The 123,587-nt window shown below is 41.2% G+C and overlaps 1 protein-coding gene and 1 long non-coding RNA gene across 2 annotated transcripts; one reads left to right on the top strand and one right to left on the bottom strand.

Moving 5' to 3' along the window:
• Window positions 1-5,105: 5,105 nt before the first annotated feature.
• Window positions 5,106-10,311, bottom strand: spry2 (sprouty RTK signaling antagonist 2). Its single transcript, XM_040141803.1, has 2 exons — window positions 10,052-10,311; window positions 5,106-7,146 (listed from the first exon to the last, which is right to left on the bottom strand). Exon 2 carries the CDS (start codon window positions 7,096-7,098, stop codon window positions 6,043-6,045), a length of 1,056 nt encoding a protein of 351 aa, XP_039997737.1. The 5' UTR covers window positions 7,099-7,146; window positions 10,052-10,311; the 3' UTR covers window positions 5,106-6,042.
• Window positions 10,312-12,472: 2,161 nt separating this feature from the next.
• On the top strand, window positions 12,473-48,411 carry LOC120797963. Its single transcript, XR_005708602.1, has 3 exons — window positions 12,473-12,605; window positions 42,713-42,881; window positions 47,684-48,411. It is a non-coding gene; the product is annotated as an uncharacterized LOC120797963 (long non-coding RNA).
• The last annotated feature ends 75,176 nt before the right edge of the window (window positions 48,412-123,587 follow it).

Raw genomic sequence — 123,587 nt, 5'->3', positions numbered from 1 at the left:
ACTCTTATATTTAAGATATTTGGCTGAGTAACTGAAAAACAGCAACAATATAATAAGATTCCGCTCAGTGCTTATAGGGCTCTGGAAATGGCCTGGAGAACTGTTATTGTACTTCATAATACCAGTAATGTACACTGCATGTGTGATAGTTGTTTTGATTGTACCAGATATCACCGCAGTCAATGACACCACTTTGTTTAATCCTTAAAATCCCGGTTTAGAAAGAGTGAGGTGACTGTGGTGAAGCGTCTTAGCTAACAACTACCTCGTCCTCTACATCTCTCCCTGTAATTCCAGTATATGATTTTGCACTGGGCTGTACACGCTTGTACTGTTAAAACTTTAATACATCAATAAAAAAAAAAAAAAATCGTCCATACAAAAGAGCAACACAGCTGTAATCATTTCATGGCATTAAAACATGATAAAGCAGCTTCGGAATTGTTTGATTTAGCATTTTATAAAATGATTCTGCAGCTAATGTAATTTGACAATCAATGATTCCACTTTTTTTTTTTTTTTTTTAACAGATATGTGGTATGTATAGGAAAAATAGGAAGTATGAAACACTGAACTTTTTTTTTGATGACACTGAAAAGGAAATATCAAATGATTTTTTCCTTCCCTGGAGTTTTTCTTAAAATTTCTTGGGAGAAACTCTCCCTCGTCTCCCACTGTAACTGACCTGGTCTTTTCTCCCGTTATGTCTGCAGTGTGTGGCTGATGCTGTAATGAACGCTACACGCCTGCTATTCTCTTCGTCGAAGGTAAACCCTTACTATATAAGTCAAAGTCTGTTAGTGATTACACACATGCATCCACATCTGTATGCACCTTCCCAAAACACACGCGCACACACACACACACACACACACACACACACACACGTACAGATAATTGCCACCATCACGCACATCCACACACTAAATGTGATGTGGTATAGTGAGCTGTCAGACCGCACTAATTCCTCTTTTTATGTGTGTCTGTCCTACTGTGTAGCAGAGGGATCAGGATTGCCTTTCAGGATAACAACTGAAGCTCTAAGCTCTTAGTGTGTGTGTGCGTGTGTGTGTGTATCTGGGTGAACAACAATTGGCCGCTAAGCTGTAAAGAGCCTTGCAGCCACGGTGTCGCCAACAAATATCCACTGGCTGTCAGCAACGGTCCGACTTTGTTTGTGTGTGTGTGTGTGTGTGCACGCGCGTGTGTGTGTGTGTGCATACACGTGCAGATGAGCCAACTTCCTGTGGTGGATTGAAGTTAAGTGCTGCCATTAGACTTAGGCCTCCAGTTGGGCTTTATTGTCTGGGCGGGAGACTTGATTATGCTGACAGAAACACACGTGTGTGCAAGAATACACATGCATATACGAACACTAGCACGCATGCACGCATGCAGGTCCCGCTTTTGGGTTTTTTTTTTTCAATTTTCAACATGTGCAAAGACCCGTTTGCAGCCCTTTATGCTGCACACACACCCTCCATCTCCTTCACACCCACTAAACTTTTATGACAGATACACTCTCTGGTGTCTCTTTGCCTTCCTTGCTGCTGTAATCTTCCTCCTCAAGGCATAACAGTAGTTCAGCTGTCACTGAGGTAGAACGGGGTTGCATAAGATTCCGATTTTTAACTTCAGGCGTGTCCTGTAATTCACCTTGCAAAAGCCGTGCTCTCTCCCAAAGTGGCGGAGGTGAGCGTGTCTCCGAGCTCATCTATAAAAAAGTGAGGACGAAACTTCAAAAAGGGCAAAAGTTGTGATATATGGATGTTCAAGCACTTGGGATTTGTCGTTTGCAGAGTAAAAAGACAAGACAATGAGGTGAAGAATTTGGTAGTCGGGGATCACTTATTTCATTTTCTTGAATAAAAGCTGGCTTTTTTTTTCATGTATGCACAGTGAAGTGTGACAGCATCAGAGGACAAACTCAATGGAAAGTAAAACCACATTCAGGTAGGGTGATGCGCTTCAGCTTTGAGCTCGTAGATGTGTGCCTCACTCAGCCGCCCACATCGGAAAACAAAAAAAGAAAAGTTCCGCTTCTGAGAAAAGGCTTTCCCTGGTAGAGACGTGTGGTGATTTTTTTCTTTTACACCTACGTTTTTTGTGGGGTTTTGCAGCCATGGCCTCTCTTTCCAGTTACAGTAAACTGACTTACTTGGCTTGGACCAGTATGAACTATACCAGTATGCATTTGATCAGAAAACCAATATAACATTGGATCTAAATTCGACTTATTAAAAGGTGTGGCTCAGAAAGCGGGTGTCTTTGGCGTTTCTCTCTCCAGACACTACTTAAAAGCACCAAATGCATCTTCTCCGTTTAGTAATGAAGGTTGTGCAGCCTGAGTTTATGCTGTTGTCACTTTCGAACATGATAATCCACAGGTGCAGAGTCCAGACGCTCACGGGAAGATGATTTACCACAGGAAAAGGAAAAAAAAAAAAAGGGGGAAAAAGTGTGATCATCGGTCGAATAATCTTTTTACTGCCACTGACTACAGAAACATAAACTCAGATAATTCAAGACTCTTAATCCCTCCCACTGAAGACGCGAGGAGAAAGGAAGCGCGATGTCCTTCCCCTTTCCTTGCACACGCATATACCTGCATTCTGTATTCACACTGCGCTCAGATCTGTCAAACCACAGTGTCCATGTTCCTCACTGTTCAGACACTGAATACACATGAACCATGTTTCTACTGGCAGCGACATGTTTTTTGAATCTGCATTTATCGAAATTCTGTTAAATTCGTTATTCAATAATCCAGGTTACGATAAAGATGTTTTTAAAAGTTGTTTTTTTTTAATAATCACATTTCCGAAGGTCATTGTTTAAATGACCTTCTACTACCTCAAACTATTCTGAAAACGTAAAGTAACACTGTGTAAGTAATCATTATTTACAGTGAGTATTCTTACTGACATACACTTCAGGGTATCTTACTCTGAATACTTTGATACTTCTACGTAGTTTATTATCTTTTATTGTCTTTGTTGAGTTTTTATTGCATGTTTAACCATAGATTTTGCCCTGCTGCATGATATTACTGCAGCAAGGACCTCGTTCTGAGACGTCTTAACTTTCACCTTTAAATGAAAGTTGCGCCAGAAGGGGTCCGAAAGCCGTTTGCAGCAAACATGAAAGTGCGTTTTATTCCCCGAGGATCTTTATATTTGTAGAAGTTTTCACAGGATGCCGCACACATCTCCCTCGCCACCCTTTCCCTCCCTCTCTTCTCAGTGCTGTTTGATTGCTTAAGCCTGGCCGTCAGACAGACAGACAATGCGTCCATGAAGAATAGCCTCGCTTCCTTCCTGTCTTCCTGTGCTGCATTCTGCCTTGGTGAGCAGGGTGAATAGGCCGCTCTGCCCCACAGCCGCCATGAACCGCAGGGGCCACGGCGGCTAAAACCAACAAAGAGAGCCGTTCTGGGGCCTTTTTTTTTTTTTTTTTCCTCCCCCAATTCACATCCCCTCCTTCCCCTCCTGCTGCTACTCTCTGCTGCCAAATCATTGGGACTGCCGGGTGGATAAACAATCTCTCTGCACTCTTGTTTCTTGCTTTTATCCTTTTATGCACTAACTCTAAACTTTTTTTTTTTTTGTCGGAATTGCTTATTTTTCTTTTCTACTTATATTCTGCAGTTTCTGGTATTTACAGCGTGTAGCCGACAAAACCCTTTCAGCTCCAAAATAAATACATAAATAATAAATTAAAAAGAGCACAGAGGACCTGAAATGACCTGAGGCAATCCAAATGAGGGGCCAATACTCTTTCCAAGCATTCTGCTCACAACTGACTCTAAAGTACTACGACTAAAAATATACCCCCTTTTGCTTTTGAACTACATATATCAACAGATAGGACTATTTTTTCTTCAACACATCCATCTAATTGCCGTACCCCCCCCAACAGGACAACCATCTCCCTATGGGAATACCAAGTAGGAGCAGGTAGCTGAGAGGAGCGTTGGGGAGCCAAAATAACCCCCCGACTATTGAAAACAGGATGAATGCATGCCGGGCTGAATACAGGGGTAAACTGTTAGGTCTTTGTCATTCAAAGTGATGCTTTTAACCCTTTGCGGTCCCTCTTCCTAACACCCCCCCCCCCTCCTTCTTCATTCACAGCTGAGACAATGCAGGGAGAGAGGAGGCCTGCGAGTGCTAAGATAAAAACACAAGATCAACTCTCCCTTTTCTGTCTCTAATGGGATTCTGCCCGTTATGTTTCCATCTCCTCACTGCTGTAAAATAGGTGAAAGTTGATAATTATGTAAAGCAAACCAACCCCCCCCCCAAACCCACCCCGTCAGTCAAAGGCTGGGGATGAATAACAAACAAGTGAGTGCAGGTTGGGCCTTGCCGTGTCAATCACAGCTCTGAATGCATACTGTGCCGCAAACATGTCCGTATGCTGTCAACAAGTGTCAGGGGCTTATGTTTCAGGCTTATGTTTCGCCTGTAGGCAAAAGACCAAGGAATTCCTGAACAAACCTTTGATAAAAAAAAAATAAATAAATAAAATAAATAAAAGCACTGAAAAAAAGGGCCCAGTATCTGCAGGATCCTGAGGAATTGTATGAAATGAAATTGAAGCCAAGCCAGAGTGTAATAGTAGGCTTACATGAATGCATATTTGCAAAAATACAGGTGGGGCGCTGGAATTATAAGATGAAAAAGAAGTGATAGAACCAAACTTTGGAGGCAAAGTAAATAATTCTCTGGAGTGCACACGAGCTCATTCCTATACACATAGCTTTACCAGAGCCAGATGTTCCTCTTAAACAGGGCCCAAGGTGAACATTAATATGTCCTTGTTTCCTCGTTTGATCTCTGTAAACATCATGGAGTGATTCTGCTGCAGAGACAAAATGGCAGGGCAGGGATGATGATAGCTCTGCTTGGGATTTTCGTGCAGAGGCTCAATTAAAGATGTCGATGCAGGTGCTTAAGTCTGCTATCTGGAAAAGTCTCAAAAAAAAAAAAAGGGGGTAAACGCAAACAAAAAAATCGGGCACTTCGACATGAACATGTTTTAAAGAGCATTAAAAGAAAACACAAAAAAAATGGAGAAAAAACAGGAAAAATAATTCACCAGACTTCAAGGTTGTTTAATTTCAAACGTTAATATATTTGTCTTCTAATTCATAGTGAACTATTCATCCAGCTTTGACACTCCTACAGGTCACCTCCAATCTGCAGCAACTACAGAGTAGCCCCAAAAGGGGTGACGCATTTAACAACGCTTTCTCAAAATAAATATTTTTCATTATAAAATAATAAACCTTCAAATAAATATATATTTTTTAAACTTTACACTAAGAAATGTTGGAATTAGAAAATATTTTTTTCATAAAAGGTCACTGTACAATTTACAAGTAGAAGGGATAAGATTTTTCCTTTGTAAATTACATAAAAATGATTGATATACATTCCAGTGAATGTAAAAACATTGTATGAATGAAGTTTACTGATTCATATAAATGTGAATTTATCAAGGTGCCTCTGGTGTGGCACAACGCTTTTCACAGTTGAAGTATTATTATATGTACAAAAATAAAACATCTGTCAAACTTATTTTCTAATGTACATACCCTTTGCATTTCCTACTTTACATACAGTTAGTAACAGGAGTCTGTTCTTAGCATATAAGTTGTATTAAATGTTAAAAAAAGGCTATCCATTTGGACTCTCATAGCAACACCAGCATATCTGGGTACTATCTGGGCAAATGAAGAAATTATTTTTCAGGACAAAACAGTAGTCGGATATGTTTTCATACCTTTAAACATGTGGAGCGCTTATTTTGGTTTGCCTTTCAAGTGAAACTCATAATGCTAGGGTGAGTGAGCGCACCTCCAGTGCAGACCCGGTAAGCCCGGATGACGGAAAACACAGAACTCAAGCACAACGGCATCATTACCTTCCTAATTAAACCTTTCCACTACAGAAGCATGGGGGCCAAAACATCTATCAGTTCAGTCAACATGGAGTCTTTCCATCCGTCTGCATTACAACACACACATGACCATTTCATCTACGTTTGCTTGCGAACATCCACACAGTGGACTGGTTTTGTGTTCTTGCACCGACAGCCGGGTCGTGTGACTCGGTCATAGCAGCTCTGGCACACGGCGACACATCCTTTAGCCGGGAGGTAGCACAGGAGACAGGGGAAGAGTAGAGAGAGGAGCGACACGGTGGTCCAGCGGACGCAGCAGTGGGACTGTGTGCAGGAGAAGGGCTTGTCGGCGCACGTGTCCTCGTCGTCGCTGGAGCAGTGGTAGAACAGCCCCTTGACGCAGCAGACGCACGTCCCGTACTCCACCGCGCTCTGCACGGAGCACATGCACCGCCGGCCACACGTCCAGCAGAAAGGAAGCGCCCGTGGGCGACGACACTCCGAACACTGGCACTTACCACAGTTCTCACACTTGTCGGAGTGTTTTCCACGATTTTTATAGCCTCCGCTGCCTGGCACGGCCACCACCGGCCTGGACTCGCTCAGGGGTTTCAGCTCTTCTGAATTCAGCTCCGCACGTTTTGGCTGGGCTCTGATGATCTGGTCGCCGCCTGCCGGGCTGCTGAGGAGCCTCTGGCCTGAAGAAGTGCTCCCCATGCTGGTCCTGGCGCTACTTTGGGAGTCCTCTACACTGGAGGGCCGCAACACGCCCTCCCTGGAAGAGGTGGAAGTATTTGTGTTTCCATGCTGAGTCAGTGAATGCAGGTTGTGGAGACTATTAGGCCTCTCATCCTGGGTCTCCTGCTGCCCACTCGTCCTTGAACCAGGTGATGACACCAAGTCTTTTTTCTGTTGCCTTTGCTGAGAGGCTGGAGACGTCTGGGCCACTGCGGGCCCTTCTGTGTACTCATTACTACTCCCAGTTATCCTAATCTGAACCAGAGATAGCACTGCTAGAGTATGGGGTGACTGTCCGCTGCTCAGCCCAGGTTCAGGCGGACCACCGTGGGCTTGCGGAGACCGGGGTTGCGGTCTCCCTTCGTCATGCAGCGTGCCTGGCAAGCTGCTCGATGACGGCGACCACCCGTGGTGTCCTGCCCCATCGCTGTCGTTCTGACTTCTGGAATCCATCTCGGGACTGAAGGGCCACCCTGGCTGGCATGGGACACATCTGAAGTCCTGTAAAAGAAACGGACAGTTTATATCTGTCTGTGTCGAGCCATGCAAATGGTGCCATGCAAATCATAACTGATGTCTCTACAAGCGTCACTATGGAAACAAGGCCTAACGTCACATTGTTGGGGGCAGAGATGGGTGCGTTTGATTAGATACTTGTATGTATTGTCTGAAGCCAGTAGTGAGGGGGGTTTGGGCCTTTAGAAACAGGTTTTGGAGAGTTCCCTTCACTCGAGAAAGGCTATGGAACTGCAGCAACAGTGTGTTTGTGTCCACTATGAATAAAATTTGTTTGCTCAAAGCCGTTCCAAGATGTCTAAGAACTTATATCTCTGTTGAATTTAGATACTTCCCTGCCAGTTGTTTGCGCAAACTTCACGTTTCCCAACACCTACTGTTTGACACAACAATGACTAAACAGAAAAAAATTAAATTAATAAATTGTTTTGGACCACGGAGCTAAAATAAAGTAATTATTCAATCAACTGAAAATTAACCTCCAGGGCGCCTTTGTAGTTTAAGATAGCGACCGTAAACTGCAACGTCCCTGGTTCAGGTCTAGCCTGGGACTTTTGTTTTCTCTCTCTCTCTCTCTCTCTCTCTCTCATTTCCTGTTATCTCTACACCATCTGTACTAGAGGTTTAAGATGCCCTAAAATACTTTCGAAATAAGAAAGAAAATTAATCTGCGACTATTTTGATTGACGACTGACTGCCAAAAAATCCACTGGTTCACATCTGAAATGAATATACGCCCTTTTAATATAAAACTTAATGTTGCTTTGGGCTGATGGTCAGTGGAGCGTGTTGACTTGGGCTTTGATTTGAGCTTGAGAAACAATCAGATCACAGCAAAGTTAATTGGAAACTGTCGTAATAATCGCCTTATCGTTTTAGTCATTTATTTTGAGCAAACGCCAAAAATTTGGTTGGTCCGGCTTCTCAAACGTGAGGATGTCATGCTTTTCTTTGTCATACATAATAGTAAACAGTGATCAATAGTAACTAGATAATCTATATATTATATATGTTTGGGTTTTGGCAGGTGGTCAGACAATAGAAGACATCTGAAGATGTTACCTTGGCCTGTGGCAAATTGTGACATATAAAAAGGATTAATCGCAAAAATAATGAGCAGGTTAGTCTATAAAGAAATTAAACTTTAGCTGCAGCCATCATTGACAAGTCTTTACGCTTCTAACGTACTTACAGCTCGTCAAACGAGAGAAAAATATGTATCTAATTTAAAATTTCCTACACTAAATACTTTGGAGGATGAGTATTTCCATTCTCAGAGGCTTTGTAATGCCGATGGTCAAAGTTGAGCTTTTTTTCTCTTTGAGTTCATCGGGGGCTGAAGGAGGACTGATATGGGTCAAACAGATAACACTGACATGGAAAGTTAAAGCACGTGCAGGAGGGAACTAAAAGGCTTTCTGTTAAATATTGTACTTGTTTGTCCAATATGTGCACACACACACACACACACACACACAACTTGAACAACAACTATGACCCCTAGTGTATAGGAACTCACGGCCCCAGATCAGCTATCTGGCTGATTCACATTGTATGGAGGGGGGCAAGGATTAGCATATTGTCACTCTGCATTAAACTAACATATTCAAATGTACAGCCATGTTTTCACCAACATATCACACCAAGGTAAAGAAACTGACAGTAGTGGCCTTAATTCTCCTTCCCTGCGCTAATTAGCTTTCAAATGCCTTCTTGTTGGGGGGGGGGGGTCCCTTTCAATGACAATACAGGAAGGGCTTTTGTTTTGTTGCATGACAAATGGCCTGCAGCAACCTTCCCCATTCTCACACGTTTACACTCTCGAGAGGGAAGAAGAAGAAGAAGAAGAAGAAGAAGAAGAAGAGTGACGAGATAAAGAGTTTGGAGCTTGAAAGAGCCCGTGTAAAGTGCGAGTGATGCGCTCAAGGGTGGCGGCTGCGGCGGTGGGAGTGGGGCCCTGCTCTCTGTGAGCATGCATGAGGGTTCTTTAGGATTTATGAGCTTTTCTGCTCCAAATGAAGGGCTTGCAGGACACACTCAAATTCTAACCTATTAGACTACTTTTTTTGGGGGGGGCTACAGCCCCTCCTCTCCTTACAGGGCCTGTGCGCAAGCCATGTTGGGCACAGCGGGCGAGGGCTGATGGAAAGTGAGCTGGAGCGGACGGGGTGGCACCAGCTCATTTTCGAGATGCGCAAAGGGCCAAGATTGTTGCACAATAAAAACGACAAGGCTGCGGCCGAGACTTTACATGGTGCGTTGAGTTAAAAAAATAGAAAAAAATCCAGTTATGCGTATTGTTGTTGGCACACAACTGATAAAGTCAGTGTCTCTCGCTGTGTGTGGCAGTGCAGTGGCAAAAAAAAAAAAAAAGTCCTAAAAGGCTCAGTAGATGTACAAGTGTGCGCGGGGGGGCAGAATACACATATGAGCAAACACGTGCCAAGTTGGACACAACTGCTTCCTAATAAAAAGGAGACACCAGCAGCGCGATACACTGTTAAATTAGACATTTGTCTCAGACCAGGGAGAGACACTGGCTACATACTAGACAGAGCGAAAAACAAAAACAAAACACCTGTCTCCGTTAGAGGAAAAGTGCACGTTTAAACTTAAAAATGGCTACGGATAAGAAGCCCCAAAAAGTGCGACAGCCGTTTTATAGTAAAACCCAGAACAGTATCTGTACGTCCTGCGGTAAGCTAAAGGAAGCGGGACGCAGTTGGAGAGGGGGCTGCGAATGCTAACAACAACAACAACAACAACAAAAAGAATGTACGAATGCATATTTTTAAGCATTTTAGTGGCAAAACTTCAGCCGAGAAAAATAAGTGGTGCCTTAAAAAAAAACGCCTCTTCAAACGAGGTTTAAGAAAAGGGCAACACTTACCGTGCCTCCCTACACCTCAGCCCCCGTTTAGGTGAAATAAATCCAATTTATATTCCCTTACATCAGCGGTTCAGTCGGGAAAGCCGTCGGTAAAGATCCCATTGGGAAGGTTTCCAGGCGGAGCGCATTTTTTCTTTTTCTTTTTTCTTTTTCTTTTCTTCGTCGCAAGGCTGCGCCGGGGCGCGAGTCCCGTATCCTGCGCGAGAAGCACGAGGCGCCGAGGCGGGCGGAAAAAACTTGAGCCGGCCACCGCCGGAGGAGTAAACTTCGCCTCAGTCCGCTTTCCTCGCAACGAGGAGGAGGAGGAGGAGAAGAGGGAGGGAAGGGAGGGAGGGGAGGGGAGGGGAGGGGGCGGCGGCGAGGAGGGTGAGAGAGAGGCGAGCGACAAAACTCCGGCTCCGAAGTAGTTTTATTTCGGTGTGTTTTATCCGCGAGGCTCTCAGGGGTTGCTTGCAGCTACTTCTTCCTCATGTGTGAATTTTTTTTTTTTTTTTTTCCGGAGAGGAGGTCGGGATTTGGGCTGTAAATGGCGTCAAGCTGCAGAGGGGCGTGTGGGGTGGGGGGGGGGGGGACAGAGCGCTTGTTGTTGCAGCGGATATCTCGCATCCGGTGCTCAGCCATTGGCTGCTCTCGAGCAGCCATTCACACCCCAGTCGGATCAATTATTACCGCAGCGGCGCGGCACCGGCCGCCGGCTGCCCCCCCCGAGTCTCGAGTCTCGAGCTTCTCATCAGCGGCGGGGGGGGCCATTTTTTTTTTTTTTTCAAAGGGGGGACTTGACGTATCACTGCCCTGAAATCGATCCGTTGCGGTGGGTCATGCTGCTGCGGCGGTTTTCACGCAGGCCGCGAATAAAAGTCAATTTCGCAGGTGATCAGCAGATGACCAATGGGAACAGTTGCACTTAAAATCAATGCCGTCAATGAAACCTTCAGAAATACATGAAATAAAGCAGTACGGAAAAAATACGATACGTTCCATGGGGAAAAAAAAGATAAGTTAAAAGAAAAAAATCTATCAATTTAATATGAATGTGGTTGTTCATCTGTATCTACAAGGATGGAAGGTAAAAAAAAAGTACATTTCTTAGGTAGTTGTACCTAGTTGTAGGTTCCTTTGTACCTCTGCTCCGCTACATTTCAGAGGGAAATATTGTACTTTTTACTCCACTACATTCATATGATATCTGTAGTTACTGTGCGGATTCATATTTTATGTACAAGATATGTCGATATTTTATAAAATATTTGGCTTTTTTTAAATAAATCAAACCGGCAAATAGAACATAAAGTAGTGCAGGTGGGCTCCACCTTGATCAAATATATGTTATGATATTTTGCTGGTGATACCTCTGCACTTTTACTTTGAAGGCTTTTTACTTGTAGTGGAATAAAAAATGTGTATTGGAGTTTTTTGGTTTTTTTTTACATTGCAGTATTGCTACTTTGGTCTAAGGGAAGGATCTGAATATGTCTACTTATGGCAAATAAACCATTATTTCCCAAGATTTCCCTCTGAAATGTAGTGGGGCATGAACATTAATTGGAGGTTGTAAAGTAAAGTACAAGTACTTTAACACAACCGCAGATAGTTTAACTGGAATTGTAGAATATGTTCTTTATTTTGCCCACATATGAGGTATGTATTAGTGATTTTTAAAAAAAGAAGTTAATCCAGTTGTATTTCTTATTTTTTTTGTTGCATTTTATAGAAAGATTTTGTCTGCTTTTTCTTCATTTTTATATTTCATACACGTTTAATTAAGACATGGGAACACACAATTTGAAAATGGGGAAGTTCAAAACAAACTTGAGTGGTTTTAGTGCAAGGACTGCAGCGTCAGACGACTTCCACCGACAAGAGGTGTATTGTCAAAGGACACAGGAGTAGTTTCCCCCCTTTGCATATTGACTCGCCTTTGACTTACAGGGCAGCGTGTTAATCACTCTGAGCATCCTTGGACACGTGGTTCATTCTAAAACCTTTTGAAGGTCTTTGCCAGGCCGCCATAGACCTCAAGTTAAATGCAAACCCACAGCAAGTGATGCAACTGATTAGCAAGCCAATGCCCCGTTTACCCTCAGCTGCTGTGAATAGTTGTGGAGCGGCGCCCCCTCGTGGACTTTTCCTCACACTGCTGGTTACAATGCACAGAGGATAATAGGATTTGAAAAAGATTTAAACTAATCTAAGTAAACTATCAGATCAGTTAAAATGTCCATGACAACCATCTGGAAAGTTTCCTAATTATTCTGATAATTATTCCTATTATCTGTGGCTCTGTGTTTGCGATAAAGTGATTCACTCCCACACACAATTTGGCCTGTTATGAGGCAACGTGTAAATGAGCACACGGTGCGGAGTCCGAAAGACCGAGACCGCCTATGCACAAACACACCAGTGAAAGGACACCAAACAACAGCACGTCGGACTCACGGCAGAAACAAGTTAGGGTACCCTCACACACATCATCGGAAAAAAGTCCGGCTCCAAGCACAGGACTCCGCAGGCGTTGAAAGAGAAACTTTTTTTCAGAGCCTCGGCTGAAAACAAGGTGAGCGGAGACATCTCTCTCAGCCTCTTGCATCTATTTTAGTAATAGAGTGCTCTGATCAATTCTAGACAGAATAATTATGAAGTGAGTGTCACACCACTGGGAGAGGTCACTTTGATCAACTGAGAGTGTGGCTCGGCAAATTGATTTGGATCCAGCTCAGGAAGCTTTCAGGACTTCCCTCTTTCTTTCAGGCAATTTGTCATCCTCTGTTTTTCCTGTCTCCCTGGCAGTTTATGTACCTTTTATAGCCTTTAATTCTTGTTCGTGGTGCTGATAAAATGAAAATGTTATATGCTTACAGCAGGAGCAAGTCGTGGAAAAATTGTTTCGTTTGAGGTCTGCAGAATGCGGGGAGGGAAATATTAAAAAAAATAAATAATAATTTTGATGGTAAGCTCTCAACAGTTTCAGCAGATATTCAGAGCTGTACTGTGTTTCAACTGGCGTTGTTTCCCTCAGGTTTTCTGCCAAAGTTTCAACAAACTAATGTCACTTCATTTTAAAGGACCTACACACTTATGATTCACCCACAACGGTGTTTTCACTTATTGACATCTCTTTAAATCTCCCAACGTTGGTTACCTTGATGCGACGTTGAACAACAGCAGGGTGTCTAGATAGTGCTGACCTTCCGGGGGACAGAAAGAAAGAGCCCAACATGGAGGAAGGTATCGTAGTTTATTAGTTGTCTTGCTCCATCCGGTTTTATTTAACCTTCTCTGTCGGAGTGAACTGTTCCACAAAAAGGGAAATGTTTTGCAGTTATGAGACAGGAGTTGATGGTACAAATGACTTGAATAAACTGTGTGAACTTAATGTCCCATTAGCGACAGAGCAAAGCCAACATGTTTACGTAATCTTGGTGAGATTCATTTCCCTCCTTCGATGAGCTTTTATTAAACAAAATGGTTTGCAATGATGAACAAGTAAACAGAACAGCGGAGAAATAATAGAAGCTCTGGGAGCTACTGTGATTGACTAGCGCTAGCATGGCTAGACCGGCTAGCTCGTGAACGGTCAGCCCGTCGGCTACAGCAGTTCAACAACGAGCCTTGCAAGTAGCCACTGTATCACAAGCTTTCGAGATTCACAAGATTCACAAGGACGAGGAAATGTCTCTTTGTGATGTGACCGCTGCTTCAAAGTACAGTCACACTGCACTTCCAGACTATGAATATTCGCTCTGTCACCCGCTCATTTCTTTTTAAGTCTGCATGATGGACGGATTCAAGAACGTGTTGCCTGTTCGCTGCAATTCACAGCTCAAAGGTCACCAATGGTCAGACCTCCACTCCACCATGAAGACCTGGAAAGAGGGCAGAGTACACACACATACAAGAGGCAAAACCACATAATTCACACATCTAGGAGAAGGAAACAAATACGCAGAGGGAGAGAAAGACAAGGAAGGGGGCTAGGACTCCTGGAGGACGAAGATCGAGATCAAAGACAGCTGAAATGAGGCACTGATAGCCAGGAGAGGGACAGAAGTCCCAGGATGGCCATGATGTTTCAGCACAGAGAGCCCGAGTAACTAGAGAAGACAGGGAGGAGAAAATTGGGCAATAGAGAGAGGTAGAGAGAGACAAAGAGAGAGAGAGAGAGAGAGAGAGAGACAGATATGCACACAGCCTCAACGCTCATGTGCTTGAGAGAATAAACAAGCAGAGGGTTAGAGAGATGCAGTGGTTTTCATAGAGTTTACAGTAATTTTGACGATAGGACAACATGGACTCTACTGAACTTACTAGGTTTAATGGATTAATTGAGAGTGAGACCGACCCGCCGACTGGAGAACAGTAACAGGTACCAGGCCCGAAGTAATCAAAGAATAACTAAGTGAGAGTTAAGGCATACAGGGGAGTCAGACAGTCGGATGTTGTTCCAGAAGAAGGGGGTATGATGGAAAGGGAAAACGGGAGAATACGGGAGCCCTGTATTCTGAGAGCGAAGAGCATGTGATGGAATATAAGGTTTAAGGAGATCAGACAGGTATGAAGGGGCCTGCCCATTTAAGATTTTATAAGTCATCAAAAGCACCCTAAAGTGGGATCTGGCATGAATAGGGAGCCAGTGAAGGGAAGCTAATACTGGTGAAACGTGGTCAAATTTGATTGATTTAGATCAAATTCCAGCTGCAGCATCTGTACCATTTGAACACTTTTAGGCAGGCCTGAAAACAAAACGTTACAGTAATCCAGTCTGGATGACACACAGGCGTGAATTAGGGTGTCACCATCTGCCATGGACAGAAAAGACTGAATTTTAGCTAAGCTATGTGGGTGAGAAAAAAGGCGGCCTTACTGATGAATTTAATGTGCTGATCACAGAGAGGGAAGGATTAAACATGACACCAAGGTTCTTGTCTCTCATACTTTGAGAAGTCACACAGGTGTTAAGGGGTTACCGTTACTTGTTCAAACTGTTGTCGATGTTGGGCCATGCCAATGAACAGCATCTTACTTTTATCTAAATTTAGGAGCCGGAAATGTTCTGACATCCCGCTTTTTCACAGCAGAGGAGACGAGGGCCACAAAAAGAGCCCTGGGTTACTAGATATTTCACATCGGAAAATATTGATGGAGTATTATTATAGGAAACATATTGTGTTCTTTCAGATAAGTAAGACTTTAACCGCGCGAGAGCCAGGCCAGAGATGCCAAATTAGTTCTCCGATTGGTCTAGAAGTGTGCAGTGATCTATGGTATCAAAAGCTGCACTGAGATCGATTAAGAGAAGCACAGAGGTGGGATCTGACTCCCTAGTAAGCAGAAGATTATTTATAACCTTAGCAAGTGCGGTTTCCATGGACTGACAGACCCTGAAACTCTACTGAAACTGCACTTGCTAAAGTGGTAAACAATAATGTAAACATAGGCAGAACTCTGATCGGAGATAAGAAAACTGGAAACACCAGTGTGGATATGCAGGTACTTAAGGTTGGTTAGTAGGTACACCTGTACCGCTTATGATCAACTGACTGCAGCTGTGGTTGGGAATAGGTTTAAATTTTTTGCATATAAAAGAATTAGGTAAAAAATAGGGTTACGGTTATGGTTAGGTTAAATATCGTCCATACAGATTCAAAAAAATACACAAAAAAGCAGATTGAAATAGTAGTAGTCATTTATTAGGGCTGGTCAGGATCGGAATCAATAACAGGATCATTATATTTTGGATTGGCTACAATAAATAAATATTAAAATCATACATTGATATAGCAGCTATCATAAATATTTATTATTACAATGGATGAAATGTGAAAGAATGCACACGTGTTGTTCTTGTCAGCAGCAGCAGGCAGCTGTTTTCAGTGAAAAAGTTCTTTAAAAAACCACCGTATCCTGCCTGCTCAGCTCCAAGAACAGACAAAGTTAGCAACCAGCGGGTGAACATAGCGGAGCATTTAGTAGCTACGGAGCCAGAGGAAGGGGGTAAAACAGAGCCAGAAAAACAACACCAAATGAAAAAATTATGGCAACATGAAGAAACTGACTCTTGAAATAATTTCACATATTTAGGCCATTATTTTCCCTGGGTCAACATGTGAACATAAGTGTCATTTCAAACTGCTTGACAGGAAATCTCGTGCCGCTTCTTAGTTGGGACACATCTTGTGGACAGACACATGTCTAGCAAAATAACAGCATGTTATCACAATAAAGTTAACTATATATCTACAACGTTTAACCTCTGTGTTCCCGCAGGAAATTTATGCTGGATTTCTGCACACAAAGAGGCATTTTCCTCATAGAGTTTAATTTTTTGCTGTTTAATTTTTAATCCCCAGTTAAAGTTGAGAAATGTACAGATTTTGTCTTTTTTTTGGATTTTCCATTAGCTGACTTGCTGCTTCTGTCTGGATAAAGACCAACATGGGAATAAATGGGCCATTAGTGCAGCTTTAAAATTTCTGTCTTGTATGGTTATGATTTTTGCTAGATTGAAAGGATTTTTAAAGCACCACAAAAAAATGCATTTTTGGTGTGACAAATCCTAGTGTTACTCTTAATCAAAGGACAAGAAAAAAAGAGTATTATCTGCAAGAGCACATAATGTTCCTCTTTGTTTTTGTCTAGCTGATTTTCACTTCCTCCTTGTCTCAGCAATTTCCTTCCCCAGACCTTCGGATTTTTCAGTAAACAAAATGATTCATTTACTTTGTTTTCACATCTGTGGCGCTATGATGCAATGGCCACAAGTTTGGAAAGTATCCTCAATGGACGCGCTTTTGCTGATGAGCTAGGCAGCCATGCATAAGTATGAGTGATGGGTGAAGATTTGGGCTGATGACTAATTTTCCTCTTATTTTACACTCACACCAACACCGCGCTGATTATGTTAACACCTGAGTTAGTTTTTTTCTGTCAGGAAACGAGCACTCAAGTGGACAGAAAACCCTCACTTCCCTCCCTACTTAGGGCGCACCATACACCTTTAATCAGAACTGTTTCCTTAAGGGACTTGGCACGATCAAGCGTTGAACACCAAGGCCCTTTGTAGGCTATAATCCTGCTCCACCCAAAGTTAAAAATAAGTCAGAACCATTAAATTAAGGCAACTTTTGCATTTGTATTCACTAGATAAATAGTAGAGAGTGTGATTACTGTACTTCAGCACGGGAAAAGTGAAGATTAATATATTTGTATCACACTTTAGTACCCTCTAAATTAATAAAATGTTGACGGGCAATAACATTGTTTCACCTATCTTGTCTTATTTGTTTATCCACCTTGACAATATAGGAACACTTAGTTGACTTTAGCTCTCTTTCCAGTAGTGTTGGCGGCCTTAACATCCATCATGCACACTCGCCAAGCCATCTCTCAGGCTGCTGAATTTAACATGATTAATGTCCATTTACTATGGAGCCGGCAAGGTCTGAAAATTGAGTATTTAATGATGTTACATCTACAGCAATTCCAAAACTTTTCGTCCTGCGCCACAAGCATTGGTCTTTCTTTTCTTCTCCCAGAATACCTGAACAGTGAATCTCACTCCCGCTGAGCCCGGCAGAATTCCCTGCACATAAAAAAAGAGAAAATTGAAATGAAACGTAAAACCCCTGCTGCTGCAGGAGATGAACTGTGTCTGGATTGTCAAGCAGACACTGCAAACTGTTTGAAATAGCCTTGTAAAAGGACAGAGTCTCAAACTCCCTCACTGGCACACAAGCTGAAACGGAGCTCAAGCTGCGGTGTTGCCGTGATATGAACCTGATGAGTGGGCCTTTACGGCGGCCAGGTTTAGTGCTGCACTTCTATATTTATCCAGAAATGTGTCTAATACAGATGTAACAGTAATTTACTTTACTATGTGAATCCATCAACGAGTGTAACTGTCATTAAAATGGTTAATTGACTGCTTGCTAGGCCTACACATGCTACTGTCAAGCTTTCCGTCCTCACACGGCACATATGTCTCTTACAAGGATAAAAGTGGCAGATTTATCCCTCAGAATTCTTTGAAATGAGTCTTCGATTTCAGACAGAGGTTGTCAAAAGCGGGCTTCTCATTTCTAGTTGGCCACTGTCTATTTTGTATTTTGACAACTGTCACTGGCAACTTTTATCAGCTGTACCTGGCTAGCTAATTAAGCTAATGTCAGTTCCCTGACCTGGTTGGAAACACTGATTCCAGCTAGCTTTTGAATGTTTTGAAATGTCTTGTTTTAAAGCAAGAATCTTGTAGGGGTCTTAAATGTGTACTTATGGTTACATAAATGATATCGCTCTGCAAGAGTGAAGCTGAACGCTTACATCTCCCAAATAAAAAGTCAGCATCGTAACTAATTGATGATCTCTGAAGAAGACATAGTAATATTATATAATCCCTCGCAGACACGCACACACAGAGCTGCGGAAACCACGGATGGGTGGTTGTTCTTATTATACTATGTCCTAGTCTGCTTGGTGTGGACCATGAGCAGTTGGTGTGCTTGAAGCGTGGTGTCTGCGCGGGCACAACAAATTGGGGGCTCAGAGCCTTGCATAGACCCTCTGGTGATGGATTTCAGAGCCTAGTGGGCTCCTCACGTACTTGAGGATGCAGAAAGTACAACACTAGCCTTAGTCCTCATGTAGGTATAAAAGGAAAAATGTAAGCTAAGATTGTTATTTCATTCTAACATAGCTCACACACTTGTTTGTATTTTCAAGTGGTATGTTTTCACTTTTAACATTACGAGAGAAATTGCTTTTAGGATGAGTGCTAAGTGGTGTATTTGGGAAACAGACCTGCTAAGGTGAGCCTAAACTCTCATAGCATACAGGAATGTCTTCCACACAGTGGGGAAATACTACACAGTCGATGTGCTGTGAACAGGACTTTTTTGTGTTTTATTACAGTTTTTGGTTTTGGAAAGACAAAAAAAAAAAAATTATCCAAAATCTTTACATGCAGAGTATAGCTTTTACTATAGCCCCAGGCCCAGTGAAATTCAGTGCTTGACAGACCTGCTGTAACTTTTGATTGTTAAGCTATGATTGTGCCAACCGCTGTTAGCGTATGGTGAATTAACTTAAAATAGAGACACAAAGGCATCACAGAGAAGACAGCTTCCATCATGGAAAAAATGGATAAGGGAACTGGTGGGGCCAGATTCCCCACTGACAGTTAGGGCCCAGCTACATGAGCATTCAACAATGAATTTGAATGTGCTGTAATCATTGCAAGCGGTAGATTTGATTACAGCAGCAATTCAATCTGCATGACACATGGGGGAAAAATGACGCCAGTGGCTGCACTCCACATGGCTGTGGCAGCGTGCTGCCTGCTTCATGTTGGCAAGCGTGGTAAAAGCTGCTTAAATGTGCAGGCGTCAGTTGTATGACGTTGAATCTCTATCATGATAAAACAGCAGCAGGCAGTGGCAGGGCTGGACTAACCTGCCAGGGGAGTTCCTTGGCAAAAATGAGCTGCCGGACCTCCATTATCCACCCATTCCCCTGAAACTTTGTGTACGATCTACAGTTTTTCTATGCTGCCATACTGCGTGAGATCGTAAAAAAAAATCTCGAAATTTGAAACTAGATTTTTGACACATTAGCAAGATAGAGCTGAGATTAGGACCCACCTTAAGGTCCTCATCATGTGAGATGATAATGTACTGTGGTAGTTAGTATTCCTGGAAATATTTTCAATTAAAGTAGCACGAAACAGCAATCGTGGTGCTTCCAAGGTCTATGGAGATCCCACTTTGCCCAGCCTGGTTTGCCAAACATGGTTACCAAGGTTCACAAAATAATTCTTAGAGGTCACATGATGATTATCAAGAGGGAAAAGTAAAATAAATAAATAAATAAATAAAATAAGAATTTGTGTTACAAAAAATTATGTTTATTTTTCCCACTTAAATGTTTTTTTTTTCTCTCTTGTGAATTACTGAAAAATTTGATCTCTTCAGGTCTTTAAAATTTGCTATATGTGACAGGCAATAACACTGTAATCTAGTTCTAGTTTAAAACAATCACAATTAACCAAAATTATCAACAGAATGTGAAGAAGTAACGGTTTTGACATTTTGCCAAAGACTTCTGCGTACTGTGTTGCAGAGATACTATTGAAGTTAGCATGCTATCCGGCTAGCCCCGGCCTGCGCCGTCTCGTAATACCACTTTGTACCTCAAGAGGCGATAGTGAGTCACTGTAGCCTCTAAATCAAACATGAGAGAATGAAGAAGTAGCGCTGCCCAGAGGGCAAGAAACTACATTAGGCGGCAGAGAAAAGAAGTGATAGAAATGGAACCCACATTAGTTATTAACGTTACTTTCCACTGCTGGAGACAGCTCTTGCGACATACGTATAGCACGTTTGAAAAAATATTCAGATAAAACAAGGAAAAAAAAAGCAGGCTTTTTGGTTGAACGCCCACCACAACCAGTGGACATAAGCAATCAGTCACAAAAGGTCGCAAGTAGACTTAACCTAAGGCCAAAAAAAGGTTGGTACCCACTGGCATAGACAGTACAATGCCCTTGTGTGGAATCCCACCTGTCGTGCACAAACCGGCACTGAGTTGGTCAGATTTTGGAGCTCACCTAAATTTAACCAAAGCCACATTTGACTTAGTTGACCTCTGAAAAGGCAGTTGTGCGGTAGAGTACAAAAGGGAGGAATCTGGTTTTTTTAGCATGTTCAGATGTGTATGATTCTTCATCTTTGGCATAATAACTACTGTAATGAAGAAGGCCTGCAGGATGGTCATAATACAGGATCGACTGGATGGTGTAGCTTGGTGTAGTTACATTTCCTTGTGTTAGTGTGTTGTTTTGCTTTCAGCTCTCTGCTTGGCCTTAATTTAACATTTCTTTGGCTGTCGATTGGCTGGAAGTGCTTCAATTTAAAGTCAGAACTGACTGATTGATTTTAAAATGTCCATTTCCTGCAGCCACAGAACAATGTCTGACTGGCTCAGATCAGGAGGGCGTTATATTGTAGCCGACTCTGGAGAAATGACTTATATAACAGGAATTGGATATTTCCCTTTTATTACTTCACGTCCGAACAAAAAAATCTACGAAAATGGGATTGTCATATTTGAGGACATCATCCTTTTAATTTATCAAAGAAATACTACTTGTAACTTTGAGGACATAATCAATAAAGTGTATAATAGTCCCTTTCTACAACAACTGCCCACTTCTGTACATCGACACATCATTCACCAGTCGTTTTTATTCTGTATTCCTCTCTGTATACTAATATGAATAGCATGACCCAATGGAGTCGCAGCTCTGAATAGACTCTGTTCCGACTCTTGTTGACTTCTCTGCCGCCTTTCCTTTTCATTACAATACATCTGCAGTACACTGAGGCTATGCTGAGGGGATCTCAGTGGATGCTCATAGCGTGCCTGGTCGGGGCCGAATTGGCGAGGAGAAAAGGGAATCACAGAATAGCTGCTGTTGGTGCTACGAGTCGTGATATGGGTACCGAGTGATGCTTTTGGCTGGCCATTCTTTTGTCTGCGGGGTGAGAACCTGGCTATTGACTGGCGAAAAACGTGACACATTTAACCTCACCGCAGTTGTGCGTTCCGTCATGACGTGTAATGTAGAATACAGGGGTGCGTGTGTGTGTCGCTGTAGGTTAGTGACATGCTCAGTCACCATGAAGGTCCTCGTGTATCCTGTTTCTCAGAATTGACCTATTCGTACTATGGTAGCTTTATTTTCATGTGAAAAATAAACCCCTTATACAGAGACTGTCTTCTGCATGTGGTCACAGTGCACTTTTATGACACGTGGCGCACATGTAACTGTTTGATTTATTTATTTTTGAATAAAATATATGTAAGGAGAGAAAAATTACAAGGCTACAAGTCAACCCTCCTTTCAGGTAAAAAGAAAAATTACATAACTCTCCTCCTCCCTAATAATAATCGTCCGGTCCCTTAATATCCTTCCTGTTTGGAGGACTATTGTTGTGGTTTTAAATTAAACAAATAGCACACATATATTGATTAGCGTATACGCCTCATTTCTCTCCCAATCGATTATTTGGTCACTCTGACCTCCGTACTGCTCAGCGCTCACCTGTACTGTTGACAATGATATGGATTGAGCTCATTAAGCTGCTTTGGATGAGAGGTCAGCTAAAGTCACCCCCCCCCCCCCAAAAAAAAAAAAAAATTCTCCCATCTGGTTTCTAACAATATTATTCTTTAGGAAAAACTGGATTATATAAAAATGTATCCCACTTTGAAAGGAGGCTTCCACGCTCTAAGGAATGTCACTGATTTGCATGAGCAGGGAGGGTGTGGAAACCTCAAGGGCGTTCAACTGATGCAGCTGCCTTCACTGTGTGAAAAAAAAGCTTAAATCTTCGTTTGCAGCAATGATGATAGGAGAAAGAGAGGGAGAGACAAATTGCATTTATCCAACACATCTCAGGATTTAGGATATTATTCCTATGAATGACTCAAATGGGAAAGAGACTCAACAGAGCCAGCTGCACTGAAGAAAAGAGCAAAGTAACTGCCAGGGTAAGAATGAAACCAGCCACAGACGGTGCAGATGCTCCCTCTGACACTGAATCTATCCAGTCCTTCATCCCGGCTCTCTCTTGGTGAAGTGGTGAAAAGGGGCGGGGGTGTGACCGCCGTTGGCGGCGCAGAGAGCGTCAGGAAGCCAAACAAATCCAGATATGGTAATCAGATCTCAGGGTTTTGGCTGGCCAGCCGGGGTCACTGTTGCGAAACGAGTCATGAGAATTACACTACCTACTGCTAGTTTAGCTAAAAACAACAAATTGCTACGTATTACCAAAGTATTACCAATCCAAGTTTTGCGTGTGTTATTGGACCTTCAGACACATTTAATCATTAATTACTTAGAGCTGATACGTAGGTTGTGTATTTTTCTCTTTATTTAGTTCATTTAGTTTTATATTGTCCTTTACCACAAACTGCCTGAAAAAATGTTTAGGGTAATTAAACAAGTGGAAATAGTTTTAATCAATGGCAGGGCTAGGTCAAGACGTTTTTTTTGAAAATTGCGTTTTTGCATTTCCAAGGGGACCTGCAACACTTTATGACCAATATTTAAAGCGACACTCCACCAATTTTACACTGTAAAAAGACAGTATGTGAAAACAATTGTATGATGTCTTATGTGGCTCTGGAGCAACTTTATAAAGGCCAAAGGCGTGTTCAGACAGAGCACGGCACAAATTTTTGAGGTGGTGCAGTTGCATACAAACTCCAAGGAAGGATTCAAATGGAAGTGTGAAGTTTTTTTTCTAATGGTATTTTAAACTTTAACACAACATTAACAGAAGTGTGTACATTTATCCCGGACACAAACTAAGTTCAAGACGTGTTTTGTGGATGAATTTTTTTTTTTTGTCTGCTCGTTTCTGGAATCTGACCCTTATTATTAAGGACTTGAAAAGAAATACTGTAGCAGGGAACATCTCTTTTGACAACACATGAAAAGGAAATTCATTTATTCGTGTGACCTGAATGTGTTCAATACCATGAGACAGTGGAACCAGTTTTGTCCCACCTCCCTGTCACATGACGTCCTCGAAGTACTCCAGACTGTGTGAGTTCAGCGTGATTTAAAAATGCTTCCCAGCTTTGCTAAAAATATACTTGTATCCCCAACAGTAAGAGGAACACCATCACACAACCAATTGCTTTGGGAAACCAATTTTCCAGCGACTACCTTAGAGGTGCAAAAGGCTTCACTCTTTCTTTATAATTCTGTATTAGAAACTGGAGAACAGTTCCACAAAATATACAGTTTCCAGATTCAATTATTTCCTTAGGCAAAAATGTTACAATAGTGTAGTATTTTAATGACTGTACATGAAGGAGCGGAGTCGAATATACTGAAAGTAAAGGGAAAAAAGAGTGAAATCTCATTGTCATGGCAACCTTTTTGGCAGAATGCGCCTTGCAACGGTGTATTTTCCTTGCTCTCCAGGGAGTTGGGTAAACTGTGAATATAATAATGTGATAATGCATCTGACAAATACAGGAGGTGTGATGTGATGGTGTGCTTTGTAGGTTCTCTCAGTTGCCCTGATAGTAATGTGTTTCTCTAATTTCCTGTTCCTTCACAAGGGAAGGAGGTGTCTCTCCACACGGTTATCAGCTCTACTTTGTGAACGCTATCTGTACAGTGCGGCTTTCGTGCTGCAGTTGAAGAAAAGTGTACCGAAATGGAGGTCATTTTCTCTCCCGATCCCGCAGTGTCGCAGAGACAGCAAATAAATGGTCCGAGTGGCAAATAGTGGTCCAAAGTCCCACTGCCCAAGATCAAATTGAGACAGCTGTGCCCCTTTTTTACCTTTATGTCTACAGGTTTTAAACACGGCAAACGAATGAATAGAGGAGAGTGTAGGTGTTCGAGGATGAAGTGTAATATTGTGTTTTTTTACAATATGTTTTTTTTTTTCATTTTGGAAAATTGGCACCGTTAAAAGTATGCCAAATTAGCTGTTAGCAGTTTCTGTTTGTAATGTGCCCGTGGACGTACAGTAAACTACCACTGGATTATGTTGATACTGAAGAAAACTTAAAAACGTCGTGATTTTTGGAGTTATAAGGAGCATATTTGTTCCATGAGTTTTAAGCACATTTTTTCAAAGTTTATTGACAATGGACATTGAAGGAAATGAGTGTAAGTCACACCGAATCTAAAAACTTGTCTATCATGTCTGTGTGTTCGGATTTGACAGCGTCATGACTCTGAGAAGGAACGCGATTTCCGACGCCAATTGCAGCTGATGCCTCACGGCCTACTCACAGTTTGAAAGCCCTCAGTTTAAAAACCTATGCATTAGGGCTTATACACCCAAAATAAAGCACTCAACAAAAACAAACTAATGAGCTCTCGAGCTGCCACAACAGTTGGCATTTAGCAACCCGCAAAGCCCAGCTAGCAGTTCTTATTAGCAGAGACTTATTAGCTGGATTCATCATGCTTGGTTAAAACTACCCCTTGAGCAAACACTGCTGTATAATATAAACCTAACGGGATGAAGCAATTTTGTAAAAAGCATTTTTCTATTATAGTGAAATGGCAGGTCTAACTTCCCTGGGAGACTGTATAGAATGGCAGACATGCAAACAGACGCCGATGAGCACACATACACACTCTCACACATCCTTGCATGCGCAAACACACACCATTTCTACCGTATCATTACTGTGCAGTTCCCATACACCTTTCATCCTTCCACTCCTCAGAGTCACTGGAAGCAAAATTTGATTTCCGCCTCATAACTCTCTCCATAATGCGATATCGCCAGCACTAAATTGCCAAGATAACCTTTTTCAAAGTAGAGGTGAAAGCCCTGAATCGTTGAGCGGTTATTCCTCTGCCAGGCAAGAAAAACAAGGAGGGAGGATAATAGATATTTTCCCTCGGGCAGAGCCACGGACACCTCGCTGGCGTCACTGAGCAGTTTGGATCGACGCCAGGTGGTAAAGAAACGTTTGGGGAAAATGGAGACGGACGGATGGAGAACCAGAATAATTCTTCTACCAGGTGCCCGTCGCAGAACTTAATTCCTTTTTTTTGCTACATCTGAGGAGAGCACGACACTTCGGTGTCTATGTGTGTGTGTGTGTGTATTGTGTTGGCTGTGAATTATGCTCCTCCACTAAATCTTTGTTTACTCAACCCTAGAGAAAGTATCAAAGAGCCAGGCCTCTTGGGGCTCGCTTTGCTGGTCTTAGTACATCCCTGAATATACGCGAACCAGAAAAGCTTGTTTTCTCTTGGTTTCTCTATATCTGAGGATTCATTCAATGTCTTGTATATACTTTTCTAATCTCCTTTTTTATATATAATACAACTCACTATGCATTATGTGAAACAATGATACCGAAAAGATTTTATAATGTTGCATTTGATTTCTGTTTTTGATGCTTGTGACCCCGTACAAAATGCAGAAGCTTCTAGTTGGAGCCCCCTGTCATGCTTCAGATGCAAGTAACATACTGTATATCAACAGTGGGCCGCCAATGGCATTTTCAGTCGCCACTGAGACTCCCCCGGGAGCTCCACTGCTAAAAGCTCCCAAATTGCTCGAGGTCAATGATCGGAATCGCAAAAACTGCAAATTTGTCGTTGATGTGTTTCACATGTGCTCCACAGTACACATAGACCAAAGACACATAAAGCAAAAAAACAAAACAAATCCAAAAAAAAAAAAAGCTTATTTTAAAAAAATGATTTGTTAAAGATGTAAAATATGTATTTATACATATACTGAACACTTGTATACTCATGCTGGCTTTGAAAATCTGAAAGCACAGCCAGTTTTTATCTGCTCAACCACTCATGACCTTCAGTAGATTAAAATGTTTAAAAGTGAAAATTACAATGGGAATCACTTTGAGACACTCATTGGCTCTTTATAATAGTAGCTGTTCCGTCGCTGAGCCACAGTCACACTTTTAGTTTCATTAACACCGCTCGTATTCTAAATGGGGTGAAACGAGGGCAGCATTGTAAGCAAATCCCAACCAGCTTTATGCTGCCAATTCACCCATGCAAATTATCAATAGTGCTGCTATCAGTGTGATTTAGAATTACATAATTATTTTAGAGCAACACTTTCAACACTGGTTCCAGCAGCTAATTATGAAATAGGAATAAAAAGGCTTTTAGATGTGGGTGATTGAATAGAAATAGGAAATTACTTTTACACAAAAAGGACAGAGAGGTTTCAAAGTACTTTGTTTAGGCTGAGAAACGGTACCCAAGATAATAAGCATTTTGATTAAATGTGTTCACAAAAGTAGAAAACAGAGACACTCATATTGAGCTTGGCATGAAGTTAATGGGCTGATAGCAAGAGAAAAACAGGGAAATTTATTATCCTCTACTTGTTCTCGGTGTAAAATCTGGTTAAACGTGTTTCAACCATGCTGGTGATGGATGAGTTGGGGAAATATCTCACAGCTCAGAGCCAACTCGTCGGCACTTTGGCAGGACGGGGAAACAGCAAATAAGGTACACCTCTCCTCCTCTGCCAGGGAACCCGACAACTCTTCTAGGTTAATCAGAACGTTAAAAAAAAAAAGTGATCTCACAACTTCATAAATTTCAATGCAAAAGTTTAAACCCATAAATATCAATGTTAACTTTTAAACAAAGAGTGTATCAGCAGTCTGTGGGCCTCCCCAGTTGTTTTGTAGCCTATTTTGAAGACGGTCATGATTCCACACTTAAAGCGCAAGCCATCAGTTCTGAAGGGCTGTGTCTTTGTCGAATAGAGTCCCAATAAGTCTGAGTTTAGAAAAGATTAAGTTGTTGCAAAAACTGTGCAGCAATGAAATAGGACTTTAGTTCACAGTAGGGAACAAGATCTTATGCTGAGGCTATGTGTGCACAGGAAAAGACAAGTTGATTTTTAGCTTAATGCATCTTAGATCGTATCATTCTCTGTCTCAAGAAAACTATTAGTTCTGGGTCATCTGAGGTTAAAGATGTGATTTTCTGTTTCTAAGTGTGAAGAATACTTGAGGCACCTGGTGCATATGAATCCCCAAGTCCCCAGAAAAAGCTTTCTGGCTCAACTATACAACGCTCAGCCACAACCTCAAAACCGGTAACTGGTTCTAATGTTGTGGCGGATCGGTGTATGCCCAGTGAGTATTATGTAAGCACCAGTTCTTCCTCCATCGATGTGTCAGTCTCTTTCCCTCCTCTTTCTCCCTCCTTTTAAATCTTTCCCCATTCTCTTTCTTCCCGGCACAAAGGGGTCTATAGCGGGCCGTCTGAGCAGTAGAAAAGACCTTAATGGCTTTCAGGAAGCCGATGATGCCTCAGCCGTACCCAGTGTGCCATGAGCCAATAGCGGTGCTGCGTTAGAGCAGGCAGGGGCAATCTGCTGCTGGGCTCAACGTGAGCAGACTTGTGAGCAGCGGCCTGGAATAGTGTTTAATGGCCGAGCTTGGCTGCAGAGGCCAGAGTCAGTCGGGGCTGTGAGACAAGTTCCCCTGGTTATGGATTAATATTGTAATAGTCTGTCCTGCTGGATAACAGCACAGCTGAATTCTCAGAAACACGCCGAGTTCTTATAATGGCAGTGGAAGGTACAAGGTCTTTGATTATATATGTATGCTGGCTTTAACCCTTTGAAGTGCGGGCTGTTTTGCCCTGTCTTCACTCCCTTACAACTATTTTTGAGTCATTATGTTACTCAGGAGTGCCGTCATTCAGCACGTCAGTGGCACTAGAAATGTTCTAGGATAGTTTTAATGTTTTTTTTTTGCCTGTATGTAAGAAAAAAAAACACATATGGGCAGTTAGGAGAGTGTCAGTTTAATAGAATCCCTCCATCTTCTGTTTAATCAGAGAGAATTTTATTTTATTGGTCAGATTTTGTTCTGTGAGGGTTTATTCTGTTAACATTCTTGTATGTATTATGAAGTGACACAAACGCTTTAGTGACTAGTGGGATTTTAGGATTCCTCAAAGTCCACATGGTCTAAATATCTGAAAAATCAATACTGGAGATGATTATCTTGTATTTTTGCTTTTCCTCTCCCTGTTTATTTTGACTATTGATTCATCTTATGAATTTCTTCGTCTTGGGTTATCAATTAGGTGAAGTGCTGCCCATTTACAGTCAGCAAACCGATATGATGGCATGCTCACGAGAATTAATAAAATACATACTTTATGAAAAATAATTTAGTAATAGGGAGAAGCTGTCCTGATTATCACTGATGTGTCATTTTAATAAGCTACCCAATCATATAGAAGAACAGAATAAAAACAACAGTACAAGGTGAATAGATTGTTCAGGTAATGTTTTATTAAATCAGGATCTGATCTGACGGGAAGTGCATATTTGAATTTAATAATTACATTTTTCTCTGATTCCCTGTAAGGACTGTGAAGGCTGCCGGAAACTGTCCGTCTTAACTGTAGCTCATAGTCACTTCCTCCTGTGCCACCTGATCGCGTCCGCTTTTGAGGTGAGCGATATTCATCCGGGACGAACTCACTGTTGATCTTATGGGACGAATAAACTTTGAGACTTTGCCGGGCTTCCCAACACGGTTTGGTTGATGTGAACAAAATATCATTCAGTGGAGCAAACGGAGCTACATCAGGGGCCTGTGTCACTTCATCTCTGTTTGGGTTACCGGGCTTCACTGAGTTTAACATTGGCGATCCTGGATAATTGGAATCACAAAACCGGCTATCAACTGACTCAGTTAACTCTGGCGTTTTCCAAATCCGGCTATGAGCACGTTCATGTGAAAGGCTTTTGTTTACAACCCAATCACATGCAGCCTCAACAGAAGCATAAGTGGAGTGTGTATTGACATGAGATATAGGGAAATTAGATTATTGTGGCAGCAAAGTAAGATCTACGTAAACACACAACTAGAATAGAATAAGAAGCTCTTTGAAACATCCAAACACTAAAAGTAAGGCTAAGCCTTTTAAATGCAATTGGCATTCAACAGGTTCAGTAGTCTAGAACTAATCTTGAGATATTGAATTTAGAATGATCACAAACAGAATGACAAATGTTTCAGAGACGATGGAGCCAAAATAATTTGACACGATCAAAAAAAAGCATCAATGAGAGAAATTCTTTGCTTTTTTGTGGCAACTCATCGCACTGAGGTGACGCCCCACGTGCTACACTGTGAGTTTATTCCTCCAGACAGCTGGAGGTGGGGGAAGTGACCTGAAATCCATTTGCAGTTGAGATCAAGCAACTTTTATTCCAGAGAAAATGTGAAGGCAAAGGAGTTCTAACAGCTGGAAATAGACATCATCGTGGTCCTGTATCCACTGATGAACCCCTGCCATCCATGTGGCAGTAGGACCTAGAGTAGGTCATGGAGGACTGGTCCCTGGATGAAAAAGAAGCTCCTGTTGAATCTTGACCTTTCTGAGAACTCTTCATGAAAGGAGATGAGAAAAAAATCTTCATTTCATCTCCAACCAGCCTCTTTGAAGTTCTTTTGAGTTCTCAAGTTCTTTCCAGGAGCAGAACAGTTGAGGGGGGGGGGCTTTTTTCCCCCCCTCTAATGTAAATCTGTGCTTGGAAAGCAGCAAAAATAGTCACATTTGTAGGCTATTAGCCTCTCAAATGACCTCATACTGATCTCACCAGTCCAGATATTTTAAGTCGTAAATAGTCCTTTAAAAGAAAATATCACACGAGCTAAGGTCAACGAGGCTCCCTCAGACTGAATGCCCTGGAAGGTGTGTACGGGCGGGGACCTCCATATCATGGCCCGACCCCGCTGATCACTACTGCGCAGGCTCGGGCTGCAAGATGGCAGCGACCATGTCCAGGATATTTTGGACTCACTTTTGTGCAGCGGGAGGAAGTGGAGACGCGTCGCCCGTCTTTATCTACTGTCACTGACTTTCACATTTGAAATTACAGATTTGTTGGGCAGCAGTTTGGCTCGGGACATTCGTTTAAACTGTGTGGCTGTCTTATGCAATTATTAGGACACCATAACCGGGCTCCTCAGGTTTGACTTTTTTTTGTTTTAATTTTCAAATACAAACATACAGAAGACCTCTGTGTCCACATACACTGCCCATAGGGATGTGCAGGTGCACCAAAATGTGACTAATTTAACTGCTACAATCATCTCAGTACAGCAGGTGACTTGGAATGCCAAGTGCCGAATAAATGCTACACTGGAAAGTGCTGGATTCTGGCTTTGAACAGAAAAAGAGAAGTGTTCAGTGTTTGAAATGCAGTGGAGTAAATTTAAAAAGTTCTTGAAATGGAATTATTCAAGGTTGGTGGAAGGGCGTCAGAAGACCTGCTACTGCAGACTGGCTACAAGATAGAGACCAGAAAGTTAATGAATTGATGCAGACCATCATCCACAGCAGCAGGTTATATTGTAATAGTGTTCTTTTACTGTCCAGCTGCCCAAACAATATGTTGATACTGCTTATTTGAGTCGCCTTACAGGGCTGCAGAGCGCTCACTGCAGTGGAATTTAAAGAGCTACTTTAGCTATTTTAGCTTGAACACACCCCCTTCACACCTTCAAAAGTTACATTTGAACACTGATTTTGTGGGGGATCTGGAGGATGGAAATACTGGATTTTCTCTAGAAAAGGGAAAATAGCTTCTGTTGCGATACACATTGGGCCCGGATCAATAGATAGTACAATAAAGTCACCGTACATGTAATCTACTAAGTCAAAAAAGTGGATTTAGTGTTAAAAAGCAGTGGTGACTGCTTTACAGTCTTTTTGTTCTGTGTCCTTACTTCTTGTAGGGGGTTGTTTGGTCTGCACGTAGCCTGAAAGCAGGGATGCAGGCACTGCAGGCCTGAAATAGGCACCTCTATCTCCTCTGCACATTTTTTGGGTTAAAAAAACATGTACTGTTAAAAGACATTAGAACTTAACATCAATCCCATTTACTCATTACTTTAAGCTAACTATTTCAACTGTTAATCTGTTACTTTTTGCTATTTTAACCGTTAATCCATCACACTTACTCCCCGTCTACTCATTTGCTATACTACTTTTCTTGTAGGCTACTCTCAGTCGCAGCATCTAGTGTTTAGGTGTAAGGTCTGACGCCGTAGCTGGATATATGTGTATTTCTTAATCAAATCACAATCACAACAAACTGCGGATGTACCCCCTGAAGTACTCATGTACCCCTGGGTGGGGGAAAAGCTTAAAGTGGTTTTTGCTCAGTAAACTAAATTTAATTATAAAGTTAGTGCACTAATAATACAGGAATTTACATAGTATTCATAGTAACCCCTGAAGACAGTGTTTCCCCCACTCTGAACCCAAAGCTACACCTATGGTTTCTTGTATCTATGGTGTCCATTAATGCTGCCGAAATGCACCCGAGCAGGACACTGACCCATTAACTGCTCTAGGCTGCTGCTCCGTGGCTAATCTTACACAACTTAAGAGTGTTGCTTTGCCTCAGAAGAACATCCAAATGCGCATGCTAATTCTGTCTAATGCACTGCTGCCAATTACTGCACATGCAAAGTGACATTGCCCTAACAGACAGCAGAGGGAGCCGCGGCACGACTGTTAGTCGGCAGAAGCTAAAGACCATATTTTCAGTCTGTCTCTAATTTGTGTCCACCCACACACTGCAAGAGAGAAGGAGCAACCATTAAAACAAACGACGTATGATAGATTACCCTTTTGTTACGTCTTATTATTCACGTCTTAAAACTAGAGCAGCGACGAGCTGCTCGCGCCCCCTCTTTCTCCTCTCACTCTTCTCAGGCTCAGGTTGTTATTGACCCAGTTTGCAGAGGCCGTGTGAAGTCTTGCTGTCTGTCATATTCAGTGGAGGACGGGAAGGGGAGGAAGGTGGTGGTGGTGGTGGTGGTGGAAGTGGTGGTGGTGTGGCTGGGGGGTGGGGGTGGGGGGGGGAATCATGTGGCGGAAGGGAAAGTTCTGTCTTATGAGGAGAGCCGGGTGGAGATTTCGGTGAGAGCGGCTCGCTCCCACAACAGAATCTTTTGATATGAGCGGTAATGAATTCAGAGGCAAAGGCTGCGATCCCACTACAGAAATTTTTCCCCCTCCAACACAAACACACACACACACACACACACACACACACACACACACACACACACACACACACACACACACACACACACACACATACTCTCCCTGCCCCCTGTTTCTTCCTCATAAACTGCCTTTTACAGAACTGAAATATTTGGAACAGGACCAAGACAGAGACTGAAATCTATCTATAGAGTGCGAGAGACCAGGGAAGACCAGGGAGAAAGCACAAGACCAGCTTTGATAGAAGGAAGAAAAAAGGATGTGTATCATAGCAACTGGTGTCACCACCCTGCTTCAGGCTACATGTAATGTTGTTGCTGATAATGTTTCTCAAAGTACAGGATCATAGATCTCATTATGATGTGTTAAAAACAACTGTGGTTCACAGCGTTGTTTTTTTACATGAAAAATAAGTTAATCTTTGTTTTAGAGGGAAATTAAAGAATTTGTGCACAACAAGATTCAATACAAGCACCAAAGTAAACCGAGACTGCTTGATTGCAGGATATTTGAATGAGACTGTTCACACACAATTTTGAAATTAACAAAGGACAAAGTGACAGTGGTTAAATGTAATGTATTTGTAATGACTTAACCACAGAATTATCACCTGCCTTTGCTGTTTCTCTCAGCTGTACCGAGCGTTGCAGCGTCTTTTAACTCATTGTTTCTGTTTACTAGTCCACAACTTTCCCTTTTTTCTTTACATGCTGTTATCCATGGCATTTGTAGCTGCAGCAAAAGGCTGTTTTCAGTGAGAAAGCTTTAGAAACCCACCAGCCCGGGGCCACGCTACCTGTCCAGCACCGAACACCTGACGGACAAAGTTAGCGAGTATCCACGCGGTGAACATCGTGGCGCGTCTAGCCACTAATGAGCGCGATATTTCCCTCAGGCGTTGGTGGTGAGCAAAACTGAGTTGAAGAGAATGAATACTGGACTTATTCATCAGATGACAAGAGCCATGACTCCAATTGATCGCTTATGTATCTGCTGGATGTGTAAACATTCATCCGTGTGCTAGCGATCGTCACATCAAGTTCACCAGGTGATAATATGTCAGTGTTGTGTTTGTCTGTTCCACTGCGTCCCGTTGGCCACAAAATTAATTGATGTAGGTTTCTGAAAGATTATTTAATGTGCGAAGTTAGTTGCTACAAGTACCCGCAAAACAGTTTAGAGTTCAGCTATCCAACAGGGACTTACAAAGAATGAGGTTTGCCGTTGCATTTCAGCCATTTCGCTGGATAAAGCTTGAGTCTTGGCTCGAGTCAGGATCAGATGTGATGTTTTTGTTTGTTTTTTTTATTCAATTGCACTATTAAGAGGGAAAGAGAAAGTCTGTATCCAACAAGTTGCATTAGCCTAGTGAGCTAACTGTTAAACAGCTTGGGATGCAGCGCTAATAATAATAATGGGTGCAATAATAGCAATAAGAGGTGATAAAATCTTTGAAAAACAGAGAACAGTTTTTAGATGTTATATGATAAAGTTTTTTGTTCCAGATCAATTTCCATTTAGGAACTGAAGTCTTTGCACTGTCCACTAACACTGTGGACGGGTTAGTCACCGAAGTCAGGGAAAAGGTGAGTTATAAAAGAAATGTGTGAACTTTGCGGGGAGCTGGCCAAACAGCGAAAGACTAATTTGTGTGGAAATAGAACCTATTACCATTTGAAACTCCTGCACAGTTTTGTAGCAATTATTATCTGCGTATGATTTCCTTGGAGAAGCATACCAATTTTTCAAAGAATGAAGCAAGCCAGCTAAACATTATTTATTTAATGACAATGCACCACTTTCAGTAGATGCCAAAGTGGCCCCCTGCCGTCAGTTTGACACCGCAGTTTGTTGTTGTCCATTTTCCTCTCGGTCTCGCAAGGATTTATTCACTTTGAATTCATTAATTCAGCCGACAATTTCTGAAACTCTGTCATATCGGTCCCTTGTTTTCTCATCTGATGACGCTTTTCAGCAAAGGCTCAGCGCTCTGAATCCGTCCAGTGTAATTTTACTTTGAAGACTCATCCTATTCTTGAAATTAGTTTTGTGTAAGCTATTCGATGCTTCATAGCCCTCAAATAAATACAATCGAGGTCATTTTTATTTATTTCTATCTTCCTTTTTTTTTTAAATCTGTGTGATCCTCACTAAGAGGGGAAGTCATGTAAAGTTCAGTCTCAACTTCTCTGAACCAAAACCCACAATTGAGTGTATATGTGTTTTGTGAGTGTGGGCTGTGTTTCAATGCATCTGACTCTTAACTGTCATTTATCACGTTGCGCCTCTCACTGCAGGCTGGCTATCATATTCTGCAGCAAACATGACTCTGTATCAGCCCGTCCTCTCTAAAGTTTATCTCCACTGTCAAGGCGTTCACTTGTTAAATCACAATAATTGTTTCCACACAGGAGGGAGTTTCAGAGGTTTAGGCTTTTGGCTTTCTTTATGCAGCATTAGTTCTCTCTATTTCTGTTTCTTTCTCTCGCTCGGGTTTTGATATGGTTATCTTTCTGGATTCACTCTACTTCACTCGCCTCCATCCATTTCTCCCTTCCTCTTTCACTTTCTCCTGTCTCTGTCTTCTAATTTCTCTCTGCCGTCTAATCAGCTGCATTTATTTCACAAACAGCTCGTCTCCCTGTTTGTGCTAATGAACACGATTCCTCAGTTAAATTTCCCTTCCCAGAAGCAATACAAGTTTTATTAGCACGGCAACAACCCAACATCAGTCTTGTCTCAGAAAAGGAGGGAAATGTCTTCTGTTGAGAGGCAGTGGAAAGGACAGAGAGCTGTAGCGAAGTAATCTATACATTCTTCATTGCCAGAGCTTGGACTTTAGTAAGTAGCAGTGTTTGCTTGACCTCTTAATCACAAACTTATTTCATTGTTGAGCTCACAATTGAGCTCGATTCTGGGACAAAAAACAAAGAACAACTAAAGTTTCATCCATCAACAGTGAGGGTTTTTTTTTCTTTCTCGCAGGGCCCACAGATGACAGTCTCGTCACTGGCATAAACTCAGTTACGTTAGCATAATCTGATTTGAGCGTTAGTTCACCGTTCTTTAGACTGACTCCGTCAGTCTACTTCTGCATATTTTCAGCCTGTACATTAACTTTCGCTTCAGATTGCTGAGTTTAGAGCTGTACCGGAATCAGATTTGTCCAAGTGGGATCACATTTGCCACTTGGGGCCGATGCTCCGAATATTGTTTCGACACATTTTAATGCCTTTACTTGCATTTAACATGATTCAACATGATCGTCTTCTGTGATGTGAAAACAAATTTCCACACAGTCGAAGAGACAGAAAGTGTGTGTCCTAATCGCAGTTAAGTAAAACAATTCTTAACTTTTCTGCATGATTCCTGATAGTGCTGTCAGCCTGATCGGGAACTTTACCTGCGTTTTGACCGGAGTAACCGGGGAATAAATTTTGTTCCAGATGCCAAAATCTCTGGGGTTAGCACTGTGGGATAGCTTAGGAACTATCAGCCTGACTTTTGGTGATCGGTCAAACAGTGATCCCACAGCAACTACAACTTGGGTATAGCCTCTATCCCAAAATCAGGAAGTACTCGGTGCCACTAGCATCTATATCATACAGAAGATATGAACATTTTTTGCTTTTTAGTGAGGTTAAAAATAAAAGTAAGGCTATGTTGTTGGCTTCCCAACTAGTTAAAAAAAAAAGAGCGAAATAAAAAGAAAGACAGGGAGGGAGTGGTGGTCGAGAGGAGTAGCAATTAATAAAGAGAGAGGGAGCTGCAATGAGACAACATGGTGACTGATGAAATAAAAAAAAACTTTTTGAGGATAGTTCTATCGTACTAACTGAGGCACGCCACAACACATACAAAAAAAACAAAATAATATGGTGCCCGTTGTGTGAAAATCAAGTTTCAATCGCTGCGATCATACTGGACGTTAGTAGAAGAACTGTACCCGTGTCTACTTTCGTTTAAGACGTTAGCCGAGCTTGACTATTGACTTTAGTTTCCTTACTCGAACCCACAGTTCCCGCCTCTTCTTGTCACGTCTCCTGAAACTTACTTACTGCTGTAATTTTCAAACTGAGTATTAGCAGAGGAAGTCGTACCTCCTTAAAGTCCTTTCGGGATCCTTCGGATGATTGACAGATGCCAGGGTGTATTCATTAAGCTATTTAATGTCCGGAGGAAAACATAATCTGTTTGCAGATTCACAGTTCTACCGAAAATTACGTAGACTGACTCATTAGTGGAGCTAGGTTTGTTAATTAAGATTTTTATGTTAATTGCTCACCATAGTACAGCTACTGAACGTCATGGCCTGCCAATAAATAGAGTGCGACTGTTTGCAGGCCTTTTGAACATCTACCTACACACAACCATTTGCTTGTTGGTTCAGGGGGACTTTCTTTTACTCACTGAGTGATTTGTCTGCCTTTGAACCTTTTAACCGTCTGGCAAAGAACTGAAGCCACTCTCTACATTTATTCCCCTTCCTCTCCTTCTTTTTTTCCTCCGTCCTCTATGTGATGTTGTTTACTTTATGCCATTTCCAATTAATTAGTACATTTCCTGAATCGGCCTGAAATTCATGCTGATGGACAATTACGAGGCTAGTCAAGGACAAAAACTTTAACGTCGGAATTATCAGCTTAGTTATAGTTATTTTAAATCCTTTGCTGATGCACACGGGGAAGGGTTCGGAGGGAAGCGGCACTGGCTAAATGCCACAGCAAGGAAAAATTGAAGCTGTGCACCAGGATTTTAAATTATTCCAGAGTTCTCCACACTGTGAACCTGGGAGACCAGTGGGCACTTATAACCTTGCAATGATGTCTCTCCTGCTGCCTGAGGCAAATTAACCCACTGGAGGTCAGAACAAAAAGCCCCTGTTTATGACATCTCTGTGTGAGAGTGTGTGCATTTTGTCCTTATCCACATTAGATTCTGCTTGTTAATTCTGCTTGTGACAACCCGTACAGGCCCCCCTCTGGGGCAATTAGTGATAATTAAGATTTCCATTAAGCCAAAGGCTTAACTATCTAATGGGATCAATTCAGTCATTCACCTGGCCTGTTCTTCTTCTTCTTCGCCACTTCTTTCATTTGTTTTCTTTCCCTGTTCAGCGTGGACCTAAAGTGAACTAATTTTACCTTTCTATGGGAATCGGACTCAATGTAATAGCAGCCGACTCTAGCTCTGTGAGAAAACTTATTTAGGGTATTGACCAGGGTCAATAAGGAGGGAATAAGGGAATAAGGAGGAGGAGAAATCATAAGCTTGGTTGGTGTGCATCACAGTTCAGACTCATTTGCCAAATGTTCTCACGGAATGTATTTTTTGAGAGCATTATTTAAATCATAACATGACAGCCCTATTTTTTTTAGACGTTTAATTAGAATTTTATATTCTGTTCTGATCTGTTTTAAAGCCATGCAGCAGCAATTAGCTGAGTTATCCTGCCTGCTTTTGGTTAAAGTGGCACAATGTAACTTTTGAATGAAGAAATAACACATTGTTGAACTTACACATAAAAAGTTGAATTTATAAGCATCAAAATGCACTTTTGCTCAATTCAATAGATTCAGGGGTGTTGCTGCTACAGTCTTACTTGGTCTGACCTGACCAGTAGCTTATGGTGGCTAATGTTACCACATGTAGAACATGAGTTAGTTTGCTGACTTTATTACTCTTCCCTGCTTATGCTAATTCCTTGGCATTTTTGCTATTGCGAAACAGTAGTTTAGCTTTTAGCATTATTGTCATTTGTAGCCTATTCTTTTTAGCAAAACTCTTTGCTTTTAACTTGCAATAATTGTTTTTTTCCCCCACTTAAAAGCCATGGAAACAAGTAGTACACAAACACCAGTTAAGTAATTACGGCGAGCATGTTAGCAAACAGTTGCTTATTTACACATTCAGCAGATATTTGCAATGTTAGCATTCATTTGGAGTTGTGTTTGTGTCCACTTGATGAATAGAAGTCCAATAATCACTCTCCTTTTAGCTCTTTAGCTAGCTGGCTTTTTAGCTGTGAAATGCTCTACTATGTTCACCAGCTAGTCGCTAACTTTGTCGATCTGCTGGAAAGGTAGCACACGGGGGGGTTTATCAGAGCTTTCTTGCCGAAAAAAGCTGGCTGCTGCCTCTGAAAACAACTCTGGGAACTCTGAAAGTGAACCAAAACAGTAAAGCTGTGGACGTAAAACCAAAACAATGAGCTTAAAGGTGATATACAGCTACGTAAAGCTGGAGGGAACTGCAGAGTTGGTTATAATTCTGTTCCTTTGCCACTATCCCTTTCAAATACAAAGAAATAAACCTCTCTGCTTGACTGAAGCAGGTTTTAGCATGTTAACACTTTTTAGCATGTTGCTTTTGGGTCAAATATGAATCCACAGCTCTGTGAAGCAGGTTTAATGTATGATTTTATAGGATGTAGGTCTAGTTGAGTTACCGAATACATTTGTGCTGACATACTAGGATCATACTCACCAGAACTCCTACACAAAATGCTACATTCAGTCGGCTAATGTTCCTGCCTTGCTTAATAACCTGTGCCTTTCAGAGTGCAGAGGTAAATTTTTTTCCAAGAGAACAACCTTGAAAATAAGGTGCCTGCTATTCCAAATGTAATTTCAATAGTTCAGCTTGGTAAGAAGGACATTAGAGAGCCTCACTTCTTTTTTCACCTAATATAGAAATAATGGTGCACCATAGGAGGCATATATGCATGTAACAACCCCATATCCATTTCTGCTTCTGTCTTGCTCACATGTCCATGACATTTATTAAATTTGAGAAAAATAAGGTGAGAGAGATAAATGGAGGCTGAGGGTAGAAAATATGAATGCTCAGTATGTCCAGGGCCCTCGTTTCTCCTCCCCATATCCTCTTTTCTCCAACCACAATGAGTTCTTTCTCTTTTCTATCTCATTGTACGTCGGCATGAATGTGCCAACATTCCCCCTCAGGCCTTTCAGTGCCTATATGGGGGAGAAATTAGTCACCAAGGTACATCAAATTCCTATAATTGCTTTTTAAGGGTAAAATACGGATCATTCATCGGCGAGTGTCTGGCCCGGCACTGTACGGGCTGTCTTGATACTTTGGCTATTGTCCAGCACGCTAAGTTGTTTTTATGTGGTGGAACCAAACAGCAGTCAGTCCACTGAGACAGAACACTTTCCCTTTTAGCAAGATACAATAGAGCCCACCTCCCCAACCCTTCCTATGAGGATGATTTCTATTTATATTGCAGAAAACAAGCAGTCCCACAACACATTTCTCTTGTCCAACATCCCTTGAGGGTCTCAGTGCAGTGGTGATAAGGCACAGGCTGTAGAGGCCTCCAACTGACTCTACTTTCAACCGGGACTTGTGTGGAAGCATACTGTTCAGGAAATCGTTAAGGACATCTCATTCGTTTTGCAGGTATTTGGTCATCCAACAAAGTAATGGATTAATTGATATTTTGGTGATCACCAAGGTTGACACAATTCATTCCTGTGGGAACTTGAATGTATACCAAATTTCATGGCAATCCATCCCTTTGTAAAAACAGTAGCAACCTGGACATGTTCTTTACCACAGCCACCGTCACAATGCCCTTTAACAAGGCATAGAACATGAGCGGTAAGCGACTATGGCATCGCTCAGTTATATGTCTGTTCATGTACAGCGCCCCTCCTTTGCGCTCTTTGCCAGAGCAGTGGTATGAATATTAATCATTTTCCTCAATATTTTCGCTTCAGTGAAAAATTAAATATTCTCTCATGCATCCACCATCCACAATTCAAAAGTCTAATCGTGTGGTTAATTCAAGCTCACACCCATCTCTCCATCTGTTGTTTCCCTCCATCCCTTCCTCCCTGTTTCCATCCCCGCCATCCACATTGTGGCCTTTGATCATGGGAGGCTGCAGAAACTATGAGCTGCGGGGCATGGGAAGCATGTGTTCTGCCTTCAGATGTGATGTTGCGCCTGTAAACACTATCATGTTTGTGGGTTTGACTGTAATGTGGAAGTTGTCTCCAAACCCTGCGCAGCATACGAATTCCCCAGCACTCCCCATGCTGAGATAACAATACTAAACTAATGCTAAAACCATTAACATTAAAAACCATACAACTTCGGAAACAATTCTTTGCAATGTCTCTTGTAAATTAACTGGGAAAATACTGTGCTGAGCTGTTGACACTTTTGTCTCTGTAACACTAACACCCCATAAAAAAGGCTGTAGATGTTATTTTGTACTTGAAGACTTCACAAGGGATAGTGAGATGTGGAACAGCTGAAAAAGAGGTGGAGAGGAGGGAGAAATTTTATTATACTAGCTTTGTCTAGTCTGAAAAATTAAGTCAAGTGATGGCGCAAGGATTATTCTGGCTTGAAAGTACATTTTTCAACAAAAAGCCTGGGTTCCAAACAGGCAGTGAGGGATTTGAAAGACATTTGTTTACCAGGCAGAGGGCATCTGACAAAATTAGGTTGCTAATCACAGAAACTAAAAACTAAACTGAAACAGGCTTTTTGTAGCCTAAGTAGCCATAAGGTTAGAAAAACCACAGTATTTCACACTTTCTGTCCGTATCAGCTTTTTCCTTTGTTTTGTTTTTTTAAAACTATATGGTTTTTACATAGGTGAAATATTTAAACTCAAGATTCATGTTTTTTGATGCAGCACCATTCCTCCAAATTTTAATACACTAGAGTATTAAAGTCTTTTGTACACATTTTCACTAAATTCAATCTGTCATATTTGGTATTTTTGGAAACTTTGGAACCTGTACTAGAATTTAATATAAAACACATTTGTAATAACTGGCATGCATCAGGTCAGTCAGGGTAAAGAGATTAAAGGAATATGCTTATTCGCTTTCTTGCTCAAAGTCAGTAGAGAAGATTGATGCCACTTTCCGCCATCAGCCGGTTATCTTATCTTAGCATAAGTTAGAGAGCTTTATAAATACTGGAAGGCAGATTTTGTTACCTTTGGACAAAGCCAGGCAACTGTCTACGTCTGCTTCCAATCTTTATGCTAAGCTATGCTAACCAGCTGGCAGCTGCTAGCTCCAGCTCCATATTTAGTGTACAGCCATGAGTTTGGTATCAATCAAGTGCATTTCCAACACAGCCCCTTACCTTAGCATAAAATGGTAAGCTTTATAAGTGCTGGTAGGCGGATTTAGTTACATTTGGACAGAGCCAGACTAGCTGTTTCCCCTTTTTCCAGACTTTATGCAAAGCTAAGCTATCTTCCTGCTGGTTTTAGCCTTATGTTTAGCCTACAGATACATGAATAGTATCAATCTTCTCATCTAATAATTCATTTAAAGTTGACACACTGTAGTTTATCAAATGACTTGTCTTAAATAAAGATTTTACCTGATAATATTGGTGAACAGGGCCTTCAAGATTAGATTAGATTAGATGATCACAGATTAGATTTTGATGGGATTTTGGGACAGCGATGCTTATCACTGCTCAGTTCCAGTATTTTCTAAATGGTGGTGACTGAAACCTGTGCTTTCTTTTTTGAAAAATAATCTTTTGGAAAGCTGCAGGTTTAGTCAACAGGTTTAGATATCTGAAGTGATGCACAATTTAAGAAATTAATCAATAAAATCAGAAAAAATAGTAACTTTCACTTAAATTTGACTCTAGGTCAGAAAAGCTAAAAGGATATCCAGCTCATCTGATTAATCAGACAGGAATTCTGGGACTTTTGCATGTAACGTTCCTCTTTATAACTGTATTTCACAGTTGACATACTGTTCAAGTAAGGACAGTATTGCATGACCTGGGACCAAGCCACATATCCTATAATGAATCTAAACATGTGACATGTGACATAAAACACATTTTTCTCCTCCAGTTCCAAAAGAAGTTTTTTAGATGTCAGAAGCATGGAATCAACCGCCAACGGTGGAATTGCTTCAAGACCCACAACAGATCACTTAGCCCTCTAATGAGAGTAAAATTAAATTTTGTGTTTGTGTGTGATTTCTTTAAACTATGACTCATTCATTTTCTAAACTAGACAGCGATGAAATTATAACATTGGCTTTACAGGTATATGATTGTCTTCTCAGGTGGCTATGAGAGAAAAAACAGCTCAGTACCCCAAAAGCGTCAAGCCTGAGAGGGGGTCTGGATGAGGCAACAGACAAGCGGCGGTGAGACGGGATCACTGACCTCTGCACAGCCGTCGGCCTATAAGAGCTTTCATCTCAGAGGCACGAGAAGAGGTGGAGGACGGAGGTGATGTGCTTCACGCCGATAAGCTTCCCACAATTCAGCCACTCACTGCTTGCCCTCCTTCGTCCCTCCTTGCTCACCTCCATCTGATCCCATCTTTATCCTTGTCCTTTGTCTGCCTCCTCTCACTCCTTCCACTCTCTTTCTGAAGCCCAAGCATAAGCCCAGATAGGATGGAGTGATATGAGTTGAATAAACCCAGGAATTAATTTTTTTCATATTTTTGAAACATCTCTCCCCTCTCACCCTCCCTCCTTCCAGCTCGCTTGCTATCTCCCCATTTTCTCTCTTTCTCCTTGAGTAATTCGATCGGGACGGCTTAAAAAAAAAGGCTTCTATAATAGAATATTTAATCCACCAAGCAAAACATAGTGAAATTAGAAGCCTGGTCTCACAAATGGAAACGTGATCTTGACTTTTTTGATTTTTATTTTCTACCGCTCTCTCTTTCTTTTTTGTACTCCTGACTGGAAATGCAAGGCCTATCTATATTGACTGCGATACAAAAGCAGATTCTCCCGAGCTGCATTGTTGGCAACAAATTCAATATACTTTAGCTTTTACAAATCCAAACCTATGAGGGACTAGAGTCCGTCTGCAGGTTCAGAAGCTGGTGCGATTTGAAGCAGGATTTCTTTCTACTGTTCACAAGTTTTAAGTAACATGAAAAAGAAATGGCACTTGAACTAATATCAGACTTTAACCAGGTGAACCCCTGAGGGAGGTGATGTAGGCGAGACCTGACGAACAAACAACAACTGCTGGGACATTTCACTAAAAGACAAAGATTGTCAACTTCGTGGTGGCACTAGCAGGAAATTCAGGGAATCAAAAACGTCGGTAGGATTCATCCTCTGGGGGCTGGAAGTGTCTGGACAAAATTTCATGGCAATCCCTCTAATAGTTGTTGAGATATTGCAGTCTGGAACAGAACCAACCGAGCGTCAATTGTCCTCTCTAGAGCTACACTACTTGTTTGGCTAAAACACTGAACAATTCACCAAGTGTTGTGATGAAAAAATCCCAAGTGTGTTATTTCGGCATGTCAGCTCTGATTTTTAGTTAAGGCACCAGTGAAGGCACACAGGATACAGAAATGCAGGCAAAATATGAAGCAATGTCAAATATTAAATCCAAACACAAGGTTATGTAACTCTCAAAACCGCAGTAGATTTACCTACGAAACACTGTCATCTGACAAAAAAGCACATCTTCAGTGAAGAGCAATGATCAAAAAAACATGAATTTCAATTCTCAATCCACACACCTCATTCATAACTCATCAGTCTAAACAAAACATACAAAAAACACTTGAAAGTCTTCAAACTGTTTGAGGCAGAGAGGGATTTACTAGTAGCGACTCAAAAGTCTCAATGAAAATTCAGCTCTGAGAACAGCGTTAAGCAGCGAGCAGCTCCTCAGTCATCACTGCTGGTGAGACACTGAAAAGGAAAAACACAGCAGTATACAGTAGTTTAAACATTTAGATTTATATTTTGCGAGCGAGCTAAGGAGGGCTCCTTTTGTTCACTGCCTCGCTTAGGGACACCTCTGTGTAGCTGTAGAGGACACACACGCGCATAGTGACAGTGCAAGGAGAACGGCAATAAAACAATTCAGACAGAAGCTGAAAAAAAAAGCTGTTGGGCTTTCTGGACACACGGGTGCTCAGATTTCAGTGGGAGGAGGTCCAGGTGAAAATCTCTCCCGGCCCATTCCCATGCACTTTTAAAACGGTACCTAACGTGCGTGGTTTGAATGACCAGATCTTCAAACCATTTTGGGCGACAGAGGAATTCGACAGGGCTTTGGCAGATTTATCCCCCGTCGAAGAGCTAAGACCGATGTTTGTGTTGAAGGTCAAAGGTCGGGGGCAAACTGCTGAGCCCAGTTATCATTGACAGACGGTGTACAACCGCGGCTTTCCTGCACTGTATGTAATGTCTAGTTCTCCCATCACTGCGTCTGTGGAAATGCTCTTCACACTTGTTGACCTCGGTCAGATTTTATGGCTATGAATAGGTTAAGTGCTGCCATAAAGGGGATGACATCAGTGCCCTCCTATTTGGAACAGAGGCCATTTGGCTTTTATACACTGGACACACCGGCACCAAAGGGATTTATGAGGGCTTTGACATTTTGTCTCCTTCTTTAATAATTATGCTGTTACAGAATCTTCAGCTTGGCTGTAACCTTTTTCTAATTGAGCTGTATGCTCCTCTATCAATAGGGTTCGTACTGTATAACGTATCTGACCTTATGGGCCATCATTTTTGCAAAGAGGAAGAGTGATCATGGAAGTTCATGGATGTTGTCGTGCACTTTGGTATGAAGAACTCAACACCACGGCCAGATTTTTGTGACCAGAGGATTCTTGCAGCAAACGTATCCATGTGGGAAAATTCATGAGGATTCCTAAGCCCCAGTGCCATTACCAGTACCACATCTTATGCTGGTGGTAGCAACATATTTAGCCTACAGGCATGAGAACGTTATCAGTCTTGAAGAGCTCTCGGAAAGAAGGCACCGGAGCTGTGCTCCAACAGGATGCGACTGGATGTCAGCATGTGGAGGTCAGCTTGCCAACTCTCATACTTTTGGCTAGAAACGCTCCACATTCAGGCGCGCCGACACCAGCAGGGTCCTATGTATGTCTCAAAACTGAGAGATAGAAGTTACGGCCGTAACTTTGTTAATTATTGAAATCTTCTGATGTGGCATTGTGATGTAATGCGAGCCCTACTGACCCGCATGCACGAGCTAAGCTTGTTGCGCACTGATTCACAGTTTTCTGCGGTGAAATAACTGGGAACAAAGCAACCGTGCTGAGGGGGAGTCCTGCACCAACAGAGCCGCTACGTTTTTATTTTCAGCTTAAGTCCAAATATCTTTGCCTCTGAGGAATCACAGTAATTTTGTCTTGCGAGTCAAGTGGATTATTGCACAAAGTTTTCAGTTTTGCTGCTTAAATGCAATACTATTTGCAGTAATGGCATTCTGCAAGCATGAAACTTATGTAATCACTTAAGTAAATAAAAAATAAGGCGACAGACAGTAGCCCTAATAATGAAAACAGAATTTGTGCCAAGCCTTTAAGGTACTGTAGATGCAGCAGTGGCCTGTGGGACTTCACAGTGCGTCATGGAGTTGAACTTTTTCCCCCTCAGATTCATTTGAAGGGTCGTTTCACCCAAATTACCAATAAATTAACAAAATAAAAATGAAAATGTTCTCGCTTCTCCCTTGTGGTATTGGGCCACTTAGATAGATATCTGAGGCATCTTTTGCTGAAATTTCACCACTTTCACTGTCTTACGATGGATGCAAAGGGAATTTAGTTTATGGTACGACATTTGAAAAACTGATATTTAGAAAATTTAAAAGCAAAATCTCTTTTCAGGGAACAGTGCCATTGTTACTCTGGCAAATCCATATCCACAGAACACAATGTCTATGGCTGACTATGGCTGTTTCCTAAAGTTTAAAGTTTTAACTGGAGACATACCATAGATTTGTGTCTTTTGTATCCTTCAACATCACTGATTCTGACATATAATTGCAAAGATATTTGAGGTCCATTACATATTATAAAAGCTCCATTGCAATAGAGGACACAAACAAAAGAGGACCACACGGAGACAAACGAATCTTAGGGATAAGTTCCAAAAGGGCTAGAGACCAAGACAAACCAGAGTTAAAACAAACACAAAATACATCCAAGCTGTCAAAAGGGTGGTCTCAAAACCACGTGTCAGGCAGCCTGCTACCGTGTGTAACAGCACAAACTGTCACTGTAATCTTATCTGTCGAAATGTTGCTGCACCACTGTCCCCAAGACAAACTCTGGCCCATGTATTTTCTTCTTGGCAAATGAAGTTATTCCAAATCTGAAAGGAAAGACAAATTCCCATGTGTCTGGGATAACAACAGTTCACTCCTTTAACACTTCAAGCGCGAAGAAAAAACTTGATGGAGCCTGGCACAAGCGACGCGACGCCGCCACGCACATAGCAAAACACACGCGGCGCCAGCGTGCTCGTTAACCTTTGGACAGGCATCTGTGCGTGTGTGTTTGTTGGCTGTCCTGCGGTGACAGATGAAGCCGAGGATGATAGAGTGTGCCTGTCTCCTTCCGGATCGCTTGTACGCACACATAGTAGCCGGCTTACACACATGTACACAGAGATACACACCTCTGTGCACGGAGAGGGACACAAATTACTATGTAGACACGGATCAGTTTGGTTGTTGGTCATTTTACATGTAATTTAAATGTTTGCTTGCACGCACGCACGCGCACACAGAAACACACACACGCACGCACACACACACACACGCACACACACACACACACATGCACACACACACACACACACACATACTCACAGCTGGAAAACCGGTCAGTGGTAGGAAACTGATTAATCTCTTCCATTTGTGTCCAAATGCAGTTGACAATAACATTTACTATAAAACAGCTTGTGCGTACACTCCATCACCTATACAAGATTTCTCTGTGTGTAAGAGAGACGGCGTAGAATTTATTCATGAGGAACATTTCGCAGAACATCACAAAGTGATCAACAGGGATGCCAAGGACACCGTGAACGTAATTAACAAGCAGGAGAAGTGGAAAAACAACAACGCACCAAATCGAAAATCTCAAGTCGAAGTGTGTCTGCGTGTGTTGTTATGTGGGTGGCTGCATGCATTACAGCAGAGCAGTGTTTGTCATTACCATTGTGCCTGTCCCATTGTAAAACCGTTCTAACGTGTTTTTTCCTCTTCTTTCTTTCCTTTTCTCACAGACTAATGTACATAAACAACACAAGACAAATCACCAGAGAGGCTGAAAGATAATGGAAGCAGCAGTTCTTGCACTAATGTTGCCTGGCAACCAGACCAAGGTGATTTAGAAACTGAATACATTCGCTGAATATTTGTCTTAAAAGTGGCGTTTCCATGCGTCGAAGCAGGTAAATGTCTGGCAAAATTCATCAGGCACGTCTGTTTCCATTTCGTGGGACAAAACACAAGAATGGAGATGCGGGCTTGTGAGTGGTGGACTGTAACTTCAAATCCTCAGGCCGACTATCTGGGCAAATCCAGGATGAGTGAAAGAGAGTGAGCGACGCACCAGTCCTTTTTAACAAGCTCTGCGTGGGTGCCCTTTAACATGGCAATTGACCCCCCCCGACACCTCCAGTGAATGGTCAGCAGCACAAAACTGCACTTGTGTTGCGCAGGCGTGTGCACATCTTTATCACGTTTCTGGCATGAAAAAAGGGGAAAGATATAGCTGGTGCTGGATGTCTGTATCAAATCTAAGGTCGTTCATTAATGATTGAACGCATTTTCAAGCACATTAAAGGTCGGAAAGACACAATGAAAGAACTTGCACCGGGAGTTGGCAGTATCATTATTGCACAAGCGAAAAAATCCATCTTGTATTCCTTCTTAAAATCTTTAAAGTGTAGTCTGTCTTGAGGTCCGCTGGCCTGGAGGGATAATTTATTTAACGTAATAAATTTTGGGAGCTGTAGCCAAACTTCCGTTCCATTTGAGCAGCCAAGGTGTATATGGAGTAAGAAATGTTGCTTGCAATGCTATCTTCGAGCTTGAAAAGCACATTTAACATCGACAACTATTAAATGCAATGTTACCACGTTATTACAAATTCTTTTCATGTTTATCCTTTGTTTAGTGTACTTGTTTTTACAGAAATACTATAAAAGTGTACAGAACAGTTTTGGTTTACCAATTTAAATCCCCTTTCAGATTCGCACACTGTTGCAAAGGCGTGATGGCCATCAACCTTTCCGAATAAATGCTTGAGTCGCGTTTACATAAAAGTTGTGAAGGCAGCCCTATGAGGTTCAGACCTGGTAACATTTCAGAAAAACTTTCTTTAGTCCGGGACTGTGAATTCTGTCAGATTACACGTAAAGGCTACTGCAGCACAAGGTTAAATACATGCAGAGAGAGAGAGACGTTAAAGGTGCGACTTGCTCTGCCTTATCAGGTTCTCATTACAAATTATCACTTTATTATCATCCTTTTATGCACAACCAGGATACAATCACTTTCCCTTTGTGGTGCAGGGCAAAAGAGGTTACAGAAAATATAGTACAGTCACAATTGTCAGTTTCAGCAAAAATGAGTCTCAACAATGTGTTGTTCTATGCTTGGCCAGCTCGGACTTTATAGAATAGGCTGCGGACACCGTCCAGCTGATTTCTTAGGGCAGGCTAGGCCTAGCGGTGGCTAACGTTAGCCACTTTGGAGTATCCCAGTGGCGTCCTTTGGTCGAGGCTAACCACCCCCCCTCCACTCCACACCCCTGAGCCAGTCCTTCAAATAAACTCCCGGAGACGAACTGATATCAAGGCTCCATCAAGATCCCGGTAAGATGCGACCGAACCAAACCCCCGAAATGTCTAAGTAGTGGAATTTTTACTAGAATTAGTCATTTTTAAATTATAAACCTTTACACTACCTGCCAGGTTACTACCCAACACTAGTCTTAAGAGCAATAATTATTTAACATAAATGAAGCCATTGTATGTCAGTCTTCACCAACCTCAACTGTGTTGGGTCAGTTTTTTTTTATTTTTTTTATTTTTTAATTTTACTACTTCTACTACTAAAGTGTAGTAGCAGTATCTTCTTATCATAAGTGAGCTTATGAGCAATGTGGAAACAGGCCCAAGTCTCACAGTAATTGCAAAATGGCTAATTAGCAAGTTGTAGGTTGCAATTAATGAGAGAGTGAGATACTGATCAATCAAACATTACATGTGGCACCTTTAAGGTTACAGGGTTAGAGGTTGGAAATCAATATAATCAATGGAGAGTCATCCAGGTCATCGACAGAAAAACATGTGGGCAGAACAACTTTGCCGCCAGTGATGGAATACGGAAGAGGAAGAGCGGCAGGAAGGTGGTTACAGTGTGCCAGGCAGACAGGAGTGAGAACATGAAACTCTTCTCCCATTCTCTTCAGTGAATAGGATTCCATACACAGTACTGTGCTCTACCACCAGGTGCCACTGTTAACTCACAGCAGCACCCCCCCCCCCCCCCCCCACCCGCCCTGCGAATCCCTCCCCCCTCTGCTCCTGCCTCCTCCCCCTGCACCCCCTCTATGCCTGTCCTCCTCTCTCTCTCTCTCTCTCTCTTTCCCTCCCTCATTCTTTCCCTCTAAAACAAAGTAATTGCCTGCAGCACAGTTCAGAGTCTCCTACTCTGTCTGACGCAGATCAGGCTCCAACCAGTCAATCATTATTCTCCACCACAACAATGAATACCTCGTGTGGTTCAAGGAGTCAAACCTGAAACCTGCTGTTGACACTAGTACGTTTGTCTGCCTCCCCGTGTGTGTGTGTGTGTGTGTGTGTGTACATTTGTGGACGTGGTGCGCAGTCTGGGCTAAAGTCAAGCAGCTGTATACTTGTATTTAAGCTGCACTTTTAGCGATTACAGCGAGGACGTTTGGAATCGTATTTATGCATGGCTGTGCGTGCAGACGCACAAGAATAGTGACAGACATTAATCTCCTTCCAGTATTCATCTGTCATTCAGACATCTATAATTCAAAAGCAGCCAGTCAGAGGTCCTGGCGGGGTCTACTTGCAAATAGAGCTGAATTTTTATTATTATCGATTCATCATTCACCTAATTTTTTTTTTTAGTGTCTCTCTCTTGTATACGCATTTGCAAGCACGTGTGCTGCCCATACGTGTACAGTATGAGCTTCTGTGAGTTATGCGTTTAAGGCTACTGTGTACGGATGTGTTTGTGTGTCGACTAGAAAAGGTCCGTCGTGAGTGTGCAGCTTCTCTGAGCTTGAGGATTCTGCTCTCCTGATTTTCTAATAACTGCGGGTCTTGACCAAAGTGCTATAAGAGTGTTATTGCTCTGCAATTTGATACCCGCATCACTTTCTGCTGACGGAGAGAAAGCGCGGAGGGGGAAGGTAGAGACAGAAAAAGGAAAGGGTTGGTAAAGCGACAGAGTTAGGACTCAGTTAAGCCATTTATTCAACCGGTGCCGTAGAGAGGAAGACAATCTCTTTTTCAAGGTAAGACCCAGCCAAGAAGGCAGCAAATGAAAATCAAGGTGCTAAATCCTCTGAGTATCCTAAGGGGAGCCTTTATAGTGTCGTCGAAAGACACTGACAAGCGTAAATCCAAGGGAAAGCTATGATTTCATATGGATCTCTTCAGTTTAATCTGGCTTGAATCACGACAGGAAGGGGAGATGTAAAGAAAGTGTGGAAGTGTTCCCAAGTCCTCAATAATACTTCACCTGTAAGTGAGCATGAAAAGACACAGAGAGTCTCAAGTGTGCAGCGAGGACTGGGAGGCTGTGGAATCTCAGTATAGTGTCTCGATATGATCTCTACATAAACATGTCAACGGTCTAAAATGTCAGCAGCAAGGTAGGAAAGAACAGAGCGGTTATTCACAACCCTCTTTGTCTGATGTGCCCCCACAGCTTGGCCCCCTTCTTAGACACCACCTGTCATGTTCCAAAGGTCCTTATTTGAATTGATTTCAAACTGGATGTTTTTTAAGACTAATGCTTAGGTCAGGTGCATTTGTCCTGCCACCGCTTGGTTTGGGAGAAGCCGGACATTTCTACCATTTATCTCATACGTTTAACAGTAGCTATTTAAACTATTAACCATTGCTCTTAGCTAACTCTTTAAACTGTTTATTGATGGTTGAATATTTCAACCATTTGCAATCCTTTTAGCTAACTTTGTAGGCTTCTCTGCTAGCTCGCTAACAAGATTTCCTCCACTCTCAGTCGCAACACTTTGTCTTCAGGTGTTTATTCCTACGCTTTTAACTTAGCTGAGCTACTCTGCGATTCTTCCGTGCTCCCCCCCCCCCCCCCGGCGACTTCAAAATACCCCCTGGGGTACAAGTACCCCTGGTTGGAAATCGCTGTCATAAAAAAAAAAAAAAAAAAAGCAATCAAATAATGTAGAGAACAAAAGAATGAGGAAGAGAGTGATGTGCGGGGATGACAGCGGGAGACAGAGAGTTGTTTCGGATTTACCGACCCTGCTGCCGAATGCTGCCGTCAGACAGCAGCAGAGAGAAGCCTAATTAACACAGAGAGCACCAGCCTCTGAGTGAGTCTGATCCAGCAGCATTATCACACCGCCCGTCCAACCTGAAACCGGCTCTGCTGAGCTGTTACCCCTTTCTCCCAAATTATCTGAGGTCATGACTTACTGCTCACTCTGTCTGAATGCACAACAGTGTTTTTCTGCATAGCCCCAGCCCCACAAGACCCGGCATCACCGTGAGGGTTATTTCTTCTAAATGCATCCCAGCATATCCACAGGGGTTGCATTTTCATCATTATCTCGACCATTTATTATAGTGATTTAGTATAATCTTAAGAAGTGCTATAATTTGATTTGATTCAGTGATCTAAATTATCTCTATAGTGGCACTTTTTAATAATGGTATCTTTCCAAAATGCCAGATTCACATAAATGTAGGGTTAATGTAATGTGTACCCCACTCTCAATTTGTTTCAGCTATCACAACGTGCAATCCTGTTATTTTTTGAGCATCCAGGGTTCCGAAAATAAAAGCCCGGTTCATTTACAGTGGCAGAGATAATGTCAGATTATGTTAAATTGACTCAACTCATGGACTCAACAGTACAAAAGAAGAATATAGGTTTCTTGATAAAAAGCCTGTATCCATAAAACCTTAGGGACTGTGCGGAAATTAACCTTTTCCCCTTTTCTTTCGCCGCCCTCCCTCCAGTAATTTTCATACAGTCCCCTCTGCCCTTTAACAGGTTGTTTAGAGTTTAAACGTAACAGGGCTGAAGAACTCTCTCATGCATCAGTCTAAACTGCTGTTTAAACCAAGATTAGTGGGTTGCTATTTGAGTCCGTCGAATCCATTATGATCCTAATGATGTGTTGAGCAGGGGCGAACCTATTAAAAAGAGAGCTTCTGTTTAAAAATGAACAAAAAAAGACCAAAAGCCAAAAACAGGGATGGTAACAGTAACAGTAAGACAAATTTAGGCTTTCCACACATACTGCTCATGCACACTCACACACACACACACACACACACACACACGCTTTAATTTGCATCGGGCAACTACTTTGGTGCATTTAAAAGGCAACTCTCCACCCAGCCCCCACCCCCTCAAAAAAAAACCCCAACACTTTTAGAGAGGTAAAATGTGTATATGTGAGTCCCACTCCATTAATGCAACACAAAAAAGGGCTCAAACACAGGGGTGACCACAGGGAAGGGAGAGAGAGCTGCAAAAAAAAAGGACTATGACTAAAAAATGTCACAGTGAATGGAAGCTGTTAAATATGCCATTTGATTGGCCCTTTTTCCTGAAGCAACCGCGGGCAACATGCTGGGTACATATTTCTCTTTTGGCTCTTTGGAGGCTCGGGCCTGAGAAAGTACCTTAATATTTCTTTGCCTCTGTTTCCTCTGTCCTGGCTGTTATCAAGGCTATTTCACTCTTCTGTTGGATCAGTACACGGCAACCTCACCACTCCCCCAAAAACTCGGAATGCTGAATGACATTTTGCAAATTGCCATTACCTTATTTGCATGAAATTGCACGGATCTCAACTTTCCCCGGCTCCTCTTTTTAATTTAATTTTTTTTTAATGCCATGATAGTATGCCCTGTCCTTGCTTTACCCTATCAAAAAATTAGTGGCAGTAAACTGGCCATGAAATTTTTCACGAGAGTGGAAGTCTGGGATTAAGATCATGTTATGGCATTTGGTTGTTTAATTGGCCCTCAGAAGGAACGGGCTACAAAGTGGAAATTTTTTCCATATCTACACCTTAGCCAGGAATTTTACTCATGGCACAGGAGAACAGCGTTCCAGCCAGGTGCTGGCCGCCAGGCAAACACCAAGAATCAAACATAGCTGTGTCCCACTTACTGCTGCCCCATTTCTGGCCATCGCTGTCACCTTGGACAACAAGCTGGCCAAGAAATATGAGCCCATTCCCCCTGTTTTTCAGTGATTGTGCCCTATAGTGAATGCTCATTAGCATTTTTTCCTCCACAATAACTGGCCTGCAGTGTGCCCATCTGTTGACTGATTGTTGAAGCCAGGTGTGCTTGTACGCATTTGTTTCCTCCTTTTTATTTGGAATCAAATGGTGTTATTAACGCTAATTTGCACTGTGATGTTGGCTGCAGTCGGGGCTTGTAATCACAACACACCCACACACACACACACACTGGATGCCCTCGATGGCTCTACATCCTGAGCTTTCATGTCAGCAATCATTTTGCAAGGAGTAGGTGTCAATATTTTTAAAGTGGTGGGTATCTCATTTTGGATGGCAACTCTCTCTCCTATAAATGTCACTACATAGGGGCCCCTGGCTGAGCTGGCCTAGCGCTCAGGCTCAGCTAGTTTTATGGGCCCCCCTTGCAAATGAACTTTAACAGTCATGTCATAGCTGTAGAGTGAGAGGAAGGGGACATTTTTGGATTTTTGGGGATTTAAAAAACAAGAAATCAGAGTGCAGAAACGTGAGATTGCGTTGCATTTAAGGACACACTGAGTGTGTTGACACTGACTGTGACATCACATGACCCTCATGCCCTTTTTTTTATTTAATTAATTGAATCAATCCCATCACAATAAAGCCCGTGATTAAACTCATACCCCACTTATTGTATCACATCGTTGATTCGCTGGAGAAGAATGGGGCAAACTCTATAATACCTAGCCAATTACTGCTTTTCAATAATGTAATTCCACTGAGGGAGGGTCCCTCTCCACCCACCGCTCTTGCTCCTACAGCAAATGGCGACTGTGCACCGGAACAATGACTGGAAATCAATGCTTTGTTTGTTCAGCATGGCAGATTTCACCTGCTCGAGTGTCTTCTATTTCCCTATTATACCAGCAGCAGCGTGTTGTGGCGTTTGAACGTCAGCTGTATGAGGGACACAAAGGGATTATGTGTATGATGGTGTACAGAATGTACCAGCAAGATAGAGGCAAAATTTCAATTTATATCATTATATATGACATTGTTGGATTGGTAATACTGATGCAACAATGTGCAAGCAGCATTTTACCCTCGTAGCTGGTCAGTGGAGCTAGTGTTTCATATACAGATCTATTGTTTAGTGGTTTCTAGCTTTGGGGCCAGGCCCTGCCAAAGAGTCACCAGATGAATCTAACGGGTCGTGAGATTATGTATGGGAGAGGAAATTAGAAAAAACACCAGTTCTGCTACACAAAATTGTTATTCTTTTTTGGTTCCTGCTTTTTTTTTCTGAAGTGTTGGAGAACTTTACCTCTTTTGGCCTCTGAGTTACTGAAATGAAACCGTCTGAGAAGTTTGAGGGGAGTTGGTGGAACAGCTAACACTTTATAATCTAAAAAGTCACAAGGCCAAAAAGCTGTGTACTACTTGTTTAATCTTTAACAATGCAAATTATAAATTTAACATACTCTATATGTTATATGTAAAATCGGTAGTGTGTTATTTTACGGGTATGGAAACTTCCCTCAGAAACATAAAGAATCAAAATTAAGAATTTTTGTTAGTCTTTTAGGGAAATCTGATGGATATTGACATGTTTTTATGAACAATTTCACTTACTTCATACTTAATTTCCTAGTTTTTCCTTAAAAACTCGAATATAAAAAGTGGGTAACGGTAACATTTTCTTTATTTCTCTTATGCTTTTCCTGGAAATATCCTAGTGATTTGCAGCTAAATACCAGCTAATTTTTAGAAAAGTATGAAGAAAGTGAAAGTGTGCTATAACACAAAAATAAAACATGTATTCATTCATCCATTCTAATTAGCATTTCCATACTTTCTTTGATACATTTTTATTTACTATATTCTTAACACATACAAGTAACTATATTCTTAACTTGTTCTCCTCTTAACTGTGCTCGTTTAACATTTTCTGTGGCAAAAGGTTCAAGGTTTCACCTTATCCTCTCATTTTATTTTAGCACAAATTCTGGATCACAGAGCAGTCTATTTTGCAGAAATAGAAAAAAAAAACAATCAAGGCAAGAGTATTTCCCATTCACAGACATCTAGCCTGCATTGTTATCAAAGAAATGGTCTTTTTTTCTGCAAACGATGCATCTAAAATGCCAAATCTAAAGGTATTTTTTTTTCTCTCTTTTATCCTTTGTGGCTCTATTCTAACACAAGTTAATAGCATTTCATAATCCATGATATCTATTTATGAGCAAATCAGACATCAGAGGATGTTAACAACAGAAAGCAAAACAAAGCTGAAGTTTTTTTGTTTTTTGTTGCATTTTATTCTAAATCTAACCTTAAAAATACACTTTTCCCTATGAAGTCTTGAATATTCAATTTATAAGTGACAAAATTCAAAACCCCACTCGCACACACGGCAGCCACCTCGACAAAACACATGCACACATGCAAATACAAGTGCATCCTCTCACCAGAGAGCACACTCACGTACACACATACACACACACACACACACACACACACACACACAAACACACACACACACACACATACGGTTTCATCCCACTGCTCATCTCTATTCCCCTGGCTGTCCAGTCCAGTCCAGGTTGGTCGTCTGGGGAGTGGAGGCAGGCTGAACCTGTCCGCTCTGCTTACTATCATTGCCTGGCAGCAAACCTACAGGGGTCAAACACAACTTCACTTCCCCTCACATGCCTCAGAAGGGCTTGATTGATCCTGCCTGGCACCGTAGAGGCCAGTGGAATGGAGGAGTGAAACTGCAGTCCTCTGCAGATCTGGCACCAGATTGGGGTCAGACTGGTATTGGGAATGGATTCAGTTAGAGTGATGGATTGATGGATGTGTAAGGATTTGGGGAATGTAAGAATTATGAGCACCTGATGGGCTGGTGCATCATAAACTCAAGCCATGAATTTTTTTTTATTTTAAATTAAACCAAGCAGAATCATGACAAAGAACTAACCATAAACTCAAACCTTTAGGCTTGTAACCACTAAAAATGAAGCTGTGTGTAATTCACCTTTTTTCAGATTTTTAGATGCCTGGAGAGGTGAAAGTATCCGGAAATTCACAAGAAAAAAGCAAGACATTAGAGAAAAAATGTGATTTTGTGTAATAGAAATATATACAGGATAATATTATGCTGGGGTCCTCTAGGAGTCCAAGCCTCCAGGTTGAGAACTGCTGATTTAACTAAAAAAAAAAAAAAAAGACATGCCAAAAATGGAGACACGATGTGAAGAGTTCTTTCACGGATATCTACAGTTGTTTTAATTGTGTAAGATATAAAAATGAAATGCTCTTTTCCTATAACTGTGGAGCAAAGTCATTTTTGTCTGAAGCCAGCCACTATAAGCAGTGAACAAAAATGTCCTTTTATATTTCAATTATCTGGCAAAGAAAAAGAAATTGTAGGAGATGGTTACTTTGCTGTTAAGATAGAGAATGTTATTCAGCCATTTTGGCATTTGAAGCTAAAGTACCAAGAAACATTTCCAATATTTTTGGATGCTGGCATTAAAATTTGCTAACCACCTCCCCCTTGCCTCCGAATTAGCCCTGGGAGCAGCTACTGCAATCCGCCGCAGCGTGTCTTAGTGAGACACGTACTGAGTGGCTCTGTCAACAGGGACTGGCAGCCAGTCACAGGTTTGGTACAATGTCAGTTGTTGGTATGTGCTAATACGGAAACGCTAGAGACGCATTTGCTGAAGAAAATGTGTGTGATAGCTGTGCACATTGACGCCGATTGGCGTTATTTTTGGTTGACTTTATAATCATATGGAAACTACTGGCAGCTGTAATGGGAGGTAAAGGAGGCTTTAAGAAAAATTCAGGATTGAGCTTCAGTACATTATAAATATTACTCATAAACTGTACATGTCCTTATAATGAGCATATTCATCGTTTATCGGTATGCAATGCTGTGCATTTTGAAATTTGAATGGAGTTAGTATTATTTACAGGTGCTGTGATCCATAAAACAGTTGGAGTGAATGGGCCTCCATAGACTTCAATGTATTTTGTAACTAATAATAACTCATAAATTGTACATTTCATCAGTTGATCAGTGTACAGTAATAGGCACTTTGAATCTTCAGTGGAGTTTGTACTGTATAGAGTGTTTGAGAGCACCCGTCTAAAAAGAGTTACGCACGATTTCATACGTCAGTACCTCAGCAGCCTCATAATGGTAGGAGGAGATATATGGTACATGAACGGAAAGTGCATTCATGTTTTTTGAGTTACGGATGAGCAAAAAAAGGCTAATTACAATAAAAAATGTGTGTAATTGTTGCATAGCTACTGATTTTCACCAGATTATGGTTATAAATTTTTAACGATTTAGCTGCTACCTCCCGTACATGCAGATAGAGCTTCTTCTTCTTATGGCTCATAAAGCAATATCTGCATGTGACACCTCCACCTAAAACACATTTGGAACGCTTTCAGCATTATGCGATGATAGATGGACAAAGGCTTTTGCTATTTTAGTATTTGAGGTTTCCAGGATAACATTTTAAGCAAGCTCGAAGATCACAGAGAATCCCAATACGCTGTACATTTATCCCACTGCTTACATGGTTCATGTGCATTCAGCTCCCAACTCTGATATTTACAACAGCACCTGAAGGCAGGATGATACAGGGGGCATGCCAGTTAGCGTATGTTAAAAGATTATGGTGGTACATGCTGACATTCAACGTTTACATTGCTGTCAGTTCCAGCGCAGCCACATAATTTAACATTTGATCACATTTGCCCACAAGGGACACCAGTGACTTCTTTTTCCGGCCTCTTTTTTGACATTTTTGGTCTGCCGTACCTCCACGCTCCTTTGTTAGGTCAACTCATCTGCGGTTGGCCCTCCGAATGCAGCCGGCCGCTCTGTCGGCTCAGCGTGGGGGTTTGCCTCACTCACACAACCCCTGAGTGGAGCAGCTCCCAGTCTACATCAGAACTTCCGAACATCACGGGACATTTCGAGGAGACGCTGGCTTCACCCCCTCGGTGGACAGGCCGACTGCGGCTCCAGATGGCCAGTCCACCTCTGACGCCGGAGGGGCCAGATTCTCAGAGAGTTGCTCAAGCGCTTTTTATGACGGGGATGATCCTGTCATTAGTCTCTTTAACAACCGACAACAAAACGCGCAATATTTTCAAGTGTATCCAGGCCATCATAAAAGACACGCCCCCGGCACTGTTATCTTTTGAAAAATGTTTTTTCTTAAAAAGAGACCCAGGTAGTAATTTTGCAGCCCAGTGCTTGTGCTTCCTGAGTGACTGATAAGTGCCTCATCATTCCTCACACTTTCCCAGGCTGAAAGGAGCCCACAATGACAACCCAACAATGTGAATCCGGGGATGGAGCAAGAGTGGATCATTAGTACGCTGTTGCCATGGAGCCCGTGTTATTAAAAGTAGTACATCTACAGTTGTTACATTAAAGGAGCCGGTGAAAGAATGAAGTGTTACTTTTTTGGCCCCTGATGTGGCACTCTGGGCGTGCTAAAGATAACACTCTAAGAATGGAAGGTGAAACTTAGCTCCGGATGAAGGAAGAGCACAGACATATGACTTTTTTTAAAAAGAAACTGTTGTTGCATCGTTGCAATAGCCTGGATCCAGCCCTCGTTTTGGGTAACTTCCTACCTGCTCATTAACCGCATCATCATTTGAATTTGTCTTCGGGGGGCTGCCTGCCGGAATTCATCGTCGTCGTCAGTGGCGGCAGGATTGTTTGTGAGCCATCAAACTGTCAGAGCTACCTTGCGTCACGGCCGCATGCGAATGTGGGGCAAACGGCGTCCCGACAGCAAATTAGCAAGTCTATTCGCAGTGTTTGGTGCCTGCGTGCCCAAACTGCCACAAACCTCTGAAACCACCGGGCAGATTTCGGAACCATACGATTGGAGTCACTGCGTGGCAACTGAGTGAATATGAGAGAAAAGAATTCACGGGGATAGACCAAGACACCTACTGTTACTCTGTTGCTCCACCCCAAATAAGGAAAATCCTGTGTTAATGCATGAAGGCTGGACATAAGGGGGGAGGACACAGAGTATAACCACTGACACAGTGCCCTCCACCCACGACTGCATCCAGTAAAATACTGTCGTAGAGGCCTAGTACAGAGAAATGGCACAACAAATGCCAGTAATGCAATAAAAATACATGCCTATAATACCATAAAACAACATAACTGAGGCTTTGAGCAATAATCTAATACTATTCTCAGAGAATAAATGTGAATTGCTGATGCTTATTGACTCAAAATATAACATTTACAGATGAATGAAACTTCATTGTGAATATGACAAATCCGCTGACAAATACTTACATTGTTATTGACTCTTTTGCACTACTGTCTTGTAACTCCGGCTCCTGAAAATACCATTCGTCTATGACTCATCTGCAATAGCAAACATGCCTTGTGATCGTTTCTCTTCCCTGCTAATATGAGTGCGAGATGAAGAAAACAATTACCGTGGCTAACTTTAGAGGCTAAATTAGAGTCACGTCCTCTGTCATTCATGCAAAATGTCATCCGGAATGATACACCACACTACTAAAACTACTATAGGCAGCTTTTCGTCCTGGATATAATACACGTCAGGTCAGCACCGGTCCTCTGGTGGCGCCAAGTCCATGAACAAAGTGTGTGATGAGAACTGCTCTTAATAGAGCGTCTTCTGCTTGGGATATGCTCCCCATCAACATCAGACAGATAAAAAGCAGATTTTCTTTTAAAAAGTCACTAAAGCCAAGTTGAATGAATCTCATACAGATGTTATTGTGGTTGGTGCTGTTTCTGAATCTGTTTGTTTTTATGTTCTTCTTATTCTGTATTTGTGACAATTGCTTTTGATTTCAATTGTGTGTTTCTTTGTTTTTTAAAGTTTTGACTCGTTTTGTTTTTTTGGGGGGGTTTTTCTTTTTTTTTTCTTTACTGATACAGTGTGATTTCAGTCATTATTTGTTTTATTAGTTGTTGTTTTTGTGTGGACCCTAGGAGGACTTGCAATCACTTTGCGGAAGCTATCAGGGATCCAAATAAATGAAATAAAGAAAAGAAATGTAAGAAGGAAACTTAATATTTTACGGCAAACTCCAACATTTATTTGAATATAAACATACTTTGTAGGAGACTGGGTTCTGCCTTGTAAATGCACTACAGGCTTTATTAGATACAGTTAACTGCATTATTCAATTTTAATGTTACTCTTTGTAGTGTGAATTTAGAGCGTGAATTATGGCATATATAGCATTTCTCCACTGATGTGAAAGTCTAGAAAAGTGAGCGTAATTAATGAAAAATAGTGTCGTCCCAACTTCGCTGAGGACGTACCAGTTATTCCACTGAATAACCCTTACGCTCATGCATGCACATGCAGTCTTGTGTCTTGGAACCTTTGATGACGTGCTGACTTAGAACATTGTTTAGAACATTATGTTCCTGTTACATATGGGTCGTTGACAATATGCCAACACACACACACACACACACACATATATACAGACTTCATGATGGAGCCGTCGTCAAAACGTGCAGCACTACGCATTGCAGCCTGGCCTTCAGCTCATTCTCGAAAAACCCACATGCTTTGAAGAGGAACTTCAGCTCCGTGGAGTGACTTCAGATAGACACTGGGTGCAAGGTAGATCACACTAAGAAAATCATTTCAGTCTCTCTTTTAATATAAGGCTTTTTTTTTTTAAATTTCATCCAGCTTTTAAAAAAAATACCACAATTTATCTGACAGCGCCAGGGAAAATGATAAAAGCCAAGAACACAGGCCATATTGACATGGCCTACATTCTGAATTGTCTAACGCCAACAAATTCACTTTGACAGTGCTATTTAAAGTATCACAGCAATGACTCATTACCCGGTTGTGATTGCACTTATTGTCCATGGTGATGCCAGCTCGAGAAGAGAGTGGCGTAAGGAATGATGAATCCAGTTATGTGCCCTGAGTTTGCTTTAATTGCTCACATGCATTTATCCCCAATGTATTAACTCTTAGTGAGAGACACAAGCCAACAAGGTTCCAGGAGATATTTTAATTGCAATAGCTTTTTTTTTGGGTCATGCTAGCGGCTTGGCTCTAGGGACAGCAATGTTGGTCTGGTGGCCCAGACTGAAATATCAACAACAATTATAGTTACCAGAGGTTGAATCCTCCTGACTTTGCTGATCTTGTGACTTCTCCTGCAGCGCCACCATGAGTTTGAAATTTTGGTCTTGTAGGGAAATATCTCAACAACCTTATGATGGCACCCCACACACACACACACACCCCACCCCCACCCCCAGCTGTTCTTGGTTTTTAGTGCTAATTAGCAAATGTCAGCAGGCTGACATTCTGAACTAAGATGGGGAACATGGTAAACATCATACCTGCTAAACATCAGTGAATTAGCATTGACGTAATGAGATTAGCATTTAGCCTACAGCACAGCTGAGCCTAAGTGCAGCCTCACGGAGCCGGAAGCATGGCTGTAGACTCTTAGCCTCATTTAAAATGTCCCTGAATCGTAATTTGAATACACAATACTTGAATACTAAGTTGTCTTCACACTTCTCCCTCTTTCGACTGAACAGCATTTAACTGCTGGAATGAAATGATATGGAATCAAATTTCTTATGAATTTATTTTAAAAAGCAGAAAGAGTTAGTGATATTTTTTCCTGAAAACCATCTTCGGTAATTCTGAACATTTATGACTCAGAACCCCAAAGTACTTTCAGCAAGACAACTCCTCAGTTCGGCTTGGCAGAGATATCTGCATATACATAATTCAAACACTTTTTTATAGCACGCAGTGCGGCGTTGCATGAATTCAGTCGGCTGGCTGTGAATCACTGTGCCTTGTTGCCTTATGAAAACAGCACTAGATAAACTTTGACATATTTACACACATCGCGGTGCGACTCTTTTACAGAACATAGGAGGGTTTTGTCAGCTTTCGAGGCACTGTGAGCGCAATAATGTCAGGATTTTTGTGTGTATTGTGAAGTAATGGATGAGAGAGGGAGCAAAGAAATGTGTGTGTCTTCCATTTGTGTGTACGCGTGCATGCATATGCCCTTACGTGTGTGTACATCTATTTACCTTTATCTTCAAGCTTGGGCAAGAGCATGAATGCACCTTGATCTGTATTTGTGCGATTGAGGACTCTAGCGTGAATGCGTGTTTATGCATGGCTGCATAGTGTGCACGTGTAGGCGTGTGTATGTGTGCGTGTGTGTGTGTGTGTGTGTGTGAGTGTGTGTGAGGCCTGTTGCTGGCCATCCAAGCAGACAGGTGTCAGGTCGTATCAGCTCATCGCTCCAGTGACCAGGTGGAAACCTGGAGGAGAAAAGGTGAATCACCGGGCTACGCTGTGGCAACAAAACTGCTCGGCTCATTCTACCATTACCTAAACACACACATACACTGATGGGGACACACTCACAAACACACAAACTGTTATCACATAGTAGAAGATAAAAAAATTGGAGGGAAGGAAAGGGGTAGCTACGCACATACTTAGAGAGAGAGTGAGAGGAATGAGTACATACTGACGGAGGCACCTTGACCGCGTTTGGCAACACGCACACGTGCACACATTCAGACTGAGTCACAAAAAGTCAAATACGACTTGAGAAACACACCTAGTCACACATACGATTGCGTGACTGATTCCAGCGTGAGGCATGGAGCTGTAGAGAAACACCCACACACACACACACACACACAAACACACTCACACACAGAATATAGAGATGAAATGTAGAGACGTGTGATAAACGGACACTTCAAATGATTAGCAGCTTGACGGAACTCAACATATACAATCACACACACACACACACACACACACACACACACACACACACACACACACACACACACACACACACACACACACACACACACACACACACACACACACACACATACCATCTCCACAGGGGCTGTGTGTGTTGCTTGTATTTTGTCAGTGCTTGATGAAGAGAATGATCACTCTTCCCTTTTCTCCTTTCCACCATCCATCATTTTCTCATCCCTAATTAATTTACGCACACACACATGCACACACACACGCACACACACACAAACACACTGTCGTGCAGATAACTGCCGCAGCCGTGATGCTGGCTAATGACAGGAGAGTGGAGCAGAAATAACAGTGGATCGGGCACCAGCGCTGATGCTCCCTTCAACGTATCTCTGCTCTGTCAAACCCACCCCTCCTTTCTCACACACACGCACCGACACACACTCTTCCGCCAATCTCTTTTCACCTTCCCTTTTTCCTCCTCATTTTCAACTCAACGCCACACACCACATACACACATTACTCGCCTCCGTCCTTATTCACCCACCGCCTTCTTGTATCCTCCGTCACTCCTCTCGTCCTCCTCAGCCGATGCCACTTTTTGTTCCTCTCCTCATTTCCTCCCCCTCCCTCCTGTTGCCTACTCTCCTTTGATGTCGCTCGCCCCTGACCCCACATTCTCTTCTGTCCCTTTTCCTCTCCTTCCTCCCTCTCGTTTTTTGTGTACTGTCTACCACCCTCCTCTCTTCCACTCCTAGCTCGCTGCCTCTCCTTCGCCTTTGGGTGCCGAAGCAAAAGAGGAGTGTCGGGGAGCCTCTGATCACGGCGGCATTAACCACAATTGAGGGTGACATGTGGCGGGATGAGACCCGTGTACCGGAAAACCTTGGCTGGCCTGCCTGCATTCTGCCTGGCGCTTGCCTCGCCTTACCTTTTCCTCTCTGCTTTTGTGAGTGTGTGTATATATTTGTGTGTGTGTGTGTGTGTATGCATGTGCATAGCTAGCCATCCTAATAGGTAGGAAATGTTAACAGCCCACTGGGCTGTGAAGGGCTAAATTCACCTTGAGCGTTGAGAGCTAGAGGAAAAGACTGAGAGAGACGGACAGGCAGTCAAACAGATAACAAGGTACATATATGTAGCATTGGAATATTTAAATAGATAGATAGATAATTACTTAGCGGAATATTTAAGTGAAAGAATTTGAAGTTAATTTCAAAAAGTTTGTCAGAGAATACAAATGCCAATTAGTGTGTTTCCATCATTTGAGGAGATTGTATAATCAAAAGCGCTACTGTAACTCCTCCATAACTACACTAGATTGTGGTATTTCATTGTTACTTTCATAAATTAACTGGTTTCCTTTGTCCAAGTCCACATTCCTAGAATGAATAAAAGGTCGACGAGGCCCGTTTCATGTCCTGTCATAGCGGCTTTATTTTATTCAAATTTGGAGGATGGGGCTTTGTTCCTGTTTCAAAACTAGCGAATAACTCTGTGTTTTCTGCATTTCGGTGCAATGTCTGAGCACAAAAAAAAAAAGCAGTTGAAAGTTTCCGAAAAGCTGCAAAACAACTGTGAGTCAGGCCTTGTCACCAAACATCTATGGCTAACCTCACTAACGCTCTTGTCGCTGATTGGGAGCAAATCCCTGCTGCTAGGTGGAAAGCCCTCCAAGAAGAATGGAGGCTGTTATAGCAGAATATTAAAGCCAATAGTTTAGGAAAGAAATGTTAAACAATCAGATAGGAGTGAATGTTCCGGTGTCCACATACTTCTGGCCATGTAGTGAACATACAAAGCGTTTCTGCTCCCTTATTGGCTGTTCTGTATGTCTTCCTTGCTGTATAGAGTATAATATAATAATACTGTATTTGATGGGGGCAGAGAATGCAAGAGATAATGGTACCCTTGGCTGTGGTTAGCCAGAGCTAATGCTCTCACACAAAAACACACAACGATGCACAAATGCACACACAAACACTCTCAACAGGCCCCAAATCGACTTAACGCCTTTCGCTAATTACCTTTACATCTTTACACTTCTGGTTACTCAGGCTCTGTTTTAGGCAACAGCAAGTAATTGATTTCTGTGCGTGTGTATGTGTGTGTGTGTGAGAGCTAATGGCCAGTCTTTCGGCTGGTCGCTTTTGTTGCCTGACTGCTATTGAAATCCACTGCATTTGAAGCACACGTGGCAAGCAGCACATAGTTCCGACACAGTGGACAGGAAATTTGTTCAGATTAGCGCTGTTGTTCTCCCTCGTTGAACTCATAGTTTTGGTGAGTCCGTCTTTGGCTGCGGGAAAAAAAAGGACTGAATGAGGCGCAAGAAGTTGTTGTGGCGGTGGAGAAGCACGTAGGGCAAGTATCAAGTCTATTACCACTTGAAACTTGACTTCAGATCACATCCTGTGAGCAAACTATGCACAGCCTGTCCTGAGCTATCTGTGTTTTATAGGCAACTGGACATTTTGCTTCCAAATACAAAATACACGGACTTAACATGCCGCCATTTTGGTCAGGAGACCATCCTGGTACAATAAAGGTCGGGTTAAAAAAACTGCATCCCATAAAATAAGTAATGGCCTACTAAATGAGTTGCCCACAAACATCCACTGAGGGAAAAGTGTATCAGTCTGCAGGGTCATCTGTCAGTAAAATACGTACATTAACCCACCCACTCAGGAGCTTGTACAAAGGTCACATCAGGAAGTGACACAGCAAAATTCATCCTGGTGAAATAGATGGTGCTAGAAGCTTTGTGATGAATGGACTGCTCACAGGGCCTGCACGCTGACAAAATAGCATACTAGACCCCCAGGATCAAGCTAGCGCTAATCAGTCACGATTATGTCCAAAATAGCTCTCCGAGGTAGCTGGCTTGCCAACTGTTAGCCCATTAGCTTGGTCTCTAATAGGACAACAACTTCACACAGTTTAGTCCACAAATGTATTTTATCCATTCAGTCCTATGCATTTTCTAGTGGAGAAGTTCATACTTAAAAATGTATGATAGCTTCCTCCATATTGGAATCTTTACTTCCTCAAAAGTTAGAACTGTCAAGATGGTTTGCTGTTGGTCAGTGACAAGAATGTATGCGTCAGAGTTCACCAAGGTCAAACTAAACACAAATGATTTGAGCAGGTTTAATTTACCTTTGTGAGTGATTTGATTGAAATGAACGGATATTGTTGCTAAATTTCACCATTTTAAACCAGGGTGTGACTAGGCCTTAAAAGAGTAGGCCACAATTTAGCATTGCAATTGTATACCATTGTCAGAATCCATGTATTCTTTTTCCCTCAAAATCTGGTGACTACATTACCCACAAAGCAACTCGACCATTGATATTTCGATTAGAGATTCTGATATATTATGGTAGTGGCGGCTAATGTAGCGTTGGGCCAGTAGCCTCAAGCAGAGGGGAGGAGTGGGCTACAGAAGTCTGGTAAACTCACGTCTTTCCAGCTCCGCATTCCCGATTTTTTTCATTTTCCAACTTGTAGTGTTCAGCCCCGACTGACACTGACTCAAGTGACATCGCTTGAGGCAATTTATCAGATTTGGCACAGCCAAAAAGGCTTTATACATCTTTTTTCATACATGGAGTAGTGTTCCCCGTGACCCATAAAAAGACTTTGATTTTTAAAATCAGCAGAGATCCCCTTTAAGACCATATTCAGACAAACAACAGGATGCTCATTTCAATGTGACAGCTACCTTTGCTCAGCGGACCATGTGTTTTTGATCTGATTGCTCATTAAAGGACCATTTCTATCTTTTTTCTTCCACTTTTGTGAATTAATTTGGGCTTTAAGTATGGATTGAACTAAATAATATGTCTGTTATAGCATTGTTTGCCAAAAAATAAAAGTCTAAATTTAATTTTTCCCCAAAACTAATATTTTTTTGAAAATGTACTTCTCAGTTGTTGTTTCAACTGAAGAAGTTTAAAAGAGCAGACTGCTCAGAGAGCTGAGTACTAAGTGGCCTTATATATTACAGTTCAAACATTATTTGACACTGTAAATGCACGTTAAGACAGCAGCACACAGCACACCTAGCTGTGAGCATCCATTTATAGAAATAACATGCCAAGCGGTCACTGATTTCATTCTATCCTTTTTGGTTGAACATTTAATTTGTTTTTTGGGGGGAGGGGCTGGAATTGATTTGTCACTAAAGGGAGCAGACACTTAGAAGCCTTAATGTAAATGTTTTGTGCAACACATGTCATTTAGTGAGAGTTTTTACAAATGAATATTGGACAACATTCAGTTGCAGTTTAATTACATGTTCCCCAACAATTAAACCTAGATTGCTAGACACAAAAACAACAATTTCATTATTGATCATCAAGGTGCATATGCTGCTGAATGTGTTTTGTGTGTATGTGTGTGTAGAGGACTGAAAAAGTCTGTTTGTTTAATCCTGCCCCTAATTCAAGGCTGACCTCAAATCAATACGCATAATTGCTGTCAAGTTTAGTCAAGCATTTCACTGAGACGGAGACGACAGAAGCAGTTAGCTTGGCAGGCAGTGGCTGATTTGAGTATGACACATTTAAATACAAATAATTTAATCTTAATCATTCATTCTATAGTCATTATTCATTATAACTTTTCATGAGTATTTTAGGCAAATTAGCCTGTTGCACAGAAAGATTTTAATCTGACAGAAGACCAAACTATAACACACCTTATCATGTGGTATCAGACAGGATGTTCCACCTTGTGCCTATTTCAAACTGTAGGAAAGGCATCCTACTTGCTCCCTTGTGACAGGAGTCACAGAAAATGAGAGCAGCCTGGTTTTGTAACTCCACTCTTTGTAGCACATGACAAGGACACAAAATTGTCAGGTTGGGAGAAAACAGGGGCCTTTTTTGGCTATTCCTGATAACAACGCATCATTATTTACCTGTCATAGCGTACAACACTGCGTTTGAGATAAACTCAGTTGTTTTCTTTTTTTTTTTTTTGCCTCGCTCTATCCGAGCAGCAAATTTATCTTTAGACAGACAGTCTGGCTCTCCAAGTGCTGCTGTGCAGTCAAAGTCCTATATTCTCCTTCTTCTTCTTTTTTTTTTTTTTTTTTTATATTTCAGAGGCAATGTCAGGTCGCAATGCTCCTGACACTCTGTGGAGTTAACACGCACTGGAGCTTCAAAGACGTGTCTTTCACGAGCCGGTAGATGTAAGCCGCAATGGTGTCTCTCCCGTTTGGTGTCAAGGAGGCGATGTATTATGCAGCAGTGGCGCAGTGGGTCATGTTGTGTAAAGAACCAGTATGTGGCCCTGACAGCGTATATGGCACAACCTTGAGGAGGTTTGAAGATAGCACTGGCTGCTTAAATCCTTAAGTCCCGCATCTATTTAAACCGGAGTGGGTGCTCGACAGTGAGGCGTGCCCTTTCTCACATTTACCTGTTGTACCACAGAAAAACTTCACAGCCACAAGGGACTCTGCAGATGAAAAAAAAACCCCTCCTGTTTAATATCTAAAATGATAACGACAGCTGTGCAAAGATGAAGGCATTTGAATTTAATTTCTATATCTATGTACATATCAGATTTTATTTGAAATGTAAACAGCCACGAAGAGCCCCTTTTATTATGAACACATAATAATTTCTCTGTTAATCCTTCTTTCACATATTATTCTTGGATATCCATTAAAACAATATTAAACTTGCATTATTACATTGCCTTATTTATACAATTAGGTTTTACAGTTAAATAATTTGAAATGGTGTCTGTAATCTGATGCCAGTACAGACTATGGTTCTAAACTACTGGTGGACTGTGGAAATTAACTTTTTCCTTTTGAAGGTTCAGGAACTTTTGGGATGGGACTTGAAGCACTGAACTTCACAAAAAAAACCCCCAAAAATAAATAAAAAAAACAAAACAGAAAGGCTGACAGTGGCTTCTCTCATGCACTTGGGTTGTGGAAAATCAAAGCCCATCACTGAAGTGACTGGTCAAATCATGAATAGTCCAGGAGTTCCTGTTAGGAAAAACGGATCCACCTCTATACTGAGCAAAACCGATACAGTGCTGCTGAGACGTGAATGATCAGAAATGATTGTGTGAGCGATCAACTAATGATCATATACAACAATACTAAAGGAGTTTCATATGAAACATATGGAAAAGCACATGTCAAACGTAGTAACATCAACGCACAGGCTCTGCACCGATGGTAGCTAACACCACATTTAGTTGCTCATTTAGCTTCATTAGCATGACCAACCGTAGCAGGTGTGAAAAAAGAGCAAGAAGTATCTTAAAAGGGAGTGAATGTTCATATGGTATTAATATGTCAAAACAGTCAAAACTAAGGCAGTACACCCATTTTTGAATTGAATTCAGTGGAGTAAAAGGCATATTATTTTCCTCCGAGAATGATTCAGTGGTATAAAGTACAATACAGTGCTTGAGCAAATGTTCTTAATTCCACCACTGCCCATAATAAGTCAGGATGGAACACGCTTTATGTTTCTTTCAATGTATGGACATAATTTTATGGTTATTGCCACCAAACATAGGCGACAGTGCATTTCATCACTGTGAAACAATGTCGCACTCCCCCAAATGTAAAGTAGTGCAGTAAGATGGGGTCCTCATGGTGGCATTATATTATGGCCTCCTCTTCATACAGTGTATGTCTGGTTTCTTTCCAATCGAGGAGGAGACCAGACAGAGTTGCACCCACGAAGCTCGATCTCACACCGGATGAGCCGCTTCGGGAAGCCATTGTTCGACCTCACCATGGGTCGAGAGGGCTTCACCCACCTGTGGGCGTCCAGGAGAGTCGCGCCGCGGTGCTTCATCAGCTAGGCCCTGAACAGGGCAGCGGAGCGGCTCACACCGGCGTTGCCGTGCACCCAATGTGCGGCCACCGCGATCTGCAGTGTAACGTCTTCACAGCTTAGGAAACAAAATGAGAGAAGTTGAGTTGGGTTGACAGAGGAAGACATTCATATCCTCAAAAACTTTACCAAAGCACCCTTCTCCGCTGAACTCCATAATGATGTAGTGACCTGTGCTGCCGCACAGTATGTCACTTGTTAGAACCTCCGAGTTCTCTGATGTCTTTTTTTTTCATCTGTGACCGCGGCCGGAGAAGTGGTACAATGTAGAGAGAGGAGGAACATCTGAAGGTTGAGACATGGCGTCAGCGGAGGTCATTCGGTCAACACAACATGCACAAATGTAGCTGAGGCGTTCAGCACGCTCATGTAAATAAAGCTTTGGTCGTCATTCTACGGCCACAAGAAGAAGAATATTACGTCAGATACTGAATAGGGCATCATATCCATTTCAATGAGTGGTATTCCCAAAGAATGAGAAGATCATAATACAATGCATTAGAAAAAATATGATCAAATGCCACATTGGTCCTCAGCATTCCAATAGTTTGCTTAACTAAAAGAAACAATACCAATACGTAAAAATGCTTAATCACAAGTAAAAGTCTGTGCTACTACACAACAAAATATTGTGTAGTAGGTATGGATTATCTGAAAAATGTACTTAAAGTATCAAAAGTTAAAGCACCTTTTCAAACTCTTAACTCACTGAGTAACTTGTGGCTTCAAATGTCAAATAAATGTAGTGACGTAGTAAAATGTAGTAAAACATGTCTCTCTGGAATGTAGTGGAGTTGACATAAAATAGAATAAAATTTAGATACTTAGTAGTACAAGCATCCAAAGTATTTGAGTAAATGTACTTAATTACTCCTCATCACTGTGTGCCTGTATGTGTGTATGTGTGTGTGTTTGTTTTGAGTTTCCCACCAGTCTAATCTGATGTCAAACAGCTGGCTGACTCAGTCTAATATGTATTTGAAGTATGAGCTTTTGCAATGGTTACCTATTACCTGCATTTACTTGTTAATAGCATATTAGTTCACACAAACACACACACACACACACACACACACACACACACACACACACACACACACACACACACACACACACATATACTTGTCTTACATTAGTCTTAGTGAGCACACTCATTAACATAATGCAGTCCCTAGCCCCTTACCACCCACCTAAATGCCTAACCCTACCCCTAACCCTAAAACCAAGTCTCTCAGCCCTTTGGAAGGTGGGAGGCCCGGCCGAAATGTCCTCACAATGATGGTTTCAGGCCAAAATGTTCCCATACAACCATAGCAAGATGTATACACACACACGTACTCAACATATAAAAGTTAAAAAGCTCAGTCAATATTTTAAAAATATAATATGTGGCCTTTTATGCATGTTTTTTGATATATTGCCATTGTTCTTTGGATATCAAACTTGCCTTATTTTGAAGTGTATTATACTGATGTATATTTACCTCAACTACAAATGACACATACAGTAAGTAGAAGTATGTTTTACGATTGGCCCTCTGACAGATAATGAAAAGGAAGGATAAAAGTGAGATTTGGGGACCCCCACCCATTACAATCCCATGATAACTTGCCAGAACCTCTTATCATCCCCTTTGCTCCCCCTCCGTGCAGAATTACGTAGATCTGCCACTGCTCACTCAACATTCATCAATGGTCAGTCGGCCCCTCCTTGTGAAAATCTAAATGCATGATAGTATCAAAAATAATATTCATGTGGCTGTGCAAATACTTATAGTGAAGTATAATGAATGTGATGAAGACTTTGGACTTGGTTTAACGTACTTGCTCACATTTGTGGTTCGACGACAGACAGGTTTTACCTGATCTAACTGTACATTTTGGGACTTGGTGGCCCCAAAAATAGAACCCACTACTGCAACGTCCTGTGCAAAGGCAAGAAAGTTTCCATAACTGTCTGCTTTATAGCGCATCAAAGAAACCATAGTTGCATCTTCACCTTTCAGGTTCATCACATGTCTTTAAATTCAATGTCTGTAGCTATTTATTTATTTTTTACAGCCATTACATCCCAGTAGTAATAGATTCTTTAGCTGTTTGGCCCCTGTGTCACCTCATACGGTATTTATAACTCAGAAGTCATGGATGACAAGGTGCAGATGACTCAGAAGAACTTTTAAGAAAATGTTTTTATGGGACACAGATGTACTCGGGGAAAAGAAAAAGCTTGATTTCTCTTCAGCAAAGTCACCTCAAAGTTTAAATTTATGTAACATATGATGAGTAAGATCAAACATATAGTACACTGGCATTTTCATTTACTGAGTTTTTGCACATTTTTGCAAAAGCTTCCAGGAAGTCTGGAGAGCATTGTATTTATGACCTGACCCCTGCCATCAGTAAGGTGCAGACTGCCAGAAGCCAATGAAGAGAAGTAAACCACACTATAACTAGAATTAATCAATAAAAATTATAAAACTGTAATAACAATAACTAGGTATTAAAAAAAGAAAATTACATTGCAATTTCCAATAGATGATTTTTGTAAACATATCATAACCTTAAAATAAATTATAATTCAAAGAGTTTCATCTCTCATAATTATTAAACAGGGACTCAGTATTTTAAAAAAATAATTGTTCATTATTATTTCTAAGGTTGAAAACAAGTTGTGCTTATGTATTTATATACTCTCTTATTCTCTAATCGTGTTTTGTAAGAACACTCACCACAGAGACAAAAAAAACATCTGTCGTGTGTGATTCTTACTGACTCATACACATCTATGATTCTCTTAGGATTTTCCAGTATTTAAGAGTGACAGCAATAACCTGGTGGGAACAGCTGCGTGGGAGGGGAGTACTACACGTAGCCAGATTCATATTTGGGATGTTTCTACTGGAGTAGTGCCACAGTCTTGTGCCATGGGTCCGACCTTGACAGGGACCGCTGAGTGGAGGGTCAGAGTGCGTGTCTCCTTTACTAACCCTCAGGTGGACTTTACAAACCGAGTTTGACCGGGTGACATTTTAATCGCAAAGTCACTTCTCGAAATGTTAACTGGCTCTGCTGCAGGGAGGGACGGGGGAAACATAAATAGACGAATGAATAAAACAGGCAAATTAAAGCGGGGATTCGACCAGGGCACGGAGTCAAGAGCTTCACATGGGTCCCGTCAGAACAAGCAACTTCATCATGCACGTCGTCATCACGCTTCTCTATCTGCAACAAAAAAGGACAATTTGGATTATAATACCGGCCATTGTTATTCTAATTCCGTCAGCTGCGGTTTCCATGGTGAAAACTGTGAGAAGCAGAGCCCACACACAGGGACTTGTCAGCGGTTAGGAATATTTTTCATTGAACGGAGGAAGAAAAAAAAAAAACACGTCCAGCAGTCGTTCACAGGCAGTGACCTGACATTAAAAGCCACTTTTGTTCTTGCTGATTTGAAGCCGCATTCACGCTTTTATTTTCCCTTGTCAAAACATTTAAAATGTGGATGCAAATTCAAAGGGGGGTTTCAACTACTGTTTCCTGTTTAAATCCCAAAGGTGTCCTCTAACGCGACAGCACTGTCACCGCAAACACCTGGACTGAAGACAAACCAATAAGATCTGTCCAATGGGCCGGAAAATCTGATCAGACGTGCAAAGTGGTCGACCCCTTGCCACCGCGAACGAGATCTGTGTTCACTCTGATTACGTTTTACGAGCAGGCTTCATCGGTGGGGCCGCAGCCGTCTCCGTCCCCGCAGACGTGGAGAGACAACTGTCGAGAGTCGGATGTTGTTAGATCACTTGTGATACAGCGCAGGAAGTGGTCTCTTGTCAGGAGAGTCTTGTCTCACGCATTAGACTGGACATCAGTTTATATAATAATGACTTACCATGTGAATTTTTATTGTGATTCTTAAATGTAATTATGGCTTGGTAGCAAGAATAAAACCTAAGTTTAGAAACAGAAATCATATTCTCATTATGACTTTTTAGTTAATAGAATTATATTCTTGAAGGTTTTAATTAAAATTATGACAATACATTTTTATCGACATCCAGCGGGTCCACGAGGATAACATGACAATGACGACAGACTAGTCCTTGATAATAAGAACTATAATGAGATCTGTTTATAGCTCTAACTTTTATAAAAACAGGACTCTAGCCAAGATTTTAGAAAACTGAGGTCAGGGGTCCAGTTCCCTCCAACACTTCTCTCTCTATCTAAAATGTTTCATTTATTCGGATATGTCATATTTTATTTATTCAGCTATATTTTCTGTAATTCGTATTCTTTCAAGCCTGTTTATAAGTCTTCTCCACACTGCCAGGGATAGAATTCTGGTCGATAAACAGTGAATTAATTGTTTGTGTACTTTGTTGGCCTAAACGTAGTCAAATTAAAATATGCAAAGTGTACAAATAATGAGATTGTGTCTGTTTTTTTAAATGTTCTGTTTTGTTGACAATGACGCTTAGTTTCTTATTGTTTGCAGGTAATAGCGTGGACAGGATTATAGACACAGGCTGTGTCTGTGATCACTCCCGCTGTGCTACATAGTGCGCCGTATTTACCCTCCACCATTTTACTTGAGACATCGAACCACTGGACCATGTCCATCGGACACTGGACAGCCTTGCGGATTTGCATGTCAAACTTCAATCAGGTTGGAGTGAGAAAGGCAAAGGAGGCTCGTCAAACCGAACACGAGGGTTAAATGATATGGTATGAACTCCAAAAAATGTTACTTTATATTATAGTCACTAATAGTTACTAGTTTCTAGTGTTTACTAGTAAGTCCCTTAAAGTAATACAAACCAGTTCAAATGCACTCTATAATATACTAGTTGCTTTAAGAGATCTGGCCCCACATTGTTGACACAATTGACTTCAATGAATAGGACTTTGGTTTAGGGTCAATCATAGACACTTTGCCATGGACAGAAGCACAAAGCCTTTTTGATATCAGTTTGCCAGTTTGAATGGTTCAAATGCGGTAGAATAATTCACATAATTCACATTTCTTATAAATGGATTTATTTTTATTATGCCAAGCAACTTTAGAGTGTTTTTCTCCATCTTCTTGACACGAGTCGCAATAATTAGTTCAAGGCAGGCTGAGGTCATGCTGTCACTCGTGCAGATGTACTTCCAGACTTCAGTTACACGTGAAACGCTTTCTGCCCACACGTTTCCGTCGTCAGCCACACGCAGACAGCAAAGGGCAGACGAACTCTCTAACAAGGAAATGAATGTTTACTAAAAGATTAGGATATGATCTTAAATGCTTTTTAGACTAACTAAAGTCTAACTGAAATAAAATTTAAAAAACTTCAGTGACTAAGCAAAACTGAAATGCTGCAATTAGCACTGTCCTGAAACCCCAAATTTCCCTGGAGGTTCACAAAAACTCCGACTAAGCACAATGCATTACAGGGCTTTTACATGCAAAGCTAATGTAGATGGCTGCATTCGGTTTCAACTCAATTTACAAACTGCTTACTTTGCACTGAGGTTGTGATTAATAGCAGGGATGGCAGCGAAAAATTCCAAACGCACGATGGAGATGCCGTGGTAAACAGTTCCCAGCATGACAGCAGGCGAGCTGTTGCCCGTGCGGTTTCGTAGTATGTGGATGCACGGATACAGTACAACCTCTGGGCACGGCTCATGCTCCCTTGCCCACTGATTGACTGGAGAGTCATTGAACCGAAAGCAAGCTTGACATAATGTATGAGAGGATGACAGATTGATAATGAGCCTGTCTGTCCTTGCATCCTTCATGCAATATGGCCAGTTGAGTTCCATGTGAGAGGACTCGCTCTACATTTAATCTAATATGTATATCCTGTACTATGGCCTCTATAATCTGTCAGGTTAGATTAACCAGATAGGGGGAAAAACCTTCTCTCTTATTCCCAGGAATGGAAGATGACAATTTACAAATCTGTTTTCAAGCCGAAATTAGCCATATTCCCCTTTAGCTTACCTTCAAGCATACCCACTTATCTTTGTTGCCATGGTTGAAACATTGCTGTGTCGAGTTCTAGGGAATCCTTTACATGTTCCATCAAACAGTTTTACGAAATCAGTTTGGTTTTTGACAAAGAAAGCAAATTTACCGCTACCGAAGCTTCAAAGAAGGTTAAGAAAAAATTCCAATGTGTCGGCAGTGGCTGAACGGGCAAACATTTGTTTTACGCACTCTGATGTAAAAGGAGCCCTGCGAGGAGAAGGCAGTGCCTCCAATAATTCACTGAGACAAATATAAAGTGAAGCCAGCCCCAGGGAGAAAACAGGGATTACTAGTTAATTCAGCTCTCCGTAAGTTAAATGGGCTGGAAGAGGGTGGCTGTGAGTATGTGAGGGTGATTACGTGTAGATATAGTGCATACAGGTCCGGGCGTATGCGCAAAAAATCCTCAGTGTGTTAAATTTAAGGCCAAGCCAAGGTCAAGAGCCCTGACTTGTTCATTTCCATGCCCCTAAATACTTCCATTGAGAATTAACAGTAAAAGCCTTATTCATTCATCCCACAAGCTGGGGTTTTTCTACCACCTTAATCCACTCGATGTCTCACTGGGGTCCATCTAAACAGTTAAAGCTGGATGCCAGTGAGACATTGTTATTTTAGGGTTATTTAAATGGATTTAAATTACTAAAATGTAAGTACTTCTGAATCTGCTATAGAAGGGTTTTCGAGCAACGTCATCCGTAAGATACGGCCGCAGGAGGAGGGTAGAAGACAAACCAAAATGACTGAGAGCTTATGGGTAGATCAGCATGAAAAGTTGTTTTTGTGCCTCCAACTACATGAATCACAAATTGGAAAATTATCATTACCTCAAGAAGGGGAGCTCCCGCTAAGTTCACAGCTCAGAGTGCAGAATTAGCTGTTGACTCTAGCAGGGTCGGAGCCGTGGATTTCATATGGTGCAAACTGTTTCCAACGCAAACTGTTTTTGGAAAACACAAGGAAAGGTGCCACATGCACGTGTCCCTTTTATTAACAACAACTTGACTTGGTTTCCGATATGGTTTTTTAATTTATAAATGCTGAAAAAAAGCCATCACGACGTGGCAGCGTGTTTTCTAGCCCCCCATCCCGCATACATAGATTAAAAAGCTAACAGGCTAACACAAATGGCAAACTGTTTCCAGCATAGCCTGTTTGTTCATGAATATTGTGGTTGAGACACAGACTGAGACGGTAAGTTGGGCGAAAACAGTCTTTTTTATTAAATAATGAGTCAGGCGGCAGTTGGTAGAGGCCCCGGGACACAAACGAGGAGGGAGAGACAGCTTGGGTTACTCAAATCAATCTGTTTATCCACGCTGCTAACCCAGTACCACTGACACTTGGACCATATCAGAGACAGGAAAGTTATTCTCCCCTCTAACACAAAATTATCACTCTGTTTGGCCACTACCGCTCTGAAAGAGTCAGAGAGTAATTCTCACAAGAGAATTGAATAACAAAATAAAATAATGGACATTCTAGTGGATTTAATGAATCATTTTCTGTTGCAGTATCACCCCCAGAAGTATGAGCTTTCATAATCGTATAACAAATAAGTCAAAATCAGTAAGAATAGGTCCATTAATGTGAAGTAGTTTGATTCAGAATTGAATGGAAAGCTACTCCACTGTTATTAAAATTATTACCATAAGAAGAAATTCCTTACAAGCTTTATTATGGACAAATAATATACGGAGACACACACCATGCGTAATAAAAACTCCAATCTGAAAGGGTGGAGGTCAAATTACTGGATAAAATGATCTAAATAGGCCATAGCAAGTCCTGTTAACGCTCTAGATTTAAACTAAGCACATTATTATCCAACACGCTGACATTTTTTGCCATTCATAGATGGTATAGGAATTTATATTTCAACCCGAGCTGATTTAAAGCCATACAAAAGTGTCCTGTGAAAACTCAGAGCCTCCAGTGCACGTACACATAGAACTTTTACTTTGAAGTACAAACCATGACCTGTCCAGTAAAGTTTTGGAAAGAAAAAAAAAAATGCATCTTCATACATTCCAGATTTTTCAATGAGGAAGAAGGATTTAACTTTGATATTTTTCTTACAAGACAGTGGAACTTTTTTTGTGAAAAAGGAAACATGCCAGATACCAAATATTATAATTGTTTTATGATTATCATTAACTACAATTATTATTATTAGTTAGCAAGTCTTAAAACATGTCTGGATGGAATCATTAGAAGAAAGTATTATTAAATATTTCCAATAATGGCGCACTTGCATGATCTGATCAAGTCATGTAATCCAACTTTGTTTTCTCGTGCTCATTCATCCTCATCATACTGGATAAGAATGAAATGTTCATTTTTCAATGATGATTTTAATTTCTGCCTTTAATACCCTGATTAAATGCATGTACCACTAACTTATGACCTCCACTTTTGATACTGTCAGCTTTACCTTAAACTTCCTATACTTACTCTCAGGCAAACTAGGCATGGATGAAAAAAAAACAAAACAAAAACATTTGTTATCTTGAGATAGTGAGGCAATTAAATTTTGATCCTGAGATAATGCAGTGACTTAAATGCACAGCTGCTCCCATCGTCTACACAGCATTGGACTGTGTTGTTTTCATTGTATAGACAGTATGACATCTGGGCTGCCGTGTCTGGTAACTTGCACACGCTTTTTGACAAAGCTGAAAGTAATTAAAGGTATTGTCAGGCTATACTACACTGAAACAGTGAAGAGAACTTTAAGCATGCTAACCATGTTATATTCATTTGAATATAACATAATGTTTTAATCATTTCAGCCTCCAGAACAAATCTGTCACCAAGAAAAACAATGTCTGCCTTTTCAGATACCGATGCCATTGAGATTTACTAACTTAGGTGCAGATGCATACTATCATCCAGATGACATGTATTTGTTCCAATGTGTCAGTCAGAATTACCATTAAAGTATGAGGACCACACCAACCTCTCAGCTATACAGCTACTTCCTAAACTTCTAAAACACTTAACTGCTGCTAACACAAATGTCTGCTAACGCTATGTAACATTTATGGAATGTCATCAAATATTTAAAAAAGGGAAAAAAAGCATTTTAAATGTACAGCTTTTGGCACTTAAATCCAAAATGTCTCTGTTCAGCATAGCCAATAAAATAGCATGATTTGTAGAGAGTTTTCAACATACCATGAAATAAATCCTGAATTATGAAAATATAAGATAAACCTCAATATCAAAGTTACATATCAAACACATTCATTTTTGTATAGGTTGCTCAACCATCAGGAAATGTTTGATCTCTTTTGAAGCTACAGTTTGATTCGCTTTCTAAAGGGCTGTGTGGGTTTAACCTCTCATTCTTCTGGGTACACACTGGAAATTTGCATAACACACCCTCAGCCAGCCAACCCAGGAAGAAGCCGTGAGTATCGGCTCTGAAGAAATGGAGTGTGCACTTACCATTGCATCCATGTTTATTCAGCAAAATTAAAGGGCAACTTTAAATTGTAGTGGTTTAAACTAGTTGTGTTTTCCCCTTGGTTTGGTTACTCCACCCTCTGCAAGAAGGCAGTTTATTTCATTGCTAGTCCAGGTCAGCCCTCAATTCATTCTAAAACCAGCTTCTAGCAACTGTTAATTTTACTCATCCACATCCCAATATGCAAAGCATGCCTGGGTTTGGGAGCTGTTTAATTCAAATTTGCAGAGTATGCCTTGTAGTTGGGTCAGATTAAGGTCAGATCACTTTCCAACCGTAAACACACCACTCCATAAGTAATTTGTGATTGGAAAGACACCACTTCCTCTTCAGGGTCTTGGTGCAGTTGTTTTGGTCTACATCTGAGCACGACTGCTTTGTTTAAATCGGCCCAAATGAATCGTACCAAAAGGGAACACGAACCACAGACCGATTCAACCACACTAAACAACGCAGATTTGAAAACAACCTAACATCATTTTGTCCATTCAAAGTGTCCATCTTGCACTACAGTAGATTCCCACCAGGCACGCTCCCTCTGCTTGGGGCTCAATCACAGCTTGGTTCTGAGATCATTCAGTGAAAGCAACATTGAAGTTACTTTGCCTAAGCGGATCTCTGTGTGAGGTTGGACTGGAGGACAGCTAGCCAGAAACTGGCCACTGTTCTGGTGAAGTTGAACCATCTGTTCCTATCTATCCTCGCTTACCCTCTTCGGAAGAAGTTGCTGCAGAGACATTCTGCATCACCATGCTTGCAGCTTCGAGGTGTTTGCAAGCGTGGTATGACAGCAAAGCCAGTGTCCCTTGTTCCCATCATAGTCTGGAAGTTTATTGATGCATCATGGCCTGCAAGTTGCCACTCTGTATCAACTGCCTAAGGATTCCAGGTCAGGAGATCTGATTGGCTGCCAGGATAGTCCAGGAATCTGTGTCCTGAGTGGGACATAGAAAATTAACCCTGCCGCAGGCCGGATCAAGGAAATGATCATCTGAGGAAGCTATTTCTCCTGGCGGTTTAGGGGGAGGTTAATGAGTGAGGTTGATAAGTTCAAAAGTTTGAAAGGACCTCAAAGGTAGCTTGATGACCTTTCAAACCCATCAAGCATGTCCCTCTCAAGTTTGCTCTCTGTTAACGTGCACTATGCTCTCTCTGATCCAGCTGCATTGTCATCAGAGGAGACTGGAGTGGTGCTATACTGAAGCAAAACCGCGGCTTTAATATCTAGGAGAATTGAGGATTCTTTCAGGGCCATAACAGCCCATTTGGGACACTTCTGCCCTTCATCTCATGGAGGGGGGGGGACTAGATGCTCAGTGAAGGCCACCACATGTCACCTGAAACGCACAACTGTTCTACAATTGATACACTACCATTTTGTCTGTTATATGGTTGGTACACACTCCACCAGGGGGGTGACAATATACTTCATCAGAAGTGCTTTCAAATAGTCAAACACTGTCTGAAACCTCCTCCTCCCACACCTTTGTGGCGTCAGAATTTTTGTAATTTTCTGAGACCAACAATTCAACCTATACACCCACTTTTTGCAGCGATTGGCCTGGTGTGTGGTGGAAAGAAGGGTTTAAACTCCTCTCTCGCGCTCCCTTCTTTCATTTATTACACAGCTATTTCTGTGACTTTTCCTGTGTACAAATCTACGCGGTTATCAATGTATTTACACAATAACAGCGCCTCTCACCCTGCTTGTGAGTTTGGCTATTTGGAACAGCAATAAACACTTCTGTGAACACATCGTGTGAGCCAATTACTTTTTTAGCAAAACCCGGCCCTTACTCAGCATGGTCACACAATGCCCCCACATCTAATCTGTCCCTTGATGTGCCAGGTATATTTTAATGCTCTGGTCCTGACCATAATGGTACATTGTATTCAGCATTTACATTGCACAACTCATACAGGATTTATTCTACACAGTAAACATTTGCTCCTTAATTTTTTGTTATGTTTTACAATAAATTCAGAATTGTGCTTGTATAGCTTCTCTCAGTATAACATAGATCTGATGAGTAGTGAGATAGCAGCGAAGTCCCAAAAGTCAAAAGAGCTTAGAGTTTACATAAAGCTCTACATGACAGCAGACAAAACACTGCCCGTGGAGTTTAATCTCCGCTCTAAGATGCACACATAACCTTGAGGACATGACTTCTGTCACCCAGGGACGAACTAGACAGTGGCAGTCACATGGGTGAATCTTGAGATTTTATCTGTGAACTTGTCAAGAGGGTGATAGAGGGTGTTTCTACCCTTGTCTGTTTTCTTTTCATTCCTGATAGAAGCAACAACATTTTTCCGTAGGTTTAAACTTATACTTGGCCTAATTATTTAAGTAAATGGAAACTTGAGACAAATCCAGTCTGTCTCCTAAAAAGCGAGTGAGTGCTCTTCCACATAAAGCCGGAGACATCATAATTTTTAACCATCATGTCCCTCTCATACGAAGTAATCACAGACTGGATAAGATATTAAACATGCATGCACTTGGACAAGATGGTAAACATGCATGCACCTTGTGAAGTTTACAACTTAATTATACACACTTTCCAAGAACAACTAAGTTTTCTAAACTAGTTGTTCTCGGAGATAAATAACTGGCTTACTGATTGACTGAATGATTTTCAGGCAAGCTAATTATCTGATTTATTTCAATAATGACTGGTCACTTGGGTTGCTAATTGACCCACAATCCTCTCATTAACACCTGAGAGCTAATATCTAGACTTATAATTTATGACTCTAAGAAATGCTTGAGGCTTGACTATAGGGTATCTGAAGTGAGAACAAACATTTTTCAAGCATTCTCTCTTCCCTAATGCACCTCAATCCCCTCATGCAAAGGAGGGATGTTTTTGAAGTTTTCATGACTTTCGCACTGTTTTTTTATACAAGCTCCTAAATACCCCTGAGCAGATGTGCCCATCTGTGGTTTGTTTCAATTTTTACACGATGAAAGAGGGGAAAACAGCTTGCTGAGGCTCAAGACATATCCACAGTACAGACATCATGTTAAATTGAAAGGTTATGTAAGCTGTGAAAATGTTTTACTTTTATACTTATAGTGTCTATGGGGCTATGGGAGTCTGTGTGACTTAAATGCCTTCATTTGCCTATGTCCAATATTATCTGCATTCACAGCAGATATAGATGGGGGAACACGTCACACCCCCTATGAAGTAAAACCACTTACACATCCACTGTCCATGTTCATTTTTGAACCTTAAGAGTTCGGTTTTATTTTTATGTTAGCCTCTTGTGTGCATAATGCACGGAACACATGATATGGCCATACTTAATAGGGACTTTCATTATCTCCACAAATGTTGATCCACCTTTAAAAGACATTTCATCTGCCTTTGGCCTCATTTCTCATTACAGGTGTGTAATATCAGGATAAAATCCAGGTGAGATTTAGGACACTTCCACTGATGCTTAGCAACATACTGTATGTGTCTCTTTTTGCCCGATCACAAATCTGATTACAATCCGTTTTTCCATGTTACATTCAAATCAGGATTGGCCATACTCCAGTCCACCGGGTGGTGGTAATACACCTGAAGCTGTTTGGAAACTGACAAAAATGCCAGAGGAAGAATAATTTGTAAGCTTCAGCAGTTTAGTTACAACAATAACAATTTAGCAGCTAGCTAACAACTGTGCATTAACTAATACCAACACATGAATGAATCGTATTTATACACTACGGCCCAAACAAAAGGTTTATGATTTTCACAGGCTCTCACTCTTCAGTAATTCTTGGATGCATTTTCACTTAGCTTTTTTGAGATCAGATAGCTATCCAATCCACCCAAGATGCATGAAGTCTAAATGGGGTCTTTGGCTAAAGATGTATGTTGCCTCTCTGACCCTCCCAGACGGCAATAATAATGGACAATGTCCAACAAAGGTCGGACTCGAACTGGGGATTTTGCGATTTCAGTATATGGTAAGTGTCATAACCACTATGCCAACAAGACCTATGACCTAGCGCGTTTAACTGCTCTTTCTGACAACACTCTCAAAATAGAACCGTAGATCCAGAGCATATAATTGGTTTTCTTTTGGAGAGCAAAAGTCTGCCTTTCTTGTATTCTTCCACTTTAAATAAAATCTAATCAGACAACTGGATCATGTAGTGCCATGTATAAATATAAACTCTCAGTTTTCGCTTGGGGCGATTCATTGGATTTGAGAGTTTGCTACTTTTGTGTTCCCACTGCACATGCTCATGGCTGCTACAAGACCTCCTGAACTAATTAATTAGAAAACTAAACATGAGCTTGACAACATGGGGAGGATTTCAGGAAACTTGCAGTAATCCTTTGTGATGTGGAGTTTTTCCGCCCCAATCTTCAAAGTGATTGTGACATTACATTCATTTATTTAGTCTTTCAGTGACAAAAGTTGGTCAAAGTCTAATAATTTACTATCTGTGTAAGGCATGTGTAATGCAAAAGAATCCCTACCTTAAACACTTTAAGGATTCTTGGTCTGGGAGAAGTGTTTTTGAAGCCCCTGCAGCTCCACAGCTTTATGCTGCTCAGAAGAATAACAAGCCCTGGTGGATGCTTGGCTGAGCTGGCAGGAGCAAGAGACAGGGGAATCATCTAAGAGGAAGAGAGCCCTGGGGTATTGAGGAGAAAGAGGCGAGCGAATACGTTTCCTCTGCAAAACCAATTAGCAAATGACTCCCCGCACCCTGCTCTTGGAAGCTGAAGAGAGAGAACAGAGAGATATAAAAGGAATGAGAAATGGTAACACAGTAACACTGTGTGTGTGCGTAGGTGGACGGTGATAGACAGATTTTAAGTGTACCGTGCATGCTATCTGGTTGGTGTGTGCTCCATCCTGTGCTTTCCCTAGCTTCTATTACCCATAAGACACTGATACACGTCCATGACATTTAAAATGAACCTGCTCCTGTCTGGTAAAAGGAAAAAAAAACATGCTCTTGCTTTGACAGATGCACAGATTATTGGCTGTTACTTCAAATGTTGGAAAAGCATGAATGAATTCTTTTATGAAATACTTGCTCTTAGTGTCAGTGGACAGAACTGCCAGCTGGATGACTAAAATCTGAATGTAACTGTGGGTAAAATAAGGAAAAATCAATGATGATAAAGCATGTGGTTTGCAGTTCAAACCACTGGCTGCCTGTTTTCAAAACAGAAAGCCGAGCCGTTCATGCTAGCAGCTCCGTGAGAAAGTCCCTCAAACTAAATGCTTATGTCAGCATGCAAACATGCTCACGATTACCATGCTATTATACTGGTGTTTAGCGTGTATAATATTTATTATGTTCACCATCTTAGTTTAGCCTGTTAACATGCATAACCATTAACACTAAACACAAAGTGCAGCAGCGGCTGATGGGAATGCCACAAGTTTTGCAGAAGTTTTGTCATAAACCAAAGTATTGGACAATGATGATGATGGCACTAGAAAAAAAAGGTAAGGGATCACCAAAGTTAATTATTAATTAATTAATTAATTAATAATTAATAATTCATCTTGAGGGGAATCTGAATATCTTCACCAAATTGCATGGCAATCCATCCAATAGTTCTTTAAACATTTCACTCAAAACCACAAATGTGAATCTCATGGTTGCACTAGAGGAAAAGTCAGGCAATCACCAAAGTCAATTAGGATATATAATCAGGGAACCATGAATGTCTGCACAAATATTCTTGCCATTCGATCCAATAGAAGTTGAGATATTTTACTGGATAAGTGAAAACTAAGACGTGCTGGGGGTGATTGATGGAAAGTCAGGGGATCACCAAAGTTGTTTGAGCTTATCCTCTGGGCACCACGAATATCTGTGCTGAGTTCCATGTCAATCCAGCCAAAAGTTGTCAAGACATTTCACTAAAAGCCAAAAATGTCAACCTGCCTGTGACTCTAGAGGAAAAGTCAGGGGATCACCACGGTCATTATGATTCAACTCACTGTCTTGCAAAAATGTCATGGCAATCCATCCAATACTTTCGGAGATATTTCAGTTTAGACCAAAGTGGTGGACCAACCCACCGACTTACCAACAGACTCACAGGTTTTGGTGCCAATCCATCTATTATGTTAAGATATTTCCCTGGGTAAGTGAAAGCTTTGACCTGCTGATGAAACTACATGAAACATCATTTCATTTCATTGGGATTCATCCTATGGGGACCATAAATGTCTATATGTACTTCTGAACTTTTGATCTATCTAATAGTAACTAGATATTTCAGTCTGGACCAAAGTGGTGGACCAACTGACGGACCAACTCTAGAACCATGCTGCTAGCATGCCTAAAAACTGGTAAAAGTTAATTGCCAGAAGGCATATGATGAAATTCCCCCCGAGACCATTCAGGCAGTGTAACTCTCCTGTCTTTGTCTGTACCTGACAAACCCTGATGATTCCACAGTTTCGGTGAGCTGAGCTGCTCCTGCAGACTTTCAGAGTAAGTCTGTCAAGTCAAACTGTCACCAAGGTGGATAACATGCCTGTGCCTGTTTTCCTCTAAACTTTATGATTGACAGGCGCAGCAACAATCAAAAATGGATAGGAAGTGTCTCTGAGTCTGTACCTCGATGAAGAGCAGGCGCGGTACCCTGTGAGGCAGTCAGGGTTTAGATATGTGCAGGCTGTGAGAATTCCCACACAAATCTACCACACACATCAACCTATCCGTCTAACATATGGTGCTGGACTCAGCTGTCCCTAGGCCCTTTGATAATTTACGCAACAGGTACTGTCATCCAGCCCGTCTGATTGGTCAAAGATGTACTCCAGCCCTGCTGATAATTCCCCGAGCAGAGCTGTTCATGCTTTATTGATTGCTACACCAACTGTTGCAGCACCAGGGGAGCTAGTTAGTGAGCATTCTTACTCTCTCTTATTCCTGTGTATTGATTTGAAGGGAACTCTGTTTAGACAGTGTAAACGGTGTACAAAGCAAAACCTTAAATTCGTCTTATCAGCAAAGGAGCAAATACAATATACAAATGTGATGTGTTACCTTACAGAAGTCAAACATACTAACTAACTAACTCACTCAGAACCAGGTTTACATACAGTACATGAAATTGGATATTTCGCAACGCCTTTCATGGAATGTGCACTTGCAATCTGTGTGAAATTATGACTGATTTATCAAGGCAGCAGCTACTGTAATCACGCAGTCAGCAACTGGTACTGCCTACTAATTGCATTTTGAAGGAGAGCCTAATGCACACTGTGGTAGAAATTTTGCAAGGGTGGAGCTAGTAACAAGCTCAGGAAAGAAAAGAAAATTCAGTGATGCTGAATTAAAGAAAGTAAGTAGATAGTAAGTAAGGAGATAGATGTCATACATGGCTGCAATTCAACTCTGCCTGAGGAAAAAAATAAATCTGAATAAGTGAAAAATGATATCACAATATACAAGGAGACACAAAATAAGAGCTTGGCTATGGTAAAAAACAAGCAACTGCAACAAGTTACAGACCAATGCAGGAGAAGAGAGAAAAGAGATGAGTCATACAAAGCATACAATGTCACTGCATGGCGATGAATAATAAAAATGCAAATTGTGTCTTAATGTTCATTTTGGTTGGCTACTGCACACTTCTTGTGTAACGCTGCTATTTTTTGACTTTGAACTCATTCCTTGCAGCTTCCTCAGAAAACTTTTTTTTTTGCTTTCTGTCCCTGACACTTCTATGGCTAATTACATTTTAGACGAAGCCCTCTCAAACACACTTTTACTGGCTACTGTGACAAATTTCCAAGCAGAACTAACCCTAGCAAATTGCATGAATATTAATGTATCCCAAGCAGAATCAGTCACATTTGCTGGATCTCCTACTATTATTTACTTTTAAAGAGTAACTTAACTCTAAATTCACTTTTCAGCATTGGTGTAAGAAAGTGACTATTCATCTAATTTACTATTTAGTGATTTTTATGTTATATAACATTCATTGCAACATTAATTTTTATTTCCTTATCCAAGCAAATCTGTCATCTAAACTGCATCCAATGTGTGAAAAATCTTCAGAGTACCCCGGGACACTGCTTCCCGAAATTTTGAGGCGACATCATGTTCAAACCCCACCCCCCAACATGTACATACTGGGGACTGAAGTCACTGCTGATGCTTTCAATTTTGACCCGTAAAAAAAATATTCTTTAAGTTGGAAACATGACCTGTTCCTGGCCGGTACGGACATTTAAACGAGAATTACCTACTGTACTGTATGTAGCTGCGGTTCTACGAATTCTTGATGACTGTCAGATGATTGATGATGACTTGGCAGCAAATATCTGAAAATGAATGAAAATGGCTGAAGAGCGCCAGTTCGATCACAGGAGAGATAGAGGAGGGGAGATTAAGACTGAGTCAAGTGCATTTTTTGAATTTTCTGAAGGGGGCTAACACGGGCGTTCAGTTGCCCTTGAGGTGTATGGTTACATATGTAGAATGGAAGCTATGTGTTTAAATAGAGGCCCTAGGTCAGAGGCCTTAGGTCAAATGCAGGGCCTTAGATGCCCTGCATCAAGACAGTGTCAGCGGAGTCTCCTTCATCCTCTTCACATCATCGTCGCCATCTACTAAACTACACCCTGTGAGTAATTAGTGTTTACAGTCTGCTTCAATTGATACACAAACTGCTCCTCTATAAACCAGAGCGGTCGGGTTTAATATCATGGTGCAGTTTTCTGTGTTACCACACAAGCGGTACAGGTGCCAGCACTGAGTTGGATGGAGCTGTGCCTGTTATTAGCAGCGATAGCTGTCAAAATTAACACCGCTAGTATCAAACCCATAAAAGTCAACAAGGCTCACTGGATGGAATTCCCGCTCGCTCTTCTTGCCAAGCACCACTTGGTAATGTTGTTGAGAATGCTCGGCACTTGGATACAGGGATGAAAGTTTGTTAGAAGTGAGCTGTTAGTTTTACTAATGAACAAATGTTCCTCTCAAGGAATTGTTCGGGGGAAAGTAAGTTGGCAAGGAAGTTTCAGAGGGCTGCTGGTTAGACTCTGAACATTATACAGCTGATATATATATATATTTTTTTAATGGAATATGTGGCAGATGTCAAACCACCTGCAGGCAATATTGGAAAATCAGGTACAACATGTACAGCACAGTGCCGTGCAGGTACAGTGCTGAAGGAAGGCATGTTGCAAAAAGGTTGAATTAGGATACTGATATAGGTACTGCTAGACAGCAGTTGAAAATAGTTTTTCTTTGCTGTTTTAGTTACAATCTAAATTGTAAACCTGAGGGAAAACATAAAGCTTGTCACTGTAGCTTGTCACCGAGTCTTTGCTCTTCCACCTCTGCCTTATCTCTGTGATTTGCATACAATCAAAGCAGGGTAGTATAGTACACATTCAACAGGATCCTAACTAAACTCCAGGATACCGTAGACCTTTAGATGAAGAATAAAAGAAAACACAATTTAATTGCACATATCTTGAACAGTTTTCCTCAGAGATATTGATGGGAAACACTACCTGGCTGATAACATTTAATAAAAAGCTGATATCAGCCTGACATGTTGACTTAAAGTCTTGAGCACAGAACACTCTGTCCTCCATCAGCAACTACTTTCAAGGTGCTTTTGAGTTCAGCACTTAACCCCCCAGCTGCTCTGGTGGAACAGCTCAGTGACTGTCAGTACAAGCCCAGGGTTGTACTCTGCAGCTCCCAAGTGAAAATCTGTGCAACGGAAGGAGAGCAAAGCGGGGCGATTGACTGTATTTTTCAGTTTGGAGTGCAAATTTGCAGAACAACTTTCATTTGGATTAATTTGACTTAACTTTTGACTTTTTTTTTTTAATAGATAATAAAAATAACAGCATCATATCATGGCACAGTGTGGTGGCAAAAGTAGGTTACGTTTACATAATAATAAACGTGGAACGAAGCCATATCATTTCCCTTTGTCTGATATAAGCTTTGATAACATCATCTCGCTATGACCTATATTCCAAGTTAATCATTTCCCAGCTGTGCCACATCATCTTTTCCCTTTTTTTCTCCCTCCTGTGTTATTTTTTGCTATTCCAGAGGACACTGATGATTCATACTCTAATTCACCGGCTTGGGGTATTTATGTGGAAAATGCAGAGAGAGGGAATAACGCGAGACAAATGAAAGGGGAGAGCAGATAGCGAAACAGCAGCAGAGAGGGGGTAAAGAGATAAGAGGGGGAGATTGTGAGCCAAGGAGGGAGACTTATAAGCTATTTTTAGTCCCCAGCTGTGTGAGTCATTCTGAAACAGTGCTGAGAAGACCGACTGGTAGACGTCAGTGGAGGGGGGGGGGGGGTTGCAACATATCGCCTGTGACACACATGATGCTTTGAAGATGGTCTTGCCCATAGACAAACATATATTATATATGTACAGCAGTCTGGCTCCTAATGCAGCAATGGCACTGGATTAACATAAAGCTCCATGGAAAATTATTCTTAATTGAGCGAGCCTTGATCTCGTGTTCTAAAGTATGTCTAGTGGGACAGGGTTTGCAGTTTTCCCATCCCGGCTGTTCATTTATTATGCTCTCTGCCAAGTGTCTGATACATGTGAGGGACGTAAAGAAAGTCCATATGTTGGTATTAATCCACTTAGCACTCTTTAAGATGCTCACACTGGTGTTGTTTTAAAGTGCGCCACCCTTAGGCACTAAGTCGCAGCCGCAACATTAAAACCGGCAACTGGTTTTAATGTCGTGGCCAATCGGTGTGTGAAATCCGTGTAGCCAGTTGAACGTGTAAAGTAAACTGGGCTGAGCAGCCTGTACATCTGTAAGTCCTGTGCAAAACTCTTGGCAGATAAGAACTGTGCCTGGAACAAAAACTCAGAGCTGCAAAGCTTTGTGTGGAAAAATGCTGTCAAGAGCACGAACTGCAGTGGAGATACCAAACATGAGGCAGAGAACATGTTTTCCGCTTAACTTTAGACATAAAGTAACTTTTTTTAGCTTGTAGGTCAGTTATATTAGTTTCAACTTTCTGCTACTACAGGCTGAGGTAAATCACATTTTTTTTTTTCTGTTTCTGCTACTTCTAGTGTAAACACCATCTCTCAAAAGAAAATAGGAACAGAGTTCTGGTCGATTAATAAAGGAAAAATATGACCGTCTCGCTGCTCTCTCTAGAAACAGAGAAAGTACGGTACATCCACTTGTTAAAAGCTGTTGGAAACATCTCCGAGTGGGCAGCAGTTGCTTAGAAAAAGCCCTTTGGTACGTGAGTAATGTATTTTACGTTCATGGAAAGAGCAGCAGTGGTTTGTTTTGAAATAGCAGCTGCTCAAATTGAACAAGTTGAAGCCAAAAAACTACAGCTCTAAATATGGCCACCGTAGCTCCCAGTAAACTTGAAAATTGTAGTGATGGGGAAAATGCACAAGTTCTCTCTAGAAATACAAGGATTTTTTTTTCTAATCCCAGTACCTAATGTCACATTGTACAATGTCCAATTTCCAAAAATTAATTTGTCAGTAAAATGGGTTTAAAGTTGGGTATGTATGTCATTTTTGGGTAGGAACAACGGAGCTGCCGTTTTTCTAGTGGAGACTGTCTTTCCCACATAAGGCTCCACACTATTCACCAGATTTAGATTTTCTGGCAGTGAGCTTTAACCCACTTCCAGGTTTTCCAAATACAGTATCTCCCTTCGGTAATGTATGGGTAGCTTCAAAGACACCGTGGCCATGTTTTGTAGCACTATGACGTTTGAAATGAACATGAATTAGACAAGCATTGCAATAACCTTACAAAAAAAAACAAAACAAAAAAACCGACCAAGCACACAAAGAGAGCCGGAATGTGTTTAGGTAATGTCTAAGACAAGCAGGTTCAAAGCGCTCACACTCGTTTACCTTAAATCAGATCTTAACCATACTTACATACAAAATCTAAACAGCATTTTGTTTTTCTAAAGCATTACTCCGAATGCAGACAAAGGCAAGTGTTGCTTCCTGTCCCTGGTTCTTGCTACTTGTAAATGGAGGAGGACGAGGAACCGTCCTTGATAAAAAGCTAAATTGGGCTCAGTACAGGTAAGATAATGTGAGCTGGAACAATGCAGTTGGTGAGAACTGAAAAGATCGACTCAGTTGCAGGTGAGCAGCCAGTAATAGGAATGATGTACTGATGTTTTGACGAGCATGGACCCCTATGATATTGTTACTCTTTGGTATACCTGTCCCTTTTGTGTATGTGTGTTTGATCTGTGGCATGAATCTCACAGTACAGTGAGTAAAGTGCACAAGTTTTTTGTTTTTTTTCCCTTTTCTTTATTTTTTGGTTTTCGACAAGTTTTTGCTAAACCTTAATAGCATTATCTCTTGCATTTAAATCTTCAAAAGCTGATTCCTATCTAGTTTGATTTTAAAGCCATGGGAGAAAGGCATCCGTGGTTTTTAGACATGGTTTTTTTTTAGTTTTTTTTTTAATTCTTTCTAATAGCTGACACCGTGTTGTTATTCAGGCAAGGTTTTGTATCTCTAATGTCAAATGATTCTTTTGTTGACAATCTGTTCAGACCAGCCCTTTGATAGACTGGCAACCTGTCCAGGGCTTACCCCGCCTCCTGCCCACTGTCACGGATGGATGGGTGGATGGATGGATGGATGAATGGATGGATGGACAGATGGATCTTTAGACCCCGCCTGCACCCAGTATATTGTATGACATATTTGTAATGTCTCATACGGTAAAATGTTTCCACATGTACCATAGTCATGCCTGCATGATGTCTCCCTGCAGTGAAATAACTCAATTCTGATCTCTATTCTCCAGTTTTATATGCAGGAATCATCCTTTCCTCCTGCAGAGGTTTTGGCAAACCATAAGAGGCTATACACGGTGGGAATGATTAAGGCGCTGTTTGAAAGCTCAGCCCATTTGAACTCTGTTCCCTACCGTTCCTTTTCTGAATCATCATCTTATGAGCACAGCTAACGTTCCTTATCTCCCTTACACCTGCCCTCATTTCTGCTTGCTCCCCTCCACCACCACCCCCACCATCTCTCTCTCTCTCTCTCTCTTTCCCTCTCTCTCTCTTCATTTTTCTTTATAGTCCCAGATTATATTTCAAGGGAAGATTGTGTTTCTAACCCCATTGAAGTTAAAACTGCACAAGAGAGGAGGCAATCTCTTTGGAAAAGGTGATTTGCGCCAGAGCGGATGATCAAGTGTGTGTGTATGGAGTGGGTGGCTGGTTTTGGGAGGGGAGGGTGGTTTTGCATCAAAAATGATGCAAAAGCTTCCTGTTGAGGTAAAACCAAAAATAATGGGATGTATATGTTTGATCTTTCGAAGGTTGAAAGGAAAAAAAAAAAAACTCATTAAGTGATGCAACTTGTATGCCATACTAGGTCTGTCTGTCTGTTTTATTTTCAAATGAAAATCACTATTAGAACACTTCTAAATGAAACCTTTTTTTCCGGCATTGGTAATATTGTGTGTGACGAATAAGTACAGTAGGAATCCTGCTCTAGATTCAGCTGACTACAGCTGTGCTGATAAGATGATGAGACGACACCCGACTATACCTGTCACTCCCGCCCGATGACCCCAAGCTCTCAGCGCGGATCCCTGCTTGCCTCTCAGACATATCCACACGGATGAAGGAACGCCACCTTCAACTAAACCTCTCTAGGACTGAACTCCAGAATGCGGTGGCGCATCTGGTTTCGATCAGCCTAAAAGGGCACACGTCACTCTGGTGCTCATTGACCTCCACTGGCTACCCTTGGACGCCCAAATCCAATTCAAGTCATTAATGCTTGCCTACAGAGTGACCTCTGGGTCTGCAAGCATCTACTTGAACCCAATCATACAGGCTCATGCTCCTTCTAGGCCACTGTGTTCCTCCCAGGAACGTCGTCTGGCATTGCCATCCCTGCACACGAGTCAATCTCATTCCGGACTGTTCTTGTTCGTGGTTCCCTGATGGTGAAACGAACTATCAAATGTTATCGGAACAGGGGCGTCGCTCTCTATCTTGAAGAAACTCTTGAAGACTCATGTCTTCTGAGTGCGCCTCCTCTCCTAACACCTCCGGCACCCCAACATACCTAACTAGCACTTACTGTTCATTTTCGGTGCACTTATTTACCTGATCTCCTTGCACTTTCTCTTATTTAACAGATTTAGTATTTAGTACTTACTTCGGTCTCCTACTATACTGTAGCTTTAGTGTTGTCCCTCACTTTGGATAAAAGCGTCTGCCAAATGAGTAAATGTAAATGTAAATGTAAATGAAATTCAGCACCATCCAAAAACCTCTACAAAACTAATTGTATTCATATTTCAGGAAATTGATTCCTCTTGTTCTCATCAAATCAGGCAGTCTAAGAAAAGGGGAACTCAGCCGAAAATGTGCTATTAAAGCCACTTCACAGTCAGTCAGATGAAACCAGAAAATTTCACCGAGAACCAATATTGTCTGACTCATTTTAGAAGTTACATAGAGCAATGGTGCTTTACAGCAGTGGTTCCCAAGCTTTTATGTCAGATGTACCCTCACAGCCCCGTCAGCTGAGCTCATCTGCACCGCTCAGATACATGGGTTATAGACTGGATGTTATTTAACACTTTTAATTATATAAAATTGGATGTTTTGACCATATTTGTATATAACCAACATACAACTGTTGAAATAGTTAGCTTTAAGCAAACTATTGTATGTGTTGTTATGTTGGTGTTTGTTTATTACTTTTAGCCAATTATTTCAACTGCTAAACCTTATTTGCTTTAAGCTAACTACAACTGTAAACAACGTTTATGATCTCAGCAGCTCATCCATTACTTTATTTGCGCACTATTTAAACCGTTAAACCTTATTTATGGGGCACTGGGGTCGTTGCTATGGTCCTTATATAACCGGGGTGAGAGCTGTGTCCATATTATCGGCAGGAAGTCAAACACGTTTTTAGTTGGTGTTGGCCTGCCCATTCATTATTTTCTCCTAACTTTGCCAGCTTTAACTATTTCAACATTCAATCCCTTTGAACTGTTTTCAACTATTTACTGTTAACTAACTATTCCAACTTCTCTGCTCACTTGATCTCTACTTTTCATACCCTCCCAATTGCGAAATATGGTGTTAATATGTCACAACTGACTGATGATGGGCGGCTTACTGGTTTGGTTTTTTCAGTCAAATCATAGTTTCTATTTTTGAGTTGAGTTCAGTTGATCAGTTGTACCTCACAGGGTACAGCTGTCTGCATAAGTATCCACCCCATCCAAGTTAGTATTCAGCAGATGCTCCCTAGATACAGCTGTATTTATACTAAGGTAGAATTCAACTTGTTGAACACACACAGGTAATCTCCATTTAACTATGACTATTTGACACATTATGTAATGTCTAACCAGTTTCCTGGACCAGTCATGATTTAGCTGTGTATTATTGATAGCGATGAACGCTTACAAAACCAATTTTGTATTTTATATTTGTGATGCATTTAGATCACTTTTTAGGGGTCTGTTTTCACTTTGGCATTAAAGGGTCTTCTTCTGTTGATCAGTTTCAAAAGCCACATTAAATCCCCTTTGATACGATACTGTAAACAATAAAACATGAAAACTTCTAAAGGGGGGCTCTATATAACAAAAAGGAGAAAGAACAGTGGAATACTAAGAAGGATTAAAAGAAGACATCTTCCCGTTTCACATCAGGTAGCTGAGTTTTTTAGTTGCAAGTGCAAAAAATGTACCATCTGTTGGCCAGATTACTCAGACTCGCCCATTTCGTTTAGACCTGAACATGAATAATTCACAAAGTCATTAACCTAAGCAATTTGCCCATGGCCCTCTCCCCCAGCCTATGCAAAAAAAAAAACGAAAAAAAAAAAAAAAAAAACCCTCTATTTGTGGAGCTCTAACCCAGAATATATCTGACTAAATTTCAGGGGTTTCAAAGTTTTTTCTCTGGGGCAGCGGTGGCCTGCCATGGTGATGACGACGATGACAACAAAGATTTGTTATATAATACAGTGAAGGGGATGTCCTTTTGGGGACGTTACAAACAGAATATGCCTGCTAGTGTGCGGTGTCATAGTATCTGTTGGTTTAAATAAACCAGAAATAATAATCTTGACTTTGAAGTCACATTCCAGTGCTTGAAAGGAACTACTAATCTGAAGATAGTCCTGCCTCAACTTTAACCTTGATTTGTCCTCCAAAGCAAACCCTAACTCCTACATTCATGTGCATTTGACGTGTAAAGTATAACTCCATTTAAACTGCAAGGCATCACTCGTGCATGAACTTTAAGGCATATGCCACTGTACAAATTATACATGAGATTTGTCCTCAAAGTTTTGCTGTCACAGTGAAGTCAAAAAGCTCATGATAAGGTTTCATGTACTCCACACAGTAATGAATCTTATAAAAAAAACAAGAATATGATATGAATGTTTCATGACTTTGAATAATCTTGGTCCTGCCCTGTCCGCCGTCGTAAAAAATGTATGCACAAATTATTGATGAATGCTCTCCCGCTCTACTGACAGAAAATGACACAAAATAAATCATCAAATGTCTGAAACAGATAGGAATCGATATGTCATGTCTGGAATTATGCTTTACCCAGCCCTGACATGTGCCTAATGTGCAGATTCAAGATAATATCCGAGGATGCTCGTGAGATTGAGGGGGCTAATGAATACATATGAGATGGGGCTCACATTAAACTGCATGGGTCCTGGTACCTCTCGTGGAGTGATATGTCGGTGAGTTTATGTGATGCTCTTGTCAAGATGAACATTTTTGGACCTTGAGATGACCTTTCCCTGGTCCTTATCTGGGTTAATGCTTGCCCTACCCAGGTCCAGACCGCTGAAAACTTGGATTTTACAGACTGTGAGATAAACTTAGATGACCCGCTGTAATACTGTAAACAGGAGGATTTGAGGCTGTACGATGTGATTTTTCTTTTTTTTTTTTTTTTTTTCATATTTTGCTTCACTGTGGCATTGTGCAGAGTGTGAGGCTCAAGGATTTTAGGACCACATAACTGTCAGTGAGTTCAAACCAGACTATCACAGGGTTTTAATGATGTAAATTCAATTATAAAGATGGCTATTGAATGGAATTAATTGAATTCCTAACTGGGCCAAAGCGTTTATGAAGCTATGTGACAGGCATAGCCAATAATGTCAAAACTACTGTTATATTAAGAATATTACAGGCTAATGATTTCTCCACAGGGCTTGAGGATCTTAAACTGTGGACAAAACACAAACACCACTGTTATAATATTACTGCATGATGATATTTTTCCCTACCCTTGTTACATTACCATCAAAAGTAACTTATTTTACATTAAAAAAAGAATGCTAAGCAAGCCGACTGGAGACATGCAGCAAAAAAAAAAAAAAAAAAATTGATATAAACTGATATACAAGAATACTCCAATTGAGCGTTGCTGCTCTACAGTATTGTCAGACTCAGTTTATGTGTGTTTAATGCAGAAAGAGGGAAGGATGTTTGAAGTCGCATTTTTCTGCTTCTGATGATTGAGGCCTTTTTGCTACCCGCTGCTTCCAGATTTTGCGTTAAGCTACTGCAGGCTGGAAAACTGACTTTATCTCGCAAACTCTTACCGAGACATTACACTGTCTGATTGAAATTACATCGCTTATCTTCCTTCAGATACAGCACTGGATGACTCTACAGCATAACTCACACTGACACGCCAACCGTCTGGATCATGATATGTTCCCCGACGCACTCAAAGCTGATTATAGAGCTGCCACAACTTGGGCTGTTGATTCAAACTTTACCTGCAGTTTTGTGCGGTTTAAACCACTGTAGGCATAAAGGGACAGGGACAGTGAGAGGTGAAATGGTGAGAATTATATAAAACTTATTTAAACTCCCTGATCAAAAGCTGTTTCGGGGCTAATCTGAAAACATTCAGGGCTTAAGCCCTGACAGAAAGCACTTAGTGAGACCACTGGAGAGGTGAGAATTACTCAGTCACCAACTCACTTTCTCTCTGCAGATTTTTTTTTAACAGTTTCTCCGGGGATTTGAAATGCTGACCCGGCGGGCACGGGCCTGCTTATCCAGCCTTTAGGGTAGTAAACTGCAAGTGTCTACAAATGGAACTTGTCAGAAAAAAAGACTGCAATTTCACGAGACTCAAAGTGTGCTGCATGGCACCATTCCTTTCAGTCTTCTATCAAATTCTAGTAGAGACAAATTGAAAACCCCGGGATGTAAAACATATTATGTGCGCCTGGAGTGTAAATTCAATTTGGTTAATTTTCTGTGCATTCATTTTTGTCTTTCTTTAGCACCCTTTAAACTGCCTTAAACTACAAGCAGGGTATCCTTGTGTTTTGGCACAAACTTGGTTGGAAGTACAACTGGTCATTTCGTCAATTTAACGAAGTATAAGCTGCCATAAACCTCAAAAATATAAGAAAATAACACAGATGCCAATAAAAAAAAAAAAATCACAAATCTTTATCTTTGGTGATAATCACTAAAAATATACTATACAACAGTTCAAGGTTGGAAAAATATATTTTCACCTTTTATACACAGAGAAAACACAAAATTAAACTATAATGCAGTCTATCTGCATGACTTTATCCCAACTTTGTGCCTTTTTCATCTTAAGTCTGTGAATGACTGTAAATCACTTGAAATATTAATAATTCGAAGTTTAAATAATTTCTCACATACAACATTTTTTATAGTCTACAGACATAAGTGAACTGTTTGAAAGCCCAACACCAGCGCTTTCAACTGGTTTTTCATTCACTGCTGTTACATGATACATATTAAAAAGTTATGCTACTGTAAATAAAACATGCTGTGTATGAACAGAGGGAGGCCTCAAATGCTCCCCAGCATTTTTTGTCACCAGTATGATGAGGGAAGAATAATCTGTCACCAAGCAGCCAAACAGATAAGTAAATAAATAAATACAGATGCATGGCTCACACCCTATGACAATTACAGGACATTGTTCTGAACATGTTTTCTCCGTATTTCTCATTAATATCTGTCCTGTCAACTGGTTTTCTCAGCTTGTCACTACGTGATACGTATATAAAAAAAAAAAGGTGTGTTATTGTAAATAAAACATGCTGTGCATGAATAGAGGAAACAGTAAATTGCAAACACTGCTTTGAGAGCACACGGTGTGTATACAAAATGGCACAACGCATTTTTCATCTAAGAAGTAAAAAGGACTCTAACAAGTGCCGCCAGTAAGGTGGGGGGGGGGGGGGGGGGTCTGCAACCAACCAACCAGAGAGATAAGTAAATAAATGTCTAAATAAATATTGATGCATGGACACATCCCATGACAATAATGGCATTGTTCAAGTCATGGTTTTGCAGTATCTCCCATTAATATCTTGTCTTATAAACGGCCGAAGGAGACCGCAGGGAGACTAATCCAAAGCAGTGTTTAACCTCAAAATATAACATGCAGTATATGAATATCAATCAGTTGGCAAACACAGCAGGAAAGCCTTTGACATGCGATACACATCTCCTCGAAAAGATGCCAGAAAAAGTAAATCTGGTGCTGCGTGTAACATTAATATCAATGTCAGGGTAGCAGGAAAAAACAAACAAACAAAAAAATAGAAATAGAAATGTATGGTGTTGGTTGTGCCTGCCCTATTGCTGACTTGCACAGGCTTTTATTTTCAGTAGAGACTGACTACAGTGTGTTCTGCTGATGTGTAAGGCCCGGGTTCGCTGTGGATAACCACACCCAAGCCCGTAAAGCTGTTTTATAATGTTGATTTAAAAACACATGACCTTTAGCATGCTGAGAGTCTCTGTATAAATAAATGACATTGCTCCAGCGATGCTGTAGCCTGTTCTTTGTTTCGCAGGAGGCCGCACGCCGGCGGTGTTTCAATTTTTGCTGTCGGAGAAATATCAAAATAATTTTTCCCGGAGTGATGGAAATGTGGAAATGCTGTTATTGTCATACTCTCTCTCACAGTGCCTTTCCCTTTTCCACCCCATATGGTTTCCTCTCTATTTTCCTCTGTTACCTAAACACTTCACCCTGACATTGAGGGTGGCTACAGATTCTGAATTATGATACCGTAGAACTTTATGTCTGTCGTATAGCAAACGGTGGGAGGGACTTTTTGTACAGACCCAAGCTGTAACACAATAGCAATACAAAAGGTAGAATATATTTTGATGTTTTTAAGAAGGAAGAACATCCAATACATTGATACATCTTTCATCATATTCTTTTTGTTTGTTGTAACTCTTACGCACGGTGTCCACATTTGTGGACAGTTGCTCCCGATGAGCAGGCCAGCGCCTTGCATGGCAGCTCCGTAGCCATCGGTGTCCATTTACCAGCAGATGAATATGTGAAAACAGGCCTCTAGTGTCAAACACATACTGTCAGATCACTTTACACAGTGAAGGTCAAATATCCAGCTAAAGTAAAAACATGCAAAGCACATTTTTTTGAATGGAGGGGGACTTATTATGTTTTAAATGTTGTATAGTTACTGTAGATCAAGACTTTAAGTGTTGCGCAGGCTGAGAATGAAGGCCACCATGTTCTGAAGAGCTTAGACATGACAGATGAAAAAGACTTTTGCTGTCATTAGCTGAAGTAAATAGAAGTCCTATAAGCTCTAACAAAAAAAAAAAAAAGAGTAAGGTCGAGTACATTTTTCTGTATCCTATGTGCAAAGCCTCAGGAGGAAAGAGTACCGAATTTCTCTTATCAGTGTTGGCAGCAGGGAAGAAAAAAAAAAAAAACACGAATGTGGGTGGTGACAACAAGATCATGTCACTGCTAAGAACATGATGCACCCGCTGAAAAACCACAGAATCAGCAGGTGAGTTCTCCGGCGGAGCAGTTCAGTTGTGGCTTCACCGGGCTACTTAGGAGTGGATGCATGCCAATCTTTGTTGCACCACTCCCCCAGGCCACTATTGTAAGTAATGAATTACATTTATTTGTTCATAAAATTGCTCTTAATATCTTATTATTACTGAAACCCCTACCAAGGTTGAGGTCTTTTGTAATTTTAGAGTCTATTAAATCAGGAATTCTCACAAAATATGAGTGTTTGACTTTCGAAAATAATTATTTTATTAAGACAATGGACTATATGAAATGTGAGTAATTGTTCCTGCTGTAATACAAATGTTCAGCATGCTTTTGTTTTCTGTTTCAATTCAACTGTTAAAGAGGGCGCCCCATGACCACCATGCCATTTAATCTCAAACAAAGACCTTTTAGTCTTAAATAAATACTAAATACTAAGTTTCTCTTACCTAACTGAATCAAATATTGATGAATACAAGCTGAAGTTGTCATGTTCATTATCGTCTGATTTGGTGCCACGAGAATTACACCTGCAGTTCCAGTCCAACCTGTGCTTGGTAAGAGAAGTAACAGCAGCAGCAGATTTGTAAATGCAGATGTACAGTATGCTGATGTGCTCCATCTATAGGCAAGGGAAGGAATCACCTCTGCAATTTTGATTCTTTTCTCAGCGAGTGCTACAGCTGGATCCCCCACCCGTTTTCCCTTTCTTCTTAGGAGTCTAAATTGCTGCTATTACACAGAGCTGAAGTTGTGAAGTTTGTTTCCTTTAGCTTCTGTAACCAATTTCTCACTCAGCTTTTCTCTCAGTGGTCTTTCTGAGAAAAATGAAGGGGTTCCTGGGATTTACTTTCAACATTTTAAGACAACTTGGCATCCACTGTAGCAGTTGCTATAAGAAGTTAAACAACATTCAGTTTGTTAGCATACAAAAGACTACAGCTGCCATGAAAATCGACCAGCATGGCGGGGCAGTTTTCCAGCTAAAGTTTTAAGCCGTTCTCCCTCCGGTCTAAAAATGTCTACACCGTTCGGCCCTCTCTATTCTGCCGTCCTCACTGCCTGGACTCTCTGCAGCCCCTCAACTCGCCCATGGAATCGCCTCTTTTGTCAAGCCTCAACATTTAACCCGCATTGGTCAAGGGCTTAAGGGAAATGTTTGTGAAATACTGTGTTTGGCTGTGACAAACTTTAATATTGAAAAAACAATAATATTAGACTGTTTTTCAAAAAGCCTCTGTCCTTATCTAGACATAAGAAGCGAGCGACTCAATCTACTGTTGAGAAAGGCTCTGTTCAAGGGGCTGGATATTTAGTTATTAGCATGGTTACACATGTCAGTGTTATTTTAAATGAGGTTTTATTACCTCTGGAACAGAACCTGCAGGTTCTGACTGTGGCATTGTGCACTCTTGAATACTTCACTAATGTTTGCTCTGATCTGAAGGGGGCATTCTGCTGTTATGAAGCTGTTAGATCCACAGTGGGAGACTCTATAGTAAAAACCTGAGTTGCCATTGGTGTTGTGGAGTCTACAACTGAAGCTATAGAACCTAAGCTCACAATTGTGTAATTACATACCGCACTGCATTCAGGATACTATTGGCGGTTTCCATCCTTTCCACTATTCGGGCATTTCAGCCTTGGTTTGTTCCACCTCTTTCTGAGAAAACCACTCAGTCTTTGTTTGCTTTGATTGATCAGTTCTTTTGTGCTTAACATGTAATGTACAATTGGGGGCTAGGGACAGCTTTTCTTGATCAGTATAATGGCAGATCGGTGGTGTCCGGACAACAACCTGAAATTGGCCAATAGCTGCATTAACTTACAGACTGAGATGCTGATTGATTCACTAGTAGAAATCCCTCCTTAAAATACCGATAATTGGCACTTTAATCTCCTAGAGACCTGTCACTTCCGTGAAGCTTTCATGGTAAACTCAATCTCCACAAGTAGGCACAAATGAAACTAAACAAAACTAAATAAAGCTGGTTGAGAATTCTTACACAAGAAAAAAAAAAAAAGGAAAAACTCACAGAGTAACTCTGTTAGAGAAGCTGAACCTCTTGGCTTTGAGAATCAGTGGTGGGCGGATCTAAAAAGTAGTAATTATGCAAAAGTAGTGGATAGAAGGGGTGTTTGTCATCTCGAGTGAAATTACAGATCATTTCACATAAGAGGAGCCTGGTCACTAGGGTGATATCAGACAGAGTTTTGCCCAAGAAAATTATAGTGTCTGCAACCAATCTAAGCCTTTGCCTGACAATGAAAAAGGACTTGATAGAAATATTAGAAGCACAGAAGGTACACAAGAATGGTATATAGAACATGGTGTTGTATGGCTTGTGAATAATGGAAGGGGTTCAGTGGACAGCTGACCAGTTTATCCACAACTTTGGTCCAGGCTAAAACATCTCAACAACTACGGAATACATTACTATGAACATGAATGTCCTCCTCACTTTTTCAGTTTGATAATCCTACTGAACTCTCTTAAGACTGTTCTCTTGCTGTCCAGCCATTATACGCTAAGTTGATAAAATTGTTGATCCACTCCGCTGAGTTGCCTTCAGCAATTACCATGCACTCAAAGCAACAAGCCAGTGGTGCGCCAAGTGCTGGGTGAACTTCTCCCTGACGACTGCCTCTCAGGCTACGAATAGCTTTTTTCCACTATAAGACGTTAATGCCCCATAACCTGGAGCTTCTCATAAGCTGGACCCTTTTGAGAACTCGTAGAACAAAAGTGGTCAGTTCTGCCTTGCTTTTCCACAGGATGTTTTGCTTTTCCAAATGGATGGAAAGTGATAAAAAGCGAGTATTTTTAAGGCTCCATTGTCCTATATTACAGTCGGGAGGCTACAGGCTACTGTCAAATCAAACGCATTATAGTCATTAAGAAAGGTTAACTAATCAGGTCTGTGAAGAAAAGAAAGCCAAAGTTAGATTTTACAATTCTAGGAATACAGAAGGTACTTAGCCAAGGTATGCCTCATTTCTTCCCCACAATAAATCACACAAGCAGAGCAGAGTAATCACATCATTTCATTTCTCTGCCTCCCAGTTTAAAAAAATACATGTGTACACAGGGTATATACTGAGTCAGAACCATGATCCATTTACTGCTCAGTAATAGCCAGAAATTCCATAAATAAAAAAAATACAATTATAAAAGATTTAGCAAACCAAAAGCACATCTGCGGTGCAGCTGAGCGTGACAGCTTACATTGGTAATCCTTGGGCAGAATGACTTGCTTGTAGTCATGTTGACTTGTGATACCAAATCAAAGCTACAACAACCCAGTAATAAGAGCAGGAAAGGAGGTTAATGGAGAAAGTACAATGACTGCTGAGAAACAGCAGTCATTACAGAGGAACCTCACCAGCTACAAGCTGAAGGAAATTCAGTCCAAAACAAAACCACTGGAGTGGACAAGCCACATTTGCATAAGAGCACAATAGAAAATCAATCTCTTATCAATCCATTCTGCGTCTCTTCACCTTTATCGCCTTCCATCCTCACTGACTCTCCAGGGTTGTTGCCATGATACTGTCTTCCCTCACAAAAAAAGGTTTAAAGTGAAATTTGTTACACTTATTCCAGGTTAATTACAGAAAAGGGAAAAACTCAAAACATTATATCAGAATTTTTTGTGCAAGCGAAGACGGACCAAAGTAGGACTGAAATATCATCACAGCATATAGGGTGACAAGATTAACTAGACTAGTGCAACAGAAATCCTGCACATTCTATGTTGTCCTGTCAATAAAATAACAAAACTCTGTCAAGACAGATGCAGACAAAAGTAAAGTTGTCTAGTCAATTTTTTTTGCTGCAGATGAGGGAATACGTCAAAGCCGTAAATCAAGTAGCTTTCACCGCATAGTCTGATCGGGGCTCTTTTGGTCGACGAAGGTTCAGCCCACTCAGACTGCGCTGGAGGCTGAGATGTTACCAGCATTTCTGCTCTATTTCCAACACTTGCTCTGACAGTCACTACTTCTTACTGCTGCTAATTGCTAACTGTGAGCTGCTGTCACCAGTCTTTAAGCTTCGGCGTATGCCACAGCTTGTGTTTAGTTCTAATTAGCAAATGTTAGCACGCTCCTGGATGCCTGTTTTTTTACGCTCATCTGCAAACGGAGGGAAGTTTCTCTGCGGTCACCTTAAACCTCAGTTTAACATGTGCCGTACGTACACAAGTTGAAGAGCCAATCATCAGTTGTCCTATGAGCAGATAACAGAAGTGTGATGTGAAAACAAAAAATATTCATTATTTATAGATCCTGATTTTTCATTAAGAATTTCAACAGGGTTACTGAACGCATTTTCATTAACGATTGCTCTGTCTTTACCTTTTCGATTATTCATTAAAAGTATGTAAAGCAGAGTTAAGTGTTCTTTAAATACCTCTTAAAACATGAAAGGAGGGGATCTCCAAAAATAAGTTCATTTCTCTTAACTAACATTAAAATGAGCTTATGGCAAACCGAATGTAACGAGGATGACCAGTCTCTCTGGCTGATTATTTCTGATGACCACTGCAAGGACTGGTAACATTATGAGGAAAAGGCATTTACCTATTCTCTTTTGCCACTCAGATTTTATAGTAATCAGTTCCGTGCCTGACGTACTTGACTTGATTGATCATGCGATTAACTCAGCGATTAATTCATTCACCTTGCCTTACCACAAATTTCAGAAAAAACAGATTACTTTGCATATTTAACAGCAGTTAAGTGTGTCGTGTTCTTGCACGAGGCATACAAGACATACAGAGTATGGCAGATACACGTCACATCTGATCAAATTCGTTCAAATCAAGCGGAGCCATTGTGGCATAATGAAACCTCCATTCCTGCAAATATATGTGTCCTAATTTGTGAAGATACGCACACACAGTGCCTCCGCTCACATCAAACAGCTACCACAGCTAGTGTCATATCAAAAGAAGTCGCTATAACACAAAGCCCCATAATGCTCTATTTATAGGCTGCATCCACTGCCCTGTTTTCTAATATATTTGGATTCCTGCAGAGCTTTTTCCAGCATAAAGGGCAGAAACGTGTCAGTAAATGCATTTTTTTTTTTTTTGGTGGTTGACTTTGACAACAGCACTGGTAAATCTGATTTATATGTTTTTCAAAGGAGGATCACTGTAGGTAGGTAAACTCATTCTGGTGTGTTCCAACCTGTCGAATCATTGTGTAAAAAAAAGTTTGATTTCCATCACATTGTGAGCTGCATCTGTAGGTGAGTATCTCTACTGTTAATGTGTTGCCAAAAAAGAAGTAGTTGTTAGATTTGTAAAGGCTTCCAAAAACACACCTCGATGGCATACACGTGTTTATCATTACATTGGATTTAAAAGCTTTAAAGTGGCTCAGCCCCCATGACGCCGCCGAGAAACTGTGACAATTAATCCACGTTAAATGGCACTTTAAAAGATCCGTCTTCTCTCAACAAAAAGGCTTTTAAGGAACATTTAAAACACGAGCGCACAAGGTTGAGACCAGAAAGGTGAGAAGGAATCTCCACTTCGCTTTAAAAAGGACTCACTTTTGCAGCACAGATTCCTGTTGACTGGTTTTCAAAGAGAATGAACTACTTCAGACTCCAAACAGTCCCCAGAGTGGGACTGCAGTTTTCTTCCCACTCTCTCCTACCCCCCACCCCACCCCCACCCCCCCTTTTTTCTTTTCCACCTCATCTCTGTGACTCTTTCCATTTTCTCTCTCTCCCCCCCCCTCTCTCTCTCTCTCTCCTGGCTTACAGTTTTCCTTTTCTCACCTCTACTCTCTTTTGATTGTGCTGGACTATCGAGACTGGGTACGCCATGTTAATGCAATTTCAAAAGCGAGAGCATAACATGCAGCTGCTGAGAATTCGCTCTCAGGATTTCATTTGTGTTTCCGCTATCCCTTCCTTTGGAGGTGCCTCATAGCGAGTAGTAACTGCGGGTGATCAAGTTATTTTTGAGAGGCACAGATCAAGATCAGGCTTCAAGAGTTGCCATGAGGTGTTAGTTGAGCAGATTGCTGAGGGGTTTGTCAGTGTATATGAATCATGACTGACAGTTTGGACAGTGCACATGTTAAAGGCCCAAGCCGCAGCACACTCATATACATACGGTTCTCTTCCCTGGGAAAGGCTTCTGCTTTAACCCTGCTTTTGTCAAACTGGTCTCATGTGTGGATCATGCCCAGAGTCATGTGGTTATTTTCCTAAATAAACTCGCATAGCCTACTGTGCTTTTTCAGAAATATGCTAACTGTTGATTACTATGGTAGCTCATAAATCATGTTTATATAATCATGTTTTAAACACAATATTGAAATATTTTATCCAGTGACAGCAAATATATGGATATACAGTATACAACACTTTTTTCCAATTTACTGCTCCAGTCCATCCTTTTGGTTTTGTGACTTCCTGTGCATCCCTGCATTTGGTTCCACTCGAGGCCTGATTATCACCTGGGAGTAGACAACTTTCCTGTGACCCCAGACCCGCTGGAGTCCCAAAAGTTTATAGCTCACCATGTGGCAATTTGAGGCCATCTGATTAATGGGAAATTTGTTTGGTAATACTGTATGCACCACTTAAGCACAAAATAAACTGAAATGGTAGGGGCCCCTATGGGGAAACCTGCAGTGGTACATAATTTTGAGGCCCCGTGTTGTAGAGAGGCCCTGAGACAAAATGTACTTTTAAGGCCTTTTGTTTTCCAGTTCAAGAAAACACTGGATTTTAACATGGGAGAATGCTGTTCTTTTCTCTTTTTTTAACAGTCAACATTTGGTTGGTCAAAAACATGACCATGATCATTCGCTAACCTTAACCCAGTGTGTATTTCTGTAACCAAAATGACAAAGGTTCTCTAACCTTTAACCCCAATCGTGAGCTTTCTCTGAACCTAACCAGGCTGTTTTTGTGCCTACACCCAACCCAAGCGTGACCATATCATTGTCATGTCATATAATCGATTTACTTGTCAACTGTTATTTGTAATGGCTTTTGAGGGCACAGAGAAACTATGCAGTCCTGCTGATAGAAAGCGCTTCTATGTGTCACTGAAGAAAGCATGTAAACACAAGGTATTTTGTCATTTCATTTTGAGGACTTGTTGCACCTAGCAACATAACCTTCAAATTTAAAGGTACCGTGTGATGTTTTTGGCCAGTAGCAAGCAATGTTTTGAGGGGCCCCCCTTTTGTTTTTATGCTAACAGGTGCCCCAAAACTTATTTCTGTTGTCATTTCACACTATTTCACTGATGAACAGTTGGCACCGGTAAAGCACAAAGAAACATAGTAATTCACCCACAACGGCAATGAAGAAGACTGCAGAAGCCTGTAAATAGGGATGTATACAATAAACAATTTAAAACCTAAAAAAAAAAAAAATGTTGAAAGAAATGTATTCAACACATTGTTCAGGCCTTGAGGATATACACAATGCTTTTTGGTGAGCAACACTGAAAGTAAACATAACTTTGTTTGTTTACAAGAAAAACTCCACAGGGCAGCTTTAAATCTAAAGTTCACATTGGTATATTTTCATCATCTATTCATTTGCAGCGTTGCAGTGTGAAAAGGTTACAGTCAAAGACAGAGAGGCCTAAATATGTTTTTATTTTTATGATGAGGTGAAGTCTACCCCTTATCAGCACTGCCTTTTTGCGAGGGTCATTCTTTGTGAACTTGAGCTGATCCCTCGCTGAAGAACAGAAGGACTCACTTCTTTGACGTAACAAATTGTATCACTAGGGGGCCCACTGGAGGGGAGACATCAAAGGAGGACAATGTGCTAATGTGGAACTGAATGCACCCTGTGACTGCAGTTGGTGGTTTGAGAGTCAAGATAAGGAGTGGGAGTGTATGTAGGCATACAAAACGGAAAGCTGTACACAAGAACCTTGGAATCAAGGACATTACAGTTATATGGTTTTTGAGTCGCTCTGGCACACAACACTGCACGAAGAAAGGAACAGGAGACAAATAAGTACAATGGAGCCATCTTCATTGTTTCACAAAAGCCTGGGCTTGAGTCAGTCATGAATAGATTTTAATGAGTGGATGGAAGAGGTTTTTAATCCAGTGACCTTCAGTTTGATCCTCAGGAGTCAAACTTCTGTTGATTTTTCCATCCTATCACCTAATTAATTACAGTTAATTGCGTTCACCTTCAATCTCAGGTGTACAACAGTCCCTGGCTAGATGACGAGAATTAAATCCAATTGAGCTCTGGACGACTGGGAGAGGGATTCACTGGGTTAAGATCAGGCAAAGCAAGCAGTTGGTTGAGAGCCCACATATTTATGTTAAGCATTAGACGAAAATGGATATTTCTTTCAGTGAATGCATATTGGAGTAATATTGGAGAAATTGACTAGAAATTACTTCATTAAAATAGGGGGATTTAAATGCTGCAGTGCTTTAAAACTGTAGGGTCAACAGTATCCAGAGGGTGGCCTGAAATACAGAGGCATGATAAGAGATTTGTCTGCCTTCTTAAATGAGCAAAAACAGTCAGACCAGGAGAAATACAGTAGATATTATTCAATAAACATAAGTGTTTTTCATCTCAAAGTTTTGCTTTAGTGCATATTTTTCGCTTTTTTTAATTTTTATTTTATTTACCTCAGCAGCACTTACCAATTCCTAGTCATGACAGCAGCTTTCATAAAGACATTACACATTAAACATTTCTCCAGTCAAAACATACTCCGGCTCTGGCTCTGCTGATCAGAGCCTCGGAGTAAAAGCTGGGAACTCAATTGACGAGGACCTTCTCATCAGCGGAAACCCCGCCGTGGCACAGCAGGTATGCTGATGCTCATCTCACCCGTAGAACAGGGATGAAATGAAGACTCGAATAGGGAAGATTGCACAGGCAAACACAGAAGAGCATCCATTACTAATTACTTTCAACAAGTTCAGACATGGGAGGTTTTGAAGGTTAAAGCTCAGACTGGAGAGTCTGCTGGTATACAGTCCTCGGTGGAGAGGAGTCAAAACACAGAAACAGAAGGAGGGAGGGTAGGTCTTGATTTTCAGTTTCAATTTCGGTTTTCAATCTTTTACCAGTTAGTTTTCATAGTTTCTTGTAAACATTACCTTGGTTCATGAACTCAATAATCCTTTGAATGTATCCCTAAAGCGCCCGCATGGGGTTGACATTTTTGGTTTTTATTGAAATGGCTCGACAACTACTGGATGGATTGCCATGCAATTTGCTACAGACACATTTTGATATGGGAATAACAGCGCACATTTTCAGACAGTCTGTCCTGGAAGACATCCATAGTTTTGCACTTCTTGTGGCAAAGAATGAAAAGAAAAAGAGCTTGAGCGACAAGTTCAAACCCTGCTTACTTTCACACCTCCACATTGTTGGTTTCGGAAAGTTATGGGAATGATCGAACCTGTTGTTCTTTTGTAGTTTGTTGTGTTTGAGCTGACCACGGCGAGTCAGCTGTATGACTGCATGTAAACATTGTCCTTGTGAGCGTGTTAGCATGCCGTTGTAGCATTTAGCCCAACGCACCACTGTACCAAAGTACGGCCTCATAGAGCTGATAGCGTGGCTGTAGACTCTTAGTCTTGTTTCTTTCTCGAAACCATTTAATGGGTGTTTTGTACTTTGTGGATAATATCGTCTACTGATCTCACTTGGTTCAGAAGTAAACAACAGGCTGTAATTCCACTCTCCTCATCTGTCTTTACAGCGTACATGAGAGAACACGCAGTGAGGCACATCTAACACCGAAATGATCTTTGTCTTTTTTTTTTTCTTTTTACCACCATCATTTGTAAAATGTATGTAAAAATGTCGTTCATCTGTACTGTATTTTTGCCGGAATAAAAAGCAAAATTAGGATTATCTGTGATATTGCACCATAATAATTCTGGGGCTGACAATCATTTTTCAATATCTCCAAAACACAGTGGAAGGTGTTGCCGCTGTCAACCAGGGGTTAAGTTATCTAATATCCCTCAAAACTAATATCATTTGTTTCTTTTTCTCTCATTTTATAAAAAGATGATTTCTTCGAAAGGATATTTGTCAATGAAAGTAAAGTGGGAATTCATTACAAAGGCAATATTCACAACTGGAAGGTGAGTGTTGGGTGCAGCCGGGGATAATATTGCCTCACGTTTTGTACGTCTTAATTGAGACACACAGCCTTTCGGGTCGGGGAAAAGTGACTGCTCTGAACACAAAACACAGCTGACAGTCGCCGAGGTAATTGCAGCAATGATCCAATTGTAGTGCTGCATGTTAGCGATGACTGCTGATAGACTTACGTATAAAGCTAATTTGCTTCAACAGGCTCCCTGTGGGCTTTTAACACCTCTGTGTAGACCTCGTGTGAATGTGAGGGTACGAATACATTATGTCTCCCCATGTGTGTGTGATTGCAGTCGTAGGTTCATTTCTGTTTCCTTCATTTGTTTCCGGCGAGCAGTAGTTAAATTTAGACGTATAAATCACACATTAAAAGGACAAAGCTCACAAAGTAAGTCCCTTCCAGGTACAGCTAATAACTGCAGAGCCCTGACCTGAGGGCAGTTGCTTCAGACCAGCAGGGAGAATCTGGATTAGACAGGGGGTGGGGGGGTGGGGGGGGGCAGTGGGGGGTTAGTAAACAAGTACTGCTTAAGAATGATGCACAACCCTGGAGCTACACCAGTGGAGATGCTCAGTGCAAGGATGTGGTTGTACTCGGCAGCTCCCAGAGGGCAGTCTGTTTTTGTCCTTCCCTCCTCCCTGCAACTGCACGCCAAAGCTGTCGTAGCAAATACATGTATTCTCAGTCATGTGTCCTGGTTAAATAAAGATTACATTTATCTAATAAGGATTATGCAGTAATGACCTGAATAGAAGCTCATCCTAGATTATGGTACATATGGTACACATTTGTATTCAGCGAGTTGCAGAGCGTGCATAATGATATGCTGTATTGACTATTTGGTCTGGAAAGGGCAATCTTCGCTTAAACTTGGAAAACTCCAAGCAAGCTCCTGAGGGGTTCTCCTACCTGGAATTAATTGATATTACAAGTAAGCTCACACTCACATGCAGAGATGGAAATCCTCTAAATATATTCAAGTCCACATGGTCGTCTAAGGGCACGGTCAACTCCGTCACGGCACCCGTGGGTTAAATACTTCACTTCAAGTGCACATCAGCAGCCCGCACTCCAAACCTCCAGGCTCTCCAGCTCCAGTTTAGAGCCTCCTATTGGTGTTTATGTATCAAACCGCTGACCTTTTCAGCATGATTCAGATGGCTGGCCCCAGAGTTCAGCTGGTCTGCCCCTGTCAATAGCTGTCAGACATCTCTATGAGGAAGGACTCTTGGCCTGGAATACTATCTGAATGTGTGCACACTTGGCTCAATAAGCTTCACTAAACCTCACACAGTAATATTCTCCTCATCACCGATCCAGAACTGTGATTAAGGAATAAAAGCATCATAAAGCCAAAATCGAATTTGTTAAAACTAATAACTGTCACTGCCCGGAGCACAAATGTCATAATAAGCACATTAATGTATTTTATTGTATATTCTGAAGTGACTGAATCATGGAATCTAAGAAACACAATTTACTGTCTGGTATCTAGTAGCCGGAGTTCAGACTGAAAATAGAACTGAATTAGAGCACAAGGGGCTGCGTTGGTGTGTGTGTGTTGCTTCAAGTACAGATCAGATGATTAAATATGATCCAGGAAGGCCACTTTGAGTGAGACAACTGCGGGTTTGAAGGCTTATCAGGCGCAAGAACAGAGCGGTTCATTATACCGTAGGCATATTTTATTTTAACTGAACCTTCAGAAAATCAGCAAAAAGACAATGCACATTTATGCACGTTCCCACTACTACTGTTATGCGAATATTAGGAGGTGGTTCATTGAGATAAAGTGTAGGTGGCGCTGATCCTCCGGTCCTGCACCGTTAAACCACCGCAGGAGAAGAGAGTGCAACAAGTTGACGTAGTTAAAAGAGCACCAGTCAAATCTCAAACCCTGGAAGATAATGCGGAAAACATGATAGAAATTTTTATTGAAATATGTTTTAATTTGAGGAAGAGTCAAATTTCCTGATCGCTCCGCACAGATCTGATGTCCCTGTCTGCCGCAATTTTTCGTCTCATCATTTGGTCTCCTGGCACAATTACAGCGAGGTTAACTGTACAGTTATACTGCTCATGTAACAAACTAGTCTAGCGAAATGTATTCTTGAAGGTATTTGATTGGCCCATACAGCGCTTTGTCAGATGACATTGCACTGCACTGTGGAAAAAGTTGAACCAGGGTCAACATTTACGCAGGTGACTCCGACGTTTCCGTGCGACCTCAGTGCTATACCAATATAGCGGTCTCACTGAAATAAATAAAGCGCTGTATTTTTTAATGCACTGCTAATGCTGGTCTAAATAAGGCCTTGGATGTGAGGTAAAGCTGAAGCCTAGAAAAATCCAAGCTTAAAAAAGATGTTTTGTAGCCCAGTTTAGTGTCTTTTCCTTTTTTTTCCCATCTCACTTAATGCTGTTTTTTGTGCATCTATTTCCTTTAACATTATTGTCTCTGGGGTGCGTGTTTTTCTCTGATTTTGTGCCCACAATAATAATGGATGCCAATATGATCTACAAGTACTTTTTTTTGGAAATACGTTTATTTAACGCTGTTACGTGCAGCCACCCGCATTCGTAGCAGGTTGTTTGATGCTGTTTTTTGTTTCTATGGGCACGAACACATCGAAAGCTGCAAGTTGGGGGTTGAGGTAAGCGAAACCAAGGCCTTCAAGACCCAAGGAGTAGTTCTTGAGTTTAGCTTTGGCAGTAAGGCTGAAAAGGCTGCTAATGTTTGTTCATCAAGGATGTGGCTTCTTTTTGAATGGCGTCTGTCTAAGAAGGCTGGACCAACTGCAACCATATTCCTGTAGTTCATCATCATGGAAGGACAGCCGCACCGTTGCCTACTGCCTGTACTCAGGTAAAAGTTCCGTTTATTTACAAAGTTCAAAATCACAGATTATCCACAGATGAAGGGCTTCACGATATGTAGAACATAAGACACCCTCTATCCTAAGACCCTTGATTCGGATAAAGAAAAACTCCTCCCAAGAAACCTCAGGAAAAAAGATGTTATTATAGCCTTTTGGATATTTTTTTGTTTTAAAACAGATGTACTTTCTTGTCTTTTGCAACATGAAAACCTTGGACATAAGTGTGCCAGGTATATAAATGTCCTGTTGCCATCTAAACTGTACATTTATACTCCTCTACAAAATATTCAATGCCCTTGTGACTATGGGCCACACTTCCCTGCACTGAAATTGCCAACAGTTGAGGCTCCATCATTGGTTTTGAAGATTGCACCACAACACCGCTGCCCTTTTCTGATCACCTTACGCTTGTAATATTCATCAGACCCCATAACGTCTTGCTCCGTGACCAGGAGGGATACAGCACGTTCTTTGGAAGGGTTTTTGCCAATGATTGGAACTGTGCATTCCTGTACTTGTCTTTTAAATCACTGAAGACCGCTTAAGTCTGGAAGCATTAACCCTAGCTGGAAAACCGAATGTGCCGAGTTGCATCATGTAAATCTACTTGTTGAATTCAGGGAAAAACGAGGGGATTCAAACTCCCGTGTTTAAAGGCTGTGTGGTTGGAGGTAATGTGGATATTATGTCTAATTCTTGCTGCCTTTGCTTTGCTATTTTTAGTAAATTTATTGATTAATTTATTATTATTATTATTATTAAAGTAAATAATTTTCAAAAAAGTTTCTTTTTTTTTTTTAATTCTAATTTTGTCACAGAGATGATAATGAAAAGTATTCCTTTTTTAACAGTTTGAGGGAAACTGAAAGGAAAAGGGCACCGGAATAGCAAACTCACAAATAGTACTCACATTAGCCTCTCAGTTTGTTTACTGTAAGAGCTGAGTCATGTGTGGGAGTTTTTTTTTTTTTTTTTCTTTTATCCCTGTCTTTGTAATGTGAACAAAAGGAACTGCTTTCTGCACTGGCAGCAATATTGTGTGCACGAGGTATGTGTGTGTGAGAGAGAGACAAAGGGGTTGTGAGAGAAAGAGCAAGTGCTACTGCCCGCAGGTGTGTGCCATGGCACTGCTAAATTGCAGCAGTCACCGTGTTTGGCCCACAACTGCACACTTTTCAGGAGGCGGTGGGAAATAAGTGTCTGCATATCTTTGCGTTTGAAGGACTTCATTATTCAAAAGTCAGATGAGGGTCGGGACTGTGATCGAATACATGGAAGTCCAATGTGTCACTATGGACCCTCCCTCAGACAATATTGACACAATGAGCCCCGCTGTAGATTATATTTGTTTACATTTTGGCAAATTGGCACCATTAAAAATATGGGAAATTAGTTGTTAGCAGTTCCAGTTTGTAATGCACCCATGGATGTACAGACAACTATATTAATTTGTTACTGAAGAACACTTATAAAGAGTTATAAAGTTATAAAGAGCGTCTTTTTTCTATGATTTCTAGGCGGATTTATGAACATACACTCAAATTTGAAATCGAAAATGTGATAATCTAGAAAGCGAATCTAAAAATATGTGAATCATGTCCGTGTGTTCAGATTTGATGGAGATATGACTCCCTAGAAGGATAGTGGCACAAATTTCACCAGTCGGGCGCAAAATCTGGGTTTATGAACACCTGCCTGTGTGACGAAAATACATTTCATACACCTTGGACAATTATTTCTTTTCTGTGGTGGCTTTTGTGGGCGGAAATGAAAGAATAATACTTGATGCCAATTTGAGTTATCCATGGTGACTCTCAAATTCTCTCGAGGTTTCCCTTTTGCTGAGCCTGAATTCGTGACTCCCTCTGCCGTGCATTTTTTAACAATAAAAATCTTTGCTCCTGGTCCCTTTATACTTTCAAAATTTTTAATATCACTAAGCTGCTTTTTATCATCCAACATTACACAGGCACTCTGCAACAGGCTCTGCCACCATGTGACGTCGCAACATGTGAGCCGCTTACTTCCCGTCCTCCCCTTTGTTGTGCTGACACAGCACTGACTCCTCCCAGCATTAGCTGTAGGAGGAGAGGGCAGCTGCTCGGGGTCTTGTCGACCAGTGTTCTATGATCGCTTTGGGCCAGATGGCCGTGTTTGCATTTGCATCCTTAATTTTTAACCAGGGAAAGTTTTTTTGGAGCATAATCACCACTGCTGTGGCCCCATAAGTGTGCCGCACGTGCAATGTCTTGGAGTCTCAGATGGGACGCAATATGGCAGTGGCCTACTTTATGATACGGTTGTCACAAATATATATCTCCTCCATTGGGCACTTTTATTGACTCCGGTGGCTTTGATGAGAACATTGTTTAGTAGGACCACCTTTTAGTTTCGTTCCCCAACATTATGTGCCCCTGTATGTCACTTCCATGCGTTGCTGTGTGTGTAAATCGCTGCGTTTGTGATGTGTTTATTGTCCCATTTTATGTCCTCTGGAACATTTCCATACGATTTAATCAGCCTTTGAATTGTAGAGCATAAACAACCTAAAGCGCTGTACAGTACATGTGAGTCTTTGAAGCAAATAAACACCCAGTGCAGCAAATAACTAAATAAATAAACAAAAAAAAAAGTCAAAAACATACACACACACACACACACACACACACACACACACACACACACACACACACACACACACACACACACACACACACACACACACACAAACACTGCACGGAAAATTGGTTAAGCATCTACGTGGTTTGCCCATATGTTAGTGACGTAAAGTCTTAAGTACAGTATGTAGCTTAAACTTTTATTGGCCTCACAAAAAAAGCCATCTGCCTATTTTTCCTATCATCAACATTCTTAAAAATGGAATCAACATACAAAATATAAAATGAATAAAACATAGAGATTTTTTTTAAACCTAGTGCCTCATGAATAAATAATCCAGACCAACGGGTTAAGAGTCTTGGCTTTAGTGCCACTCTGACCCTTCTTGTACCTTGTAATAAGAGAACGGCCACACTGGTTCATCCCAATTCCATTTAAATGCCTTTTATTAATACTAATTCACTTAAGACTTCTTGTTAGAGTGGTCGGAATTTCAATGAAGCAGAGTACAAATTTCTTCCATATTCTTCTTCAAATAAATGTCACATTTCCTAATTTTCCTTTGAATTTGTCCCCACAATGAGATAAATGCCTCTTGTAGACGTCCTGCATTCTGATGGGACTTGAACAGATTTACTCGATTTTTTTCAACCCCGGCCCAAAGAAATAGTTGTCCATCCTCAAGTCTTATTACAGGAATGAGTAAAGCGAAGACACGAGTTGCTGTGACAGACTTCTTCGAGAAAGAAATGAGGGGCCGGATCAAAGTCTGCTGCTCTCTCACCTTTGTCTCGGAAGGTGCTCCGGTGAATTTAGAGTGAGTTATTTATTGTTTCTTCAGGGAAAAAAAAGGACAGAAAAAGAAAGTCTGGAGGTGTGGCGACAAGGGCATCATGATTAGACACTGAGAGGGGGAGATAGACACTGAGAGGAGCCAACCTGTCAGCTTTCATTCAGTATACAGATGCCACGATGGAGCATTTATAAATCAGCAAATTCAGGTATTAACCCAGCAGACAGCACTTCGGGATTGGCTATTTGGCAGGAATCATTTTGGCCCAAATCAGAGGTTGGGCTGAAACAGCTGACTCTACGGGAGAAGGATGTAAAGCGGCAAGAGACATAAATTGAGAGTGCAAAAGAGCGGAAAGGGAGGGAGAAATGTAATTGTCCCAGGCATCAGATCAGAGGGTGTGTGTAAAAGGCTGACTGCTGGTATTTCTAGCTAATGAGACATGTGGCTGTTGGTGGCAGCGGGTTGGTTAAACTTGTTTGCGCTGTAATAGCCATTTAAAAGCAGACACCCATAAGGGGTTCAAATAATAATATTGTGTGTATGGAGGTGATGATATGTGACTGCCACGAATTCTGAGTACAAGCTTGTGAAACGGCTGCTGTTTCCCAACAAACACAGCGGCCTAGTTTCGTTTTTTGCTGATATTTCCCGCCACTGTAATCGAATCTGATCAAACGACACCCACTTCACTTTAAATTGGATTGTTTCCTATTTAGTCAAAACTATTTCATGTTGGAGGCAAAAATACCTTTTGTTACCAAGTTTCGAGAGGCTTTAAGTCAAACCGCAATGTTACTCCGACTTCAAACACTATTTGAATCGAAACCATGATCTTTCGCTAAGCATAACCAAGTAATGAGATAGAATACACTTTAATAAAGTTGAAAACACAGACACACACACAGGTACACACACACACACACACACACACACACACACACACACACATACCAACCCATCTCGCACAGTGTGACATGCGATTCCTTTTTCCTCCCATGTTTCTGGTGTTTGTTGACAGTCAACGCACCATGGAACACTGAAGAAAGGAACGCCTCAAATGACAGACCGTAAACATGACTGTCTCAGGCATGTGCTGGACACTACCTGATAATGCAGCACATCCACTAAAAGCCAACAGCAGCAACAGGGTTTAATATTTCACTTAACTATAAATGAGTCCAATCTACCTACCAGCTCAGGCCTCACTGGAGGAGCAGAATTCCACTTTAAATAGCACACCTTTTTTCCTGACTGGAAAACTTTCATTTGCATATTGCTGATTCACGAGACAAATAACCCACAGCGAGTTCTGCGCTGCTCTTTGTTGTTTGTCGGAGCCGTTCTCCGCAACTTAAGGGACGGAGTCACCAGCGTGTCACCAGTCAGCCATATTTAGAGAAACGCTGCCGAATGCCAGGCTGTCGAACAGGTGGCCCTGTGCTCCTTTTGTGCAAAGCTAACGCATGACATGTGAAAAACATGAGACATGCTGAGGTTAATTGGATGCATTAGTGTACATCTGCATTCTATCACAATATGTACCAAACATCACACACTTATGATACATAACAGCTAACAAAGCTGGTAATTATGGAGCTTCCTTTTGTGGATGTACTGATGCTGAAAAAACAACCCCCACTTGTTTTGATTTTTAAAAAACTCTTAGACATATTATAAATGTATAAATTCATTATAAAACATGATTTTTGCTTCAGCGTTTTTCTACTAAATTACTTGGCTGTAATTAAAATAATAATAACAGTCCTTTATTTCAGGCCCATTTTTAGAGTGTGCACAATAATGCTGCCTTCAAATGGAACTCCTGAGCTCCTGGTTACGACGTGGGAAGCCATGGACACAGTATGCGTGGTGGCGGTATGCCGTGGCTAGGTTGTGAGAACACTGCTGCTAGGCAACAGCAACACGCACGCCAAAAGACTCCTGTCGTTTCACAGTTTGCGGTCATTACTTATCCACAAAGGCTAACAATCTAGCATGCTAGCAGGCGGGTAATGTAATGCAGGAAATGCAAAGGCACAATGGCAGAGGGAGAAGATGAGGCCGTTGGGAATATCAACATTTTCCTCAGATTTATCGTCAAATTATGAAGAAAAACTCTATACTTTATAATTCATGAAATTACCATCCAACGAAAAAATGAACCGCCATTGTCCCCACCATTTCTGAAAATATCAGCGAACCCGTCACAACTCGTGAACTCGGAGCTTCCAGAAAAGTCCGAGGTCCCAGGTTGTGAATACCACGTTCGTATGGCCCCTTCTCCTGAACGCCGGTAAACACGGCCCTGTTTGAAGGCAGCATAATACTGTCATAACAGATAACTTCAATGACTTCTCTGGCAGGGGTCACTCCGATCCATCAGATGAAATTCCTGCTCACTAGTCAAGCAGGTCACCACAAGAGTCTCATTTCACGTATCTCCAGAGATTGAAATGGCAATATTACAATGTAAAAGCATCTTATTCAGATCTCCGATCTCAAACAGGTTCCCGAAAGAAAAGGTGCTCCTGGGAAAAATAAATTCATGAGTGCATGGAATCCCTCGCCAGATGGCCGTGGCAGTTAACAATCCCTTCTCTTTTGTCAAAAACCTTTTGATTGTCACCTGCTCTCTAGTAGCCGATGACATCAAACAGCAAAGCATTCACTCCTGACCTCGTTTTGTGAGACATAATGACAGTTTACCTGAGCACAGCTGTGCATCGCCATCAGGTATAAGCCATTTGGGCTTATCCAGGTTTCCAAGGATTTTCGTTCAGGGCACATTGCCCACATGAAAAGGAATTTTGTCAGAGGGGCTCCATGAATTATGCAATGGCAGAGTGGATTTGCAGGTCTGGCTGAAATTAATATGATACCAAATAAAGAAACGAGAATGGGACTGGCGGTTTTATACAGCAGGGAAGGAGGACAAAAAAAAAAAAAATCTTAATTTGGATTTGAGAGAGGCAATGATGCACAAAGGACATATGTGTCTGGAAACAAAAGTTGAAAGACCTATCATACAGTCTTTAGCCTTCTATTCTTGTCCATGCATATATTAACAGATATTGAATACATACACAGAAGCTCAGGTGTTGTGCAGGAAAACCACCCCGAGGAAATTATATCACCTGTACGGTGACGGATTGTTTGCCATCCAGACGCCGCTGTCATCAAGAGTTAAGCGATGGGTTGCAGAGCATCACCAGCCTGAACATTTACATCTCAATCTTTCTCCGGCACCTGCCACGAACGGCAAATGCTTTAGAAAATTCATTCAGCGATCGACGTCAGATGGATTCACAGTCAGCCTTGTCGGAGAAACTTGCCGCTGACTCAAATTTAACACTGCTAAAAATATCGTGCAAAAAGTGAAGAGAAGCACCCATTATTTGGGGGAAAAAACAACAAAAAACAGTAGCCTGGTGTCTGTTGGATAATGGCCCATGAATTTATTTTTTCCCCTCCCGCTATTTTTGTTAATCCAAGAGGGCAGCTGTTGCCAAATCTCTGTCATAATCTATGTCCTTGTCTTACTGTTGACCGTCCAGTTTTAAGCACTACTGTGCTTTGTAACTAGACCGACAGCCAGACAGGAACTCAGACAGACAGCTGGAGTGAGAGGCGTATGTCCTTGGTGTCAGTGTGCGCCGAATCTCCTCAGAAGGCCTCGTCATTAATTATCTGCATTCCGTAGCCTGGGTGTTAATATGCGCCATAGTCGTATACCGTGGTGGCAAAATGCTGTATTAATACAAATCCTAGTTATCTCAATTATCTGCTCTGTCAATATGATTTGTGTGGAAAATGACACCACGTCAACCTGAGGTGAATTAATAATATGTGTGGACCGGGAACCAAGTGAGTAAATGCTTTGCCATTTTATCTAATTGACAGTCTGTGACTCATACTGTCTGGTGCTTCATTTCAATTACAAAGTCCGACTCCCTGGCAGTGGTGGGGAACGGCTATATGGGAGGTCTATGATTTGACTCTTTTTTTTTTTTTAATCCTATTTGACCATGAACAAATTCCCTTTTTGGGAATGTTCTAAACAACAGTTTTCTGTGAAGTTGCTCCCCTTTCAACCGGGTTTACTGTTATTCCTGAAGTGACTACAGCCGTGGAGGTTCGGTGTGGCGAGAGAGTCAGACACCACAAACTGCTCTCTAAAATTTTTTTTTCTGCACCGTAAGAAGGACACCTTGAAATGCAAATATGTGTTTTCTCAAAAAGGAGAGAAAAATGTTTCCCTGCCACCAAAGGATTATGTGAAGGAGACACAAGCCAAACAAGCAGGTCCTTTACATTGAAATGGTGCTATAGAAAGAACATTTTGCTCTAGGTGAGCATTTACGTTAGAACTAGAAACAGAGTTTGAATACCATAAACCTTCAGGTTTTTTCGACGCGTCTCTTGCAGGCCCTGATATGACATAGTTAGGGATGTAGCCAGGATTTTGGAAATCTCAGCACAATCCCAACCCCATTAAAAATAACTGATCAGTCAATAATTCTGCCACATTTTATTTTGCATTTAACTACTCAGTTATATTTCCTGTAATTTTAATCTACCTACATGACTGTCTAAGTGCTGTTTCAAAGCCTTCTCAACACTGTTAGGAGTCTAATCCAGTGGAGAATACTAAATTCTCTTCTTTAGTGAATTTTCCTCTATCCACTGAAATATCTCCTCATCTAGATTGCTATATAAATTGACCCAAAATTTGAAATGCCTAATAGGAACCCGAGTCAGGCTGGTGACCTTTGTTGCATCTCTCTCTCCCTCATTTCCTGGTATCGCTGTAATGTCGAAATTACCATGATCAAACTGTCCAAAATACTTCAAAGGCAATTGTAGCTATGGCCCTTGGCTAACTCTAATGTTTCTTGCTTTAATTACATACTTTATTGCATAAGTTTATATTGTAATTTAATTTAACTAGAGGGATCTAGTCTAGCCTACCCTTTGTAAGGTCCTTGGAGAGGCACTCTTAAGACGATTTTCTTCTTACTAAATAAGAAAACCAGATTTGACTTGTTTGTTGAACCTCATCATTTAAGTTGGAGAAAATGACTTTTTACATGATTTGTAAACAGAACATATAATCTGTTTTTCCGGAGCTCAGGCTGATTTTCTATCATATAATGAAGATGCGTTTAAGCTAAAAGGCTGGTTACGATTTCTGGGCACCGACCATTTTACCATCTTTATTCCTCGCAGGGGCTTCAAACAGACATGCCTGAAGGGGCCTTATTGGATATTATATTTTGTGTTTGTCTTTTTTCAAATCACTCTCTCCCCTCTCTATTCCAAAATAAATCAGTAGAAATTAAATTTGCATTCCCAATGAGTGTCTGGAAAATATTGTAGCTGTGTCGTTACATTCTGCTCCAGTGACTATAGAGACTACTTATTTCTCCGGGATGCCTTGTTGGATGTGTGCCCAGGCAATGGTCATGGGCCCACTCTTGGCATAGATCTCCTGTGGGCAGCAGCGTAGCTCAAAATGTGAGTCCATGGATCACAGTCAAAAAATGAACAAGGCCGCCATAGCCTGCAGGGAATGTCAAATTGCAGCATGGAATACGAGATATAAGAAAAAGCACAGATGATCTGTGTGGAATACAATGCTTCTGTGAGATTATTTTGATCACTGACCCAAAGAATATTCCACAAAATATTTCTGGTTTGTTTTTTACAATACAGCTTGCAGATTCTTATGTCATATTTGCTTTTACATACATTCATTTTTTATTGTTTTTTAACAGCAGGGGGCACCAATGGTGTCTGTTGCGTGAAACTTTCTTGCACAAACTTTATTTAGCTGAAAAAATACATAAAAATAACCCTTCCTAGAGTGTACTGCCATGTTATTAAGACCTTCTCTAGGCAACAGCCATCATTGTTCTTTTTAATACTTTCATCCACTTTCTTGTTGGACTGCAAGTTTTCATTACTGTGAACTTAATAGGTGTGAAAATATTTAATCAAGACCAAGGTGTATACTAACCATCGCATGTGGATTTTGGTTTTCTAACCTCCTGGTAGAGAGGAAAAAGGGGCAGCTCATTAAGTTCTATTCTTGACCATGTGTGAGAAATTGCCTGCAGGTTACTGAGCCTTTCGATTTTTATTTTTTGCTCTCCAGAATTTTTGTAGCATTTGAATTTTCTTCGGGATGTGCAGTGAGCGGATGCTAACCCATG

The sequence above is a fragment of the Xiphias gladius genome, chromosome 13, assembly GCF_016859285.1.
Source record: "Xiphias gladius isolate SHS-SW01 ecotype Sanya breed wild chromosome 13, ASM1685928v1, whole genome shotgun sequence".
In the NCBI taxonomy this organism is placed as follows: domain Eukaryota; kingdom Metazoa; phylum Chordata; class Actinopteri; order Istiophoriformes; family Xiphiidae; genus Xiphias; species Xiphias gladius.
This window is presented reverse-complemented; position numbering and strand designations above follow the sequence as displayed.

Excerpts from the sequence above, each read along its gene's own strand:
- spry2 (XM_040141803.1), bottom strand. The coding sequence starts at position 7,098 with ATGGATTCCAGAAGTCAGAACGACAGCGATGGGGCAGGACACCACGGG.